At 46.2% G+C, this 144,179-nt stretch overlaps 1 protein-coding gene across 2 annotated transcripts; it reads left to right on the top strand.

Annotated features, from left to right (window-relative positions):
• The first annotated feature begins 38,264 nt into the window (after positions 1 to 38,264).
• On the top strand, positions 38,265 to 125,084 carry LOC138670097 (ultra-long-chain fatty acid omega-hydroxylase-like). 2 transcript variants are annotated; one of them, XM_069757130.1, is made up of 13 exons: positions 38,265 to 38,352; positions 51,912 to 52,134; positions 59,318 to 59,462; positions 80,943 to 80,996; positions 99,430 to 99,557; positions 100,899 to 101,020; positions 101,743 to 102,010; positions 103,371 to 103,437; positions 104,239 to 104,365; positions 119,254 to 119,387; positions 121,110 to 121,174; positions 121,253 to 121,335; positions 123,873 to 125,084. In XM_069757130.1, the coding sequence occupies exons 2-13, from the start codon at positions 51,913 to 51,915 to the stop codon at positions 124,042 to 124,044; spliced, it is 1,587 nt and encodes a 528-aa protein (XP_069613231.1). In that variant the 5' UTR covers positions 38,265 to 38,352; position 51,912; the 3' UTR covers positions 124,045 to 125,084. The 2 variants fall into 2 exon arrangements, 1 of the variants encoding a protein (XP_069613231.1); XR_011319301.1 differs by lacking the exons at positions 38,265 to 38,352; positions 123,873 to 125,084 and adding an exon at positions 119,575 to 119,743 and having other exon boundaries at positions 121,253 to 121,325.
• The last annotated feature ends 19,095 nt before the right edge of the window (positions 125,085 to 144,179 follow it).

Genomic DNA, 144,179 nt, shown 5'->3' with positions numbered 1-144,179 from the left:
TTCCTGCCCCGTGTTGTTTCCATTCCTGCCCCTGTGTTGTTTCCATTCCAGCCCCCTGTTTTGTTTCCATGCCTGCCCCCTGTGTTATTTCCATTACTGCCCCCTGTGTTGTTTCCATTCCTGCCCCGTGTTGTTTCGATTACTGCCCCGTGTCTCCATTCCTGCTCCCTGTGTTGTTTCCATTCCTGCCTCGTGTTGTTTCCATTCCTGCCCTGTGTCTCCATTCCTGCCCCATGCTGATTCCATTCCTGCCCCTGTGTTGTTTCCATTCCTGCACCGTGTCTCCATTCCTGCCCCGTGTTGTTTCCATTACTGCCCTGTGTTGTTTACATTCCTGCCCTGTGTCTCCATTCCTGCCCCCTGTGTTGTTTCCATTCCTGCCCCATGTTGTTTCCATTCCTCCCCCGTGTTGTTTCCATTCCTGCCCCGTGTCTCCATTCCTGCCCCGTGTTGTTTCCATTCCTGCCCCTGTGTTGTTTCCATTCCTGCCCCTATGTTGCTTCCATTACTGCCCCCTGTGTTGTTTCCTTTACTGCTACCTGTGTTGTTTCCATTTCTGCCCCCTGTGTTGTTTCCATTCCTGCCCCCTGTGTTGTCTCCATTCCTGCCCCGTGATGTTTCGATTACTGCCCCGTGTCTCCATTCCTGCTCCCTGTGTAGTTTCTTTTCCTGCCTCGTGTTGTTTCCATTCCTGCCCCGTGTTGTTTCCATTCCTGCCCCTGTGTTGTTTCCATTCCTGCCCCCTGTGTTGTTTCCATTCCTGCCCCGTGTTGTTTCGATTACTGCCCCGTGTCTCCATTCCTGCTCCCTGTGTTGTTTCCATTCCTGCCTCGTGTTGTTTCCATTCCTGCCCCCTGTGTTGTTTCCATTCCTGCCCCATGTTGTTTCCATTCCTGCCCCATGCTGTTTCCATTCCTGCCCCTGTGTTGTTTCCATTCCTGCACCATGTCTCCATTCCTGCCCCGTGTTGTTTCCATTACTGCCCCTGTGTTGTTTCCATTCCTGCACCGTGTCTCCATTCCTGCCCCATGTTGTTTCCATTCCTCCCCCGTGTTGTTTCCATTCCTGCCCCGTGTCTACATTCCTGCCCCGTGTTGTTTCCATTCCTGCCCCTGTGTTGTTTCCATTCCTGCCCCTGTGTTGTTTCCATTACTGCCCCCTGTGTTGTTTCTATTACTGCCCATGTTGTTTCCATTCCTGCCCCATGTTGTTTCCATTCCTGCCCTGTCTTGTTTCCATTCCTGCCCCTGTGTTGTTTCCATTCCTGCCCTGTGTTGTTTCCATTACTGCCCCCTGTGTTGTTTCCATTCCTGCCCCTGTGTTGTTTCCATTACTGCCCCCTGTGTTGTTTCTATTACTGCCCATGTTGTTTCCATTCCTGCCCCATGTTGTTTCCATTCCTGCCCTGTCTTGTTTCCATTTCTGCCCCTGTGTTGTTTCCATTACTGCCCCCTGTGTCGTTTCCATTCCTGCCCCGTGTCTCCATTCTTGCCCCCTGTGTTGTTTCCATTACTGCCCCCTGTGTTGTTTACATTCCTGCACCATATTTTTTCCATTCCTCCCCCGTGTTGTTTCCATTCCTGCCCCGTGTGTTGTTTCCATTCCTGCCCCATGTTGTTTCCATTCCTGCCCCGTGTTGTTTCCATTCCTGCCCCTGTGTTTTTTCCATTCCTGCCCCTGAGTTGTTTCCATTACTGCCCCCTGTGTTGTTTCTATTACTGCCCATGTTGTTTCCATTCCTGCCCCATGTTGTTTCCATTCCTGCCCTGTCTTGTTTCCATTCCTGCCCCTGTGTTGTTTCCATTCCTGCCCTGTGTTGTTTCCATTACTGCCCCCTGTGTTGTTTCCATTCCTGCCCCTGTGTTGTTTCCATTACTGCCCCCTGTGTTGTTTCTATTACTGCCCATGTTGTTTCCATTCCTGCCCCATGTTGTTTCCATTCCTGCCCTGTCTTGTTTCCATTCCTGCCCCTGTGTTGTTTCCATTCCTGCCCTGTGTTGTTTCCATTACTGCCCCCTGTGTTGTTTCCATTCCTGCCCCTGTGTTGTTTCCATTACTGCCCCCTGTGTTGTTTCTATTACTGCCCATGTTGTTTCCATTCCTGCCCCATGTTGTTTCCATTCCTGCCCTGTCTTGTTTCCATTCCTCCCCTGTGTTGTTTCCATTCCTGCCCCGTGTCTCCATTCCTGCCCCCAGTGCTGTTTCTGTTGTGAACAGGTAATTCAGAACCACAATGGACCTTGAAGTTCAGAGCACACAAAGTGACCTGACATTTACCAAAAACATAGGACGAGCTCTGAGACGTGGAAACTCTGCTGACCGCAATCCCTAATCCTATCACACCACACTAGAGGTAGCCGTGGATTGCGCCTAACGCTCCCTATGCAACTCGGCACAGCCTGAGAAACTAACTAGCCCTGAAGATAGAAAAATAAGTCTACCTTGCCTCAGAGAAATTCCCCAAAGGAAAAGGCAGCCCCCCAGATATAATGACTGTGAGTAAAGATGAAATACAAACACAGAGATGAAATAGATTTAGCAAAGTGAGGCCCGACTTACTGAATAGACCGAGGATAGGAAAGATAGCTTTGCGGTCAACACAAAAACCTACAAACAACCACGCAGAGGGGCAAAAAAGACCCTCCGCACCGACTAACGGTACTTAGGTGCTCCCTCTGCGTCTCAGAGCTTCCAGCAAGCAAGAAAAACCAATATAGCAAGCTGGACAGAAAAAATAGCAACAAAAGTAACACAAGCAGAACTTAGCTTATGCAGGATAGACAGGCCGCAGGAACGATCCAGGAGGAAGCAAGACCAATACTAGAACATTGACTGGAGGCCAGGATCAAAGCACCAGGTGGAGTTAAATAGAGCAGCACCTAATGACTTAACCTCATCACCTGAGGAAGGAAACTCAGAAGCCGCAGTACCACTCTCATCCACTAAAGGAAGCTCATAGACAGAACCAGCCGAAGTACCACTCACGACCACAGGAGGGAGCTTGGCCACAGAATTCACAACATGTTTCCATTACTGCCCCATGTCTCCATTCCTGCCCCCTGTGTTGTTTCCATTCCTGCCCCGTGTTGTTTCCATTACTGCCCCCTGTGTTGTTTCCATTACTGCCCCTGTTGTTTCCATTCCTGCCCCTGTGTTGTTTCCATTCCTGCCCCTGTGTTGTTTCCATTACTGCCCACTGTGTTGTTTCCATTACTGCCCCTGTGTTGTTTCCATTCCTGCCCCATGTCTCCATTCCTGCCCCTGTGTTGTTTCCATTACTGCCCCTTGTGTTGTTTCCATTACTGCCCCCTGTGTTGTTTCCATTCCTGCCCCCTGTGTTGTTTCCATTCCTGCCCCCTGTGTTGTTTCCATTCCTGCCCCTGTGTTGTTTCCATTCCTGCCCCTGTGTTGTTTTCATTCCTGCCCCTGTGTTGTTTCCATTCCTGCCCCCTGTGTTGTTTCCATTCCTGCCCCTGTGTTGTTTCCATTCCTGCCCCTGTGTTGTTTTCATTCCTGCCCCTGTGTTGTTTCCATTCCTGCCCCGTGTTGTTTCCATTCCTGCCCCATGTTGTTTCCATTCCTGCCCCCTGTGTTGTTTCCAATCCTGCCCCCTGTGTTGTTTCCATTACTGCCCCTGTGTTGTTTCCATTCCTGCTCCGTGTCTCCATTCCTGCTCCCTGTGTTGTTTCCATTCCTGCCCTTGTGTTGTTTCCATTCCTGCCCCTGTGTTGTTTCCATTACTGCCCCCTGTGTTGTTTCCATTACTGCCCCATGTCTTTATTCCTGCCCCCTGTGTTGTTTCCATTCCTGCCCCATGTTGTTTCCATTCCTGCCCCATGTTGTTTCCATTCCTGCCCCCTGTGTTGTTTCCATTCCTGCCCCCTGTGTTGTTTCCATTACTGCCCCTGTGTTGTTTCCATTCCTGCCCCGTGTCTTCATTCCTGCCCCCTGTGTTGTTTCCATTCCTGCCCCGTGTTGTTTCCATTACTGCACCCTGTGTTGATTCCATTACTGCCCCCTGTGTTGTTTCCATTACTGCCCCCTGTGTTGTTTCCATTCCTGCCCCGTGTTGTTTCCATTCCTGCCTCGTGTTGTTTCAATTCCTGTCCCCTGTGTTGTTTCCTTTCCTGCCCCCTGTGTTGTTTCCATTCCTGCCCCCTGTGTTGTTTCTATTAATGCCCCCGTGTTGTTTTCATTCCTGTCCCCTGTGTTGTTTCCATTCCTGCCCCCTGACTGGCTGGTGAATAACAATGATGTCATGATGTCACAATGGCTTTTTCAAAAACCTGACCTGCACATCCAAACATAGACTAAGTGTGAACAGGTGCTGAACCCAGAGTCGCCAACTCGTATATAGTTAAATAAATAAGGCAGCACACTGCAGCGCTAGAACACACAAACTTGAAATACGAAACCTGAACTGCATTACTGCACTAGAAATATGAAAAATGAGAGCGTTTAGCGCATAAAAATGGCCAATTTTATGTGTACCTGGTAGCCACTTTATGGCATCTCTCTTATACCAGGTCCTAAGCTTGCCTTACCTCGCTGAGAATAAACGTCTCCATCTGAATGGGTACATGTGAAACCTCTTCCTAGACTAAAATTCTCTCTCTCTATGGAGGGGTATTGGACCTGCTGTAATAAAAACACCTGTGGTTAGAAGGCGGAGTGCACGATCAGAAGGCTAGAGAATACATTTCAAAAACCTGACCTGCACATCCAAACATAGACTAAGTGTGAACAGGTGCTGAACCCAGAGTCGCCAACTCGTATATAGGTAAATAAATAAGGCAGCACACTGCAGCGCTAGAACACACAAACTTGAAATACGAAACCTGAACTGCATTACTGCACTAGAAATATGAAAAATGAGAGCGTTTAGCGCATAAAAATGGCCAATTTTATGAGTACCTGGTAGCCACTTTACGGCATCTCTCTTATACCAGGTCCTACGCTTGCCTTACCTCGCTGAGAATAAACGTCTCCATCTGAATGGGTACATGTGAAACCTCTTGCTAGACTAAAATTCTCTCTCTCTATGGAGGGGTATTGGACCTGCTGTAATTAAAACACCTGTGGCTAGAAGGCGGAGTGCACGATCAAAAGGCTAGAGAATACATTTCAAAAACCTGACCTGCACATCCAAACATAGACTAAGTGTGAACAGGTGCTGAACCCAGAGTCGCCAACTCGTATATAGGTAAATAAATAAGGCAGCACACTGCAGTGCTAGAACACACAAACTTGAAATACGAAACCTGAACTGCATTACTGCACTAGAAATATGAAAAATGAGAGCATTTAGCGCATAAAAATGGCCAATTTTATGTGTACCTGGTAGCCACTTTACAGCATCTCTCTTATACCAGGTCCTACGCTTGCCTTACCTCGCTGAGAATAAACGTCTCCATCTGAATGGGTACATGTGAAACCTCTTCCTAGACTAAAATTCTCTCTCTCTATGGAGGGGTATTGGACCTGCTGTAATTAAAACACCTGTGGCTAGAAGGCGGAGTGCACGATCAGAAGGCTAGAGAATACATTTCAAAAACCTGACCTGCACATCTGTTCACACTTAGTCTATGTTTGGATGTGCAGGTCAGGTTTTTGAAATGTATTCTCTAGCCTTCTGATCGTGCACTCCTGTTGTGAATTCTGTGGCAGAGCTCCCTCCTGTGGTCACAAGTGGTACTTCGGTTGATTCTGTCTGTGAGCTTCCGTTGGTGGAGGAGAGTGGTACTGCGGCTTCTGAGTTTCCTTCCTCAGGTGATGTGGTGAAGTCGTTAGGTGCTGCTCTATTTAACTCCACCTGGTGCTCTGATCCTGGCCTCCAGTCAATGTTCTAGTATAGGACTTGCTTCCTCCTGGATCGTTCCTGTGGCCTGCTGCTCTGCATAGCTAAGTTCCGCTTTTGTTATTTTGCTTGCTGTTTTTTCTGTCCAGCTTGCTTGTTTGTTTTTTTTCTTGCTTGCTGGAAGCTCTGGGACGCAGAGGGTGTACCTCCGTGCCGTTAGTTCGGTACGGAGGGTCTTTTTGCCCCCTTTGCGTGGTTGTTTGTAGGGTTTTGTGTTGACCGCAAAGTTACCTTTCCTATCCTCGCTCTGTTCAGAAAGTTGGGCCTCACTTTGCTAAATCTATTTCATCTCTACGTTTGTCTTTTCATCTTAACTCACAGTCATTATATGTGGGGGCTGCCTTTTCCTTTGGGGGATTTCTCTGAGGCAAGGTAGGCTTATTTTCTATCTTCAGGCTAGCTAGTTTCTCAGGCTGTGCCGAGTTGCATAGGGAGTGTTAGGCGCAATCCACGGCTGCCTCTAGTGTGGTTGGAGAGGATTAGGGATTGCGGTCAGCAGAGTTTCCACGTCTCAGAGCTCGTTCTATGTTTTTGGGTTATTGTCAGGTCACTGTATGTGCTCTGGCTTCTATGTCCATTGTGGTACTGAATTACCTTATCATAACAGTACTGGAGGCCCAAAGTACTAATGATTCCCAATAGAGGGAAAAAAGAAGTTCTGAGACCATTTTTTTTTCTTTGCACTGTGTTTTGCCTGTTTTTTCCCCTAGACATTAGGGTGGATCGGGACACAGGTGTGGACATGGACATTCAGGGTCTGTGCTCTTCAATGGATAATCTCGTTATAAATGTACAAAAGATTCAGGATTTGGTGGTTCAGAATCCTATGTTAGAACCAAGAATTCCTATTCCTGATTTGTTTTATGGTGATAGAGCCAAGTTTGTGAATTTCAAAAATAATTGCAAACTGTTTCTGGCCTTGATACCTCGCTCCTCTGGTGAACCAGTTCAACAAGTGAGAATTATTATTTCTTTTTTGCGTGGCGACCCTCAAGACTGGGCATTTTCCCTTGCGCCAGGAGATCCTGCATTGAGTAAAGTTGATGCGTTTTTCCTGGCGCTCGGATTGCTGTACGATGAACCTAATTCGGTGGATCAGGCAGAGAAAAATTTGCTGGCTCTGTGTCAGGGTCAGGATGAGATTGAGATTTACTGTCAGAAATTTAGAAGGTGGTCCGTGCTCACTCAATGGAATGAAGGTGCGCTCGCAGCTATTTTCAGAAAGGGTCTCTCTGAAGCCCTTAAGGATGTCATGGTGGGATTTCCTATGCCTGCTGGTCTAAATGAGTCTATGTCTTTGGCCATTCAGATCGGTCGACGCTTGCGTGAGCGTAAATCTGTGCACCATTTGGCGGTATTATCTGAGCATAAACCTGAGCCTATGCAGTGCGATAGGACTTTGACCAGAGTTGAACGGCAAGAACACAGACGTCAGAATGGGCTGTGTTTCTACTGTGGTGATTCCACTCATGCTATCTCTGATTGTCCTAAGCGCACTAAGCGGTTCGCTAGGTCTGCCACCATTGGTACGGTACAGTCAAAATTTCTTTTGTCCGTTACCTTGATCTGCTCTTTGTCATCTTATTCTGTCATGGCATTTGTGGATTCAGGCGCTGCCCTGAATTTGATGGACTTGGAGTATGCCAGGCGTTGTGGGTTTTTCTTGGAGCCCTTGCAGTGTCCTATTCCACTGAGAGGAATTGATGCTACGCCTTTGGCCAAGAATAAGCTTCAGTACTGGACCCAGCTGACCATGTGCATGGCTCCTGCACATCAGGAGGATATTCGCTTTCTGGTGTTGCATAATTTGCATGATGTGGTCGTGTTGGGGTTGCCATGGCTACAGGTCCATAATCCAGTATTAGATTGGAAATCCATGTCTGTGTCCAGCTGGGGTTGTCAGGGGGTACATGGTGATGTCCCATTCCTGTCTATTTCATCATCCACCCCTTCTGAGGTCCCAGAGTTCTTGTCTGATTACCAGGATGTATTTGATGAGCCCAAGTCCGATGCCCTACCTCCGCATAGGGATTGTGATTGTGCTATCGATTTGATTCCTGGTAGTAAACTTCCAAAAGGTCGACTGTTTAATTTATCTGTACCTGAGCACGCCGCTATGCGGAGTTACGTGAAGGAGTCCTTGGAGAAGGGGCATATTCACCCGTCATCGTTGCCATTGGGAGCGGGGTTCTTTTTTGTGGCCAAGAAGGATGGTTCGCTGAGACCTTGTATAGATTACCGCCTTCTAAATAAGATCACGGTCAAATTTCAGTACCCCTTGCCGCTGTTATCTGATTTGTTTGCTCGGATTAAGGGGGCTAGTTGGTTCACCAAGATAGATCTTTGTGGTGCATATAATCTTGTGCGTATAAAGCGAGGCGATGAATGGAAAACTGCATTTAATACGCCCGAGGGCCATTTTGAATACCTAGTTATGCCATTCGGACTTGCCAATGCTCCATCAGTGTTTCAGTCCTTTATGCATGACATCTTCCGAGAGTACCTGGATAAATTCCTGATTGTGTACTTGGATGATATTTTGGTCTTCTCGGATGATTGGGAGTCTCATGTGAAGCAGGTCAGAATGGTGTTCCAGGTCCTGCGTGCTAATTCTTTGTTTGTGAAGGGATCAAAGCGTCTCTTTGGTGTTCAGAAGGTTTCATTTTTGGGGTTCATTTTTTCCCCTTCTACTATCGAGATGGACCCTGTTAAGGTCCAAGCCATCCATGATTGGACTCAGCCGACATCTCTGAAAAGTCTGCAAAAGTTCCTGGGCTTTGCTAATTTTTATCGTCGCTTCATCTGCAATTTTTCTAGTATAGCTAAACCATTGACCGATTTGACCAAGAAGGGTGCTGATATGGTCAATTGGTCTTCTGCTGCTGTGGAAGCTTTTCAAGAATTGAAGCGTCGTTTTTCTTCTGCCCCTGTGTTGTGTCAGCCAGATGTTTCACTTCCGTTCCAGGTCGAGGTTGATGCTTCTGAAATTGGAGCGGGGGCTGTTTTGTCGCAGAGAAGTTCTGATTGCTCGGTGATGAAACCATGCGCCTTCATTTCCAGGAAGTTTTCGCCTGCTGAGCGAAATTATGATGTTGGCAATCGAGAGTTGCTGGCCATGAAGTGGGCATTCGAGGAGTGGCGTCATTGGCTTGAAGGAGCTAAGCATCGCGTGGTGGTCTTGACTGATCATAAGAACTTGACTTATCTCGAGTCTGCCATACGGTTGAATCCTAGACAGGCTCGCTGGTCGCTGTTTTTCTCCCGTTTTGACTTTGTGGTTTCGTACCTTCCGGGCTCTAAAAATGTGAAGGCGGATGCCCTGTCTAGGAGTTTTGTGCCCGACTCTCCGGGTTTATCTGAGCCGGCGGGTATTCTCAAAGAGGGAGTAATTGTGTCTGCCATCTCCCCTGATTTGCGGCGGGTGCTGCAAAAATTTCAGGCTAATAAACCTGATCGTTGCCCAGCGGAGAAACTGTTTGTCCCTGATAGGTGGACTAATAGAGTTATCTCTGAGGTTCATTGTTCGGTGTTGGCTGGTCATCCTGGAATCTTTGGTACCAGAGAGTTAGTGGCTAGATCCTTTTGGTGGCCATCTCTGTCACGGGATGTGCATTCTTTTGTGCAGTCCTGTGGGATTTGTGCTCGGGCTAAGCCCTGCTGTTCTCGTGCCAGTGGGTTGCTTTTGCCCTTGCCGGTCCCGAAGAGGCCTTGGACACATATCTCTATGGATTTTATTTCAGATCTTCCCGTCTCTCAAAAAATGTCAGTCATTTGGGTGGTTTGTGATCGCTTCTCTAAGATGGTCCATTTGGTACCCTTGTCTAAATTGCCTTCCTCCTCTGATTTGGTGCCATTGTTCTTCCAGCATGTGGTTCGTTTACATGGCATTCCAGAGAATATCGTTTCTGACAGAGGTTCCGAGTTTGTTTCGAGGTTTTGGCGAGCCTTTTGTGCTAGGATGGGAATTGACTTGTCTTTTTCCTTGGCTTTCCATCCTCAGACTAATGGCCAGACCGAACAAACCAATCAGACCTTGGAAACATATCTGAGATGCTTTGTTTCTGCTGATCAGGATGACTGGGTGTCCTTTTTGCCTTTGGCTGAGTTCGCCCTTAATAATCGGGCCAGCTCGGCTACCTTGGTTTCGCCGTTTTTCTGCAACTCTGGGTTCCATCCTCGTTTCTCTTCAGGGCAGGTTGAGTCTTCGGATTGTCCTGGTGTGGATACTGTGGTGGACAGGTTGCAGCAGATCTGGTCTCATGTAGTGGACAATTTGACCTTGTCCCAGGAGAAGGCTCAACGTTTTGCTAATCGCAGACGCTGTGTGGGTCCCCGACTTCGTGTTGGGGATTTGGTTTGGTTGTCATCTCGTCATATTCCTATGAAGGTTTCCTCTCCTAAATTTAAGCCTCGCTTCATTGGTCCATATAGGATTTCTGAGGTTCTTAATCCTGTGTCTTTTCGTTTGACCCTTCCAGATTCTTTTTCCATACATAACGTATTCCATATGTCATTGTTGCGGAGATACGTGGCACCTATGGTTCCATCTGTTGATCCTCCTGCCCCGGTTTTGGTGGAGGGGGAGTTGGAGTATATTGTGGAGAAGATTTTGGATTCTCATGTTTCAAGACGGAAACTCCAGTATCTGGTTAAGTGGAAGGGTTATGCTCAGGAAGATAATTCCTGGGTCTTTGCCTCTGATGTCCATGCTCCCGATCTTGTTCGTGCCTTTCATATGGGGGCTCTGGTGAGGGTTCGGTGACCCCTCCTCAAGGGGGGGGTACTGTTGTGAATTCTGTGTCAGAGCTCCCTCCTGTGGTCACAAGTGGTACTTCGGTTGATTCTGTCTGTGAGCTTCCGTTGGTGGAGGAGGGTGGTACTGCGGCTTCTGAGTTTCCTTCCTCAGGTGATGTGGTGAAGTCGTTAGGTGCTGCTCTATTTAATTCCACCTGGTGCTCTGATCCTGGCCTCCAGTCAATGTTCTAGTATAGGACTTGCTTCCTCCTGGATCGTTCCTGTGGCCTGCTGCTCTGCATAGCTAAGTTCCGCTTTTGTTATTTTGTTTGCTGTTTTTTCTGTCCAGCTTGCTTGTTTGTTTTTTTTCTTGCTTGCTGGAAGCTCTGGGACGCAGAGGGTGTACCTCCGTGCCGTTAGTTCGGTACGGAGGGTCTTTTTGCCCCCTTTGCGTGGTTGTTTGTAGGGTTTTGTGTTGACCGCAAAGTTACCTTTCCCATCCTCGCTCTGTTCAGAAAGTCGGGCCTCACTTTGCTAAATCTATTTCATCTCTACGTTTGTCTTTTCATCTTAACTCACAGTCATTATATGTGGGGGCTGCCTTTTCCTTTGGGGGATTTCTCTGAGGCAAGGTAGGCTTATTTTCTATCTTCAGGCTAGCTAGTTTCTCAGGCTGTGCCGAGTTGCATAGGGAGCGTTAGGCGCAATCCACGGCTGCCTCTAGTGTGGTTGGAGAGGATTAGGGATTGCGGTCAGCAGAGTTTCCACGTCTCAGAGCTCGTTCTATGTTTTTGGGTTATTGTCAGGTAACTGTATGTGCTCTGGCTTCTATGTCCATTGTGGTACTGAATTACCTTATCATAACACACTCCGCCTTCTAGCCACAGGTGTTTTAATTACAGCAGGTCCAATACCCCTCCATAGAGAGAGAGAATTTTAGTCTAGGAAGAGGTTTCACATGTACCCATTCAGATGGAGACGTTTATTCTCAGCGAGGTAAGGCAAGCGTAGGACCTAGTATAAGAGAGATGCTGTAAAGTGGCTACCAGGTACACATAAAATTGGCCATTTTTATGCGCTAAACGCTCTCATTTTTCATATTTCTAGTGCAGTAATGCAGTTCAGGTTTCGTATTTCAAGTTTGTGTGTTCTAGCACTGCAGTGTGCTGCCTTATTTATTTAACGATGTCACAATGGCGACATGTGCGCTGATGTCAGCTGCCAGCCTCTGATTGGCTTGTGGCTTTAGAAACCCAACATTTCGACCCTCCCGGGCCTTATTCATGGGGTTACTTGATGCACGCTAGGATACATATGTAGGTGGCAGGCATAGGGTAGGAGGGCAAGTCCCTTGGTATATAAGCTGTCGCTTAACCTGGAACAGGCTGGGAATATGCTGTTTTGTAATGCAAAGCGATAGTGGCACACAGAGGCTGTGACATCCGTAGTGGGCCTGTGTATAGCTGGATGACCTGTGCGGGCAGCACTCCTGAGGCTTGTAGTGATGTAAACGGAGGGTGCTGGATGGCCCGCACGGGTCATCCAGCTATACACAGGCCCACTACGGATGTCACAGCCTCTGTGTGCCACTATCGCTTTGCATTACAAAACAGCATATTCCCAGCCTGTTCCAGGTTAAGCGACAGCTTATATACCAAGGGACTTGCCCTCCTACCCTATGCCTGCCACCTACATATGTATCCTAGCATGCATCAAGTAACCCCATGAATAAGGCCCGGGAGGGTCGAAATGTTGGGTTTCTATCTGCACTTTTTGTTTCCTTTTTGTGGCAACCTGTTTTGTGAACACAATAAACTTGATATATATTTGCATCATACCAGCTTCAAGTGTGCGGTAATTTTTGATATTGGACTGTTTTGGACCACACGGTCTGTTTTACCAGCACCTACTTACCTCTGTCCTGAGTGCACACCATTATTTCCTTTATGGCTTGTGGCTTTAATTGCTGCCTTGGGGGCACACGTGCACACACACTCAGGAAAGATCACATGCACACACCCCCACCCACACACACACACTCAGAAAAACACACACACACTGAGGAAAACACTCGCACCCACACACTCAGGAAAACATACACACATATATACACACACCCACACACTCAGGAAAACACACACACTCAGGAAAACACACACAACCCATTCAGGAAAACACACACCCATTCAGGAAAACACACACACATTCAGGAAAACACACACACATTCAGGAAAATACACACACATTCAGGAAAACACACACACATTCAGGAAAACACACATACTCTGACCTGCCATGTTTAATTTGCTAAATGTCCCCTCCCCCCTGCAATTTAGCACAGCAAGCGTTGAGATGAGCAGCTGGAGAGCTTACCTGGAGTGTGCTGAGCAGTGGGCACACAGAGCAGCTTCCTCTCATCTTGTCTATGTCCTGCCATCCTGTGTGCTGCTCAGGGCCAGCGTCCGCACCCGGCGTACCCGGGCAAGTGCCGGGGCCCTGACGAGACAGAGGGGGCCCATAACGGTAAGACACTGCTACCGACACTAATGCGCATCATGCGCTCCTGGAGGGGTCCCGAAGCCGGACTTCATCCCTCCCTGCAGGGCTGCACTGGCGTATGATGCCCGCCCGGTGAGCAGAGAGCGGCCCCTCACTTCTGCTCTCCTGGTACAGCCGGCATGCTGGAACACCGGGTATCAGCGTGGCTGCGCGCACTCATTCTCTGCTCCTTCCTCTCTGCATAGTGAGGACTGGAGCAGAGCGCTGGCAGTGCGCGTGGCTGTGCAGAGAGTTGTTGGCTGCAGTGTAGCAGGGGCACAGAATCACACACGCTGTGACACCAGTACTCACCCCCGCACCTGCAGTCAGCAGCAGAAGCATCGGATCCCTCCCCTGCAGCAGTGTCACAGCTCTCACACTGTGAAGAGCCATGGAGGGGTGGGGCTAAATGTCGGGGGTGGAGCCACAGACAAGCAGGGAGAAGAAGGCAGAAAGGAAATATAAAAATCAGAGCGGGAGAGAGAAAAGATGTAAGAAGAGAGACATAAAACACAACAGAGAGGCAAGACACAGGTGAGAAGTTTATATATACTGTATATATATATATATATATATATATATATATATACTATATAATTGTCTAAGGGTCACACTTCCGTCTTTCTGTCTGTCCTTCTGTCTTTCTTTCTGTCACGGATATTCATTGGTCGCGGTCTCTGTCTGTCGTCGCTGATTGGTCTCGGCAGCTGCCCGTCATGGCTGCCATGACCAATCAGTGACGGGCACAGTCCGATTAGTCCCTCCCCTGCAGTCAGTGCCCGGCGCCCGCTCCATACTCCCCACAATCAGTGCCCGCTCCATAATCCCCTCCAGTCAATGCTCACACAGGGTTAATGGCAGCGGTAACGGGCCGCGGTGTAACGCACTCCGTTACTGCTGCTATTGACCCTGTGTGTCCCCAACTATTTACTATTGATGGTGCCTATGCAGCAATAATAGTAAAAATATGTCATGTTAAAAATAATTAAAAAAGCAAAAAACCTGCTATTCTCACCATCCATCGCCTTTCCCGCTCCTCGCAATGCTCCGGTGACCGCTCCATGCAAGCGGCAGGTTCCGGTGCCAAGGATGGTATGCGAGAAGGACCTGCCATGAGTCTGTCACGGTCATGTGACCGCAACATCATCACAGGTCCTGGCTCATACCAGCCCTGGGACCGGAAGCTGCCGTGTGCGGTACAGGGCCAGAACTTCAACAGAGGGTGAGTATATGTTTATTTTTTATTTTAAGTCTGTATACTACGTGACTGTGCTGTATACTCCATCACTGGGCAATATACTACCTGGCTGGGCAATATACTACATGGCTGTGCAATATACTACGTGGCTGGGCAATATACTACGTGGCTGGGCAATATACTACATGGCTGTGCAATATACTACGTGGCTGGGCAATATACTACGTGACTGGGCAATATACTGTGTTGCTGGGCAATATACTACATCGCTGGGCAATATACTACGTTGCTGGGCAATATACTACGTGGCTGGGCAATATACTACGTAGCTCAGCAATATACTATGTGCATGGGCAATATACTATGTGGCTTGGCAATATACTACGTGGCTGGGCAATATACTACGTGGCTGAGCAATATACTACGTGGCTGTGCAATATACAACGTTGCTGGGCCATATACTACGTGACTGGGCAATATACTACGTGGCTGGGCAATATACTACGTGGCTGGGCAATATTCTACGTGGCTGTGCAATATACTACGTGGCTGGCCAATATACTATGTGGCTGGCCAATATACTATGTGGCTGGTCAATATACTACGTGGCTGGGCAATATGCTACGTGGGCTGTGCAATATACTACATGGCTGTGTTATATACTATGTGGCTGTGTTATATGCTATGTGGGCTGTGCAATATACTACGTGGCTGTGTTATATACTACGTGACTGTGTTATATACTACATGGCTGTGCTATACGCTACGTGGGCTGTATTATATACTGCGTGGGCTGTGTTATATGCTATGTAGCTATGCTATATTTCTGTGCTGTATCTGTGCATCATGAATCGTGCTATGTGTTAAAGGGGGTGCCCACTGAGACTCTTTTGCCCGGGGCCCTCTAAAACCTGGAGCCAGGCCCTGTTGCTGCTGCTCTAGTCTGCACGCTGTAGCTCCTCCCCCTCTAGGCCTGGTTGAGCAGACATCTGAGACAGATCTATACACAGAAGAGGAAGAGGCTGCATGTGATCACTATGTAAGTAACGCACCCTCCTCCTCCTCTTCTTGTGTGCCAGGAGCTGCCCCCTCTCACCGCAGCATGCACATTACTGAAGCCGGCCATGGCTCCAGCCACAGGTGCATGCTGCATGTCCTGCCCTCCTGTTCCTGCTCATCACAGGTCCTCCAGCGGCCCTGTGCAGTGGATTAGGCACCGGCCCAGTGGGGCAAATGCATTCCTGCCACCCAGCCCAGTCCTCCCCTGCATGTTATTCTTCTGCAGTATATGCCATATTGTGTCACAGTAAACCCTCACCTTGCTTTTCCTTTCTACTTTTTTAGCTAACTACAGTGAAATTGCATGTCAATTTTCTTCAACCCTTCTCATCAGAAGGCCCTTATTTGTTACCCTCTGAGGTCGGTCTGGAAATTTCAGTGAGATGCTTGCAGTTCCATCTTTGTTAGATTTTTCTATCACTTTTACTACAGTATTCAGACTGATAAGTAAACTTTGCTTATTTTCTTTTAGCTTTCACCTTTCTTGTGTAAATAAATTATTTTCTTTCTCAGGTCTTGTGACATTTCTCCTCTATGTGGTGCTATTGCTGACAAAATTAAATGGGAAAGAGTTTTCTTTTTTAAGTAACGCTCTGGGAAAACACAACATTTAATCTTAATTATCCAGATGGAAATTCAGTAGGCCCAGAGACAAAGGCTATTGTCTGAATGCTGAAACTTGAGTTGATGTTTATTGTAACTTATTGTCTGCTATCTTTAAGGGACAGGTGCATTGGTTAATTGAACAATAGATGTTTGTTAATATGCTGATTACACATTGTACCAGCCAGCTAGATTGTTGACCTGCAAAAACAGAGGAGGACAAACTAAGCAGATGGATTAAATACTCAAACTATGAGAGTTTATCTTATCACACCTTCCCCTTGACCTATGGATGATGGATTGAAGGACAGTTGTGAACAATATAAGGGGCATATGCCTCTGTATCAAGAGTGACTTGACAGAACAGCAGCCAGGTCACCATGACTCCATAAAGGAACACTCTACCTGGATAACATGGCTCCATCAAGAAGAACACAGTTTTGACATTCTACAGTATGTCAACTTAGAGAACTGTTATGATTAGGCAACTCAGTACCACAGTGAACATAGAGGTCAGCGCACATACAGTGATCTGACAATAATCCAAAAACATAGAACGAGCTCTGAGACGTGGGAACTCTGTTGACCGCAATCCCTAATCCTATCCAACAACACTAGAGGCAGCCGTGGATTGCGCCTAACGCTACCTATGCAACTCGGCACAGCCTGAGAAACTAGCTAGCCTGAAGATAGAAAATAAGCCTACCTTGCCTCAGAGAAATACCCCAAAGGAAAAGGCAGCCCCCCACATATAATGACTGTGAGTAAGATGAAAAGACAAACGTAGAGATGAAACAGATTTAGCAAAGTGAGGCCCGACTTTCTGAACAGAGCGAGGATAGGAAAGGTAACTATGCGGTCAACACAAAACCCTAAAAACCACGCAAAGGGGGCAAAAAGACCCTCCATACCGAACTAACGGCACGGAGGTACACCCTCTGCGTCCCAGAGCTTCCAGCAAACAAATAGATAAGCTGGACAGAAGAAAAGCAAACAAAATAGCAAAGGAAAACTTAGCTATGCAGAGCAGCAGGCCACAGGAACGATCCAGGAGGAAAACAAGTCCAATACTGGAACATTGACAGGAAGCCAGGATCAAAGCACTAGGTGGAGTTAAGTAGAGCAGCACCTAACGACCTCACCACATCACCTGAGGGAGAAAACTCAGAAGCCGCAGTACCACTTCCCTCCACCAGCGGAAGCTTACAGAGAGAATCAGCCGAAGTACCACTTGTGACCACAGGAGGGAGCTCTGCCACAGAATTCACAACAGAGAACCATGGCGTCAGCTGAAAGAATACAGATCTGGTCAATTGGCTATCACTGAACCCATAGATAGGTTTGGAGAATCCAGGATTGTGACCATCTGGTCACCTGGCTCCATGTAGACATTCAGAGAATCAAAGATTGTGACCCTCCGGTCACTTGGAACCCTTGAATATGTTTGGAGAAGCTAGCTTGAGACCATCCGGTCACCTGTCCACATGCCTCAATGAACTGTCAACTTAATAAACTTGTTGCTACCACCTCTCTGTGAGTACCAGCCAAAAGCGGAGTGGCATGGGTGGGGATAGTTGACCCTGGAAGCCCCAGGGTTGCAGCTGTGAGCCAGAAGAAGGGTGAGACACTATAATCTTACACCATTTTGTGTATTTGCTGGGATTGTTCTATATGTTATTGTCTGATGGTAGTTCAATAAAGTATTGCCACACTGTTTTACCCTCACCCTGTGTTGTCTGAATAAAATTCTGCCCACAATAAATGGAGAAGCCCGGTTGGAAAAATCACTTACCTTGCTCCATGGAGACATTCAGAAAAGCTAATTTATGACCATCCGGTCACCTGGCCATGTGCCCGAATGTACTGTCAGCTTCCTAAGCTTGTTGTTACCTCCTCTCTATGGGTGCATAAGTGGGGGTAGTTGGCCTTGGAAGCCCAAGAGTCGCAGCTGATCTAATCCGGGCGAGTCAGCAGAAGGGTGAGACTTTATAATTTTGCACCATTTTGGGTATTTTCCTGGGACTGTTCTATATGTTATTGTCTGTTTTATGGTTCAATAAAGTATTGCCACACTGTTTTACCCTCACCCTGTCTTGTCTGAATTGTATTAAGCCTGCACTTCAAAGGAGAGCAGGTGGGATGAGCCATGGTTCATGCGGTCTCGGACCAGCGGACGAGAACACCCACTGACCACTCCGTGTCTCCACATTTGGTGGTAGCAGGGTGATACTAATCAGCTCGGCAGATGTGGGAGAGCTGTAGAGAACTGATGTTTGTAGATCCCATCCAAAGGCTTCACAACCAGGGAGGCATATAGACAGACACAGCAGACCATAAGTGAGGCATATATAGCAGGTTTCGGACGCCACTATGTCCAACCTCACCAGCTCTGCCTGTAGAAGATGATCAGAGAGGATGTATAACCGCAACAAGGAACGGCAACTACAGGAGCTGTGCCAGCTTAGAGGAAATGAATACCAGACCACTGACCCTCAATAGGGTTAAATCCAGGAACCACGGTATATGAAAGATGTCATGTGTGGACACAATTGATTCGGGTTTGTTTCTAGCCGATTAAGTGTGAAGTTTCCCCGGTTAAGCCAAAGACTAGGAGGACCCCACTGGAGGAATGGACCCCGTTCCCGGTGAACTGAGAACAGAGTCTTCATCTCAGAGCTTCCCCTATCAGAAAGTTGGCAGGATCTAAAACATCATACGAGAGAAGCTGGAGATGTGTGCTATGCTGATGTGCACTTCAATGGCATGAGGATTATGGAGTTTATTTGCAAGGAAGACATGGAATATGCTTTGAGGAAACTGGATGATGCAAAGTTTTGGTCTCCTGGAGGTAAGTGTGACACTAGTCACAACCCATTGCTAGGCCGTGAGCCAGGGCAGTCAGATGTTCCGGGTCAATACCAAAAGATCACGTAGTAAACCAAGGGAAAATACGAAGTCGTACGTCAGGTCGCAATTTGGTCAGAATACCAGAGAAATAGCAGATAAGGAAAGGGGCAATAACAAATGGGTTGTCTGAACACAGTTCAAAGGTCAGCAGCGGAATATCAGATGCAAAGGGGCTATAATAATCGGGTAGTCTGAACACAGTCCAAAGGTCAGCAGCGGAATATCAGATGCAAAGAGGCAATAACAAGCGGGTAGTCTGAACACGGTCCAATGGTGAACAGCCAAATATCAGATGCAAAGGGGCAATAACAAACGGGTAGTCCTCAGGTCAGCAACAGAAGGAGATCAGAACTTACAGCACAGGGTACAGGCTAACACACCAGAGAGCACAAGCTTAGAACAAGCTTTTGACTGGCAATAATCTGAGCCAGACAGCTGATGTAAAAAGAGCAATTACCAAGAACATGGAGCAGCTGTAGAAATCTCCTCACCTTCCAGTCTGATAGGTCAACCGAGCACTGACAGCCCAGCCTGCCCCAGCACAGGATAGGATGACAGAGCTGTCCATCACAGAGTCCCAGACAATCTGAGCAGAGGAATCAATACAGTACCCCCTCTTCAAGGGGGGCCACCAGACCCCCAGGTTTCCCAGGAAACCTAAGATGAAAAGCTCTGACCAAACGATTAGCCTTTACCGAATGAGCCAGAACCCAGGATCTCTCCTCAGGTCCATATCTCCTCCACTGAACCAGATATTGGAGGGAATTTTGGACCCTCCGAGAATCCACAATTCTCTGCACCTCGTACTCGAAATCTCCATCAACAGGGACTGGAGGAGGAGGGGAACAGGCAGACAACACAGAAGAAACAAACTTCTTGAACAGGGATTTATGAAAAACATTGGGGACACAAAGGGACTGCGGAAGCTCCAATCTAAAAGTAACTGGGTTTACTACCTCCAAAATCTCATATGGGCCAATGAATTTCGGGCACAACTTTGCCAAAGATAGTTTTAACCTTATAATAATAATAATAATCTTTATTTATATAACGCCAACATATTCAGCAGCGCTTTACAGTTTAACAGTTTCAAACACAATAGTCATAAGTAATAACGTTATCAATACAATAATTAAAGCGAAATAAAACGACCCTGCTCGTGAGAGCTTACAATCTACAATGAGGTGGGGGAGATACAAAGCACAGGTGTGTATTTACAATGATGTATTTACAATGATGGTCCAGCCATCTTCAGGGGGTGGGGTATAGATGGGTATAGTGAATGGGCTACACACACACACAAACATAAAATGAGTTTGATTAGTGAACGTGGTAGGCCGCTCTGAACAAACTAAAACTATGCAAATTGTTGATGGTCCTAATTTCTTGGGGTAGAGCATTCCAGTGGATTGGTGCAGCATGGGAGAAGTCTTGGAGTCGGGAGTGGGAGGTACGGATTAGTGCAGAGGTTAGTCGAAAGTCATTTGCAGAGCGCAGTGGTCGGTTAGGCCGATAGACAGAAATGAGGGAGGAGATGTAAGGGGGTGCCGCACTGTGGAGAGCTTTGTGGGTGAGAACAAGTACTTTGAATTGTATCCTGTAATGAATAGGCAGCCAGTGTAACGACTGGTGAAGAGCGGATGCATCCGAATAACAATTAGCTAGATGGATGACCCTGGCTGCTGCATTAAGGATGGACTGGAGAGGGGAAGTTCACGTGAGGGGGAGGCCAATTAATAGAGAATTGCAGTAGTCCAGACGGGAGTGGATCAGGGAGACAGTGAGGGTTTTTGTTGTTTCCATGGTGAGAAAAGGGCGGATTCTAGAGATGTTCTTTAGGTGTAAGCGGCACGAGCAGGCAAGAGATTGTATATGGGAGGTGAAGGAGAGATCGGAGTCAAACATAACACCCAGACAGCACGCTTGCTGCCGGGGTGTTATTATGATGCCACCCACGGAGAGGTTAGTAGATGGCGGGAGAAGAAGTTCAGTTTTGGAGAGGTTGAGTTTCAGATAGAGAGCGGACATGATGTTGGAGACTGCAGACAGACAGTCAGTGGCGTTCTGTAGTACAGCGGGAGTAAGGTCAGGGGATGTATATTTGTGTGTCATCAGCATAAAGATGATACTGAAAGCCAAATCTGCTGATGGTGTGTCCAATTGGGGCTGTGTAGAGGGAGAAGAGAAAGGGACCAAGGACTGAGCCCTGAGGTACCCCGACAGTGAGAGGAAGAGGAGAGGAAGTGGAGCCAGAGAACAGAACACTGAAGGAGCGGTCAGAAAGATAGGAGAACCAGGAGAGAGCAGTGTCATTAATGCCTATTGACAGGAGCCTAGAGAGTAGGAGAGGGTGGTCAACAGTGTCAAAAGCTGCAGAAAGGTCGGGAAGGTCGTTTTGCTGTCAGAAGGTCATTGGTCACTTTGATGAGTGCAGTTTCAGTCGAATGTAGGGGGCGAAAACTGGACTGTGAAGGGTCTAGGAGGGAGTGAGTGGAGAGGTAACGGGTAAGGTGGGAGTATATCAGGCGCTCCAAGAGTTTAGAGATGAAGGGGAGATTGGAGACCGGTCTGTAGTTATTTGAGCAGGATGGGTCGAGAGTGGATTTCTTTAGTAATGGAGTAATGATAGAGTGTTTGAAGGAGGAGGGGAAAATGAAAGAGGAGAGGGAGAGATTAAAGATTGTAGTTAGGTGAGTTGTGAGGACTGGAGAGAGAGACTGGAGGAGGTGTGAGGGAATGGGGTTGGTGGTGCATGTAGTCGGACGAGAAGAGGAGAGGAGCCTGGAGACTTCTTCTGTGATGGGATTGAATGTGGAGAGTGAGCCAGGGGAAATGCAGGGAGGGATGTGAGTCACTGAACTTGGTGATTGGGAGCGGATGTCCTGACGGATATTGTCTATTTTCTCTATATAAGTGGGAGGCCAGGTCATCAGCACAAATGTCTGTGATAGGGGGTTGTGCTTTTGGCCTGAGGAGGGAGTGAAAGGTGTCAAAAAGTTTCTTGGGGTTGTTGGCTAGTGAGGAGATCAGGGTGGTGAAGTAGGTCTGTTTGGCGAGGTGAAGGGCAGAGTTATAGGTCCTTAACATAAATTTGAAGTGTATGAAGTCTTCTGGTGTTTTCCTCCATAAGCGTTAAGCACACCTAGAGCATCGCTGGAGAAATCGGGTTTGCGACGTGAGCCTTATACACTGCGTGCAGAATTATTAGGCAAGTTGTATTTTAGAGGATTATTTTTATTATTGATCAACAACTATGTTCTCAATCAACCCAAAAGATTCGTAAATATCAAAGCTTAATATTTTTGGAAGTTGGAGTGGGTTATTTTTAGATTTGGCTATCTTGGGAGGATATCTGTTTGGGCAGGTAACTATTACTGTGCAGAATTATTAGGCAACTTAATAAAAACCAAATATATTCCCATCTCACTTGTTTATTTTCACCAGGTAAACCAATATAACTGCACAAAATTTAGAAATAAACATTTCTGACATGCAAAAACAAAACCCCAAAAAATAAGTGACCAATATAGCCACCTTTCTTTTTGATGACACTAACAGCCTTCCATCCCTAGATTCTATCAGTTGCTTGATCTGTTTACGATCAACATTGCGTGCAGCAGCCACCACAGCCTCCCAGACACTGTTCCGAGAGGTGTACTGTTTTCCCTCCCTGTAGATCTCACATTTTATGAGGGACCATAGGTCCTCTATGGGGTTCAGATCAGGTGAAAAAGGGGTCCGTGTCATCATTTTTTTTTCTTTGAGACCTTTACTGGCCAACCATGCTGTGGAGTAGTTGGAGGCATCTGATGGAGTATTGTCCTGCATGAAAATCATCATCTTTGATGATACCAGCCCATACCAGTACCCTACCTCCACCTTGCTGGTGTCTGATTTGGAGTGTAGTTATCTGCCCTTTACTGATCCAGCCTCTGGCCCATCAAGAGTCACTCTCATTTCATCAGTCCATAAAACCTTTGAAAAGTCAGTCTTAAGATATTTCTTGGCCCAGTCTTGACATTTTATCTTATGTTTCTTGTTGAAAGGTGGTCGTTTTTCAGCCTTCCTTACCTTGGCCATGTCCCTGAGTATCACACACCTTGTGCTTTTTGTTACTCCAGTAACGTTGCAGCTTTGAAATATGGCACAACTGGTGGCAAATGGCATCTTGGCAGCTTCACGCTTGATTTTCCTCAATTCATGAGCAGTTATTTTGCTCCTTTTTTGCCCAACACGCTTCTTGCGATCCTGTTGGCTATTTGCCATGAAACGCTTGATTGTTCGCTGATCACGCTTCAAAAGTTTAGCAATTTCAAGACTGCTACATCCCTCTGCAAGACATCTCACAATTTTGGACTTTTAAGAGCCCGTCAAATCTCTCTTCTGACCCATTTTGCCAAAGGAAAGGAAGTTGCCTAATAATTAAGCACACCTTATTCGAGTTTTGATGTCATTAGACAACACCCCTCATCATTACAGAGATGCACATCACCTGATTTACTTTATTTGCAGTTGGCTCTCAAGCCTGAACAGCTTGGAGTAGGACAACATGTATAAAAAGTATCATGTGATCCAAAAAAACAACCTGCCTAATAATTCTGCACGCAGTGTACTATTGGATGATAACCAAACTTTATCCCCAACTTTTAAAGTGAAACCCATCGAACGTTTCCTATCGGCCTTACATTTTTGCCGAAACTGAGCCACCCCAATATTCTTCTGAACCTCCCTGAAAACATTCCCAAGTTTCTGAATGGTCACCTCCACTCCTATGCATCCAGAACTCATCCTAGAGAATTCACCAAAATGAGGATGAAAACCATAATTACAAAAGAAAGGAGAGGTTCCAGTGGACTGATTGACCCGACTGTTAAAGGCGAACTCAGCAAGAAGCAAAAATGAGGACCAGTCCTCCTGCTGAGCAGCGGGAGCAAATCCCCTGATAGCATCCTCCCCCATCTTACAATTTATTGTGATGCTATTTGGGGACTTAAAATTTATTGGGGAATGGGAGAGGAGGCAATAAGGTGCATAGGACACTTTATAATGAACTGAAAGGTGGGAGAAGACGCTGTCAGCTACTTGTAATGTATTGTAAGGTGGCGAAGGATGCTCAGTACCTGATAGTGTCTTCTCCCATTTCCAAATTCATTATAATGCAATCAAGTACTTAGAATGAATGATGGGGACCCAGGACAGGAGCTAAGGCTATGTGCACACATTCAGGATTTGCAGGAGAAAATTCTGCTGCATATCCTAATGTGTTGGTAGGGAAAAAGTTGCGTAAAATACATTTATTTTTTCCGCATTTTTGCCATGCATTTGTTATGTATTATTCCCCGTTAGTACAGGATAAATAAACTGCAAGAATTGAGATTATGCAAATTTTAATCTGCTGCAAATCTGCAATGTAAAAATAAGTAGGGTGTGCATGAGACTTCAGGGATATCATTCACTTCACTTGTACTGGAAAACCTTGCATATTTCCCATGTGCACATAGCCTTTCAGTTAATTGGGGAGAGTCACAGACTGAATAATTTATATTATTGTGAGTCAGAGATTATAGTTAAGGGGGGGGGCACAGTGCTGCTTATCATGTTATATTTTTAATGGTGCGTGGCTAATAGTGTTGAGCATTCCAATACCGCAAGTATCGGGTATCGGCCGATACTTGCGGTATCGGAATTCCGATACCGAGATCCGATACTTTTGTGGTATCGGGTATCGGTATCGGATCAATAGGGATGTGTAAAATAAAGAATTAAAATAAAAAATATTGATATGCTCACCTCTCCGGCGGCCCCTGGACATCACGCTGGTAACCGGCCGGCTTCTTTGTTTAAAATGAGCGCCTTTAGGACCTGAGAATGACGTCGCGGCTTCTGATTGGTCGCGTGCCGCCCATGTGACCGCCACGCGACCAATCAGAAGCCGCGACGTCATTCGCAGGTCCTAAAGGCGCTCATTTTAAACAAAGAAGCCGGCCGGTTACCAGCGTGATGTCCAGGGGCCGCCGGAGAGGTGAATATATCAATATTTTTTATTTTAATTCTTTATTTTACACCTCACTATGGATCCCAGGGCCTGAAGGAGAGTTTCCTCTCCTTCAGACCCTGGGAACCATCAGGATACATTCCGATACTTGATGTCCCATTGACTTGTATTGGTATCGGATATCGGTATCGGCGATATCCGATATTTTTTGGGTATCGGCCGATACTATTCGATACCGATACTTTCAAGTATCGGACGGTATCGCTCAACACTAGTGGCTAATAGTATGTTAATGTTGGTGTACATATCTGTATTCAGGGGAGAGACACATGTATGTATACAATGTATGTGATCTTGTTATTTTCAGGGCTGCAAAGATCATGGTGACAAGACGAGTCATGGCTGGGAGATGTCGACATGAAGGTCTGAGCAGATGGAGAAGAAACAGGAGAAAGTGACTCTAATCAGATGAGAAGTCAGCGGTAAGTTCCTGGATGTAAATATTATTCTGTATCTGCACTGTGTGACGTGGAGTGATAATGTCATCTGTAATATCCCTTATTCTACACTAACATTTGTGTGAAATGTCTGTGTGCTTCCAGGGTTTTTTATCAGATGGCACACAGGCTTGTAGAGTTTTAGAGGTTTATTGAATGAGATCCGTGAGGGTCAGAGAATGTCCTCTGCACACAGATAGAGGGATGTAGCCTTATTATGCATAGCACAGTCCCTTAGTATATAGTGTACTCACTTATGTATAGCACAGTTCCTTAGTATATAGTGTACTCATTGATTATGTATAGCACAGTCCCTTAGTATATAGTGTACTCATACAGTCCCTTAGTATACAGTGTACTCACTTATTTTGTATAACACTGTCCTTAGATACATAGTTTCCTCTTATGTATCACACCGTCCCTTATTGTGTACCATCCCTTAGTATATATAGCTTCCTCTGCTGTTATGTTCAATGCTGTCTCTTACATAATTTATTCATATTATTTTTATTATTCACAGCACCCTATCATAATCCCCTCTCTTGTTAGATATAAAAAGACTGCTGATGGAGCAGTCGGTGACCAGTCCATCAGCTTCCTCCATTAGAAATGAAGACTTCCCATGCTCCAACAGCCGTCATTGCTTTATACATCTAACAAGACAGGATGGTATGTAATAAAGACAGGGCTCTATATAATCCTATATGTAAGGGAGGGTGCTGTACATATCAAGAGGGGGCACTATGTAATAAGGGATGGCAATAAACATAATAAATCAGATTATGTAATATTCAGTGGGTACAGAAAGTATTCATACCCCTTTACATTTTTCACTCTTTGTTTCTTTGCAGCCATTTAGTAAATTGAAAAAAAGTTCATTTTTTATCATTAATGTACACTCTGCATCCCATCTTGACTGAAAAAAAGACATGTAGTAATTTTTGCAAATTTATTAAAGAAAAACTGATCACATGGTCATAAGTATTCAGACCCTTTGCACAGTATTGAGTAGATGCACCCTTTTGAGCTAGTACAGACATGAGTCTTCTTGGGAATGATGCAACAAGTTTTTCACATCTGGATTTGGGGATCATCTGCCTTTCTTCCTTGCAGATCCTCTCCAGTTCCATCAGGTTGGATGGTGAACGTTGGTGGACAGCCATTTTCAGGTCTCTCCAGAGATGCTCAATTGGGTTTAGATAAGGGCTCTGCCTGGGCCAGTCAAGAACGGTCACAGAGTTGTTCTGAAGCCACTCCTTTGTTATTTTAGCTGTGTGCTTAGGGTCATTGTATTGTTTGAAGATGAACCTTCAGCCAAGTCTGAGGTCCAGAGCACTCTGGAAGAGGTTTTCATCCAGGATATCGCTGTACTTGACCGCATTCATGTTTTCTTCAGTGACAACCAGTCGTCCTGTCCCTGCAGCTGAAAAACACCCCCATAGCATGATGCTTCCACCACCATGTTTCACTGTTGGGATTGTATTGGGCAGGTGATAAGCAGTGCCTGGTTTTCTCCACACATACCCCTTATAATATCACTATCTTTGTCTTATCAGACCAGAGAATCTTATTTCTCATAGTCTGGGAGTCCTTCATGTGTTTTTTAGCACACTCTATGCGGGCTTTCATATGTTTTGCACTGAAGAAAGGGTTCCGTTGGGCCACTCTGCCATAAAGGCCCAACTTGTGGAGGGCTGCAGTGATAGTTGATTTTGTCATTTTTCTCCCATCTCCCTCCTGCATCTTTGGAGCTCAGCCACAGTGATCTTGGGGTTCTTCTTTACCTCTCTCACCAAGGCTCTTCTCCCACGATTGCTCAGTTTGGCCGGACAGCCAGGTCTAAGAAGACTTCTGGTGGTCCCAAACTTCTTCCATTTAAGGATAACTGAGGCCACTGTGTTCTTAGGAACCTTGAGTACTGCAGACATTTTGTTGTAACCTTGGCCAGATCTGGGCCTTGCCACAATTCTGTCTCTGGGCTCCTTGGCCAGTTCCTTTGGCCTCATAATTCTCATTTGGTCTGACATGCATTGTGAGCTGTGAGGTCTTATATAGGCCGGTGTGTGCCTTTCCAAATCAAGTCCTATCAGTTTAATTAAACAAAGCTGGTCTCCAATGAAGGAGTAGAACCATCTCAAGGAGGATCACAAGGAAATGGACAGCATGTGACTTAAATATGAGTATCCGACCAAAGTGTCTGAATGCTTATGGCCATGTGATATTTCAGTTTTTCTTTTTTATTACATTTGCAAAAATGTCTATATTTATGTTTTTTTAGTCAAGATGTGGTGCAGAGTGTACATTAATGTGGAAAAAATGAACTTTCTGAATTTACCAAATGGCTGCATTGAAACAAAGAGTGAAAAATCTAAAAGGGTCTGAATACTTTCCGTACCCACTGTGTATAAATGACTTGTATGTTTGTGTGTGTGGATATACACACTGCTCAAAAAAATAAAGGGAACACTAAAATCCCACATCCTAGATATTACTGAATGAAATATTCCAGTTGTAAATCTTTATTCATTCCATAGTGGAATGTGTTGAGAACAATAAAACCTAAAAATGATCAACGTAAATCACAACTAATATCCCACAGAGGTCTGGAGTTGGAATGATGCTCAAAATCAAAGTTGAAAATGAAGTTACAGGCTGATCCAACTTCAGTGGAAATGCCTCAAGACAAGGAAATGATGCTCAGTAGTAGTGTGTGTGGCCTCCACGTGCCTGTATGATCTTCCTATAATGCCTGAGCATGCTCCTGATAAGGCGGCGGATGGTCCCCTCCCAGACCTGGACTAAAGCATCCACCAACTCCTGGACAGGCTGTGGTGCAATGTGACGTTGGTGGATGGTGCGAGACATGATGTCCCAGATGTGTTCAATCTGAATCAGGTCTGGGGAACGGGCAGGCCAGTCCATAGCTTCAATGTCTTCATCTTGCAGGAACTGCAGACACACTCCAGCCACATGAGGTCTGGCATTGCCCTGCATTAGGAGGAACACAGAGCCAACCGAACCAGCATATGGTCTCACAAGGGGTCTGAGGATCTCATCTCAGTAATTAATGGCAGTCAGGCTACCTCTGGTGAGCACATGGAGGGCTGTGCGGCCCTCCAAAGAAATGCCACCCCACACCATTACTAACCCACTGCGAAACCAATCATGCTGAAGGATGTTGTAGGTAGCAGATCACTCTCCATGGCGTCTCCAGACTTTGTCACGTCTGTCACATGTGTTCAGTGTGAACTTGCTTTCATCTGTGAAGAGCACAGGGCACCAGTTGCGAATTTGCCAATCCTGGTGTTCTGTGGCAAATGCCATGCGTCCTGCAAGCAAGCTCCTGCAATGCATTTTCTGCCAATTCAGGCCAGGTGTCTATTTTGGATGCCCAGTAATCAAATGGGAATGACGGTTGAGGGAGAACATCGATAAGGGAGGAAAAATAGTTAGTAACCATACTGGACAAATGTTGTCTCCTGTCACTTTGAATTGATGTTGCAGTACCTGTCCTGTCTGCGGTCATTGCGAAATCACTCCACAACCTGGTCAGAAAACCCCTCTGTCCAACGCAACTTCTGATTTGTGCACCTCCAACACCTCTGCCATGTTGCCCCCTGCAGCTCGTGTGGGAACCGTCACCACCGCTGAGTGCTGGGAATGCCTGAATTAAACAGTCTACAAGAGTTGCTTGTTTGGTTGCCCAATATTTCCTCAAGGTTCTCATGTGGCATAATATTTTGCAATTTCACTTTATAGCGTGGATCTAGGAGGCAGGCCAACCAGTAATCGTCATCGGTCATCATTTTTATAATGCGGGGGTCCCTTTTTAGGATGCGCAAGGCATAATCTGCTTGTGCTGGGTTGAGGAGCACTTTCTGGCAAATCAATGTCACTTGTCTCCCTCAAAAACCCCGAACCTAACCTTGCAAGCCACCAGTTTCTATTGCCCCCTGAGAAGCTTCCTCATCCAAAAAATATTTATCCCCATCATCCTCCTCGTCCTCCTCCTCTTCGCTCGCCACCTTGTCCAGTAGACTTCCCTGACCAGACAATGGCTGACTGTCATCAAGGCTTCCCTCGTCCTCGGCTGCAGACGCCTGCTCCTTTATGTACGTCAAACTTTGCATCAGCAGACGCATCAGGGGGATGCTTATGCTTATGATGGCATCGTCTGCACTAATCAGGAGTGTGCATTCCTCAAAGGACTTGACACAGGTCTTGTAGCTTCGACCACTGCACACCTGATAACTCCATGTCTGCCATCCAACTGCCTGCCCGTGTATGTGTATCCTCCCACAAATACATAACAGCACGCTTCTGTTCCCACAGCCTCTGAAGCATGTGCAGTGTGGAGTTCCACCTTGTTGTAACGTTGATTATTAGGCAGTGCTGGGGAAGCTTCAAAGATTGCTGTTGGTTCTGCAATACGGCTGGAGTGTACGGGTGAATGGCGGATGTGCGAGCAAAGTCTGCGCACCTTCAGGAGCAGGTCGGGTAACCCCGGATAACTTTCCAGGAAGCACTGCACCACCAGGTTCAAGGTGTGAGCTAGGCAAGGAATGTGTTTCAGTTGTGAAAGGGCTATGGCAGCCATAAAATTCCTTCCGTTATCACTGACTACCTTGCCTGCCTCAAGATGTACACTGCCCAGCCATGACTGAGTTTCTTGCTGCAAGAACTCGGACAGAACTTCCGCAGTGTGTCTGTTGTCGCCCAAACACTTCATTTCCAACACAGCCTGCTGACGCTTGTCACTAGCTGTTCCATAATGGGACACCTCGTGTGCAACAGTGGCAGCTGCGGATGGAGTGGTCACGCAACTCGCTTCTGCTGGAGGACGAGGAGGAGGAGGAGGGGGGGCGAACGCCTACAGCCATTTCCTAGACCGTGGGCTAGGCAGAACTGTCCCAATATGGCTGTCCCCTGTGGACCCTGCATCCACCACATTAACCCAGTGTGCCATGATGGACGCATAATGTCCCTGGCCACGCCTACTGGTCCATGTATCTGTTGTGAGGTGCACCTTTCTACTGACAGATTACCTGAGTGCATGGACAATGTGGTCTTTTACATGCTGGTGGAGGGCTGGGATGGCTTTTCTCGCAAATAAGTGTTGACTGGGTAGGTCGTAGCGTGGTACTGCATAGTCCATCAGGGCTTTGAAAGCTTCGCTTTCAACTAACCGGTAGGGCATAATCTCTAACGAGATTAGTCTAGCAATGTGGGCGTTCAAACCCTGTGTACGCGGATGAGAGGATGAGTACATCCTTTTCCTAAGGAGAGTCTCTTGTAGGGTGAGCTGGACTGGAGAGCTGCATATGGTGGAACTAGCGGGGGTGATGGTGGACATGGCAGACTGAGAGAGGGTTGGTGATGGTATTCTTGCAGTTGGCCTACATACAGTGTTTCCTACCACGAACCTGGTGATTCCCTGACTGCTTTGGCCTTGCGACGAAACCTCCACATATGCTGCAGGTGGTGCCGTAAACGGTGGGCTTACAGTGAGGGAAGGTATGTAGCGTTGCTCACTAGCTTCATTGTGAGAGGGTGCAACAACGTTACGGGATGATTAGTAGTTAGTCCAGGCTTGCAAGTGCATGGTGGTTAAATGTCTACGCATGCAACTTGTATTTAGATTTTTCACATTCTGACCTCTGCTGAAGGTCCTTGAGCATTTCTTACAGATGACTTTGCACTGATCATTTGGATCTTGGTTAAAAAATTGCCAGACTGCACTCTTCCTACTATCGGATACCTTTTCAGGCATTGCACACTGAGCTACTTTAACCGGATGGCCACGCTGTCCTACAACTGTTTTTGGTTTTGACACACGTTTTTGGCCAGATATGGGCCTGCCAGATGAAAGCTGTTGCGATGTTGATGCCTGCTGCGGCTCCTCCTCCTCCGCTTCAGAGCTACTGGCGGCAGCACCCTGTTCCCCCAATGGCTGCCAATCGGGGTCAACAACTGGGTCATCTATCACCTCCTCTTCTATGTCCTGTGCACCTTCCTTTGTGTCACCATGTAAGCCGGTGCTATAGCGTTCGGGACGGAGCACCATAGTCTCATCAGGATCAGATTCTGGCTCAGTACACTGCGAGGGCAATGTTGTGATCTGAGTCAATGGAACAGCATAATAATCTAGCTGTGGCTGTGCACTCCATGTCCGATTCATCTTGTAATGGGCATGGCCTGTTAACAATTTCCCTTTCTAACCCAGACACGGTATGTGTAAAGAGCTCCATGTAGTAACCTGTTGTGTCGCCAGACGCATCCTTCTCTGTTGTTCTGGGTGAAGGACACAAGGAAGCAACTGACCGACCGACCGACACAAGGATGCACCCTGACCGGGGGCATCCACTGACGATGCGCTGCTTTTAAATTTTGCACTTTCCGAAGAGGAGGCGAAAGCGCTAGAGGCAGAGTCAGCAAGGAAAGTCAAAACTTGTTGCTGCTGCTCCGGCTTTAAAAGCGGTTTTCCTACTCCCAGAAAAGGGAGCGTTCGAGGCCTTGTGTAGCCAGACGATGATGCTGGCTCAACAACTCGAGACTTAGGTGCTATATTGCTTTTCCCACGACCACCTGATGCTCCACCACCACTACCATCATTACCAGCTGGCAATGACTGCCCACGGCCACGACCTCTTCCACCAGACTTCCTCATTCTTGGAAAAATGTAACCAAACTAACAAACGTTATATGGTACTGTACAGCCAGTTAGAAGGTGTATGTAAACTTGTTGTGAGTATAAATCTCCCTTTATAGGTGTGTGAGAATGCTGGGAAAATCAGGCCCACTATATTACACTGCACAGTTTGAGTGGCAGAAAGTGGTTGACAGATGCCACAAACAGGACTGACGCAGATGCACTCAGTGGCAATATAAATCTCCCTTTTTTATGTGTGGGAGAATGCAGGAAAAAATCAGGCCCACTGTATTACACTACACAGTTTGCGTGGCAGAAAGTGGATGACAGATGCCACAAACAGGAGTGACGCAGATGCACTCAGTGGCAATATAAATCTCCCTTTTTTATGTGTGGGAGAATGCAGGAAAAAATCAGGCCCACTGTATTACACTACACAGTTTGAGTGGCAGAAAGTGGATGACAGATATGCCACAAACAGGACTGACGCAGATGCATTCAGTGGCAATACAAATCTCCCTTTTTTATGTGTGGGAGAATGCAGGAAAAAATCAGGCCCACTGTATTACACTACAGTTTGAGTGGCAGAAAGTGGATGACAGAAGCCACAAACAGGACTGACGCAGATGCACTCAGTGGCAATATAAATCTCACTTTTTTATGTGTGGGAGAATGCAGGAAAAAATCAGGCCCACTGTATTACACTACACAGTTTGAGTGGCAGAAAGTGGATGACAGATGCCACAAACAGGACCTACGCAGATGCACTCAGTGGCAATATAAATCTCCCTTTTTTATGTGTGGGAGAATGCAGGAAAAAATCAGGCCCACTGTATTACACTACACAGTTTGAGTGGCAGAAAGTGGGTGACAGATATGCCACAAACAGGACTGACGCAGATGCATTCAGTGGCAATACAAATCTCCCTTTTTTATGTGTGGGAGAATGCAGGAAAAAAATCAGGCCCACTGTATTACACTACAGTTTGAGTGGCAGAAAGTGGATGACAGAAGCCACAAACAGGACTGACGCAGATGCACTCAGTGGCAATATAAATCTCACTTTTTTATGTGTGGGAGAATGCAGGAAAAAATCAGGCCCACTGTATTACACTACACAGTTTGAGTGGCAGAAAGTGGTTGGCAGATATATCAAAAAATACAAGGGCTGTAGTAGAATTTCAATCTCCCTACAATGATCAAAGGACAAGTATGGCAGCAATAAAAAGGACTGTGGACAAAGAAACAAGAGATCTGTGCAGAAAAGAAGGAGCAACAGGATTTTTGCTTTGAAAAAAGCAGTTGGTTTGCACAGCTGCGTACAAACAGCAATGCAGCTATCCAGGAGCCTTATCAGCTACAGAGCTGATGTACAGAAATCTAGCCTCCACTGTCCCTGCAAAGAAAAGGTGGTATTGGACAGTGGAAATCGCTACAGCACAAGCGGTTTGGGGGTTAATATTCCCTTTCTAACAATATCCCTGCTTCAGACTAAAGGTACCGTCACACTAAGCGACGCTGCAGCGATACCGACAACGATGTCGATCACTGCAGCGTCGCTGATTGGTCGCTGGAGAGCTGTCACACAGACAGCTCTCCAGCGACCAACGATGCCGGTCCCCTGGTAACCAGGGTAAACATCGGGTTACTAAGCGCAGGGCCGCGCTTAGTAACCCGATGTTTACCGTGGTTACCAGCGTAAAAGTAAAAAAAAAAAACACTACATACTTACCTTCCGCTGTCTGTCCCCTGGCGTTCTGCTTCTCTGCACTGTGTAAGCACAGCGGCCGGAAAGCACAGCGGTGACGTCACCGCTGTGCTCTGCATTCCAGCTGGCCAGCGCTCACATTGCAGATAAGCACAGCGCCGGGGGACAGACAGTGGAAGGTAAGTATGTAGAGTTTTTTTTTTTTTTATTTTTATGCTGGTAACCAGGGTAAATATCGGGTTACTAAGCGCGGCCCTGCGCTTAGTAACCCGATGTTTACCCTGGTTACCAGTGAAGACATCGCTGAATCGGCGTCACACACGCCGATTCAGCAATGTCTGCGGGGAGTCCAGAGACGAAATAAAGTTCTGGACTTTCTGCAGCGACCAACGATGGCACAGCAGGATCCAGATCGCTGCTGCCTGTCAAACTGAACGATATCGCTAGCCAGGACGCTGCATTGTCACGGATCGCTAGCGATATCGTTCAGTGTGACGGTACCTTAAGCTACAGCAACCTCTCCCTATGCTCAGATCCGCAGAAGTAAAATGGCGGTCGGCGTGCATGCCCCTTTATAGCCCCTGTGACGCTGCAGAAAGCAAGCAAATCACTGTAATGCCCTTCTCTAAAATGGTGGGGACTGAGACCTATGTCATCATGCTGCCCACACTCTGCGTCCACCTTCATTGGCTGAGAAATGGCGCTGAACGCGTCATATGAAACGCGACTTTGGCGCGAAGATCGCCGACCGCGTGGCCGATCCCACACTGGGATCGGCTCGGTTTTCACGAAACCCGACTTTGCCAAAAGTCAGTGACTTATGAAATTGACCGAGACTTATGAAATTCCCCTGACGAAGCAGCTGCGGCGACGATACGCGTGGGGTTCTCTCCACACACCCTTTTCTGATTCCATGCCGGTCACTTAGGGCATGGATAGCTGCATGGCATTTTAGAGCCAGTTTATCTGTGGGCTTCGGCTTATTTTCTTCCACATTCAGCTGAGTATATACGGCATTATATTGCTTTCATTGTTTGCATGGGCTACCAATCTTGTTGACTGTTTTCTACCCTGGTTGATGGTCTTTTGGTGAGCTTTTGGATTTTTTTTTTCTTAGGCTCACTATGCTGATACATCTATAGGGCGTGCAGCACATAGGGTCTGGTTTTCCTTGTCTACAGGTCTTTTGCACGTCATAGAGACGTCTCCCTTTTCAGCTATTACATATATATATATATATATATATATATATATATATATATATATATATATATATATATATATATATATATACTCCTTTGCAAACATGTGGTGATTTATACTGCCAGCCCTATTTATCTTACTATATTATGTTAAAATATTTCTTGCAGACATATTATATGTGATTAGGGGTGTTTTGTACACACTTGTTGTATTTTTAATGTTTTTAGATGTTCTTTGCTGTGGTGTTTAATAAACTATTTTGTATTTTTCTATTCCTTGTGGTTGTGCTGGCCTGTTTGTAGTCCAATCTTTTTTTCTTTTCTTTGCCATATACATTATTGGACTAGGCACTGCACCCCTCTCTTTTTATCCAATACAGCTTGAGTGCACCCTTTCTTATATTTTATGAAATTGACCGAACCGTTTCGCTCAACCCTAGTTGGGACCATTAGTTGTGTTGTGCTGAAGTCTGGTGGATACACAGCTGATAGTCCTACTTAATAGAATTTGTATTATGGCAAGAATAAAGCAGCTAAGTAAAGAAAAACGAGTGGCCATCATTACTTTAAGAAATGAAGGTCAGTCAGTCCGAAAAATTGGGAAAACTTTGAAAGTGTCCCCAAGTGCAGTGGCAAAAACCATCAAACGGTACAAAGAAACTGGCTCACATGAGGACCGTCCCAGGAAAGGAAGACCAAGAGTCACCTCTGCTTCTGAGGATAAGTTTATTCGAGTCACCAGCCTCAGAAATCGCAGGTTAACAGCAGCTCAGATGCCACACAGAGTTCTAGCAGCAGACACATCTCTACAACAACTGTTAAAAGGAGACTTTGTGCAGCAGGCCTTCATGGTAAGATAGCTGATAGGAAATCACTGCTAAGGACAGGCAACAAGCAGAAGAGACTTGTTTGGGCTAAAGAACACAAGGAATGGACATTAGACCAGTGGAAATCTGTACTTTGGTCTGATGAGTCCAAATTTGAGATCTTTGGTTCCAACTACTGTGTCTTTGTGCGACGCAGAAAAGGTGAACGGATGGACTCTACATGCCTGGTTCCCACCGTGAAGCATGGATGAGGAGATGTGGTGGTGTGGGGGTGCTTTGCTGGTGACACTTTTTGGGATTTATTCAAAATTGATGGCATACTGAACCAGCATGGCTACCCCAGCATCTTGCAGCGGCATGCTATTCCATCCGGTTTGTGTTTCGTTGGACCATGATTTATTTTTCAACAGGGCAATGACCCCAAAAACACCTCCAGGCTGTGTAAGGGCTATTTGACCAAGAAGGAGAGTGATGGGGTGCTACGCCAGATGACCTGGCCTCCACAGTCACCAGACCTGAACCCAATCGAGATGGTCTGGGGTGAGCTGGACTGCAGAGTGAAGGCAAAAGGGCCAACAAGTGCTAAGCATCTCTGGGAACTCCTTCAAGATTGTTGGAAGACCATTCCCGGTGACTACCTCTTGAAGCTCATCAAGAGAATGCCAAGAGTGTGCAAAGCAGTCATCAAAGCAAAAGGTGGCTACTTTGAAGAACCTAAAATATAAGCCATATTTTCAGTAGTTTCAAACTTTTTGTTAAGTATATAATTCCACATTTGTTAATTCATAGTTTTGATGCCTTCAGTGTGAATTTACAATTTTCCTAGTCATGAAAATGCAGAAAAATCTTTAAATGAGAAGGTGTGTCCAAACTTTTGGTCTGTACTGTACATATACAGCATGTATATATATGTATATAGTATATATATATATATATATATATATATATATATATATATATATATATATATATCTTTGTGGGGGGGGAACCAGACACACTTCTTGCACAGGGGCCCCAAGCTGTCATTGTCCACCTCTGCACCAGGCAGCACTGATCTGAACGTTGGACCAGAGTCTCGGGCGTCTGTTGAATTTCCCACACTACGACCGCCCCTATCACCCTCCTCCTGCCAGGGTAGAAAAAAAATGTTAAACGGGTGTGGATTGGGGTGTGTCTAAAAATTGCAGCATCATTTGACATCCTTTCTATTCTTCAAGAGTTGGGAGGTATGTGTACTGAGTTGGCCGCTGCTGTCATAATTGGTGGAACACGGAGCACAAATTGTGCTGACTCCAGGATACATCAGCGTTCTCAGTGCACGCGCCGCAGTGTTCTGTACTGAACGCTGTTCACATCTCAGGAGCAACTAAAGGGCACACAGCAGGCAAAACGTTTCCCCCGGCCCAAGCACTGCAGTCCCCAGGAATCTGACTTGGGGGCCCGCAGAAAAGGACACCTGCGGATTCCTGCTGTCAGTGAGCATGACATCGTCAGAGACGCCCCATTGTGAGAGCAGCCCGAAAATTACAGAAAATTAGCATCTACCTGCTTAGTTTTTAGGCAACTGATAAAAAAAGTCATGGATAACACCTCTTAGAAAGTAATGAGCGAGTATACTCGTTGCTCGGGTTTTCTCGAGCACACTCGGGTGACCTCTGAGTAGGAAATTCCCACATGTAATCAAGCTGGCAAGTAGCCGTAAATCATTCAGCTGAGGTGATGAAAACTAAATCTCCAAACACTAACAAATACTCGGAGGTCACCAGAGTGCGTACACTCGCTCATCACTACTCTTAGATTTTTATTATCAGGCATGTAAGTCTAGTTTTTCACCACTAGGTGGAGACATTATACAAGGAACAGGTGTCAGACCCTTGCACTGCAACAGCTATGTGTTGGTCTGGTATGAACACCCTCCCCTTAGTGAAATCTTAGGGGGGGCGCATGATAACACAGCCACCATGATAACAATTTATTTTACATGTTAAGCTTTACAGTCTTATTCTCTACAAAGGGTTAATAATTTCTCTGGTAAGCCGTGCAACGCACGAGCAGGTTATTCTGGTCCAAACTGATTTTTCCAGGTGTCCTTCCCGCAATTTTTATGAACTGTGATTGGTCAAAAGGCTTTGAGCGGGAAGAATTTTGATGTATAAATACAGCTGTTCGGGAGCGCTGCGCAGTTACTTCAAGTTTTGAAGATCCCACCCTTCCCCCCCCTTTTTTTTTGGTCCTTTTACCCCTTTGTTGTGTCATTTTGTGGGAAAAATCGCACGGATTCGGGTGGATTTGGACGTTTTATGGTGAAGTTTATGCTGTTTTATGGAAATATTATAAAGGATCTCTTGGTTATTCATTTTACTAAATTTCAGTTATGTTACTCAAAAATAAATGCCACGGCCAATTTTTATTCCAAACTAAATATTGTAGTTCTGTGTCTTTATTTATTGGTGTTGGGTGGGGATTGTGTTACCATGAGCATGCCCAGAATGACTTGTGACTCCAGGAAATGTAAGCTGTCATAAGTTGCTGCTGAACTTTGGACTGCAGAACTGCCAGATATTCCACACAGTGACAGGTAATGTCTGCATCTCTGCTTATAAATGTCATGTCTGCACGATTTCCTGTAATAATGGAGGAGCAATAGAAGCTGCTGTATCCATAGGTTAGCTACTGTATGTCTGCTAATGGTGTCTCTGGCTGCAGTGCAACTACAAATCTCAGAATTTCCTCACAGTTCTCAGGTTTCATATGTTGTAGGGTGTTCTTGTCATCTATTGAGATGAGGAGATTTATTACAGCCTGTAAAGACCACACGGTCACCTCAACACCATCGGAGCTACTGCAACCCTCGACCTACTGACTCCTTCCCCATAATCCTGTAGAATGTAAGCCCGCAAGGGCAGGGTCCTCGCCCCTATGTACCAGTCTGTCATTGTTAGTTTGCTTACTGTAAGTGATATTTGCATTTTGATGTAACCCCTTCTCATGTACTGCACCATGGAATTAATGGTGCTATATAAATAAATAATAATAATAATAATTAGTAATGTAGTGAATTTACATGGAAATCATGTCAAGGATATCAATATGATGCGCTATTGATAATTGTTCTAACATAATGGACCCTATTCTGTGGGTCCCAATCTAAACCTACTCAGACAGCTGCAACACATGTAGGGATTTCCTAACAAACGGGCAATCGCTGCAAGTGTTGTCAAACAGCCATGAGACATGGGGCCACGGGGACTGGAACATAGTATCAGAGCACGCCAAGTCACTTGGATAACTCCTGAGCATGCTCCGATAGCGCCCGACCTACACCAATAGCACCTGAACCTGCTCCGATAGCGTCCGAGCCTGCACCAATAGCACCTGAACCTGCTCCGATAGAGCCCGAGAATGCTCCGATAGCGCCCGACCTGCACCAATAGCACCTGAACCTGCTTCGATAGCACCTGAGCATGCACCAATTGCACCCGAGCATGCTCCGATAGCGTCTGACCTGCAGCGATAGCGCCCGAGCCTGCACCGCTAGCGCCCGACCCTGCACGATAGTGCCCGAGCAGGCTCCGATAGCACTCGAGCCTGCACCGATAGCGCCCAAGCCTGCACTGATAGCGCCCGAGCATGCTCCGATAGCGCCCGAGCCTGCACCGATAGCGCCCAAGCCTGCACTGATAGCGCCCGAGCATGCTCCGATAGCCCCTGAGCCTGCACCGATAGCACCCGAGCATGCTCCGATAGCCCCCGAGCCTTCACTGATAGCGCCCGAGCATGCTTCAATAGCACCCGAGCCTGGTCCGATAGCACCTTATCCAAGCACGTTCACCCACCACTATTGTTTTCACTTTCAAATATAACAAAGTCCAGCAGAAAACTGGTATAAAGTCCATGAGGTACGACGATCCCTTTGTAAAAGAGAGGGCAATTTACCAGTCTTCCCGGGGGTTGTCCCACGCTTTGTAATGTGTGAGGGCGACCCAAGACACCATGCTGCTTTATATACGTTGGGCCCAGTTCATGCCTCATAAATGTTGTGGAGGCCCATTTTGGAAAGGCGCTTTTAGTAATGTTATTATGATAAAAGTGTGTCTCTGTTGTAACAAATGCCGGCCATCACTCGGACATGCAGGGAGGTAATGAGGGAGCTCATCCCGGATTTCATTGTCACGATGTTAACCAGTGCTTATATTAGGCAGGCTGGTGACACCGGTCCAGAGGACAGTGATGTAACAACCCTGCTGGCATCACTGCATGGCCTCCCATCCCCCACCTGCATTACACTCAAACTCACTTCTCTGGGCCTTGTTGTGACTTCTCTCTGCTGTCAGCTCCATGCTGTGTGCCTCATGTCTGCTGTTTGCTCTGTGCATGCTCTGTCTGTGTGCATAGGGGGGCGGCGCCAGCAACTCCTGTGTCTTATTGAGACTGTGTGCCCCTTGCTAAGGTGTCCCCGGCCAATTGCCATGAGGCTTCCTGTATTTAAGACTTCCCCACCCATTGGTGGGGGCATGTGCAACTTACTCCCTCAGTCAGTTACTAGCTGCTGAGGTGCCAGGCCCTGTCCCTGTTACTCTTATGTCCGCCACCCAGGGGGGCGTTGTACCCTGGTCTATGTCCAGTGTTTGCCATCCAGTGGGGCCTCGTACCCTGGCCTATGTCTGCCACCCAGAGGGGCGTCGCACCCTGGCTTGTGTCCATGTCTCTGTGCCTTCACCTGTTCCTGACTTTGTCTTAGCCTAGTCCTGTTCCTGTGTTCGTTTATATCTCTGCCTTGGTTTCCTTTCCCTACTGTGCATACTCTGTGTCCTGCTTTGCTCTGCTTTTGGCTCTGCTCTCTGCGACCTTGCTTTGCTCCTTGCTCTGCATTCTGTGACCTTGCTCTGATCTCTGTGGTTTTGCTCTGGGCTCTGCACTCTGTGTCTTGCTCTGCACTCAGCTCTGCACTCTGACTTTGTTCTGCACTCAGCTCTGCACTCTGACTTTGCTCTGCTCTCAGCTCTGCACTCTGTGGCTTTGCTCTCAGCTCTGCTCTCTGTAACTTTGCTCTGCACTCTGACCTTACTCTGCACTCTGTGGCTTTGCTCTGCGGCTCCGCTCCTTGCGGTTCTACGTCTCTTGCTTTTGGCTCTGCCTCCTGCGTTTCTGCATGTGTCTCCGCCTCCTGCTCTTGTCTCCGCCTCCTGTGTTTCGGAATGTGGCTCCACCTCCTGCTTTTGGCTCCGCCTCCTGTGTTTCTGCACTTGGCTCCTCCTACTGGCTCCGCCTCCTGCGTCTCTGCTCTTTGCTCTAGCTCCTGTGCTTTCGCTCTGCATCCACTCTTGCGGTCTTTCTCTACCTATTCTTAAGTCCTTCTGTCTGAACAGGTTCTTACCTGTTTTACATACCTACCTGCAAACCGGTCCCTACCGGTTCTTCCAGTATAGCTTCCTGCTGCACAAGCCTGACCTCACCATCAGAGGCTCCAGCGAATACCAAGGAAGCTACATAGTTACGCCCCTTCCAGGGAAGTCTGGTGTGTGCTTCAGTGGGGCCACTCCCCCGCACGCCCGTGCCAACCAGTCTGGACGCAAGCGTGACAAATGATATTAGTCGCAGCATTGTGATTAGTGCGTGGAGTCAGAGATAGACCTGCAAATAAAAGAACTGTGTTTCAAAGAGTAACTGAACTTTTAACTTTTTTAATAACTTTGTCCAACATGAAAAGTTATGAAACTTTGCAGATAACTTTATAAAAGGAATATGTCTTTATTCTTGTAAAAAAAAAATATTGCATGTAAAGGTCTTCCAGATCCCTGCTTTCCCCCCAATCTATTTGCCTAAATTTAACTACATTGATATCAGATCAAACTCAAAGGCGACGGGTGAGGAATACCCCCCATTCATCCGCTCCTGCTGTCACTGTTATTAGTGGTAGCAAGTGTCAGATGATGGGAATAATAGTCCCAAAATCCCCCACCTGTTGTCATTGCTCTGACTTTACTATAATTCTCATCATTCTCCTTTGCTCGCGCCGATCGCCGGCAGAGCAGGGGAGAATGAGGAGAGCCGTGTTCAGCACCAGCCGCCGGGGAACAGCGCTTACTGTAACGCTTCTTCCCCGGTGGCCGGCCGTGTGGTACTGATGCGGCACACGGTTGTCAAGCATATGCCGCAAGTATTACACACACGGACACAGATATCTCCAGTACCGATTTTTCCAGTACTGGAAATAAACGGACGTATGAAACCAGCCTTAGACTGTGATGATAAGCAGAACATGCAGAGGAGAGGACAGGCGCTGAGCTGATCCTTTTACTGCCATCATCTGTACTCCAAATGATGAATTCAGCTGAAGGCAGGCATATAGACTGGGGAAAAGCAGAGGGCTTCGAAGCCATTTATATGCATGTTTTACTGGAATAAAGACAAATCCCATAATAAAGTGGTTTGTAAAGATTCATAACTTTCCATGCTAGACAAAATTATTTAAAAAAAAAAAATGTTTCGAAAGTTCAGTTATTATTTTTAAATGTGGAGTCTTCGTGTCTTGCATTGCCCGCCCTATGACAACCAGAGTGTGATTATCAGAGTGCTATCCACCTCCCTGTCCCATCCTAACATTTGATTTGTTAAAAGTAAAGAGCGTAGTATTGTATGTGGCTTGGGATTCATGGCTTTCAATATGATCAGATCTTAAACGGAAAAGATTTGAAGGGAACCTGTCATCCCCCAAAATGGAAGTTGAGCTAAGCCCACCAGCATCAGGGGCTTATCTACAGCGTTCTGAAATGCTGTAGATAAGCCCCCGAGGTATCCTGAAAGATGAGAAAAAGAGGTTAGATTATACTCACCCAGGGGCGGTCCTGACGGTACTTTGTCTGACCTATTGAAGGCAGAGCAAAGTACTGTGGTGCGCAGGTGTCTGGAAAGGTCAGAGAGGTCCGGCGACACAGTACGCCTGCGCCGGAGCCGCAGCGTGAAGGCAAGAAGAGGACGTCATCTGATGAAGATAGGAGGAGCCAGACCGGGACCAGGACCGCCCCTAGATGAGTATAATCTAACCTCTTTTTCTCCTCTTTCAGGATACATCGGGGGCTTATCTACAGCATCCCAGAATGCTGTAGATAAGCCCCTGATGCCGGTGGGCTTAGCTCAACTTCCATTTTGGGGGTGACAGGTTCCCTTTAAGGTTCTCTCTATGCAGAGATGGAAGAGAGTTCCGAAATGCGAATCCCATCAATGCGTCACAATGAAATGAGCTTTGTAATAGTGGCTTTGATGGATGTGATCCATTCATTTGAGACATGAATGACTATTCGAAACCCATGCAGCGGCTACTTAAATTCTGTAGCATTTCCGAAAAAGAACGTGCTGCAGCTTGAATGTCTTCTGCATGCTAATTGTATTAAGTATATAGATGGAATTTTCAAAACTTTACATATTGTAGATCAGTGGTGTAGAATCCGCAAGCCATATTTGCAGCAAATCCACCTTTTATAACCGCCCTATTGCCATATTCGTGTGCGTGACTCCTGGGGTTGCGCGAGTGTGAAACTGATGCAACCACTTGGCTGTAACAGCCTACAATGTTACAGAGCGAAACTACATATTGGCGACCGTTTATATGAATAGATAAAAATCAATTCTGAGCACGTACTAAATTACTGACATCAATAAAATGATTTTATTGACTGTAGTTGAAAGGTTAAGGATATTAATGTCGGTTATCTGACTCTGAAATCATCTCAATATGTAAAGAACAAATTATCCGGTGTCCCAGGTGCAGTGTAAAGCTTTTATTCCAGCTTTTATGCTGCAATTTTACTGACAGTGACTTGTACAAACACGGCTGGGATAAGGAGGCACTTTATTTTTCTATTAGTAGAAAATAATGGGGCTGAGTAATGAAGGCCTTTCTCAGGTCACATTGGAGGCTTTGGGGTTGATAAAGGCTGTAACGGTTTTAGAAAACTATGGAAAAAAATAATAAAATACACTGGCGCTCGGAGAGTGAAGAATAGGAGGGAATGGAAGCTGCTGGTGATAAAAAACAGGGTCTGTGTATCACCCTGTAAATAGATAATGTGACGCCCAGGAGACCGGGATACCCAGCACCGGACCAATGGAGTCTGTCTCTTGAGGGGGATGTCACGGGTGGCTTGACCCGGTGCTGTGGCCTCAGGCAATGCACAGTGTAAGGGGTATCGTGAGGGGACAGGCACTTACTTGATCAGCAGCAGGTTCTCCCAGCGGTGACGATCCCGATCCTGGATAGATGGCTATTGTCCAAATGAAAGACTGAGGCACTGAAACGTTTAACCAGTTTACTTTAACATAAAAGGATTTACAACCAGTCCTGTCACCGGAGTCTGTATGGGAACTCTGAGTTACTTTGACCCTGCCGGGGTCTTCGCCTCTTATTGTGCGCAATTTCTGTGTGGCCCTGCTGCTGTATGTCAACTGGCTGCCGGCCCAATCTGTCCCCTCCGGGTCCTGGTTCGACGGGCAACCCGAGTCCTTTTATCGGCTTACCCCCTCCGGGAGAACCGCTGAACTCTGTGTCTGTTGCTGCGTCCGGCCCTAGTGAAGCTGATATCACCTCACGTTTTTCCGGTTGCTGTATTATATATAATGAATACAGCCTCGGATCCGGTATCCGTCTTTGCGCCTGTTCTGGGTAGTGATTAATGCTACCCGGTTCTCACAATGTCCTTTTTCTCTATCCCTCTTCTCCTCAGGCCGGTGATTTAGGCCTGGTAACAGTCACAGGGCTGTTAGATATTCAACTGTATGACCTCTCACTTTCAGCTCCTTGGCCCAACTGCCATTTCTTCTCTCAGACCAAAATGGATCAAGGGGAGCCTCTGGAGCTCCCCCTTCTGGCCGGAGGTGGTAGTGCAGTCTTGCTATTTTAGTATTTGTATTTACTGTCAGTAACTATTTTTGTGGCAAATACCCCTAGGGGTGCCACATTCCCCCTTAGTTAAGAACAGTACTCCGGGACTGTGGGACAATAACATTTTGAAATAACAATTAATATGTACAGAGTCTTAAAAATGAAAAGTTACAAAAACCACTCAAGGAAACAAAAATAGAGTTCTGTAAAAAGTCACTTCAAATAGCGTCCATTAATACAGTTCTATCCTTGAAGGTATTAGGAAAGGCACTGTACTTAGTGTCCAGGAATTTAGTTCCATTTTTCCAACGGAGTTATCAATATAAAGTCTAAAGAAAGTTCAAAAAGAGCAAAAAGCAAAGTTCAAAAAGCAGTCTTTCCGGAGCTTTGATTTAGTGTCTCTGGGCTGATAAAAAGTTCAAGAATATGCAAGAAGTTCATACAGACAAGTCTCTGTAGGTACTGGGCTTAAAGGGACTCTGTCACCTGAATTTGGCGGGACTGGTTTTGGGTCATATGGGCGGAGTTTTCGGGTGTTTGATTCACCCTTTCCTTACCCGCTGGCTGCATGCTGGCTGCAATATTGGATTGAAGCTCATTCTCTGTCCTCCATAGTACACGCCTGCGCAAAGCAATCTTGCCTTGTGCAGGCATGTACTACGGAGGACAGAGAATGAACTTCAATCCAATATTGCAGCCAGCATGCAGCCAGCGGGTAAGGAAAGGGTGAATCAAACACCCGAAAACTCCGCCCATATGACCCAAAACCAGTCCCGCCAAATTCAGGTGACAGGTTCCCTTTAAACGTTGCAGACTGATAACAATGACTATACTACATTTTCTGTTTAACTACATACGGCATAACATATATACAATTCACATTATGAGCTTTATAGTTGGTAATCTGCATACCTGGCCGGTAATTGACCCTGGGTACTACGCTGTGATCTACGTAATAGCGGTATCTCTTCATGTGGAGTACTACTGTCTACTGCGGATGTAGTATCTGCCCGCTCTGCTAAAGATAATTCCATAACTATGGAGTTGGCAAGTCCACCGTGAATGGGATTACTCTTTTCAGGAATCTGTTCTTCCTGGCCTGGAACCTCCTGTAGTACGGGGTCAGCCTCTTCCTGTCTTGGGACTTCTGGTATCGGGTTCGGTGTTGGATAAAAGGCCACCATGGGAACCACTACTGCACCATGGTATGTTAGTAGGGTTTTGGGAAAGTCTCCTATACAGGTGTGATACACTTCCTCTTCTTTTTCCTTTACTGGTTGAACCTGTATGGGTTGAATAACTTCTGGTTCTGGCTGGACAACGTCTGGCTCTTTCAATGCTTCCGGACATAATTTAAGATTGTCTCTTGACACTAGTACAGATGTTAAGCCTCCGTTTTTGCTAATGAGACACATTTTAGGATTATCCACTCTTGTTGGTAAAACTGTGTAGGGTACGGCTTCCCACTGATTGTCCAGTTTATTGGTTCGACGATTTCTCTTGAGCACTTGGTCACCCGGTCTTCATGGGGTCGCTAGAGCATTCTGGTTGAAAGTTCGCTCTTGTCTTTCTCTAGTTTGCTGAAGGCTTCTTTCCACACTCTCTTGCACTTGGCGATACTGCTTTTGCCGTATGATATCCCAATTGGAGTCTTGAACTTCTGCGTCTGGTTTCAGAATTCCCATTTCTAGATCGATTGGTAATTGGCCGGGTCTTGCACGCATAAGGTAAGCTGGGGTGCAGTTGGTGGAGCTCACCGGGACATGATTATACAGATCCACCAAGTCAGGCAATTTCTCTGGCCATTGATTCCTTTCTGTCTCAGGTAAAGTCTTTAGTAGGTCTATTACAAAAAAGACTGAGGCACTGAAACCTTTAACCAGTTTACTTTAACATAAAAGGATTTACAACCAGTCCTGTCACCGGAGTCTGTATGGGAACTCTGAGTTACTTTGACCCTGCCGGGGTCTTCGCCTCTTATTGTGCGCAATTTCTGTGTGGCCCTGCTGCTGTATGTCAACTGGCTGCTGGCCCAATCTGTCCCCTCCGGGTCCTGGTTCGACGGGCAACCCGAGTCCTTTTATCGGCTTACCCCCTCCGGGAGTACCGCTGAACTCTGTGTCTGTTGCTGCGTCCGGCCCTAGTGAAGCTGATATCACCTCACGTTTTTCCGGTTGCTGTATTATATATAATGAATACAGCCACGGATCCGGTATCCGTCTTTGCGCCTGTTCTGGGTAGTGATTAATGCTACCCGGTTCTCACAATGTCCTTTTTCTCTATCCCTCTTCTCCTCAGGCCGGTGATTTAGGCCTGGTAACAGTCACAGGGCTGTTAGATATTCAACTGTATGACCTCTCACTTTCAGCTCCTTGGCCCAACTGCCATTTCTTCTCTCAGACCAGAATGGATCAGGGGAGCCTCTGGAGCTCCCCCTTCTGGCCGGAGGTGGTAGTGCAGTCTTGCTATTTTAGTATTTGTATTTACTGTCAGTAACTATTTTTGTGGCAAATACCCCTAGGGGTGCCACATTAACAAGAGTGAGAAAACGGGGGTAGATCACCTGCGCTAGTGTGGGTGCCTCTGCTGGCACTAGAAGCTATACACGGGAACAATACCCGGCAGATAGGAGCTAACAATAGTTAGAATGGTGCACTTACTTCATACTGGGAAGATGATGTGGGCGTAGAACTTCCTAGAGCTGAGTGCCTGGCTCCGTACTGCAAGATCAGGGGATAGTGGTAGCGCCTGGATCCGCGCGAGCCTGAACAGCAGGGTGAACGCTGGAACCAGGAAAGAACCGCCAACTTCTAGCGTGCCCCGGCCGGAACCAACGCCGAAGCGGTGGCGAAGTGTGGGGGGGGGGCATGGTGAGTAGCGTGACGTCACAGCTAATGGGCGGGCGCGTATGAGGATTATCCAATCCAACGCGTTTCGAAGGAAGCGATCCTTCTTCGTCAGGGCTGGAATTCCCCATGGAGCCCTCCCCTTATATAGCGAACTACCTACACGCCCCCTACAGAAAAAACTACCTGACAACCCTGATTAATGCAGCGTAATTGGTATATCAAATGGGCGCTATGCCTGAATATCTCAATAGATGATATATATAGTGTGTACTTGGTGGATTACAAGAAGACCCAGGTGAAGGTACATAGAGTGGAAGAACATAAAAGAAATGTTGGCGCAGAATAAACGCTGGATAATGGATTGGTGCCCTAAATCCTGGGCTTTAACACAATAGCGAAAAAACGGGGGGGGGGAGGGGGAAAGGGGGAGATGACATATAGTCGACCTCGATAAAAACAGTTTAACTTTAATACAAAAAATGAATAAAAACCTTAAAAATAAAAGGATACTACATTATAAAGTTTTATCAACCTAGAACAATAATAAAATTTAAAAAGTTTAAAACAAAAATATATGGAGGTGTTTAAAAACAGGGATGTAAAAAATTATTCACTCCCACTACTAATAATTTCCAGGTTAATTTCCTGGACCTTACCATTTATGCGGAAAATAACGTACTTAAAACAAAGTGTTTTCGCAAACTAGTAGATTCAAATAGTTTTATACATCTAACAAGTTGCCACCTTCCAATCTGGCTTACGAACATCCCCAGAGGCCAATACACCCGTATTAGATGCAATTGCACGAATTTGGAGGATTATAATGAGGAGTCCACATACATCACCAAACAATTTGAAGCCAAAGGTTATCCAACTCAAACCCTTGATGTAGCTCGTCAGACAGTGGGTCATATTTCACGAGCAAACCTCGTTCACAAAACAAAAAAGACTAATTACCCCCAAGATATCCAATCACAAATTAAAGATTTACCCATTGTCACTCAATTCCATTCAGGGTACAAGAAATTCACGAACATAGTTAAAAAACATTGGCCCGTCCTACAATGCGACAAGTACATTGGGGACTTATTACCACACAATCCTAGATTTGTGTATACTAAGGCACAAAATTTGGGCCTCCTCTTAGCACCGATAACCAAACCAGTCCTCTCTAGACCAGGAGCGTCTGCAAAACCATCAGCCCCCCAAAAATGGGGTTTCAGGCCATGTGGTAGTTGTTCGTGTTGTAAACGAACATCTCTTGGGAAGGTTGTCCAAACAACATTTACAAACTCTGGTGGCACTAAGCAATTTCAGATTAAAAACTCAATAACTTGCGAAACCACGGGGGTAATCTACATATTGCAGTGTCCTTGTAACAAAATGTATGTGGGTCGCACAAAAAGATCTTTAAAGGTCAGAATTAAGGAGCACCTAGATAATATTCAAAAAGGCTTCAAAGGTCACCCTTTATCTCGCCACTTTCTAGAAAAACACAACAAATCTTGTGGAGAGATCCGTTTTTGTGGAATCCAAAAAGTCCAGCAAAACCCTAGGGGCGGAGATTTTCTTAAAGCAATGTCTAGGGTTGAATCCAAATGGATTTACCTATTAGACAGCATGGCCCCAAGAGGCCTTAATTATGAGATTGAGTTATACGCTTTTTAATGCGCATTTTTCATGTTCAGCCATCCCTGTCTATACGTATGAGGTTCAGGTCCAAATTGTGTTCCTGTGAACAACCCCATCTTGGCACATTTATTACACAACCCGTATTTCACTATTATGTGTTACAATGTGCTTAATTTTTTACATCCCTGTTTTTAAACACCTCCATATATTTTTGTTTTAAACTTTTTAAATTTTATTATTGTTCTAGGTTGATAAAACTTTATAATGTAGTATCCTTTTATTTTTAAGGTTTTTATTCATTTTTTGTATTAAAGTTAAACTGCTTTATCGAGGTCGACTATATGTCATCTCCCCCTTCCCCCCCCCCCCCGTTTTTTCGCTATTGTGTTAAAGCCCAGGATTTAGGGCACCAATCCATTATCCCAGCGTTTATTCTGCGCCAACATTTCTTTTATGTTCTTCCACTCTATGTACCTTCACCTGGGTCTTCTTGTAATCCACCAAGTACACACTATATATATCATCTATTGAGATATTCAGGCATAGCGCCCATTTGATATACCAATTACGCTGCATTAATCAGGGTTGTCAGGTAGTTTTTTCTGTAGGGGGCGTGTAGGTAGTTCGCTATATAAGGGGAGGGCTCCATGGGGAATTCCAGCCCTGACGAAGAAGGATCGCTTCCTTCGAAACGCGTTGGATTGGATAATCTTCATACGCGCCCGCCCATTAGCTGTGACGTCACGCTACTCACCACGCCCCCCCACACTCCACCACCGCTTCGGCGTTGCTTCCGGCCGGGGCACGCTAGAAGTTGGCGGTTCTTTCCTGGTTCCAGCGTTCACCCTGCTGTTCAGGCTCGCGCGGATCCAGGCGCTACCACTATCCCCTGATCTTGCAGTACGGAGCCAGGCACTCAGCTCTAGGAAGTTCTACGCCCACATCATCTTCCCAGTATGAAGTAAGTGCACCATTCTAACTATTGTTAGCTCCTATCTGCCGGGTATTGTTCCCGTGTATAGCTTCTAGTGCCAGCAGAGGCACCCACACTAGCGCAGGTGATCTACCCCCGTTTTCTCACTTTTGGTTTTAGAAAACTAATTTCCATATACCATATTGGGGATTTCTAAATTATTAAATTAATATACCCCACTCAGGGTCCTCACTGACGTGGAGAGGTGGGCTGCAATAGCGCATTTCACTCCCTTCACATCTATACTTTACAATTGAATTTAACCTTAAAGATAATCTTTCACCAGGTTTTTGCCACCTATTCTGAAAGCAGCATAATATAGGGGCAGAGACCCTGCTTCCTGTGATGTGTCACTTACTGGGTTGCTTAATGTGGCTTTGGCAAAATCAGTGATTCATCAGCAGGAGATTATCACTAGAGGACCAGTATACCTGCTGCCATGTAGTTCTTGAGCTCTGTATAACCTCACCCCCACCAATGATCGGCAGCCTTCTGCCTATGCAGTGTCCACAGTAATCTATCAATCAGTGGTGTGGTTGGAGTTATACAGAGCTCAGCATTCCCAGAACTGATAGATCTGCAGAAGATAAAACAGAGATTTTATTAAAACTGGAGCAATGAATGAAATAAGTGATTCATCACTGAAATCAGGATATCTGCTGCTCTCAGATGGGATAGCAAAATCCTCATGACAGATTGGCTTTAACACAGAAAGTGAGTGGCCCTGTAGAGGTTTGGAACACATTCTGATCGCGACTTTCAACACTGAGGAATAAAAACATCTCAGCATGCACGAGTCTGGTAAAATAGCGGCACCTCCTGCACTTGTTTGCTATGAGGACATAGAAGCAGTCATGTCCACAAGTTTGGAAATTCGAAAAGTAATAACTTTTTAGGATGTGTTGCTCAAGTTTCTGACATAACTACAAAGATTAGGCTCTGTTCATGTTTGCATTTTGCTTTTCTGATTTAGAAATAGAGATATGCAACTTAGTAGGAAAACCGATCTATTTAACGACTTATGACATACTATGTCAGTCATAATTCGTCTCCCTGCCATTGATGTGAACTCGCACGCCGAGCCTGTAGCTTTCCAGCAAATGATGGCTGTGTTATTCAGCCATCATGTGCCTCTAACAGACGCAAATGAAGCGGAGCTCCGCCTGCTGCTGTGCACCTGTTAAATCCCACTGTCATGAGATCAGACAATCATAGCTTCAAGGCCCCTAAGGGGACTAACAAATACAGTGAAAAGTTAACAAAAAAAAGTTTAAATAATATGGGGAAAAAAATCAAAAGTTTAAATCGTACCCTTTACCACATTAAAAATTAAGAAATAAACAAAAGACACAAATTTTGCATCCCTTCATTCATAAAAGTCCAATCTCTCAAAATATAAAATGAATTAATTTGATCGGTAAACCTCGTAATGTTGGTTGCCGCAACAACAGAAAAAATGCAATGAGATATGAATAAAAACATCAGCATGGGGTGCAAAAAATAAGCCCTCACACAGCTCCAAATGTTGACAATTGAAAACGTTATGGCTCTCAAAAAGTAGCAACACTAGCAAAATTAATTTTTTTTTTTTTTTTTAAATTTCTGAATTTTTTTTCAACACTTGCATAAAACACAAACTATGCATGTTTGGTATTGCCATAATCATACTTCCCTGGAAAATCATATTACCAGATAATTTTAATGGTAAAATAAACGCTGTAAATAAAATCGGAGCAAAGTCCTGCATGCTGCGCTTATTATTATTATATAATAATATTTTTGTTCTCATTTTCTTTAATCAGGATGCTGCCCATAGTGGATCATCTGCTGGATGTGCTAAATCTAGAGCACACACCCTTCAGGATATATACCGTCTCTGCTTTACTTCTGCTCTTTGCTGGCCTCATTGCTCGAACTCTCCTAAAGGTGACACTTTACATCCAGGCGTATTCGGCCAATGCCAAAAAACTCAGCTGTTTTCCAGGGCCTCCAAGGCGCAGCTGGATATTCGGACACCTCGGAATGGTACGTTAAATCTAAACAGTATCACGCCTCCATTTCCAAAGTATGTGTGTGGAGAAGATATGTCTGCCAATTTCTCAGACTTTTGACCATTCAGCTAAGTCATGGACAGGCAAATTGTTTTACTGTCATAGTCGAGAATGAGTAATGAAAGATAAATAAGATACCTGACGTGTCTATAGCTCAGAATACTAACGGGGCCACTAAAGGGGACCTGTCACCAGGTTTTCCCCCGATAAAGTAGATGTATTGTAGTGCGCAGGAGCACGATGGGTGACACTAAGTGGGATGACATAGGATGCATCATTCACATGAAGACATAAAAGAGCACAGTGAGGTAAAAAATACTCTGTTGTAAAAAAAATTCACAGTAAAAAGCAAATGCTAGTCAAAAAGATGGAAAAAACAGGGTATTTAGTTGATATGTTTTTTTGTAAAAAAAATGTATACTAAGCTGCTCCACCAATCGTCAAGGTATACCCTTATAGAGCAGTCCTATTCCTATCTCATGTATATAACCCCTATATGATGTATTTAAAACCTGATCATCTGTACAGTACCTTTATAAGTAGGGTTCAGAGAAGGAATATCCATGTGGACATGCAGGATGGAACAGCTTTAATGCAAAAGACCGACAAAGGAGTGATGGACTCCCCAGTCTTGTAGAAACAAGAGAACAATTATAGAACCAGAAACATGGGCTACTTGCACATTGAAAAAGTCTGTGAAACCTGTTCACACCACCAAGAAACATGAAGACACAAAAGAGCACAGTGAGGTCAAAAATACTCCGTTGTAAAAAAAAATCACAGTAATAAGCAAGTACTAGTCAAAAAGATGGAAAAAAACAGGGTATTATTATTATTTATTGTTATAGCGCCATTTATTCCATGGCGCTTTACATGTGAGGAGGGGTATATATAATAAAAACAAGTACAATAATCTTAAACAATACAAGTCATAACTGGTACAGGAGGAGTGAGGACCCTGCCCACAAAGGCTCACAATCTACAAGGGATGGGTGAGAATACAGTAGGTGAGGATAGAGCTGGTCATGCAGCGGTTTGGTCGATCGGTGGTTACTGCAGGTTGTAGGCTTGTTGGAAGAGGTGGGTCTTCAGGTTCCTTTTGAAGGTTTCAATGGTAGGCGAGAGTCTGATATGTTGTGGTAGAGGGTTCCAGAGTAGGGGTGATACGCGAGAGAAATCTTGTATACGATTGTGGGAAGAGGAGATAAGAGGGGAGTAGAGAAGGAGATCTTGTGAGGATCAGAGGTTGCGTGTAGGTAAGTACCGGGAGACAAGGTCACAGATGTATTGAGGATACAGGTTGTGGATGGCTTTGTACGTCATGGTTAGGGTTTTGTACTGGAGTCTCTGGGCAATGGGGAGCCAGTGAAGGGATTGACAGAGGGGAGAGGCCGGGGAATAGCGGGGGGACAGGTGGATTAGTCGGGCAGCAGAGTTTAGAATTGATTGGAGGGGTGCGAGAGTGTTAGTGGGAGGCCACAGAGCAGGGGGTTGCAGTAGTCAAGGCGAGAGATGATGAGGGCATGGACTAGAGTTTTTGCAGATTCTTGGTGGAGGAATGAACGGATTCGTGAAATATTTTTGAGTTGAAGTCGTCAGGAAGTGGAAAGGGCTTGGATATGTGGTTTGAAAGAGAGATCAGCGTCAAGGATTACCCCAAGGCAGCAAGCTTGTGGGACTGGGGAGAGTGGGCAGCCATTTACTGTAATGGATAGGTTCGTTGGGGGGTCGCGTGAGATGGGGGAAAGATGATGAATTCTGTTTTGTCCATGTTAAGTTTGAGAAATCTAGCGGAGAAGAAGGATGAAATAGTGGACAGACATTGAGGGATTCTGGTTAGTAGGGAGGTGATATCTGGTCCAGAGATGTAGATCTGTGTGTCATCAGCATAGAGGTGATACTGAAAGCCATGAGATTCTATGAGCTGTCCCAGGCCAAAGGAGTAAATGGAGAAGAGCAGGGGCCCAAGGACTGAACCTTGTGGGACTCCGACAGATAGGGGGCGAGGTGAGGAGGTGGTGTGTGAGTGGGAGACGCTGAATGTCTGTTAGGTATGATGAGATCCAGGATAGGGCCAAGTCTGTGATGCCAAGGGATGAGAGGGTCTGTAATGGTCCACTGTGTCAAAAGCAGCCGACAGGTCCAGGAGGAGGAGGACACAGTAGTGTCGCTTGCTCTTGGCGGTTAAGAGGTCATTGGTGACCTTAGTTAGGGCATTTTCAGTGGAATGGTGTGACCGGAAGCCAGATTGTAAGCGGTCAAAGAGGGAGCAAGAAGAGAGATGGGAGGACAGTTCAAGGTAAACGTGTTGTTCCAGTAGTTTGGAGGCATAAAGGAGAAGTGATATAGGGCGATAGCTAGATACAGAGGATGGGTCAAGAGAGGGCTTTTTGAGGATAGGTGTGATGGAGGCATGTTTAAAGCTTGAGGGGAAAACACCAGTTGTTAGTGATAGGTTGAAGAGATGGGTTAGGGTTGGGATGAAGACTGTGGTGAGGTTTGGGATGAGGTGGGATGGGAGCGAGTCAAATGCACAGGTGGTGAGATGCGATCTTGAGAGTAGAGTGGAGAGTTGATCTTCTGTAATGGTGGAGAAGTTGGTTTTGGAGGTGGAGGGCTGGGAAGTTGGGAGGAAGGGCTCTGGGGGTTGTTGACCAATCTGTCTCTGATGCTATCAATCTTCTGCTTGAAAAATGAGGCAAAGTCTTCAGCGTAGATAAGTGGGGAGGGAAGAGGTGCTGGGGGACGGAGGAGAGAATTGAAGGTGATGAATAACTGTTTAGGGTTGTGAGACAGATAGGATATGAGGTATTTAGTCAATACGTTTTTTTGCAAAAAAATGTATACTAAGCTGCTCCACCAATCGTCAAGGTATACCCTTATAGAGCAGTCCTATCTAATGTATATAATCCCTATCTGATGTATTTAAAACCTGATCATCTGTATATACCTGTATAAGCAGGGTTTAGAGAAGGAATATCCATGTGGACATGCAGGATGGAACAGCTTTAATGCAAATGACCCACAAAGGAGAGATGGACTCCCCAGTTGTCATTATCCAATTCTGAGGTTGTGTTCAGCTGTCTTTTTTCTTGACTGGTCATGTGGGAGTTAATCCTCTCTGCCTCACTTTGAAAACTGCTGAGCTATTTAAGTCCTCTGCAGCCTGTGGGTCGTTGTCAGCTATAGTTCATGCTGCACTGTTTGAGCTCCTGACCTGATCCCTGTAATAGTGTTCCTGTTTGCCTCTGACTGCCTGCACCCGTTTATGACTTGTTCTGACCTCTGGCCTGTACCCCGACTCCGTCTTACGTCTCATGTTTTGGTTACCATGTTCCCGGTAGGTTCTGACGTCTTGCTTGTTCCCGACTATTCTCTGCTCACCCCTTCTGTACCGCGCTGCTATCTCTGTGTATGACCTTGGCTTGTCTCACATCTCTTTCATTACCTGTGACACCTGTGTTGTTGTTCAGTGTTGCTGCGCTGTGTGTACAACCTTTTTCTCTTAACCAGCACCCCCTGGTGGAGGTTGCTCTATACTGCACTGCAGCAGCACATTACACCAGTCTTGTAGAAACAAGAGAACAAATTATAGAACCAGAAACACATGGGCTACTTGCACATTGAACAAGTCTGTAGAAACCTGTTCACACCACCAAGAAACTTGAAGACACAAAAGAGCACAGTGAGGTCAAAAATACTCTGTTGTAAAAAAAAATCACCGTAATAAGCAAGTGCTAGTCAAAAAGATGGAAAAAACAGGGTATTTAGTTGATACATTTTTTTGCAAAAAAATGTATACTAAGCTGCTCCACCAATCGTCAAGGTATACCCTTATAGAGCAGTCCTATCTAATGTATATATTCCCTATCTGATGTATTTAAAACCTGATCATCTGTATAGTACCTGTATAAGCAGGGTTCAGAGAAGGAATATCCATGTGGACATGCAGGATGGAACAGCTTTAATGCAAATGGCCCACAAAGGAGTGATGGACTCCCCTGTGTTGTAAAAACAAGAGAACAATTATAGAACCAGAAACACATGGGCTACTTGCACATTGAACAAGTCTGTAGAAACCTGTTCACATCACCAAAAAACTTGAAGACACAAAAGAGCACAGTGAGGTCAAAAATACTCTGTTGTAAAAAAAAATTCACAGTAAAATGCAAGTGCTAGTCAAAAAGATGGAAAAAACAGGGTATTTAGTTGATATGTTTTTTTGCAAAAAAATGTATACTAAGCTGCTCCACCAATTGTCAAGGTATACCCTTATAGAGCAGTCCTATCTAATGTATATAATCCCTATCTGATGTATTTAAAACCTGATCATCTGTATAGTACCTGTATAAGCAGGGTTCAGAGAAGGAATATCCATGTGGACATGCAGGATGGAACAGCTTTAATGCAAATGACCCTCAATGGAGTGATGGACTCCTCAGTCTTGTAGAAACAAGAGAACAATTATAGAACCAGAAACACATGGGCTACTTGCACATTGAACAAGTCTACTAATAAAGTCATGGCAATATGTGAAACACTACCTGGAAGGTTCGCAATATGCTCAATAAAGTTTGGTCATCACATCAACCAGAACCAACCATATAAAAACGGTTAATATACTATCCATAATAGAGTATGCCATGGTTGCCGCCAGTCAGCTGTGACCGTCGTGTGACATTTGTTGTGTCGGGAGACCGGTGACAGAGAAAATGAATGTTAATACTGTTATAATGCCCCATGAATCACAAGTCTTTGGGTATTCCTAAATCCAACAAGCGACCCCAACCAAGAATTTTTGGCTTTTGCCGGTGTCACATATTTGTAACTCTTTCTACGAACCTTCTATGTCTGCTTTTAACCTTCCAGCCAGCTGCCATTCTGCATTGGAATAACAAGCAAATCTTGCTTATACTGTTGTGTTGTGTTGTCTAGTAATATGTCTCATTACATTCTAAGGTTAGACAATATAAACTTTTAACAGATGAAGATAAAATGGCGAATGCAATTTAGAAGCTGTGTTTGCTACACATTTGTGCATGTGTTAATGTGCTAATGCTGCATCACTTCCTAAATAATAACTCGCATGTTCTTAAGATTGTCTATATCCTCTCACTCAGCCAAATCAGTTCTCATACTTTGCACTGACGAGGGGCAATACCCCAAAACACATGTCTGCAATTAGGAAAAAAGCCAAATTAGAATCTCAAAGTCACATTTCAAAGCTCGTTAAAGGGTCAATAGTGACTTGTAGGATTGCTGATTCCAACAGGTGGCGCTATAGAGTTCAAGTTCTCTTCCTCTCTGAAGAAGTAATTTACATAGTTCTTCAAAGTATTTTATTTGTTAAAGTCAGAACTTGCACTTTAGACCTGCTCTTAATGTAAAGTAGAAGGAAACTTACAGAGATGCTCAGCCATATTATTGGGTTCTAAGTAGAATGAATGGGAGAGTTACTAATAAAAATGCTCCAAAAGTCTTTCTCATGTGCCACATACAGGTGCTTCTCACAAAATTAGAATATCATCAAAAAGTTAATTTATTTCAGTTCTTCAATACAAAAAGTGAAACTCATATATAGAGTCATTACAAATATAGTGATCTATTTCAAGTGTTTATTTCTGTTAATATTGATTGTTAATTGATTATGGCTTACAGCCAATGAAAACACAAAAGTCATTATCTCAGTAAATTAGAATACTTTATAACACCAGCTTGAAAAATGATTTTAAAATCTGAAATGTCGGCCTGAAATGTATGTTCAGTAAATGCACTGAATACTTGGTCGGGGCTCTTTTTGCATCAATTACTGCATCAATGCTGCGTGGCATTGGGGCAATCAGCCTTTTGCACTGCTGAGGTGTTATGGAAGCCCAGGTTGCTTTGATAGCAGCCTTCAGTTCGTCTGCATTGTTGGGTCTGGTGTCTCTCATCTTCGTCTTGACAATAGATTCTCTATAGGGTTAAGGTCAGGTGAGTTTGCTGGCCAATCAAGCACAGTGATACTGTTGTTTTTAAACCAGGTAATGGTACTTTTGGCAGTGTGGACAGGTGTCAAGTCCTGCTGGAGAATGAAATTTCCATCTCCAAAAAGCTTGTCGGCGGAGGGAAGCATGAAGTGCTCTAAAATTTCCTGGTAGACGGCTGTGCTGACTTTGGTCTTGATAATACATGGTGGACCTACACCAGCCGATGACATGGCTCCCCAAGCCATCACTGTGGATACTTCCCACTAGACCTCAAGCAGCTTGGATTGTGGCCTCTCCACTCTTCCTCCAGACTCTGGGACCTGGATTTCCAACGTCTATTCTGAATTTTCATTTAAATACACACTGTTGTTTTAATGTGGCACCCAGGCTTGGACTGGCCCACAGGTGAAAAGGGCAATTACCAATGGACCCCCACCACCATACATAAGCAGTAATTAGCATAATACACTTGATTCTTTACATACAGGCAGAAGTATTCATTCAGTGTATTGTATAGAAGCAGAGATTAAATTTGTGAATAAGGATAATGTAATATTTGCATGTAGCTGAACATTGGGCCCCGGAGTCAATGTTACTGGTGGGCCCTTGGCTTCTCCATCCGACACTGATAGAACCTCCTAGTTACAATGATACAATAAGCAAAATAAATGTAAATCCATTTAGACCGGGCAATAATCAGTCGAGAATGAAAGTCCTAGGAATGCTCATTCACTATCGGCCCTTCTGAACAGGCCGGCAATAACAGACAAGGAAAAATGCTGATTCATTGGGTATGATCATTTTTAAGCAGGCTTAAAACTCATTATTAGCAGCAACACCTAATCCTGTGTAAACAGGTGATATATTGCTGATATTCTATTCTCACAGATTATAAAATGATCTTTCTGTACTCATAGAACATTCAAAGGCCTGTGTAAACTGGCCAATTAACATCTGCCGATCAACTTGCATATAGTGGATAGCCAGCCATTTAAAAGCTTGCGTCTGCTCGTCTAAATGGGCCCTAACATGGAATTGGCTTTACTGCAGCATCCAATGGGCTCTTCTTGCTCTGGAGCTATAAAAGATTTGCTCTTTGTCTTTGCTCCCTTTTAATGTTTTTATTATGCTTCAGTCCTAACCTCTTGCTGCAGCTTAACTTTGCATTATGCCTATCATTGCTTGTAGTTTTTACCTAATGAAGAGGGAATGAAGGAATTCAGCAAGCAAGTCAGCAAATTTACCTACTATATCAAGACTTGGATGGGACCAACCAACCCTATAGTATCACTGATTCATCCAGAAACCCTCAAACCTGTTGTTGCTGCACCAGGTATAGTACTTGGCATCTTCATTGAAAGTCTTTTCTAGTGGTGAGACAAAAGCTTTGATCAATATAGTTCTCCTATTTTGGTTGAAACTAATTTGAAAATTCTCAAAAATTGTTATCTATCTGTACTATGTTATGCAACGCTAAAGTGATTCTGGTGTGGAGATATAATCTAGATAAATACGTTTGTAAGGAACAGCCACTGAGCATTTCAGGAACTCTGGGATAGGAGCGCAGACCAAGGATGACCATGGAGTCAGGAAGTCAAACTCAAAGGCAACTTTACTGGACAGACAGAAGAATAAAACAGATATCATTAATGTCAGGCACAGTAACGTCCATGATGCAGTTTCACACAGAGGTTAACCGCTTCATATCTACAAAGGTGCAAGTTTCTTAGCAACGTTTGTACGTGCTTCACAACAACAGAGGCCTATAATCTCACTTGCGACCATAGCAATTCTCAGGTTTCACGACACATGTCCTTTATCAGTTTTCTCAATGCTATGGGATGGGACTGTGTCTTTCAGTATCCACTGAACGTCTGTTAGCTGGTATGAACCTTTTAGGTATGTTATGTTTGTGTCGGCCAAGACTGGAATCTGGACTGGAATGGGTGATGCTGCACCCCTGCTTAATCCCCCAGTTTGTGCTGTCCTTTTCATACCTTGGTTCCTGTGGACTAGAGTTGGAAAGAATCAATTCACAGGACCTGGTCCGTCAGTAATCTGTGGTTGCAGGAGCGGAGCCCTGAGAACTGAATTCTACCTCCTGACATCTTCAGCTCCTCTTTTGATTAACTAGCCTAACACATTGTAGTAGCATGACGCACAAGAGGCCAAAGAAGATTCCCGGTGGAGGGAGGCGGTTCTCAGGCCTTTTGTCCGTTAGCCGGATTTTGCTAACTGAAAGGATGGGAGCTGCTTCAGCAGTAAGGTAGTGAAAGCAGGGTTTTTGTGTATCCGTTTGCTTTTCAAAATTTTGTGGCTGGGAGAGTCTGACTATCAGTTTCTGAGTATGGGGGATATGCAAGAGAGATCTTGAAGACAGTTGTGTGAGAAACAGACAAGTGAAGAGTAAATAAAGAGGTCTTAAAGGAAACCTGTCAGCAGGATTGTGCTCAGTAGCCTACAGACAGTGCCAGGCTGTAGTTGGTGCCTTTCTACTGATTATAATGATGCCTTGGTTCATGATTAGTGTTGAGCATTCCGATACTGCAAATATTGGGTATCGGCCGATATTCGCTGTATTGGAATTCCAATACCGAGTTCCGATATTTTTGAGATATCGGAAATCGGAATCGGAAGTTCCTATAGTGCAATTATGCAGTATAAAGAAGTGTGGGCTGTGCGTGGATGGAGACTGTGTGTGTGTGTGCGGGTGGTGTCTGTGCATGACCGTGGGGCTCTCTGCATGTGTGCCGAGGCTCTATGCGGTGGGCGGGGTCTCTGTGCGGCGTGTGGGGGTCTCTGCCGGCCGTGCGGGGTCTGTGCGGAGGTCTGTGTGGCGGATGGGGTCTCTGTGCGGCATGCGGAGGTCTCTGCCGGTCGTGCGGGGGTCTGTGCAGGGCGTGCGGGGGTCTGTGCGGCGGGCGGGGTCTCTGTGCGGCGTGCGGGGGTCTCTGCGGCGGGCGGGGGTCTCTGTGCGGCAAGCGGGGGTCTCTGCTGGCCATGCGGGGGTCTGTGCGGAGCGTATGGGGGTCTCTGCCGGCCATATGGGGGTCTGTGCAGGGCGTGTGGGGGTCTCTGCCGGCCGTGCGGGGGTCTGTGCGGGGCATGCGGGGGTCTGTGCAGGACGTGTGGGGGTCTCTGCCGGCCGTGCGGGGGTCTGTGCGGGGCATGCGGGGGTCTGTGCAGGACGTGCGGGGGTCTCTGCCGGCCATGTCTGTGTGGGGTGTGCAAGGGTCTGTGCGGCAGGTGGGGTCTCTGTGCGGCCGTGCTGGGGTCTGTGCGGGGGTCTGTGTGGGGCGTGCGGGGGTCTGTGCGGGGCATGCGGGGGTCTGTGCGGCGGGTGGGGTCTCTGTGCGGCGTGCGAGGGTCTCTGCCTTCCGTGCGGGGGTCTGTGCGGGAGGTCTGTGCGAGGCGTGCGGGACATGCGGGGGTCTCTGCCGGCCATGTGGGGGTTTGTGCGGGGCATGTGGGGGTCTCTGCCGGCCATGCGGGGGTCTGTGCGGGGCATGCGGGTGGTCTCTGCCGGCCGTGCGGTGGTCTGTGCGGGGATCTGTGTGGGTCTGTGCGGGAATCTGTGCGGGGCATGCGGGGGTCTGTGCGGGCCGTGCGGGGGTCTCTGCCGGCCGTGCGGGGGTCTGTGTGGGGTCTCTGCGGCATGTCTCAGTGCAGGCATCATCCGATGTGACTACAAGTCCCATCGGACGATGCCTGCTACACTGACAGTGATTGACACATTAGCCAATGATGGGACAGTAGTAGTTCCATCATCCGGCTAATGTGTTGAATGAAAAAAAAAAATACTTCATACATACTCCATACATACTCCATACAGTACATACATGACATACAGTAGATTAAACATAGATTACATACTCACCATTACTTGTCACTTTGTTCCCCGAAGCCAGTGTCATCTGTAAAAAAGGTGAAAAAAACAAACAACCAATATACTACCTGTCCGCAGAAATCCACGAGTGTCCCACGATGATCTCCCGTAGAGAACAGCAGCAACAGCTGTTGCAACCGCTCTCCAGGGGCCCAAGATACACAATAATGGGAGGAAGGGATTCCTCCGCCGCTGTAAAAAAAATAGTCCCTAGCCTCACTTATGGCATTGCTGCATGAGAAATTTTCCCACGCAGCAATTGCCGTAAAGTGAGACTTTGCTGTTCTCCACGGGAGATTGTCGTGGGACACTCGTGGATTTCTGCGGACAGGTAGTATATTGGTTGTTTGTTTTTTTCACCTTTTTTACAGATGACACTGGCTTCGGGGATCCAAATGACAAGTAATGGTGAGTATGTAATCTATGTTTAATGTACTGTATGTCATGGATGTACTCTATGGAGTATGTATGGAGTATGTATGGAGTATTTTTTTTTTTTTTAATTCAACGCATTAGCCGGATGATGGGACTACTACTGTCCCATCATTGGCTAATGTGTCAATCACTGTCAGTGTAGCAGGCATCGTCCGATGGCACAGACCCCGCACGCCCCGCACAGACCCCCGCACAGCTGGCAGAGACCCCCGCACGCCGCACAGACCCCGCACAGACCCCTGCACGGTCGGCAGAGACCCCCGCACACTGCGCACGCCCCACACAGACCCCCGCAGGCCCCGCACAGACCCCTGCATGGCCGGCAGAGACCCCTGCACACCCCACACAGTCCCCTGCATGGCCCGCACAGACCCCCGCACGGCCGGCAGAGACCCCCGCACGCCCCGCATAGACCCCCACACAGACCCCCGCACGGCCGGCAGAGACCCACACATGCCCCGCACAGACCCCCGCACAGACCCCCGCACAGACCCCCGCACGGCCGGCAGATACCCCCACACGCCGCACAGACCCCCGCACGCCCCACACAGACCCCTGCACAGACCCCAGTACGCCCCGCACGGCCCGCAGAGACCCCCGCATGCCGCACAGACCCCTGCACAGACCCCTGCACGGCCGGCAGAGACCCCTGCACACTGCGCATGCCCCGCACAGACCCCCGCATGCCCCGCACAGACCCCCGCATGGCTGGCAGAGACCCCTGCACACCCCGCACAGACCCATGCACGCCCCACACAGACCCCCGCACGCCCCGCACAGACCCCCGTACGGCCGGCAGAGACCCCCGCACGCTCCGCATAGACCCTCGCACAGACCCCCGCATGGCCGGCAGAGACCCCCGCATGCCCCGCACAGACCCCCGCACGCCCCGCACAGACCCCCGCTCAGACCCCCGCACGGCCGGCAGAGCCCCGCACACCGCACAGAGACCCCGCCCGCCACACAGACCCCCGCATGGCCAGCAGAGACCCCCACACGCCGCACATACCCCCACACGGTCGGCAGAGACCCCCGCACGCCCCGCACGGACCCCCGCACGCCCCGCACAGACCCCCGCACGGCCGGCAGAGAACCCCACACGCCGCACAGACCCCCACATGGCTGGCAGAGACCCCCGCACACCGCGCATGCCCTGCACAGACTCCCGCACACCCGGCACAGACCGCAGCACGACCCGCACAGACCCCCGCACAGCCGGCAGAGACCCCTGCACGCCGCGCACGCCCCGCACAGACACCCGCACGGCCAGCAGAGACCCCCGCACGCCGCACAGACCCCCGCATGCTCTGCACGGCCGGCACAGACCCCCGGATGCCGCACAGAGACCCTGCCAGCCACACAGACCCCCACACAGACCCCCGCACGGCCGGCAGAGACCCCTGCACGCTCCGAACAGACCCCCACAAGGTCGGCAGAGACCCCCACCCGCCGCAGAGACCCTCGCACAGACCCCCACACGCCCCGCACCGACCCCCGCATGGCCGGCAGAGACCCCCGCACACCACGCATGCCCCGCACAGAACCCCGTACACCCGACACAGACCCCCGCACGCCCCGCACAGACCCCCGCACAGCTGGCAGAGACCCCCGCACGCCGCACAGACCCCGCACAGACCCCTGCACGGTCGGCAGAGACCCCCGCACACTGCGCACGCCCCACACAGACCCCCGCAGGCCCCGCACAGACCCCTGCATGGCCGGCAGAGACCCCTGCACACCCCACACAGTCCCCCGCATGGCCCGCACAGACCCCCGCACGGCCGGCAGAGACCCCCGCACGCCCCGCATAGACCCCCACACAGACCCCCGCACGGCCAGCAGAGACCCACACATGCCCCGCACAGACCCCCGCACAGACCCCCGCACAGACCCCCGCACGGCCGGCAGATACCCCCACACGCCGCACAGACCCCCGCACGCCCCACACAGACCCCTGCACAGACCCCAGTACGCCCCGCACGGCCCGCAGAGACCCCCGCATGCCGCACAGACCCCTGCACAGACCCCTGCACGGCCGGCAGAGACCCCTGCACACTGCGCATGCCCCGCACAGACCCCCGCATGCCCCGCACAGACCCCCGCATGGCTGGCAGAGACCCCTGCACACCCCGCACAGACCCATGCACGCCCCACACAGACCCCCGCACGCCCCGCACAGACCCCCGTACGGCCGGCAGAGACCCCCGCACGCTCCGCATAGACCCTCGCACAGACCCCCGCATGGCCGGCAGAGACCCCCGCATGCCCCGCACAGACCCCCGCACGCCCCGCACAGACCCCCGCTCAGACCCCCGCACGGCCGGCAGAGCCCCGCACACCGCACAGAGACCCCGCCCGCCACACAGACCCCCGCATGGCCAGCAGAGACCCCCACACGCCGCACATACCCCCACACGGTCGGCAGAGACCCCCGCACGCCCCGCACGGACCCCCGCACGCCCCGCACAGACCCCCGCACGGCCGGCAGAGAACCCCACACGCCGCACAGACCCCCACATGGCTGGCAGAGACCCCCGCACACCGCGCATGCCCTGCACAGACTCCCGCACACCCGGCACAGACCGCCGCACGACCCGCACAGACCCCCGCAGAGCCGGCAGAGACCCCTGCACGCCGCGCACGCCCCGCACAGACACCCGCACGGCCAGCAGAGACCCCCGCACGCCGCACAGACCCCCGCATGCTCTGCACGGCCGGCACAGACCCCCGGATGCCGCACAGAGACCCTGCCAGCCACACAGACCCCCACACAGACCCCCGCACGGCCGGCAGAGACCCCTGCACGCTCCGAACAGACCCCCACAAGGTCGGCAGAGACCCCCACCCGCCGCAGAGACCCCCGCACAGACCCCCACACGCCCCGCACCGACCCCCGCATGGCCGGCAGAGACCCCCGCACACCACGCATGCCCCGCACAGAACCCCGTACACCCGGCACAGACCCCCGCACGCCCCGCACAGACCCCCGCACAGCTGGCAGAGACCCCCGCACGCCGCACAGACCCCGCACAGACCCCTGCACGGTCGGCAGAGACCCCCGCACACTGCGCACGCCCCACACAGACCCCCGCAGGCCCCGCACAGACCCCTGCATGGCCGGCAGAGACCCCTGCACACCCCACACAGTCCCCCGCATGGCCCGCACAGACCCCCGCACGGCCGGCAGAGACCCCCGCACGCCCCGCATAGACCCCCACACAGACCCCCGCACGGCCAGCAGAGACCCACACATGCCCCGCACAGACCCCCGCACAGACCCCCGCACGGCTGGCAGATACCCCCACACGCCGCACAGACCCCCGCACGCCCCACACAGACCCCTGCACAGACCCCAGCACGCCCCGCACGGCCTGCAGAGACCCCCGCATGCCGCACAGACCCCTGCACAGACCCCTGCACGGCCGGCAGAGACCCCTGCACACTGCGCATGCCCCGCACAGACCCCTGCATGCCCCGCACAGACCCCCGCATGGCTGGCAGAGACCCCTGCACACCCCGCACAGACCCACGCACGCCCCACACAGACCCCCGCACGCCCCGCACAGACCCCTGTACGGCCGGCAGAGACCCCCGCACGCTCCGCATAGACCCCCGCACAGACCCCCGCATGGCCGGCAGAGACCCCCGCATGCCCCGCACAGACCCCCGCTTGCCCCGCACAGACCCCCGCACGCCCCGCACAGACCCCCGCTCAGACCCCCGCACGGCCGGCAGAGCCCCGCACACCGCACAGAGACCCCGCCCGCCACACAGACCCCCGCATGGCCAGCAGAGACCCCCACATGCCGCACATACCCCCACACGGTCGGCAGAGACCCCCGCACGCCCTGCACAGACCCCCACATGGCTGGCAGAGACCCCCGCACACCGCGCATGCCCTGCACAGACTCCCGCACACCCGGCACAGACCCCCGCACGACCCGCCCAGACCCCCGCACAGCCGGCAGAGACCCCTGCACGCCGCGCACGCCCCGCACAGACACCCGCACGGCCAGCAGAGACCCCCGCACGCCGCACAGACCCCCACATGCTCCGCACGGCCGGCACAGACCCCCGGATGCCGCACAGAGACCTTGCCCGCCACACAGACCCCCACACAGACCCCCGCACGGCCGGCAGAGACCCCTGCACGCTCCGAACAGACCCCCACAAGGCCGGCAGAGACCCCCACCCGCCGCAGAGACCCCCGCACAGACCCCCACACGCCCCGCACCGACCCCCGCATGGCCGGCAGAGACCCCCGCACGCCACGCATGCCCCGCACAGAACCCCGTACACCCGGCACAGACCCCCGCACGCCCCGCTCAGACACTGGCACAGCCGGCAGAGACCCCTGCACGCCGCGCACGCCCCGCACAGACACCCGCACGGCCGGCAGAGACCCCCACACGCCGCACAGACCCCCGCATGCTCCGCACGGCCGGCAGAGACCCCCGGACGCCGCACAGAGACCCTGCCCGCCACACAGACCCCCACACAGACCCCCGCACGGCCGGCAGAGACCCCTGCACTCTCCGAACAGACCCCCGCACGGCCGGCAGAGACCCCCACCCGCCGCAGAGACCCCCGCACAGACCCCCACACGTCCCGCACCGACCCCCGCACGGCTGGTAGAGACCCCCGCACGCCACACAGACCCCCGCATGCCCTACACTGACCCCCGCACGCCCCACAGAGACCCCCGCAGGCCGCACAGAGACCCTGCCCGCTGCACAGACCCCCGAACAGACCCCCGCATGGCTGGCAGAGACCCCCGCACACCACGCACAGACCCCAGCATGCCCCGCACAGACCCCCACATGGCTGTCAGAGACCCCGCCTGCCACAGAGACCCCCGCACAGACCCCCACATGCCCCGCCCACTGCACAGACCCCCGCACGGCTGGCAGAGACCCCCGCATGCCCCACACAGACCCCAGCACGGCTGGCAGAGACACCCACCCGCCGCAGAGACCCCCGCACAGACCCCGCATGCCCCGCACTGACCCCCGCACGGCCGGTAGAGACCCCCGCATGCCGCACAGACCCCTGCATGCCCCACACAGACCCCCGCACACCCCACAGAGACCCCCGCAGGCCGCACAGAGACCCCGCCCGCTGCACAGACCCCTGCACAGACCCCCGCACGGCCATCAGAGACCCCCGCACGCCGCACAGAGACCCCGCCCACCGCAGAGACCCCCACACAGACCCCCGCACGCCCCGCACAGACCCCCGCACGCCGCAGAGACTCCGCACGGCCGGCAGAGACCCCCGCACGCCGCACAGAGACCCCGCATGGCCAGCAGAGACCCCCACCCGCCACAGAGACCCCACGCGGCCGGCAGAGACCCCGGCATGCCGCACAGAGACCCTCGCACACTCCGCACAGACCCCCGCGTGCCCCGCAGAGATCCCCGCACGCCCCGCAGAGACACCACCCACCGCACAGAGCCCCCGCCCGCCGCACAGAGACCCTGCCCACCGCACAGGCCCCAGAGAGCCCCGGTAGGCAGGTACATATCCCTGGCACAGACCCCGCGTGCACAGACACTCACAGTGTCCGCCCACGCACCGCCCACACTCTTCCCCCCTCCAATACAGGATGTTTAAGGAGTCAGAAATGGCTTATTTACATTCCGATATTTTTGTCCCATTGACTTGCATCGGTATCGGGTATCGGTATCGGCGAGATCTGATATTTTTGGGATATCGGCCGATCCAATCCGATACCGATACTTCTGGGTATCGGAAGGTATCGCTCAAGTCAACACTATTCATGATATGTGTCTTGTAGTTGTTTTTGCGTAATCTTTATTTTCAGTTTTGAGTTAATAATATGCTTGTTCTCCGAGGCAGCCTGTGGGGAGGTCTTCATGTGGTGCTCTGCTTAGGTATTCATGTGTACGGCTTCTGACAGGTCACTGATCCCTCAGTGACTTGCCCCCTATATTACATACTGAATATAATATGTATTGAAAAAAAATTCACGTTCATCAGGCCTGCGGTGTAGCATAATCTATAATTTGCATTAAATTATTGTATTTAGGGATAGAATTTTTTTCAGAATAAATGTATATCACTAAATACAATAATTTAATGCATATTATAGATGTGATAATGTGGCGCCCCAGGGTCCTGGTCGTCACAGTAGCATTGATTCCCTCACGGGGGAGCTCATGTTACGTTTGGAGGCATGAAGGGATAACTGGCACCAGGTAAACACAAGCATGCAACAAATTCACACTCCAGGCCACCAGGGGGAGCTTTTGATCCTATTCACTAGGTGACTCCCCATATATATGGTAGTCTGTAGGGAAAGTTAGTCAGTTCTTGCCAGGAAACAGACTGGAGCAGTCTGAGGCAGAAGAGGGTTTACGGAGCTGTGTAGCCGCAGTGCAGCAGTTCCTGGAAAGAGACATACAGAAAGCCGAATAGATTGCAGTGAATGTGCAGGAGAGCAGGAGCATCTGCCACGAGCAGGCTGCCTCCTTCTGAGGTGCAGAGACCGGTAGCCGGAACACTGAGGAAGTAAGGGCCTCTACGACTTACATCAGAGACCGGCAGGACAGCTGAACTCCAAGTTACCTGTCTGCCTTAGTACCCAGGAGGCACGATGACACCCTTAGAGCCTGGAGCGTGCTATAGTCCCTATAAACTTGCTCAAGTCACCAGTCATATGGGTCATGTCCTATCCTATACGGGGGACAGAGAGAGAGAACATCTGTGAGGACCTTATCTGAAGCCATAGGCAGTAAGGGACTACAACACCACGGAGCTAGAGGAAGGCTTTGATTTCCACCTGGATAAAGGGACTCCTAACTTGCCTCCAAGCCGGCCAGACCCTGCCTGCCCTGTGATTTGGTGCTCTGGACTGTGGCTGCTGAAGTCTTCAGTAAATAATGTAAAGAGACAGCAAACCTGTGTCCTCGTTCTTCACTGCACCTCTCACCATCTTCCATCTACACACCGGGAGCCCTGGGGATATACTTCACCTGTGGGAAGGTGTACCATCTAGCTGCCATAACATCACCCCAGAGGACCCCTTAAAGCAGCATCGGTCCCCACTGACCGAATACCACAGGTGGCATCACGAACATAAACTTTATTCCCTTTAAAGACCTTTCCCCTTTTACATGGGTGCCCAGGGCCGGACCGGGTTGCCACCGTGACATCCCCCTGTGAACGCAGGACCCGGTACCGAGTACCCCATGGCCCTGGCGGGCGACTCAATAATGCTACAGCGCAGGCCTGATGAGCACATACCCGCTTTCCTGGAAACATTAATTCCCATATGCTGGGGCACATTTTGTGTCTGAGAAGTCCCTGATTGCCATGCCCATCTACAACCAGTCTTCCACACTCCGTTCCATAATTCGACAGTTTCCAAACATATGTACACTCCACTCAATCCCACATCCAATCAGTGGGTATCTCAATATAAGTGAAGCACTGTTGATCCTATATGTGGTATTATTATTGGGCACTCCATATATCCTAACATTTGTTACTGAGCATCCCAATGATTTTATGGTGCTGGTATTATATCTTATACAAAGAGGTGTTCTTTATTAAAAGAGAGATATATCATATTTGTATCTACTTACATTCAGTGGTGATTTCATCATTAAGTATTCTTGGTAGGTTTCCTTGTCTTGAGGCATTTCCACTGAAGTTGGATTATTCTGTAATTTGATTTTCCACTCTTATTTTGAGTATCATTCAAAATCTAGATCTCCATGTTTTATGTTTTGTTCTCAAAGCATTCCACTATGAAATGAAAAAAGGCTTGCAACTGGAATATTTCAGTGATATCTAGGATGTGGGATTTCAGTGTTCCTTTTATTTTTTGAGCAGTGTATTTGAATGGAATTGTATTCTATTTGAATTTTATAAAAATCTGCACTCGACCAAATGCAGATTTTTGTCATTTGCTTCTTCATGGATTTAGCAAAATGGAGGCTGTTGGACAAGTCCGGTTCTCATCACATCATCTTATTGTCGCCTCTGAGTTCTGAGTCCCTCATGCTAGGGCGGAACTTCTGGATCTGACAAGCCCAGGGACTTTTCCGCACATGTGCACTCGCCATGACGTAGACCGGAGAGGTGAGTACAAGGATTTTTTTTTTTACATCTTGCATTTATTATGCTCTGACATCTAGAGAGTTTAAACTGTTTGAGGCTTCAGCAGATGTCAGATCTTGAGCAGCTTCTTAAGATGTGGTTTGTAGTCTGCCAAAAATGAGTTGAATGAAGTAAAAGGGAAGATCAATATGCATATATTGTTGTGAGATTATACAATATCTGGACAAAGAGGATGGGTCAAGGTATGTGGTCTTAAGGATTGATGCATTGGTTGTATATTTAAAAGAAGGGAAGGTGCCAGTGGTTAGTTTTAGAGATGGGTCAAGGCTGGATTAATACAGTTGTAAGTTTGGGTGAGAGTTAAAGTGAAGTACTCAAGTGGTATGGGGCAATATGGATAGCAGGGTGGAAATCTTTTTATGGGGGAGAGAGAAACGTGAGCAATTTAGTAGAGGGACAGTGTGGACTATGTTTTCTCTGATGTGTTTGAAATACTTTACATGGGAAAGTCCTACACTGGGATGAGAGATGTGGTAGGGGCACTGGGAGATGGAGAAAGAGATGTGAGGTGTTAAGTGTTAACATTTATTTAGAGTTGTGAGACAGGGAAGGAGTAGTCCTGTTAAGAGACTGGATTGTCATGGTCGTGACCCTCATCTATTGTAGAAAGTGTGGAGCCGCTACAAAGAGTGCCTGTCACTCAGTGTATTCATACAATGTTGTAATTCATCTGCTCTGTGCTGGTAGTGCCAGAAATTAACCCCTTCATGACCCAGCCTATTTTGACCTTAACCCCTTACCGGCATCGGATGTACTATACCGTCCGATGCCGGCTCCCCTGCTTTGATGCAGGGCTCCGCGGTGAGCCCGCACCAAAGCCGGGAGATGTCAGCTGTTTTGAACAGCTGACATGTGCCCGTAATAGGCGCGGGCAGAATCGCGATCTGCCCGCACCTATTAACTAGTTAAATGCCGCTGTCAAACGCAGACAGCGGCATTTAACTACCGCTTCCGGCCGGGCGGCCGGAAATGACATCATCGCCGACCCCCGTCACATGATCGGGGGTCGGCGATGCTTGTGAATGGTAACCATAGAGGTCCTTGAGACCTCTATGGTTACTGATTGCCCGTCGCTGTGAGCGCCACCCTGTGGTCGGCGCTCACAGCACACGTGCAATTCTGCTACATAGCAGCGATCAGCAGATCGCTGCTATGTAGCAGAGCCGATCGTGCTATGCCTGCTTCTAGCCTCTCATGGAGGCTATTGAAGCATGGCAAAAGTTAAAAAAAAAAGTTTAAAAAAATGTGAAAAAAATAAAAAAAACATAAAAGTTTAAATCACCCCCCTTTCGCCCCAATCAAAATAAATCAATAAAAAAAATATCAAATCTACGCATATTTGGTATCGCCGCGCTCAGAATCACCCGATCTATCAATTAAAAAAAAGTATTAACCTGATCGCTAAACAGCGTAGCGGGAAAAAAATTAGAAATGCCAGAATTACGTTTTTTTGGTCGCCGCGACATTGCATTAAAATGCAATAACGGGCGATCAAAAGAACGTATCTGCACCGAAATGCTATCATTAAAAACGTCATCTCGGCACGCAAAAAATAAGCCCTCAACCGACCCCAGATGATGAAAAATGGAGACGCTACGAGTATCGGAAAATGGCGCAATTTTTTTTTTTTTTTTTTTAGCAAAGTTTGGAATTTTTTTTCACCACTTAGATAAAAAATAACCTAGTCATGTTTGGTGTCTATGAACTCGTAATGACCTGGAGAATCATAATGGCAGGTCATTTTTAGCATTTAGTGAACCTAGCAAAAAAGCCAAACAAAAAACCAATGTGGGATTGCACTTTTTTTGCAATTTCACCGCACTTGGAATTTTTTTCCCGTTTTCTAGTACACGACATGCTAAAACCAATGATGTCTTTCAAAAGTACAACTCGTCCCGCAAAAAATAAGCCCTCACATGGCCAAATTGACGGAAAATTAAAAAAGTTATGGCTCTGGGAAGGAGGGGAGCGAAAAACGAACACGGAAAAACGAAAAATCCCCCGGTCATGAAGGGGTTAAAGACCTTGCTGTTTTTTGCAATTCTGACCAGTGTCCCTTTATGAGGTAATAACTCAGGAACGCTTCAACGGATCCTAGCGGTTCTGAGATTGTTTTTTCGTGACATATTGGGCTTCATGTTAGTGGTAAATTTAGGTCAATAAATTATGCGTTTATTTGTGATAAAAACGGAAATTTGGCAAAAATTTTGAAAATTTCGCAATTTTCACATTTTGAATTCTTATTCTGTTAAACCAGAGAGTTATGTGACACAAAATAGTTAATAAATAACATTTCCCACATGTTTACTTTACATCAGCACAATTTTGGAAACAAAATTTTTTTTTGCTAGGAAGTTATAAGGGTCAAAATTTCACCAGCGATTTCTCATTTTTACAACGAAATTTACAAAACCATTTTTTTAGGGACCACCTCACATTTGAAGTCAGTTTGAGGGGTCTATATGGCTGAAAATACCCAAAAGTGACACCATTCTAAAAACTGCACCCCTCAAGGTACTCAAAACCACATTCCAGAAGTTTATTAACCCTTCAGGTGCTTCACAGAAGCAGAAGCAACATGGAAGGAAAAAATGAACATTTAACTTTTTAGTCACAAACATTATCTTTTAGCAACAATTTTTTTTATTTTCCCAATGGTAAAAGGAGAAACTGAACCACGTAAGTTGTTGTCCAATTTGTCCTGAGTACGCTGATACCTCATATGTGGGGGTAAACCACTGTTTGGGCGCACGGCAGGGCTTGGAAGGGAAGGAGCGCCATTTGACTTTTTGAATCAAAAATTGGCTCCACTCTTTAGCGGACACCATGTCACGTTTGGAGAGCCCCCGTGTGCCTAAAAATTGGAGCTCCCCCACAAGTGACCCCATTTTGGAAACTAGACGCCCCAGGGAACTTATCTAGATGCATAGTGAGCACTTTGAACCCCCAGGTGTTTCACAAATTGATCCGTAAAAATGAAAAAGTACTTTTTTTTCACAAAAAAATTATTTTAGCCTCAATTTTTTCATTTTCACATGGGCAACAGGATAAAATGGATCCCAAAATTTGTTGGGCAATTTCTCCTGAGTACACTGATACCTCATATGTGGGGGTAAACCACTGTTTGGGCACATGGTAAGGCTCGGAAGGGAAGGAGCGCCATTTGACTTTTTGAATGAAAAATTATCTCCATCGTTAGCGGTCACCATGTCGCGTTTGGAAAGCTCCTGTGTGCCTAAACATTGGCGCTCCCCCACACATGACCCCATTTTGGAAACTAGACCCCCCAAGGAACTTATTTAGATGCCTAGTGAGCACTTTAAACCCTCAGGTGCTTCACAAATTGATCTGTAAAAATGAAAAAGTACTTTTTTTTCACAAAAAAATTCTTTTCGCCTCAATTTTTTCATTATCACATGGGCAATAGGATACAATGGATCATAAAATTTGTTGGGCAATTTCTCCCGAGTACGCCGATACCTCACATGTGGGCGTAAACCACTGTTTGGGCACTCGGCAGGGCTCGGAAGGGAAGGCGCGCCATTTGACTTTTTGAATGGAAAATTAGCTCCAATTGTTAGCGGACACCATGTCGCATTTGGAAAGCCCCTGTGTGCCTAAACATTGGAGCTCCCCCACAAGTGACCCTATTTTGGAAACTAGACCCCCCAAGGAACTTATCTAGATGCATATTGAGCACTTTAAACCCCCAGGTGCTTCACAGAAGTTTATAATGCAGAGCCATGAAAATAAAAAATAATTTTTCTTTCCTCAAAAATGATTTTTTAGCCTGGAATTTCCTATTTTGCCAAGGGTAATAGGAGAAATTGGACCCCAAATGTTGTTTACCAGTTTGTCCTGAGTACGCTGATACCCTATATGTGGGGGTAAACCACTGTTTGAGCGCACGGCAGGGCTCGGAAGGGAAGGCACGCCATTTGGCTTTTTAAATGGAAAATTAGCTCCAATCATTAGCGGAGACCATGTCACGTTTGGAGAGCCCCTGTGTGCCTAAACATTGGAGATCCCCCAGAAATGACCCCATTTTGGAAACTAGTCCACCAAAGGAACTAATCTAAATGTGTGGTGAGGACTTTGAACCCCCAAGTACTTCACAGAAGTTTATAACGCAGAGCCATGAAAAAAAAAAAAATTATTTTCTCAAAAATGATCTTTTAGCCTGCAATTTTTTATTTTCCCAAGGGTATCAGGAGAAATTTGACCCCAAAAGTTGTTGTCCAGTTTCTCCTGAGTACGCTGATACCCCATATGTGGGGGTAAACCACTGTTTGGGCACATGCCGGGGCTCGGAAGTGAAGTAGTGACGTTTTGAAATGCAGACTTTGATGGAATGCTCTGTGGGCGTCACGTTGCGTTTGCAGAGCCCCTGATGTGGCTTAACAGTAGAAACCCCCCACAAGTGACCCCATTTTGGAAACTAGACCCCGAAAGGAACTTATCTAGATGTGTGGTGAGCACTTTGAACCCCCAAGTGCTTCACAGAAGTTTATAATGCAGAGCCGTGAAAATAATAAATACGTTTTCTTTCCTCAAAAATAATTATTTAGCCCAGAATTTTTTAATTTTCCCAAGGGTAACAGGAGAAATTTGACCCCAATATTTGTTGTCCAGTTTCTCTTGAGTACGGTGATACCCCATATGTGGGGGTAAACTACTGTTTGGGCACATGCCGGGGCTCGGAATTGAAGTAGTGACGTTTTGAAATGCAGACTTTGATGGAATGCTCTGCGGGGGTCACGTTGCGTTTGCAGAGCCCCTGATGTGGCTAAACAGTAGAAACCCCCACAAGTGACCCCATTTTGGAAACAAGACCCCGAAAGGAACTTATCTAGATGTGTGGTGAGCACTTTGAACCCCCAAGTGCTTCATAGAAGTTTATAATGCATAGCCGTGAAAATAATAAATACGTTTTCTTTCCTCAAAAATAATTATTTATCCCAGAATTTTTTAATTTTCCCAAGGGTAACAGGAGAAATTTGACCCCAATATTTGTTGTCCAGTTTCTCCTGAGTACGGTGATACCCCATATGTTGGGGTAAACTACTGTTTGGGCACATGCCGGGGCTCGGAATTGAAGTAGTGACGTTTTGAAATGCAGACTTTGATGGAATGCTCTGCGGGCGTCACGTTGCGTTTGCAGAGCCCCTGATGTGGCTAAACAGTATAAACCCCCCACAAGTGACCCCATTTTGGAAACTAGACCCCGAAAGGAACTTATCTAGATGTGTGGTGAGCACTTTGAACCCCCAAGTGCTTCATAGAAGTATATAATACAGAGCCGTGAAAATAATAAATACGTTTTCTTTCCTCAAAAATAATTATTTAGCCCAGAATTTTTTATTTTCCCAAGGGTTACAGGAGAAATTGGACCCCAAAAGTTGTTGTTCAGTTTCTCCTGAGTACGCTGATACCCCATGTGTGGAGGTAAACCACTGTTTGGGCACACGTCGGGGCTCAGAAGGGAAGTAGTGACTTTTGAAATGCAGACTTTAATGGAATAGTCTGCGGGCGTCACGTTGCGTTTGCAGAGCCCCTGGTGTGCCTAAACAGTAGAAACCCCCCACAAGTGACCCCATTTTAGGAACTAGACCACCCAAGGAACTTATCTAGATATGTGGTGAGCACTTTGAACCCCCAAGTGCTTCACAGACGTTTACAACGTAGAGCCGTGAAAATAATAAATCATTTTTCTTTCCTCAAAAATGATGTTTTATCAAGCATTTTTTTTTTTTTCACAAGAGTAACAGGAGAAATTGGACCCCAGTAATTGTTGCGCAGTTTATCCTGAGTATGCTGGTACCCCATATGTGGGGGTAAACCACTGTTTGGGCACACGTCAGGGCTCGGAATTGAGGGAGCACCATTTGACTTTTTGAATACGAGATTGGCTGGAATCAATGGTGGCACCATGTTGCATTTGGAGACCCCTGATGTGCCTAAACAGTGGAAACCCCTCAATTCTAACTCCAACACTAACCCCCCACACCCCTAACCCTAATCCCAACACACCCCTAACCCTAACCACAACCCTAATTCCAACCCTAACCCTAAGGCTATGTGCCCACGTTGCGGATTCGTGTGAGATTTTTCAGCATCATTTTTGAAAAATCCGCGGGTAAAAGGCACTGCGTTTTACCTGCGGATTTTCCGCGGATTTCCAGTGTTTTTTGTGCGGATTTCACCTGCGGATTCCTATTGAGGAACAGGTGTAAAACGCTGCGGAATCCGCACAAAGAATTGACATGCTGCGGAAAATACAACGCAGCGTTTCCGCGCGGTATTTTCCGCACCATGGGCACAGCGGATTTGGTTTTCCATAGGTTTACATGGTACTGTAAACCTGATGGAACACTGCTGCGAATCCGCAGCGGCCAATCCGCAGCCAAATCCGCACCGTGTGCACATGGCCTAATTCTAAAGGTATGTGCACACACTGCGGAAAACGCTGCGGATCCGCAGCAGTTTCCCATGAGTTTACAGTTCAATGTAAACATATGGGAAACAAAAATCGCTGTACACATGCTGCGGAAAAACTGCACGGAAACGCAGCGGTTTACATTCCGCAGCATGTCACTTCTTTGTGCGGATTCCGCAGCGGTTTTACAACTGCTCCAATAGAAAATCGCAGTTGTAAAAGCGCAGTGAAATGCGCAGAAAAAACGCGGTAAATCCGCCATAAATCCGCAGCGGTTAAGCACTGCGGATTTATCAAATCCGCATCGGTAAAATCCGCAGAATACGTGTGCACATACCGAAACCCTACCCCTAACCCTACCCCTAACCCTACCCCTAACCCTACCCCTAACCCTACCCCTAACCCTAGCCCTAACCCTACCCCTAGCCCTAACCCTACCCCTAACCCTACCCCTGCCCCTAACCCTACCCCTAACCCTACCCCTAACCCTACCCCTAACCCTACTCCTAACCCTACCCCTAACCCTACCCCTAACCCTAACCCTATTCTAACATTAGTGGGAAAAAAAATTCTTTATTTTTTTATTGTCCCTACCTATGGGGGTGACAAAGGGGGGGGGGGGGTCATTTATTATTTTTTTTATTTTGATCACTGAGATAGATTATATCTCAGTGATCAAAATGCACTTTGGAACGAATCTGCCGGCCGGCAGATTCGGCGGGCGCACTGCGCATGCACCCGCCATTTTGGAAGATGGCGGCGCCCGGGGAGAAGACGGACGGACCCCGGCAGGATCGGTAAGTATGATGGGGTGGGGGGGAGCATGGGGGGGGGATCGGAGCATGGGGGGGTGAATCGGAGCGCGGGAGGGGTGGAACGGAGCACGGGGGGTTAGAACGGAGCACGGGGGGTGGAACGGAGCACGGGGGGGTGGAACTGAGCACGGAGGGGGGTGGATCGGAGTGCAGGGGGGGTGATTGGAGCACGGGGGGGGTGATTGAAGCACGGGGGGAGTGGACAAGAGCACGGGGGGGAGCGGAGCACAGGACAGAGGGGAGCCGGAGCAGTGTACCGGACAGATCGGGGGGCTGGGGGGGGGCGATCGGTGGGGTGGGGTGGGGGCACATTAGTATTTCCAGCCATGGCCGATGATATTGCAGCATCGGCCATGGCTGGATTGTAATATTTCACCAGTTATAATAGGTGAAATATTACAAATCGCTCTGATTGGCAGTTTCACTTTCAACAGCCAATCAGAGCAATCGTAGCCACGAGGGGGTGAAGCCACCCCCCCTGGGCTAAACTACCACTCCCCCTGTCCCTGCAGATCAGGTGAAATGGGAGTTAACCCTTTCACCGGATCTGCAGGGACGCGATCTTTCCATGACGCCACATAGGCGTCATGGGTCGAATTGGCACCGACTTTCATGACGCCTACGTGGCGTCAAAGGTCAGGAAGGGGTTAAGACACTTTCAGAGTTCCTCAATAGATTACAACTTAAGCTTTTGCCCTGATTCTTCATCAAGACCAGCGTTTTCTACTCTGGTCTTGATGATGGAGTGTGAGGCTCTTTTTTCATTAAGAGACACATGCCTCTTAAAAGTCAGGCGTAACACAAAGTAATGTGCACCTCTGTGTACCTCATCACTAATCTTAAGGTACCTTCACACATAACGATTTTGTTAACGATATCGTTGCTTTTTGTGACGTAGCAACGATATCGTTAACGAAATCGTTAGGCGTGACAGCGACCAACGATCAGGCCCCTGCTGGGAGATCGTTGGTTGCTGGGAATGATCAGGACCTTTTTTTTGGTCGCTGATCACCCGCTGTCATCGCTGGATCGGCGTGTGTGACGCCGATCCAGCGGTGTGTTCACTGGTAACCAGGGTAAACATCGGTTTACTAAGCGCAGGGCCGCGCTTAGTAACCCGATGTTTACCCTGGTTACCATTGTAAAAGTTAAAAAAAAAAAAACAGTACATACATTCCGGTGTCTGTCATGTCCCCCGGCGTCAGCTTCCCTGCACTGACTGTCAGCACCGGCCGGCCATAAAGCAGAGCACAGCGGTGACGTCACCGCTGTGCTCTGCGTTACGGCCGGCCGGCGCTGACACAGTGCAGTGAAGCTGATGACGGGGACGTGACAGACACCGGAATGTGAGTATGTACTGTTTGTTTTTTTTAACTTTTACAATGGTAACCAGGGTAAACATCGGGGTAAAAAAAAATCATGTGGGATTTCTGGTTGAAAGTCAGACAATTTTTTTTTATACACTTGTGGGAATTTAGCCAGACAGTGGGCAACCACTGAAGCACTTTACTGGGTCATCTTTCATTTTGCCATAGTTAAATATATGTTATCCAATGGTAGCATGCAGCCTGCAACGCCTTGTGTTAGGCGGTGTCGCACTGCCCAGTCTGCATGTCCGCTGCAGTTTGTAGGAGGCAGGTTCATTATATAGTCACAATTACATCAGAGCTCTGTGAATTTTATAAAACCACAGAGCAATGAACCACGGCTATAGTGACCCGTGGCATCTATCGGAGGGCAGGTGGATGTGCTTGGGCTATGTTCGTTTGCAGTGTTGCTTTGTGATTTTGGAGAATAAACTGTCAGTGACCAGTTCAGTTGTCATTGTTTTATGGTGTCATGTATTTTGTTATTCAGAATTGTACTTGTTTTTTCTGCTATGTCTTTGACCACCACCGCATGTATTAATATAATATATTTTAAGAGGTTGTCCACTACTATGAAAACTCCTCCTCATTCCTCATGTTTGCCCCAGTTAAAATAAAATCACCTGTACTCACCTCATGCCAGCGGTGTTGGCACTCGCGGTCCTTGGGCTCATGTGAGGTTATTACGTCACGTGAGCCCTGCCCCAATTAGCATGGGCATCACTGTCCCCGCCTTCGAACGTACTGAACATAATCAAGAACTCAAGGCTGCGGCTGCTCTCTTGACTGCCTCTTGATGTTTGATTTGTCCGAAGGCAGGGATAGTGATGCCACGCTGATTGGGCGCAGGGTACATGTGACATAACAACTTCTCGTGAGCCCCGGGAACTCGAATGCTGACATTGCTGGAACGGCGTCGGCATCGGAGGTGAGTATAGATGTTTTAATGGGGCGAAACCTGAGGAATGAGAAGGAGTTGTCCAAATGGTGGACAACCCCTTTAATTCCTATGACTTGTATTGCTCTTTGTACACATTGAAATACAAAATAACCAAGACTCATTTACATTTTACACGGCTCAACTGGTCCTTTCTATACAGCGCAGTGAATTGGTCCTCATATAATCCTCTCTTATAATTGTCTTGTTTGTTCTACACACACTAGAAGATCATTCTTTTTGAGAATGCTTACTCTATAGCCGGGTGCACAAACTGTGGCCCACAATGCCATTTTTTATGGCCAACAGACATCTCTGATTTGTCCGGGGTTCAGTAACTCTCATAAACTAATGGGATAACTATTTTCTGGAATAGTGTAACGGAGGTCCTCTATCTGTCCAACAATAGTCGATGTTCTACAAATGGAACCCCCACTTATTAGATTGTATCATATATAGTCCTGTTGATATATACCTTGGATCAAAATACCCCTTCAAACTTTATACGGTGTCGTACAATCACACAATTTGTTACTGGGACCAAAAAAAGGTTGTGCATCCCTAATCTATAGGCAATCTGACATGTATTGCAGTCTACACACAGAAAAGAAGTAAAAATGTACATTTCTAGTCAGTAATGGACCTAAAAAAATACATTACCTCTTCATGACACTTCAACTTCAAACATGATACTACACTACTCACATTTCTTGACTTTGGCATCCTTTACATAATCGGCAACATATTTATTTTCTATCTTTCTAACGATCACTATTATTTTTTTGTTCACAGCTGCCATTGCACCGAAAGATGAATTATTTTATGGCTTTGCAAAACCTTGGTTGGGTAAGTTAAGTTTCTTTTTTTCCTTATGTATTGACGTGTTAGGATAGGATATGATTTGTGTGCACATGAGGACGGTAATATAGCTATTTCTGCATCTAACATCTTTTAGTGGTTGGTTTTCTTTTTTATTATAGGCATAATTTCTGATTGTAAATTCTCCATGACCTTAGCATTAGAGTGAAAAGATTAGTTGCCATGATGTCTACACTGCTTACATAGAAAATAAGAGACCAAGCTCCTCTGTTTCTCTGTAGAAGCATGCACATTATACAGCAATACTGAGCAGTGTAACTGCGATCCCAGCTCTGGTGTGAGGTACAATGTACAATACTCACGTCAAGCAGCAGTCATGTCTCTGTGTGTCCACGTCCAGAAGCATGTCCTCCCTTCATTTCTACCCTCTTCCTAAGCCGCAGCATGTTTCCTGATCTCTCTGTGCGCAGACTCTTTGGACCTATTTCACCCTGTGATTCCGAATGTGCGATCAGAGCAGGAAAAAAAAGTGGTTTAAAAAATGGCAAAAAGACATTTGTATCTAATAGAATATATATTTTCATTGCTTGCACTATTGATTCATTTTTGAAAATAGAAATGTATTTAAGGTTAATTTGCTCTCATTCATAAAATGTGTGTGGTGTAGTGGTGTCTTGATTATAAAGCTGCAAATTGTCTCTTCAGAGAGGAAGAGGACTATAACGCTATTGCCACGTATAGGAAGTAGCAATTGTAAAAGTCAATATTGACTCTCTAAACAGCCTTGTCACAGGACGTAGGATAAAAGACAAAACCAAAATCTCAATTTACAGACACTGTTTCAGGGTGCTGCCCCTCATCAGTGCAAAGTGTGAGATCTGGTTTGGCTAGGTGAGAGGTGTCTGATCGGGATCCAAGGAGAGTGACATGTCAAGCTTGACATACCAAGGTGAGGAGACTTTTAAGTCACATTGCTCACTCAGTTATAACAAAATCCAAGGGTAAGTTCACATAAGCATATAAAAAAATCAACAGTTTTATCCAGAAAACTCTGACTTTTTTTTTACCTCACTTGTCCTCCATGTGCAGTCCGTATACAATCCATTTTTTTAAGCAGCAATTATTAATCATTTACAGTTTCCTAATATAAAAAATTGCAGTGACTGCAGACTCGCACATCTGCACTGCCACATGGAATAACATTGGTCCTAGTGCTGTCTGTGTCCAGTCTGTTTTTTTTACAGACAGCACTTGGCCCGAATATACAGTCATGTAAGAGAGCCATTACAGAAACCTGACCTATAATGTTAATAGGAACGGTGCCTGTGAGCATGAGTCGCCACACGGGCCAGGGGTTACTCGGTACTGGGTCCGGTACTTCACAGGGGAATGTCACGGTGGCTGCGACCCGGTCCATGGCCCAGGGCGCCCATGTAAAAGGGAAAGGTCTTTAAAGGAATAAAGTTTGTGTTACTGACACCACCTGTGGTATTCGGTCAGGATGACCGACGCTGCTTTAGGGGTCCGCTGGGGTGATGTTATGGCAGCTAGATGGTATATCTTCCCACAGGTGAAGTATATCCCCAGGGCTCCCGGTGTATAGATAGTGATTAGATAGTGATATGGTGAGAGGTGCAGAGAAAAACGAGGACACAAGGTTGCAGTCTCTTTACCTTTACTGAAGACTTCAGCATCCACAGTCCAGGGCACCAGACAACAGGGCAGACAGAGAAGTCCGGGCAGTCCAGAGACAAGCAAGTTCCCCTGTGTAAGTCAGGTGGGAGCCTATCACTCTGTGCTTTCTGTCTCTAAGTCCCTGCTGCCACTAAGTGTCTCAACAAGGTCTTTAATCGTTCTGCTGTCCTAGGACAGGTACCTCTATGGCAGGCAGCTCGGGCCGTGTGAACTGGGGTCTGTTCTCGGTGACTCCAGGCTCCTAGGTGCTGCTGTGCCACAGGTAATTATGGGCAAAGTCCTTGTAGAACAATATCCCCTGGTTCTGCTCTGTGTTTTATAATCCACAAAAGCCTCGGGCTCCCGGTACCTGGATTCTTGCGCTGATACTCTTCAGAGGCCTGCTTGTGGCCTCCTGGAGCTCTCACTTTCCTCTGTGCTCCACTCCTGTCTGTCCTCGCACACAGACTTCTACTACTAACTGAGCTCTCTCCGCCTCCAAACCCGGATCTTTATTGAGGGAAGCTGCCCTAAAACAGTGCTTGGAGCTCCCCATCCTGGCCTGGAAGTGGAAGGTGTTGTGTGTGTGTGTGTAAATCTACCAAAGGAAATCTCACTTGTCTCCAGACATAGCACTATCCTCCCCGTGAGGAAGACAGCACTAATGTGTTACCCGAACTCCTGGGGTGCCACACGCATGCTCAGGACAGGTCTCTGTTAGCAAAGCAAGACGGCAGCCAGTTTAAGTGTGATTTGCTAATTAAAGTTATTTAGGAATTTTTTTCTAATGATGTTTTCTTTGTTTTTTCTTTAATTCCCTTTCAGTTTAGCAGGCTAAGCCGTGGCCAAATGTAAGAGAAACCTTACTAGAGATGTGGTCAGGCTTGTGGTTGACTCTTTCCATCAATATTTATATCAGGTTTATAGATACTTGGACACAAAAATATGATTGAATTGTCTAGACCACCTAATATGAAAAAAAAATACAAAGACTCACATTAAAAAGATAAAATCTTGTAGCACTCATCCGTATTGTGCACTTTGTCAGGCATGTATGTGTCATGGCGTCAATGCATGCATCTTATAGGAAATCTGTCAGCAGGTTTTTGCTACCTCATCAGAGAGCATAGTAACAAAATCTGAGTCACAGAGTCTCCTCGATTGGAGAGAGTGGCCAGAAAACACAAGGAATTATTATTAAAAAATATTGAATGCAATTTTTATTAATATACACACATGATGTAAAAAAATGCCTCTATTGTGAGGGACGCTGATGGTTAGGGATCCCGTTAGACATTCACTAAAAGCAAGTGTTGCATGCAGGCTGCCAAGGAATACATTGTTTGTTGCTAAATATAGATGATGAGGCTAGGTATAAATGTCATATGCTGATTTCCCAAAGATAGGGCAACTCAAAAAGAGTGTATACAATTTTCTATATAAAGTGTTAGTGCATAAGCAGGAAATATGTAATAAAAAATTCCCCATGAAGAAGTGTGGATGAAACGCGTGTCGGGGTGGGGGACGTGGCACGGACTCGGCATTCATAGTAAGTCTCATTGCATGGGCTTTTAGCCTGCATATAGTATAATACATGGTAATGTTTGGCTGTTGTACATATTGGCTATATTGGGAATGCTGGCAGTCTCCATCTATTGTTGGCACATAGTCCGATTGAAGCATGCTATTTTTTCAGGACGTTCGTGCACTGAATCTAGGATGCTGACTGCCATATGTCCCCAATCTATTGAATTTTTTATTAGATATTTCCCTTTTACAGCATACAGCGATACCCCATATGTGCTCAGAAACTCTTGTTGGAGCACATGTCAGAGTCTGGAAGAGAAGAAGCGCTATTTGATTTTTGGAGTCCAAATTTGTCTGGGATAGTCTGCGGACGCCATGTCGCATATGGAGAGCCGCCAAGGTTCCAAAACAGCACGAACACACACAAGTGACCCCATTTTAGAAACTACACCTATCAAAGAATTCCTCTAAGGCTGGTTTAACATGTCCATTTATTTCCAGTACCGGAAAAAAACCATACCGAAGATATCTGTGTCTGTGTGTTGTGAATGTATTACTTGCGGCACAAGTGTGGCAACCGTGTGCCACCCGTCTGCTGCATCAGTACCACACCGACGGCTGCCGGGGAAGAAGCGTTACAGTAAGCGCTGTTCCGTGGCGGCAGGTGCTGAAGCTGGCTCTCATCATTCTCCCCTGCTCTGCCGGCGATCGGCGCGAGCAGAAGAGAATGATGAGAACTATATTAAAGTCCAAACGATGACAGCAGGTGGGGGCTTTTGGGATTCTTACCGCCATCATCCGACACCTGCTGCCGTTAATAACAGTGACAGCAGGAGCGGAGGATGGGGGTAGTCCACAGCCGTCGCCTGCGACCTAACGAAATAAATGAATGAAATACTGATGTGGGTTGCCCCCTATTTTCTTGAACCAACCAGGCAAAACTCACAGCTAGGGGCTGCAACCCTCAGCTGTCAGCTTCAGCAAGGTTGGTAATCAAGAATAGAGGGATCCCCACGCTGTTTTTCATAAATTATTTAACAACCAGCCTTTCTAAAGCTCACAGCTGGGGGCTGGTATTCTCAGGCTGGTAAGGGGCCATTGATATAACCCCCCCAGCCTAAAAACACCAGCCCACAGCCATCCAGAAAAGGTGCATCTAATAGATGAGCCTATTCTGGTGCTTTGCCCGGCTCTTCCCACTTGGCCTGTAGCGATGGCAAGTGGGGTTCATATTTGTGGGTTTGATGTCACCTTAGTAATGTCAGTTAACATCAAGTACATAGCTTAGTAATGTAGAGGTGTTTATGAGACACCTATCCATTACTAATCCTATAGTTATATGTCAAATAAAGACACAGCCAGAATAAAATCCTTTATTTGAAAAAATTACACAGACTCCTTTAGTATTCTAAATTAAACCATACATGCAATGCCTAATTCCTGCGAAGCCCTCAATCTCCTGTAATAAAAATAAAATAAAAAAAACGCAATATACCATACCTGTCCATTGTTCTGTCCCACGCCGTAATCCATGTCTGGGGGTTAATTAGTTTTCAATCTGGAAGGTGCCAAGATGCGACTGTCCCAGCTGAAAACCACTGGTGAATGAGATGCTGAGAGTGCAGCATCGTTCACCAGCGGTGACATCATCGAGTCGGGCTGAACTGCGGTGTCGAGTTTTTCATTCATTTATTTCGTTAGATCACAGGCGGCGGCTGTGAAATACCCCGATCATTCGCTCCTGCTGTCACAGTTATTAGCGGCAGCAGGTGTCGGATGAGGAGGCCAAGAGCCCCAAAAGCCCCTACCTGCTGTCATCGTTCGGACTTTAACCCCTTCCTGTCATTCGCCATACTAGTACTGCAAACCGCAGCACTAATATGGTGGCACGATCACTTGGTCTCACAGTGAGCACCGCGGCAATTGCGTGTGGGTGTCAGCTGTATGTAACAGTTGACACCCCACCCCACAGCAATGTCCTGCACAGAGAACAATCGCGCAGGGAGGGGGCTCCCTGCGCTCTCCCACTGGAACAAAGCAATGCGATCGCGTTGTTCCGGTGGTCTCCATGGAGACCCCAGATCCAAAATGGCCGCAGGGCTCCTTCCGGGTCCTTTACTGAGATGGCTTGCTGTTGCCTGCTGAGAGCCTGCTGTCACGGATATTCATTGGTCGTGGCCTCTGTCTGTCATGGAAATCCAAGTCGCTGATTGGTCGTGGCAAAACGCCCATGACCATTGCCACGACCAATCAGCGATGGCCATATTCTGGCAGTGAAATGGCTGCTGCTTTACTGCCCTGCAGTCAGCGGTAAGCGCTCACACAGGGTTAATGCCAGTGTTAACGGACCGTGGTGTAATGCACTCCGTTAACACAGCTATTAACCCTGTGTGACCAACTTTTTACTATTGATGCTGCTTATGCAGTAATAGTAAAACGATCTAATGTTAAAAATAATAATAATAATAATTAAAAAAAGGTTATTCTCACCCTCCGACGTGGTGCGCTCTCCTCGGCAGTGCATGCGGCAAGTTCCGGTGCCAAGGATGCTATGCGAGAAGGACATGCCATGACGTCACGGTCATGTGACCTCGACGTCATCACAGGTCCTGCTCTCATACCAACCCTGGGACCGGAAGCTACCGCGTTTACCGCACACAGGCGCCAGGACTTCAAGGCCCCTTCGGAAGGTGAGTATATGTTTATTTTTTATTTTAATTCTTTTTAACCATGCATATAGTGCCCACATTGCTATATACTCCATGGGCTGTGTTATATACTACATCTCTGTGCTATATACTATGTAGCTGGGCAATATACAACGTGACTGTGCAATATACAACGTGACTGTCCAATATACTACGTGGCTGTGCAATATACTACATGCTCTGTGCTATATACTACGTAGCTGTGCAATATACTACATGCTTTGTGCTATATACAGCTATATACAGTACTACGTAGCTGTGCAATATACTATGTGGCTGTGTCGGTTCTGTTATATACTACGTGGCAGTGCAATATACTATGATATACGACATGGCTATGTTATATACTACGTGGCTCTGCTATATACTGCGTGACTGACCAATATACTACGTGCCTGTGCAATACACTACGTAGCTGTGCAATACACTACGTGGCTATGTTATATACTACATGGCTGTGTTATATACTACGTAGCTCTGCTATGTACTACGTACACTGTGTTACATACTACTTTGCTATGTTTTATACTACGTCGGTTGTGTTATATACTATCTCACTGTGCAATATAATACGTAGCCTGTGCTATATACTACCTACATATTCTAGAATACCCAATACGTTAGAATCCGGCCACCATCTAGTGACCTCATAAAGTGGCAATGGGTTAATATAATTCTCATCATTCTCCTCTGCTCGCGGCGATCGCCGGCAGAGCAGGGGAGAATGATGAGAGCGTCTTCAGCACTAGCCATCCGTGTGGTACTGATGTGACACATGGGTGGCACACGTGTGCCACAGGTAGTACACACACAGACACGGATATCTTCGGTATCGGTTTTTCCGGTACTGGAAATATCAGGATGTATGACCCCAGCCTTAGAATGAGGCTATCGATTTTAAGCTGTTATATTTTACATAGGGGACTGTAGCAATTGATGTTTCTCAAGACATGCTCTTTAAAAATGTATCTGTAGTCAAGTGTTTTCTATGTAATCTGACAGCAGCACAATGTAATAACTAAGATCATGACTGCAGCGATGTGGCACTTAGTTTACCGAGTGCAGCAGTTGTGACAGAATCGGTTTTCTATACTGCAGACTACTGAGCCCAGTGTAACACCCCACCCCCACACATCATTGAGTTTCAGCTTTTCTGACAACATTGTATTTTAACAGAAAGCTGCTAATCAGTGGTGGTGGGAGTGTGTTGGGGGAACAGCAAGCAGGAGGCAGCTAGTCAGATAGTGATAACCTCCTGCTGATTAAAAACTCAATTTATTGAAACGGAAGCACACAGCCTAGTGAGTCACACATCACAGTAATCAGGGTCTCCACTCCTACACCGTGGTGCTCTCAGCACTTGTAGCAAAAACCTGCTGATACATCTTTGCAAAGGGTGGGCCATTTATATGGATACACCTGGGTGGGCCATTTATAAAGTGGCATCCAAAATGGCCGACTTCAAAATGGTTGCCATGGTCACCACCCATCTTAAAAAGTTTTCCCCCTCCCATATACTAATGTGCCATTGCCTTGTCTACACTCATCCCTCAAGTAAGCACCATGTTGTGGATGAAATAAAGATTTATTTGCCCTACTGATGGGTGCCACAATCTTTTACCTCTCAGTAATAGACATGTGAGACTGAAGTAGTTTGTAACATGAGAACTAAGAAAGACATGTCTATGAGAGCAAGACTGTGCATTTCCTGGGAGAGACCTGATTGTTTTGTGTTTTTAGGACCCCTGATACCGTTACTATTGTGATTTACTGAATCTATAATGACCTGATCCAAACACATGTCTATAATTTTTTTTCTTGAACTATTTTTTTCCTAGTTTAGCTGCCCTTATATTGGTTAGTCATGCTTTTTTTTTTATAAGCCACACTGCTAAAAGACTGCTCCCATTTTTGGCGCAACCATCTGCTCGAATGTCACTCAGTGACGGGCTCTCCTGGGTTCCCAACTCTGGATTCCTGCAGTCATGCCTAGTTTGCTGGTTATGTTACCTGTTTTGGCTATGTAACTACAGTGAGTTGGCTCAGTGTGTACAGTGGGTGTATAAGCAGCATTTTTCATTGAAGTGTATGCAGCGCTTAAAGGGCCACTGTCACCCCCTCCAGCCGTTATAAACTAAGAGTCACCTTGTGCAGCAGTAATGCTGCTTTCTAACAAGGTGGCTCTTTTAGTTTTGTGTTCATGTATTACTAAAATAAAGCGCTTTGAAACTTTTCAAAAATACCTATCTTTGTCCACGGAGGCGGGTCTGAAGCCTCCTCTGTGAAGCGCCCAACTGCCGTCACTCATCTCTTCTGGGGCGATGGTCGCCGCCCCCTGCGCGCTGTTCTTCTTAAATCCGGCTCCTGCGCTGTGCGTGCCTGTCTGGGGCAGGCGCATTGAGAATTGGCAGTCATAGCTCAGATGCCGGGTTCCTGACTGCACCTGTGCGGGCAGTGCGGCCACCCTGTTACTGAATCCCCACCCCGCACTGTGTTATGCATTATGCACAGTGCGGGGCTGGGATTCCTGGGCAGATTCCTGCACAGACCGATGCTGGAAGGTGGGGAACCTAGGGAAGCGTGTGACAAGCGCAGTGCGCATGCCCAGTAATCCCAGCCCCGCACTGTGCATAATGCCTAACACAGTGCGGGGCGGGGATTCAGTAACAGGGTGGCCGCACTGCCCGCACAGGCGCAGTCAGGAACCCGGCATCTGAGCTATGACTGCCAATTCTCAATGCGCCTGCCCCAGGCAGGCATGCACAGCGCAGGCGCCGGATTTAAGAAGAACAGCGCGCAGGGGGCAGCGACCATCATCCCAGAAGAGATGAGTGACTGCAGTTGGGCGCTTCACAGAGGAGGCTTCAGATCCACCTTCGTGGACAAAGATAGGTATTTTTGAAAAGTTTCAAAGCGCTTTATTTTAGTAATACATGAACACAAAACTAAAAGAGCCACCTTGTTAGAATGCAGCATTACTGCTGCACAAGGTGGCTCTTTTAGTTTATAACGGCTGGAGGGGGGTGACAGTGGCCCTTTAACTCGTGGTGTCTTAAATATCTTCTGTATACGGTAAATGCTGATTCATTGTGTGTAAAAGGTATGACTTTCCATTTCTTGACTCCCTCACTGGACTTTGCTGTTAGGGGCAGAGTATGTGATATGTTTGCTTATGTTATCTATCTAGTGTTTAGAAATAAAATTTAGTGACAGAGCCAATTTGGTACTTAATAACCAAGCCAATTTTTACAATTCTGACAACTGTCCCTTTATGAGGTTATAACTCTAAAACGCTTTAACGAATCCCGCTGATTCTGAGAATGTTTTTTCGTGACAAATTGTACTTCATGTTAGTGGTAACATTTCTTTGATATTACTTGCGATTATTTATGAAAAAAATGGAAATATGGCAAAACTTTTTTAAACCATTTTCAAATTTTGAATTTTTATGCCCTCAAATCAGAGAGATATGTCACACAAAATAGTTAATAAATAACATTTCCCACATGTCTACTTTACATCAGCACAATTTTGGAAACAAAATTTTTTTTTGTTAGGAAGTTATAAGGGTTAAAAGTTGACCAGCGATTTCTCATTTTTACAACAAAATTTACAAAAACATTTTTTACGGACCACCTCACACTTAAAGTCACTTTGAGGGGTGTACATGACAGAAAATACCCAAACTCGACACCATTCTAAAAACTACACCCCTGAAGGTGCTCAAAACCACATTCAAGAAGTTTATTAACCCTTTACGTGCTTCACAGGAGCTGAAACAATGTGGAAGGAAAAAATGAACATTTAACTTTTTTTGCAAACATTTTATTTCAGAAACAATTTTTTTTATTTTTACAAGTGTAAAAAGAGAAAATGAACCACAAAATTTGTTGTGCAATTTCTCCTGAATACGCCGATACCCCATATGTGGGGGTAAACCACAGTTTGGGCGCATGGCAGAGCTTGGAAAAGAAGGAGTTCCGTTTGACCTTTTCAATGCAGAATTGGCAGGAATTGAGATCGGACACCATGTCGCATTTGAGAGCCCCTGATGTGCCTAAACAGTGGAAACCCCCCACAAGTGACACCATTTTGGAAACTAGACCCATTAAGGAACTTGTCTAGATGTGTGGTGAGCACTTTGAAACCCCAAGTGCTTCACAGAAATTTATAACATAGAGCCGTGAAAATAAAAAATCCTCTTTTTCCCTCAAAAATGATATTTTAGCCCGCAATGTTTTCATTTTCTCAAGAGTAACAGGAGAAATTGGACCCCAAAATTTGTTGACCAGTTTGTCCTGAGTACACTGATACCCCATATGTGGGGGGGACCACTGTTTGGGCACACGTTGGGGCTCTGAAATGAAGTAGTGATGTTTTAAAATGCAGATTTTGATGGAATGGTCTGCGGGCGTCATGTTGCATTTGCAGAGCTCCTGATGTACCTAAACAGCAGAAACCCCCACAAGTGTGACCCCATTTTGGTAACTAGACCCCCAAAGAGCTTATGTAGATGTGTGGTGAGAACTATGAACCGCCAACTGAAACTTCACAGAAGTTTATAATGTAGAGCCATGAAAATAAAAAATCATATTTTTTCCACAAAAATGATCTTTTCACCCCCAAACTTTTACTTTCACAAGGGTAACAGGAGAAATTGGCCTAAACAGTGGAAACCCCCCAACTCTAACTCCAACCCTAACCCCAACACATCCCTAACCCTAATCCCAAACCGATCCATAATCCTAATCACAACCCTAACCATAACCCTAATCACAACCCTAACCCCAAAACACCCCTAACCCTAATCCCAACCCGATCCATAATCCTAATCACAACCCTAATCATAACCCTAATCACAACCCTAACACCAAAACACCCCTAACCCTAATCCCAACCATAACCCTAATCAAAACCCTAAGACCAACACACCCCTAATCCTAATCTCAACCCTAACCCTATTCCCAACCCTAATCCCAATACACACCTAACCCTAATCCAAACTCTAACCTTAACCCTAATCCCAAACCTAACCCTAATCCCAAACGTAACTCTAATGCCAACCCTAATCCTAATACCAACCCTAATCCAAACCCTAATCCCAACTCTAACCCTAACTTTAGCCCTAACCCTAACTTTAGCCCCAACCCTAACTTTAGCCCCAACCCTAACTTTAGCCCCAACCTTAACCCTAACCCTAATTGGAAAATGGAAATACATACTTTTTTTATTTTATTATTTTTTCCAAACTAAGGGGGTGATAAAGGGAGGGGTTATTATTTTTTTTATTTTGATCACTGTGATAGGATCTATCACAGTGACCAAAGTGAAACAAGAGGAAGAATCTTCCTCTGCCGGCCGGCAGATCACGGCGGGCGCTCTACGCATGCACCCGCCATTTTCTTACCGGAGGAAGAAGCCGGCGGCCAGGAGGTGACGCAGGGGGACCCAGAGACGCCAGTACGTTTAACAGGGTCCCTGATCCCCCCCTATTTCTCTGTCCTGTGATGTGCGATCACATCAGAGGACAGAGAATGACAGACATCGCTTTTTTTTGCGGTCGCCGGTAAACAGTTAATTACTGGCGATCGCAAAACAGGGGTCGGTAAAAACCGATCCCGATCATGTTCTTTGTGGTCTTGGCTACCCTCGGCAGCCGAGACCCCAAAGATCCTCCTAGTGCCGGCCGGCGGGCGTACTGCGCATGCGCCCACCAAATTTTTGCTGGGAGAAGATGGCGGTGCCCATAGTGATCCACCATGTGCGATCACATCAGAGGACAGAGAAATTAAATGGCAAATCGAGTTTTTGGGTTTTTTTTTGCGTCCACCAGTAAACGGTTAATTACCGGCGATCGCAACCCGGGCATCAGTAAAAACCGACCCGAATCATGTTCTCTGGGGTCTCAGCTACCTCCGGCAACCGAGACCCAAGAGAAAATCCGACTCTTGGGGGCGCTATGCACTTTTTCCACAGCACCGTTAATTAACAGCGCTGTCGTTTAAGTACCCTTAACTACCGCCTTTAAAAGGCGTATCGGCGGTCGTTAAGGGGTTAAAGAAGCACTCTTCTCACCAAAGTTTACATCCTCTTAATATATTGCAATTTTCATATTCTGTACAGTCCTGTTCATCGTTATTGGCACCCCTTAATTTTTGTCATAGACTGTACTATTTCTTCAGAAGCAATTGGAATGTAACATAGTAACATACTTGGGATTTTTTAATTAGTGGTCCAAAGTAATACAACAATAAAACATTGTTTTTCAACGTACATGTTTCAAAGAAGCATACTCTTTGGTATTGATGGCAGCCTCCAAACCTTTCTTGTAGCCATCTATAAGCTTGTTGCACTTCTCCGCTGGTATTTTCTCCCACTCTTCCTTTGCAGTTTGTTCAAGCTCTTGAATGTTTGCAGGGTACTTTTTCCCAATGGCAGATTTCAGCTCACCCCAAAGATTTTCAATGGGATTGAGTTTAGAATTCATTGATGGCCATTTTAAAACTGTTCATTTTTTCTTTTTCAACCATTCCTGTGTACTTTTGAATGTGTGCTTTGGGTCATTGTCTTGCTGGAGGAGGAATGATTTTTTTACTCAAACCAAGTTTTCTTACACTGGGTAGGACATATCGCTCTAAAATATCTTGATATTTATGATTTCATTATTCCTGTTATACGGTCATGGCCTCCAGTACCAGACACAGCAAAGCAACCCCACAGCATTATGGATCCTCCACCATGCTAAACTGTTGGTAGGGCGTTCTTTTCCTTATAAGCTTCATTGGACCATCTGTAAACAAACTGTTGCTTTGCATTGCCAAAGAACTCAATTTTTGCTGTCCAAAGAACATTTTCCAGAAGGATTATTGGTTTGTCAAGGTACTCTTTGGCAAAAATCAGTTGTTCCTTTTTATCTCTTTTTTTCAGCAATGTTTTCTCCCTTTGCCCATAAAGCTTTGCTTAGTTTAGTGTACGGCATAAGGTACTTGTCGAAATCATAACCCCAGACTGTTTCAAGTTGGCCTTGATGTCTTTGTTTGACATGGTGTTTTTTACTCCATTGGCACCAACCTTCGAAGACCTCTCTTGGCAATTTTCCTCTTTCCACCACATCTAGGGAGGTTATTGACTGTTTCATGCTTGGAAAACATTGTGAAAAAGGAAGAGGGCCTACTATGTGGCTTTTTAAAATATTGAAGTCATCATTCATTGGTTAATTCATGTTACATGGGCACTGACAATTAATCACAGGTGATTCTCATTTGTGAATTATCACAGTCGAGTCAAAATGTGTTTTCATACTAACTTAATTTAAAGGGTGCCAATAATAATTTTATAATAATAATTTTTATTTATATAGCGCCAACAAATTCCGCAGCACTTTACAATTAAGCGGGGACATGTACAGACAATAAATTCAGTACAAGTTAAGACAATTTAAACAGTGACATTAGGGGTGAGGTCCCTGCTCGCAAGCTTACAATCTACAAGGAAATGGGGGGACACAATATAAATAGGGATTTTCATATAAAGCTGCATGATCCGGTCATCAGCCCGTGTATTTAAGTGCAATAGTCAAGTATCAAATGCAGTTATCATGTGCATGGAGGGTATGGAGACAGATGAATAGTAGGGTGCAGATTCACATGCAGATAATATTTGGAAGGAGGGAACAGGACAAAGTTAGTTTACTGAGTAGTTTATTTGGTAGGCTTGTTTGAAGAGATGGTTTTTTAGAGCGCACTTGAATAGGTCGGGGCTAGGTATCAGTCTGATCGTCTGGGGAAGTGCATTTCAGAGAGCTGGCACAGCACGAGAGAAGTCTTGGAGACGGAGGTGCGAGGTTCGGATTACGGGGGATGTTAGTCTTAGGTCATTTGTAGAACGGAGGGCACGTGTAGGGCGATAGACGGAGATGAGATAGGAGATATAAGGCAGTGCAGAACTGTGGAGAGCTTTGTGGGTGAGAGAGATGAGTTTATACTGGACCCTGTAGCGAATGGGTAGCCAGTGTAATGACTGGCACAAGATGGAGACATCAGTGAAGAGGCTGGACAGAAATATGCCCTGGCTGCCGCATTTAAGATGGATTGGAGAGGAGAAAGTTTGGAAAGAGGGAGACCGATCAGAAGAGAGTTGCAGTAGTCCAGACGAGAATGAATAAGAGCGACAGTAAGAGTCTTAGCAGTTTCAAAGGTGAGAAAAGGTCGGATTCTGGAGATGTTTTTAAGATGCAGGTGAAAGGAGCGAGTGAGTGATCGGATATAGGGAGTAAAGGAAAGTGCGGTGTCGAATATGACCCCAAGACAGCGGGCATGCTGCTAGGGAGTTATGGTTGAACCCTCCAGGGTAATTTCGATGTTGGGTAGAGTGAGGTTAGTAGAAGGGAGAAACACAAGTAGTTCAGTTTTGGAGAGATTTAGTTTCAGATAGAGGGAGGACATGATGTTAGAGACAGCAGACAGACAATCCTTGGTATTTTGAATTAGGGTAGGGGTGATGTCGGGGGAAGAAGTGTATATTTGGGTGTCGTCAGCATAGAGATGGTACTGGAACCCAAATCTGCTGATTGTTTGTCCAATAGGGGCAGTGTATAGAGAGAAGAGGAGGGGGCCCAGGACTGAGCCCTGCGGAACCCCGATAGTAAGGGGACGAGGAGAGGAAGAGGAGCCGGCGAAAGATACAGTGAAGGAGCGGTCAGAGAGGTAGGAGGAGAACCAGGAGAGGGCTGTGCCCTTGAGGCTAATACCAGTTTCACAGCAAGCTTTAGGTTTTTCTAGTTTTCCCTCTCATTGTTTTTTGTTTTAAATTATTGTTTATCATTTACTTTTTAGTATTGAACACAAGTGCTCTATAGAAAAAACAAAATACTGTTTCACTTGATTCATTTTTTCAGGAGATATTCCACATTATGTACTTAAACATCATAGATGCCAATAACGATGAGCAGGACTGTAGCACTGTGTATATACATTTGCTCATTTTGCTCTTCTTGTTTTCCTTTATGTTAATTACATCACTTGATTAAAACTGAGTAGCTAAATCCTTCTAAGCTCTATCTAGAATTGGGACGTCTATTTTCCCTGCATGTGTCATGAGTCACTGCAAAAGTCCCTGGCGGAAGCGAGGAGGTAGCAGCTGGGTCAGGAGGTGAAGACAGGAGTGATTTTTTTGCGGGGAAAAGAGACTTCCTGTTTCTACATAGAACAAACAAATGAGAAGAACTAGTTGGGTAGAAAGACAAAATGAGCAATTGTAAGTACAGTGCTATATAATTTGATGATTTCAATAAATTTGTTATGAACATTACACACATCACTCACAGCTAACAGAAAACGGGAAGACCAACTACATCGAGATGCCACACTCATGCTAAACTGGTCCTTGTACAGACTACAAAGTTCTTAGCTGCACCATTCAAAAGCACCACCTCGGACCCGACTTCCTAAAAGGCCATCAAAGGGCTTCTCATACCTCCTGAAGAATCAGAAGGTAGGCCACAACACACTGCCAACAAGAGAAGTAAAATGTTCATGAACATACGGAAAACCATGGTGAGAAAATTAAAACATGTTTATATAAGGTAGAGAGAGAGAGAGATAAGATTAGCCAAAAGTAATCAGAAAAATTATGACCCCCAGAAACCTAAAGAAATGAAAGTAAGAGGAACTGGGAAAACTAACAGAATCACTGCAGGAATTCAACTGGTGTTTACCATGCAAGGAAATACACTTAGCGTAAGAGCTGGAACTCCTAAACCCGAGTCCACCTAGAGGTACATCCAGCAAGCAGGTGCAGTGAAATGTGAACATATAAAACCCAACCCAGAGTGTGATAGGGCAGAACAAATGGGAAAATGGAAAACATCTGTAAAGGAGCAAGCCAAGAAGGGGTAACCAAAGATAGTTGGAACCATCAACATTAGGACAGGCAAGAAAAGACCACAGTTCAGTAGACAGGGGAACCGATCACAGAGCAACAGGTTAGCTGATCAAATCCCTAAACCGAGCCATGACAATGTTAATATAATAAAAACTTTGATGGGAGTGCTTCTTAAAGTAGAACATTTCACAATTTTATAATTGCACATTAACAGTTCCTCGGAAGCCTCCAGGATAAAGAGCATGATTCATACAGGCATTTTATGCGAGATTCATCTGTTTGAACCAACTATCCCACAGTTATAGACACTATGGTTACCAAAATGCATAGGAAATATTGAAGTAAAAATACAATACCAGCTTACTGCAAATCACATGCAATATAATGAATATTACAACAAGCTAGCTCACAAACTCAAAATGCAGTATTATACGCAATACAATTGTAGAAAGATTGAAATAGCTTTTTCAATTAACATATATATTTTAAAGCAATACTTTTTTCTCCCTACACCAACCATTGTGTAATTAAAGTAGTGATATGTGTTAAAGTAAACAATGCCCAACCAGTTCAACCCCCCTCACCCACTGTTTTTACATTTGCAATTGTGTATTTTTTCAGCCATTCATATAATGTTAGTTCATGGCTGTACTCCATACATGAATCCAGTTTCTATGTTCAGAACAAACAGAATTTTTTCAAACAATTCATTTTTTTTCCACATACGGAGCATAGTTTAATTGAATTAACGATAGTTAGATCAATGATATATGTTAAAAGTAAACAATGCCCTACCGAATAAACATAAAAAAAATCCTCTAAATAAATTGATCAAATTGCCATTTTTAAAAAAAAATGAGGTGTATGGAGATGCAGGACAGTGAGAAGATGGCCTGAATTCATTAAGTGTCGTACCCCTCTTAATGAATTTGTTGTATCTTACTCGGCCATGCCCCTTCATTAAGACTGGCATGTACAGTCAAAGCATTTTGATTTCATGCAGCACCACTAGAGAAGGCCTGAGACATTATTTAAATGATTGACATCTCATCTATAGTAAGTGACCACTACAGCCAATAACTGGCCTCAGTTTTCTCATGGATCTACCAATGGCATTGGATCGCCCCCCACGTAAGGGCAATGGGGTACTCGGTACCGGGTCCTTCAGTTCCCTCAGCGAGGATGTCACGGTGGCCTGACCCGGACCGTGGCCATATGAGGGGTGCCCAATAAAAGGCAGAGTTCGTAGATAACGGTAGTGTTCATGACACCACCTTTGGTATTCGGTCAGAGTGGCCGACGCTGCTCAGGGGTCCGCTGGGGTGATGGAATGGCAGCTAGATGGTGTACCTTCCCACAGGTGAAGTATATCCCCAGGGCTTCCCAGAAGTGTTGATGGTGGATGATGTAAGGCGCGGCGAATAACGAGGACACAATGGGTGCAGTCTCTTTACCTTTACTGAAGGCTTCAGCATCCACAGTCCAGAGTGCCGGATAACAGGGTAGGCAGGGTCCGGCCGGTCTGATAGCAATTCCAGAGTCCACTTATCCAGGTGGAAATCAGTAGCCTTCCCCTTGCGCACAGTAACGTAGTAGGTCCCTACTTGCATAAGCTACCATAAGGTCCTCACTCTTGTTACTTCTCTCTCTCTGTCTCCCAGATGGATAGGACAAACCCGTATGATGGTGATGGCCTGATTCTATTTTATAGGGACCCTAGAGATGCCCCTCCTCCACAATTGCCACCATGTCTGCTTAGGTGTTTAGGTCGGACAGCCAACTTGGAATTGACTGCCCTGCCGGTCTCTGAAGTAAAGCGTAGCGTCTATTACTCCCTCGGTGTTCCGGCCACCGGATCTGCGCTTCAGATGGAGGCAGCCTGCTTCTAGCTGGTCTCCCACTGATGTTTCACTCCTGTTGCTATGACTTCTTTTCTCACTCACTACAGCACAATTCCCTTCATGTCCTTTCTTAGGATGCTGCCGTATGGGTTGCAGGCGCAGCTCCGTGTCCTTTTTTCTGTCCTCCTCAGACCGCAGTCTGGATCTGACCAGGGATCACCCCAGCCAGCTCGACCGGGAGACCTTTCCTCGTCGGTCTCCAGCCAGGAACCCTCCTCTCCTCCTTCCCACTCTGACTCTGACTAACTTTCTAACCAACCCACCAGTTTTACCCTATGTGAGGAGTGGCCTAGTAGATAGAACCCTTAGCTCCCCCTGGTGGACTGGCATGTGAAGTGTGTGTGTGGCTGTGATACCTGGCAAGGTGAACTCCTTTGGTGCCATCAGACGTAACATCACTCCCCTTGGTGGAAGAACGACATTACTGCAACGACCAGGACTCTGGGGCGCTGTGGCATCACTGCTGAGACTAGTGAATGGCTGCAGCCGTCAAAATCATTGTTTCAGCTCTGTAAACAAAGACCGTCAGGGAGCAGAGGAGCGTTGGCACTGGAGTAGCAATGGCATCAACAGGAATGTAATGACTATTTTGTTATTTTATTATATTATTTGCCTTTGCCATAATTATGCCCGATCCTGGACACTTTTTATCTGTTGAATAACTGTATAAAATACGGTTTTTGATTCACATCTTCACGTATGAATTATTCAATATAAGTCATGATGTGTTTAACTTTCCTTTTTATTTAAATCATTTTTATCTTTTAGGAGATGGTCTTTTGCTCAGCGGCGGAGAGAAATGGGCACGCCACCGACGTCTATTGACCCCTGCGTTTCACTTTGATATTTTAAAGCATTATGTGAATATCTTTAACGAGAGCACAGATATCATGCATGTGAGTTTAAGCAGTAGACATCAATTATTTCTACATGTTACATGGTCATAGTAGAAGTAAGATAAAGACTATTTGGGGATTAAATGCTAGCTCCATAGTTTTTGGTTCATACAATGGATAAAAATCTGTCTTGGTTACAAGATGCACCCCGAGGTGCGCAGATAGTAACAATCCAAACATCAGCGCTCCTAATAAGCCAAGCATTACAGTATCCATTGGATGTGTGCTATTGTCAATTGGATACCATACGGGCAGCACAATGACCCTTGTTAGGCAATAGTGCTGTTCAGATTATGTCTGCTCGCACTACTTTGGTCCAACTTCTGGACCCGAATAATGCATGTCAATGACAGGCAGCTGCTGCTCTCGTCCAATATTCGGATGAGCACAAGGAGCTACACTTGGAGCCAATCATGTCCTTAATTTGTGGACATGACTGGCCTAACTTTTTGCATGGTTGTCTGTCACGAAAATGTCTAAAAGAGTAGCTGCCTCTTTTACCCCTGACACCAATCACACTGCAGCCTTTATTTTGTATTTTCCGTAATTGGCCCCTGTGGGAATTAAAGACAGTTTTTCTTTTAAAAAGTTTCAAAAATCTCCTTCAAAATGTTTTCTTTCTTATTCTACCTCAATTTTTACGGAGACACGTATGGCTTCTTATTGCTTAAATTTAAAACCTATTTTGCCAATAAATTGCATGCTAAACAACAACATTTTTTTCCTTTTGTATTTTCATTCACTTTTTTCTACAGTATTTTTTATGTATCATTTTAAAAAAAAACTGTCGGGGGATAGAAATTAAAGGGAACCTGTCACCTGAATTTGGCGGGACCGGTTTTTGGTCATATGGGCGGGGTTTTCGGGTGTTTGATTCACCCTTTCCTTACCCGCTGGCTGCATGCTGGCCGCAATATTGGGTTGAAGTTCATGCTGTGTCCTCCGTAGTACACGCCTGCACAAGGTGATCCCAAATATGCCAGCGACCTAAAAATGTATTTAAATACCTCTCAAAGACTTTTATGACCTTATGTCGAGGTACAGAATTTTTTACAGAAGGCACAAAAGCAGATGGGGTGGGGTAGAGCAGATTGAAATTGGCTGGCTGCCCATGGGGTAATGTATACACGAGAAACTTATACGTGCGCACCAGGTAACCATGCACTTTTATTAATATTTGTTTTCTTTTACATTTCCTATATTCATTCATGTTTAATTGTCCCTGTAGTCCTTACAGATCATTAATAAAAGTGATCTAATAGCAACATCCCATTAGACCATTGTTACCAATTTGAGGGTGGACAACCACTTGACTTCTGGTGTTTCTGTATCTTTTCACAGGCCAAGTGGCGCAGACTGAGTGTAGAAGGCCCGATGTCCCTGGATATGTTTGAACACATCAGCCTCATGACATTGGACAGCTTGCTGAAATGTACTTTTAGCTATGACAGTGGCTGCCAAGAGTATGTAACCCCTTTATATCTGTTCCTTCAGGATGACTCAAGGGTACTGTTCTTCTAGAGATACATAGTCAATGAATGGAGATTAGCTGCAACACCAGATACAGGCAATGGGATGGAGTGGCACTGGTTCTGGGAAAAGCTAACCCATTTCTCTTATCTCTGACCAAAGCCTTAAAGGGAATCTGTCACCAGATTTTTGCTACCCCATCTGATTAGCAGCAGGATGTAGTGGCAGAGACCCTGATTCCAGCGATCTATCACTTACTAGGCTGCTTCCTACAGTTTTGATAAAATCACTGTTTTATCTGCTGCAAATCTACCAATTTTCTGTATAACCGTGTAGACACCATTGATACCTTTCTGTGCATAGGCAGAAAGCGAACACAGTGATGGGGGCGGGATTATTCAGAGGTCATGAATATTGGGGACTACATGGCAACAGGTTTACTGGTCCACTAATGATAATCTCCTGCTGATTATACAATGATTTTATAAAAACTACTGCAATCAAACCAGTAAGTGATACATCACTGGAATCAGGGTCTCTGATTCTAATACATTATGCTGCTCTCAGATTTGGTGGCGAAACCGATTGACAGATTCCCTTTTATTGGTAACATACCAAGTCAGGCAGCTGTTTCATTATTTTTATGCCCCACAAACAATACAACATTTTGGGATTTTTGACTTCTTACAGATCCTGGTAAATGTTGTCATTACAGGAAGCCAAGTGATTACATTGCTGCAATTTATGAACTGAGCAAGCTGGTTGTGAAACGTGAGAATTCCCTTCCTCATCACTTTGATTTCATCTACTACCTTTCCTCAAATGGAAGAAAATTTCGACGTGCGTGCAAAATTGTGCATGAGTTTACGGCAAATGTAGTACAGCTGAGAAAGAAGGCTTTGCAGGAGAAGGGCGCCGAGAACTGGATCAAGTCCAAACAAGGAAAGACTAAGGATTTCATTGACATTCTGATACTGTCCAAGGTCAGATCCGGTGTCTTCAATAAATATGATCTTATTAATGGGGATTTACCTCCCGGATAGAGCCGTCCATAGACATTTATAGCCATCTTTTGTTTGTATACAATGACTGGAGGGTGGATTGTACCTTGTGGCTTGGAGTAATGTTCCATATGAGATGGATTATTTTACCATTTTTAATTATAGCACTTAAAGGGGATGCCTACACCTTGGACAACTCATTTTTAAGTGACGTAGTGCCACTGGTAAAGAGAAATAACAGATACTCACCTTCTGAGCCACCTCTGTTCCAGTGATGCCGTGGTTAACATTGTAATACCACATGAGTCCTGCAGTGGCCGCTATTGGTCAAGCGGAAGTATCGAGAGCACAGAAGCCCAATATCGGCCACTGATGATTACTCGAGGAGACCCGGCACTTTTCCAGTTATTTTGCAGGGGGATTAACTAAATTAAAATGGGTTTGTCCAGGTAGTGGACAACCCCTTTAATGCTATTGTCTCTTAAGGACAGCCTCTGTGCATATTCCCAATTGGAGCATATGAATATCATAGAAATGACAGAAAAAAGACTGGCACATCCAAACCAGTGTGAATAGGTGCATACCAGGAGCTGCTACCGCCATACACAATACACAAAAAAGGTTGCACTCTATCGTGCCAAAGCATGTCTAATATGAAATACATGAAATATGAATAGCAAAATGGCTTTTGAACATTAGGAAAATATTTGAGAGACGCTTTGCACAGAATTTGATCAAATAGTGTGAGCCCATCAACCATCGTCAAGGTGATCTCATTAAACTGATGGATCATAGAGGCAGTCATCTGCTCAGAATAGAGGGCACCTCTGTATGAATGGCATGAGATTAGAAGGAAACATGCCACCTTCTATTACATGGACATCTGAATAGTCGCTGTACAGAAATCTGGCTGCTGCAGGTTTCCTTAAAATCCGTTATTTGTCAAGGGTAATAGAAAAAATCGGAGTTCGGCTCAACAGGACTAGGTTTTCCTTTTCTTTTTCAAAACAAATTATGAGTAAGACTGCCTCGTGCAGTCGAAACGCGTCAATTGGGTCATGTCGACCATGTACATTTTTCTTTAGTATGCACTATAATTTCTTTTGAAAATGAAAAGGAAAATCCAGTCCTGTTGAGCCAAACTCCAAATTTTTCTATTTTCCTTGATGTGAGGCCAGGGCGAGGTCGGTGTCTGAGCCCCAAGGTGGATGAGCGTGAAGCAGCTGGGTGAGCTGGAATCAAGTTTCTATATTTGTCAAGGGTGCTGGGACTGAGACTCGGGCAAGCTTCATCAAATCAAGCATATCCTCTAAAACATACATTTAACACTTTTTTGGCCCAGGATGAAGATGGCAACCAGTTATCAGATGAAGAGCTGAGAGCTGAAGTGGACACATTCATGTTTGAAGGTACGTTCATGAAATCTGCACTGCTCTGAAAGATCAAATCAGTTGAAAGATGCCGTGGGAAATAAAGTGATGCTTTCTACGTAAGCTCATGGCTGTATAGTGTCTCTGTATAGAGCTCTATTATACTGTTATAGGGTGCACATAGACTTCCATATACCTTTGATGTGTATCCATACAGAGTGTTCATAGGAGTCCAACAGAAAAAAATAAATTACATGCGATTTCATGTTCCATTGAAGACAGTATGAATGGGCCTTTTCAGGAAAAATAGACATTTTTCTTTCCAGTGCTAGGCAGCCTCTAGTTTAATCTGTATGGCAGTTTTTTGCCAAAGTCCTGCTGTATTTTCTATGCAGTCTGTCCGAAGTATGGACAGATGCAACGAACAAGCATGGTTCCGAGCATGTCACTCCGCACCTATCCCAAAAACGGTCTGTGGTCATGGTACATTGGTTCCAAACCACCACAGTAAGTATTATGGCCGACTAATCTTGATTTATCGGATATTAATCTCACTTTCTAAACTACTATACTCCAACCAACATGGTAAGACCGAAAACTAGGGATGTACACATGGTTATTTAGGATAAGTGAGTGGTTATGTAATGTTACCCTACATCTCGTGTACTTGTGACTTCAGCATTCGGGGTTTCCTACAAACTCATCCCAGAGATCACATATAGTGGGTCCACTAGAGCCGGCTAACACGGCACACATCTCCCATGAGGCGTCAGCACAACACAGTGGAACACCATGGAGCCCTGAGTAACCAATAACCCACATGTTGTTCTCCTCACTAAGGACATGACACCACAGCAAGCGGACTCTCCTGGATCTTGTATAACTTGGCCTCTCACCCTGAATATCAAGAAAAATGCAGAGAGGAAATAAGAGAATTGTTAAAGGGAAGTACAACACACTTGGAATGGTGAGTACCTTGCACAATATGGTTACACAATGGTGGTTTCCTTCACTCTCAGTAATACCACAGACTATTGCAGACTTTCCTCAGCAGGTAAATGAATGCCTTTAAGAATGTTGTTTTATGAGAAGGAAGAATTGATCAGCTGTACTGTATTTTGGAGGCAGCTTAGGAGCTTATGAAATGACTAGATGGTGGCCCGATTCTAACGCACCGGGTATTCTAGAATATGCATGTCCACGTAGTATATTGCACAGCCCACGTAGTATATTGCCCAGCTATGTAGTATATTGCCCAGTCACATAGTATATTGCCCAGTCACATAGTATATAGCACAGTCACGTAGTATATTGCCCAGCTATGTAGTATATTGCCCAGTCACATAGTATATTGCACAGTCACATAGTATTAGCACAGTCACGTAGTATATTGCCCAGCCACGTAGTATATTGCACAGTCACGTAGTATATTGCCCAGCCACATAGTATATTGCCCAGCCACGTATTATATTGCCCAGTCATGTAGTATATTGCCCAGTCACGTAGTATATTGCCCAGTTAGGTAGTTTATTTCCCAGTGACGTAGCATATTGCCCAGTCACGTAGTATATTGCCCAGTCACGTAGTATATTGCCCAGTCACGTAGTATATTGCCCAGTCACGTAGTATATTGCCCAGTTAGGTAGTTTATTTCCCAGTGATGTAGTATATTGCCCAGTCACGTAGCATATTGCCCAGCCACGTAGTATATTGCCCAGTCACGTAGTATATTGCCCAGCCACGTACTATATTGCCTAGCCATGTACTATATTGCCCAGCCACGTAGTATATTGCCCAGCCACGTAGTATATTGCCCAGCCACATAGTATATTGCCCAGCCACGTAGTATATTGCCCAGTTACGTAGTATATTGCACAGTGATGTAGTATATTGCCCAATGACATAGTATACAGCACAGTGCCATGTAGTATATTGCACAGCGACGTAGTATACTGCCCCGCCACGTAGTATATTGCCCAGCCACGTAGTATATTGCCCAGCCACATAGTATATTGCCCAGTCATGTAGTTTATTGCCCAGTGACGTAGTATACAGCACAGAGCCACATAGTATATTGCCCAGCCACGTAGTATATTGCACAGCCACGTAGTATATTGCCCAGTCACATAGTATACAGCACAGAGCCACGTAGTATATTGCACAGCGATGTAGTATACAGCACAGAGCCACGTAGTATATTGCCCATCCACGTATGTCACAGGTTAAAAAAAAAATAAACATACTCACCTTCCGAGGGTTACTTGTAGTTCGATCACATGACTGTGACGACATGGCAGGTCCTTCTCGCGCAGGCGCGCAGGACCTGTGATGACGTCGCGGTCACATGACCGTGACATCATGGCAGGTCGTTCTCGCGCAGGGCCTGTGATGACGTCGCGGTCACATGACCGTGGCGTCATGGCAGGTCCTTCTTCCATACCACCGGAACCTGCCGCTTGCATGGAGCGGTCACCGGAACGTAGCGAGGAGCTGGAAAGGCGGCGGAAGGTGAGTATATAATGATTTTTAATTTTTTTAAATTATTTTTAACATTAGATGTTTTTACTACTGACGCTGCATAGGCAGCAACAATAGTTAAAACTTGGTCACACAGGGTTAATAGCGGTGGTAACAGAGTGAGTTACCCGCGGCATAACGCGGTCCGTTACCACTGGCATTAACCCTGTGTGAGCGGTGACTGCGGGGAGTATGGAGCGGGCGCCGACTGCAGGGGAGTAGGGAGGGACTAATCGGACAGTGGCCGTCGCTGATTGGTCGCGGCATCCATGATAGGCAGCTGGCGAGACCAATCAGCGACTTGGATTCCATGACAGACAGAGGCCGCGACCAATGAATATCCGTGACAGACAGAAGGACAGACAGACGGAACTGACCCTTAGACAATTATATAGTAGATATCTATTTAGCTTATTAAACTTATATAATCCCTGTACTATTACTGCAATGGCGCAGGATCAGGGTGTCAGCAGAATCTGCAGGCGTGGTGGCAATAAACAGCTGACAAGTTATGGCAATGTTCGCTGTTAGTGCTTCCTACTGTTTAACCCCCTAGATGCTGCAATTAAGTGGTTGATAGAGAAAGAAGGTTACGTTTGTACACCATTGGCATTCCCTCAGTGCGATCGAAGAGTATGGATTATTGTTATGGCAGATTGGAGGTCTAACAATGGTCTCTGAGATTCCCAGTTGTGGAAGCCTAAAGCCAGCCATACACAACGATGCGTTGGCCGACAACCATCTCAGTCGACTCTCTCATACACAGGAGCACTCGTTCGACCAAGCGCATGTGTTCTCCATGAGAAAGTGCCGGCGGATGTGCTTGCTGGTGGCTTATCTCAAGGAGAACAATGCAACCAGCACTCTGAAATCGGACATGCTCAATCGACATCTTTCGACTATCAGATGGCCAGCACGCTTGTACACGCTTGTATTAGGCCAAACCTAGGCAAAGTACAGCCCGTGGGACAATTCCAGCCCTCTGGCTGTTTAGCTATTTTTCTGTGGACCGAGACATACGAAGGTCTGAAACAGTGGCCCAAGGGCCGCATTGTGCCCTCCCCCGCTTGCCGTCCATGCACTGCAGCCGCTCGCTGTCACCACTCGCCACATCCTCTGGATGTAGGCAGCAGTGAATACATTGGTGAAGGACCGTCACTCTGGCTCCAACTTCCACGAATCAGTGTGTGAGCTAGCAGTAACGATTACATCATTTCATATCGTCAGATGTGCACTGCGGTGAGTCAGTACATCGGAGAGAGCAGAGGCAGAGCGCTATATGTATATAGGGCGCTGTGTCGGGTTCATACTCTATATGTGGGGCTTATCCTGTATAAAAGAGGCTATGTAGGGCTCATACTGTACATAGGGGCTATGTGGGACGCATGCTATATATAAGATGCTATATGGGAGCATATACTGTATATAGGTGCTTTGTGGGGCACATGCTGTACCTCAGAGGCTACGTGGGGCTCATGCTGTACCTCAGAGGCTACGTGGGGCTCATGCTGTACCTCAGAGGCTACGTGGGGCTCATGCTGTACCTCAGAGGCTACGTGGGGCTCATGCTGTACCTCAGAGGCTACGTGGGGCTCATGCTGTACCTCAGAGGCTACGTGGGGCTCATGCTGTACCTCAGAGGCTACGTGGGGCTCATGCTGTACCTCAGAGGCTACGTGGAGCTAATGTTATATAGGGCAATGCCAGCATACTTAATTCTGCTCAATATTAAGTCATACAATTCATATTAATATACAATAAGTATAGTTAATATTAATATTGAGCAGAATTAATTTTAGCCTATTGATTCAGCCCTCCACAACAGTCTCTCATGTGGCCCCTTGGGAAAATTAATTGCCCGTCCCTACATTAGACTGTCGGTTGAACCCATCGTCTAATGTGTATTGAGGTCTTTATGGTATGTGCACACTTTTTTTTTTTTTTGCAGGCAGGTGAGTCTTCAGAGTTTTTCAAGGGAAATAATCTTCAGGGGCAAGAAAGCTGCTAGTGTCACCTGAAACTTTTTAAAATTTCTTGGAAGCTTCTTAAGCCCTAAGGCGGTTTTCACCTTCCTGACCAGGCCAGGTTTTACAATTCTGACCAGTGTCACTTTATGCAGTAATAACTCTGGAGCGCTTCAACGTATCCCAGTTATTCTGACTGTTTTTTCGTGATACATTGCACATAAAATAGTTAATAAATAACATTTTTACATTACATCAGGATCATTTTTGAAACCTACCGTAATTTGTTTTGGTTAGGAAGCTAGAATGGTTAAAAGATGATCAGACAATCTGTCTAATTTTTCCAACAAAATTTGCAAAACCAATTTTTTTAAGGACCTCATGACATTTGAAGTGACTTTGAGGGACAGAAAATACCCAAAAGTGACACCATTCTAAAAACTGCACCCTGCAAAGTGCTGAAAACCACATTCAAGCAGTTTTTTAACCCTTCAAGTGCTACACTTTTTACTTTTTTCCACAAAAATGTTGTCTTGGACCCACTTTTTTTATTTTCGCAAGGGTAATAGGAGAAAATGGACCCCAAATTTTGTTGCGCAATTCTTCTGAGTGAACCGATACCCCGTATGTGGTGGAACACTACTGTTTGGCTGCACGGCAGGGCTCTGAAGGGAAGTAGCACCATTTGACTTTTCAAATACAAAATTACCTGGAATTGATAGCTGACTCTGTTTCAGAGCCCCTCATGTCCCTAAGCAGTAGAACCCCCCCCGATAAATGACCCCATTTTGGAAACTAGACCCATCAAGGAATTTAACTAGATGTGTACTTTGCAGAATTTTATGTTGAACCGTGAAAATAAAAAATCAAATTTTTCCTACTAAAATGTTGTGTTAGACACAATTTTTTTATTTTCACAAGAGTAACAGGAAAAAATGGTCTCCAACATTTGTTGTGCAATTTCTTCTGAGTAAGAGCAGGCCGGAGCGAGTCGTCCCCTCCCCCACAGACGGCGTACGTGCAGGCCGTCATGACAGGGGTTTGGAAGCAGAAGGTCAGAAAAGGTAGGGGACAATTATGGGAGGGGGGTCGTATGCATGAGGAGAGGGTTTATAGGGTAGGGGGTGGGGCTTACCAGTTCCCGCTCTGGAAGCACCACAAAGATATCACCCACAATGTCGGGCATCGATGACGTGTGCAGCAGCTGCGGGCGGCGGCGGAGCATCAGCCTCCTGGCTGGCTCGAATCCCAGGTGGCCGGTATCCTCGGCAGTGGCAGCGGGGAAGTGCAGGCAGTGTTAGGTGGTGAGCGGCGCTCCTGGCGCGTGTGGCCTCCAGAGCGGCTGTCCCCGGATGCTCTTCAACCCCAGCGCAGGCGCCCCTCCAGGGACCCTCCGGACCGAGCGCCTGCCCACAAGCACCCTAGCAGGACCCGGTCCGCCTGCGGCGGTGGAGAGGCCTGCTCCCCCTCACTTCAGGGGGCGGGGCCTCCACGCGCCGGATCTTATTCTGCCGGTGACGTCACGGCGGGTCGCAGCGGTGCAGCTCCTGCCAGGTGACCTGCTCCTGCCACAACTCAGCCACAACTCAGCGACAACGGGGGAGAGCCACTAATTGGGGCTGCCGGGCCCGTCCAGCGAGCCGGGATCGTCGCCAGGGTCATCGGCCGAATCCGGAAGGAGCCGTGGTCGGGGGTCCGAGGAGCCTACATCCCACAGTGGGCCTGCGCCGGGTGCCCTTTCCTGCATCGGGATCATCAATAGCGGGCCTGGACTGGGCCAGATCTTCGCATCCCCCATCACACGGTGAGACGCAGCCTCGCGGGGTTCATCGAAGCGGATCGGGAGGAGATGACAGCTGGACGAGCAGGACGTCTGCGGCTGGGGGGACCACGGCTCCCCTGCAGCCTGGTGAGCAAGACTCTATGTCTGTTTTGTTACCGGCGCTATCTCTTTCCCCGGCAGTTGGGGTTAGTCAGGCGAGTGGGGCAGCGGTTTTGTGGGAGCAAAGGGGGATTCGGTCGGCTTCAGGGAACGAAGGAGTGGGCGAGTTGTTGTCTAGTGTCCGTGAGTTGCTTGCACAACTGGGAGGCATCAGGTCGGTGCCGTCCCCTTTAGCCGCATGGATTGGTCCCAAGGATTTGGGTTTGGGGGTGTTGGGAGGGGGCGCATTGGCGCCTAGTAGCTCAACTGAGCCCGTGTCGGTGTCTGTGCAAACCGAAAAGGAGAAGGAAGGCGGGATTCGTTTGGATGATAAAGTGCGGACTCATTTGAATAAGGAAATGAGGGAGAAGATCTGGAAAGATGAATATGTGGAAATTTTTTTCGCTTCTTTCATTGGAAAAATTTAATTTGGACAAAAGCAAAAATTAGGACAGTAAGAAAGAAGATGAGGAAAAGCGGAGGTGGCGTCTCATCGCGCTGACTTTCGTGAACTGGTTGCAAGCGTTCACGATTCTGGCGAGCGTAGTTGGTGAAAAGGCGCCTGAGAATTGTTCGGAACTATTCTGTAACATGGATTCGATAGGCGAGGCGCACAGGGCGTATGGGGGTCAGGCTTGGCTAAGGTAAGACGAGCAGTTTAGGCAGCGGAAGGTGGTTCGTCCGGCGATCCCGTTGGCTCAAAAGGACATTGTTGCGGGTAATGGCGCCAACGAAATTTGGTTATTCCTTTCAGGGCGGGGCCGGAAATGCCGGCCAATCCGCTGTGCAAGGAAGTTCTTCTGAATCAGGAAGTCAGTCTGGGCAATCGGGGGGGCCAGAAGCACGGTTTGTGTTGGCAGTTTAACAACGACCAGTGCAAATTTGGGGCCACTTGTAAGTTCAAGCACGCGCGCTCGCATTGCAGTGGAACCTCCCATGGTGCCGCTAAGTGCTTCAAGAAAAAAGGAAAGCCCAATGGTAATTCTAAAGGGAGTTACGCCGGTGAGGCTGGACGCGATGGTCCCCTATCTAAATGGGTTCCCTAATAGGCCAAAAGCTGAGTTGTTGTTTTTAGGTTTTTGTGATGGTTTTTGGATACCCGCCCCTCCTTTTGACATCCCTCAAGTTTTGAGGAATTTGAGATCCGCAGTTTTGCACGCGGCTGTTGTGTCAGAAAAGTTGAACAAGGAAGTGGCATTGGGTAGGATGTCCGGCCCTTTCTCCGTTCCTCCCTTTGAAGATTTGGTTGTTTCACCGTTGGGTGTGGTTCCGAAGAAGGAGCCTAACAAGTTTAGGCTAATTCAGCATTTGTCATACCCTAGGGGGCGGTCTGTGAATGACGGGATAGACCCAGAGCTTCGCTCCGTGGTTTATACGTCTTTTGACGAGGCGACACGCTTGGTGCGTAGCTGCGGCAGGGGTGCGTTGTTGGCTAAAACCGATATTGAGTCGGCTTTTCGGTTACTTCCTGTTCATCCGAATAGCATGAGACTGTTGGGTTGTTATTGGGATCGGAGGTTCTATGTTGATAGATGTTTGCCGATGGGTTGTTCGTTGTCTTGCTCATACTTCGAGGCTTTTGGTTCCTTTCTTGAGTGCGTTGTTCGGGATGTGTCAGGTTTGGACTCGGTGATACATTATTTGGACGACTTTTTGTGCATCGGGCCTGCTCAGTCCGGCTGTTGTGACATGGCATTACAGACAATGTTTTGGGTGGCAGAACGGTTCGGCGTTCCGTTGGCGCCTGAAAAAACCGAGGGGCCCAGTACTTGTATTTCATTTTTGGGCATTGTCATTGATTCGGTGGATTGGGAGTTTCGGTTACCTGAGGAAAAAGTGGTTGGTTTAAGAAGCGAGGTGGCTCGAGCGCGTTGCTTAAAAAAGTTGCCTTTGCGTGAGGTTCAGTCCCTTCTCGGCAAATTGAACTTTGTGTGCAGAATCATCCAGATGGGGAGGATGTTTTCCCACAGGCTGGCAGGTGCTACGGCGTGGGTTAAGGCCCCCCATCATTTTGTCCGCTTGTCCAGCGAACACAAAGCTGATTTGGAGTTGTGGGACAGTTTTTTGGCACGGTACAATGGCCGATCGCTGCTGATGGAGGAAGTGGTGGGCAACTCTGATTGGGACTTGTTCATGGACGCCTCGAGTGGCATTGGTTTTGGTGCCTTTTTTGGTGGTCGGTGGTGTGCCTCCAGGTGGCCAGATGACTGGTTCGGTTCTGGGTTGGTAAAAAACGTTACTTTATTGGAAATTTTTCCAATCTTACTTGCCATGTATTTGTGGAAAAAGGATTTGCGCAATCGCAGGGTTCGTTTAAATTGTGATAACATGGCAGTCATTTGCGTTATCAACAGTTTAACGGCATCTTCTCCGCCAGTCATCAGGGTTTTGCGTCAGTTGGTGTTGTTTTGCATGTTGATTAATGCGTATGCTATGGCATCTCATGTGCCTGGGGTTGAGAACTCCATTGCTGACTCTTTGTCTCGATTCCAGTGGGAACGTTTTCGTGCTTTGGCCCCGGATGCGGAGGAGGCGGGGCTGGAATGCCCGCAGGAACTCTGGAGCGTGGTATCCGGGCTGCAGGACCTTTGATTCATGCGTCTTTGGCACCCAGCACGTGGGCGGTGTACCGGTCGGTATGGGGTGATTGGGAGTCCTGGTTGGTGTCTTGCGGGGCAGCTAACTTGGGTGACGATCATCTGGGAGCCTTGTTGTGGTTGAGACGTGGTGCCGATGAAGGGTGGTCGTAGTCGAAGGTGGAGAGAGTCAGGACAGCTTTGGCTTTTGGTTTCCAGCTTAGGGGATTACGGGATTTGACAAAGTTGTTTTTGGTAAGGCAGGCAGTAAAAGGTTTTAGAAGGAATGTCAGATTTCTTTTAGCCTGCTGGAAAGAGTTGGTGCGAAGCTAGACGAGATTTGTACATCTGACTTTGAGGTGGCTCTTTTCCATTTAGCTTTTTCCCTGGCATTTTTCGGTGCATTGCGGGTTGGGGAGATCGCGTCTCCTAACACGTATAAGCAAGGGGGGCTTTGGGCTAGGGATGTGGTGCTTACTTAAGGCGGTTTACAGTTTTGGTTGCGTAGGTCAAAGACGGACCAGGAGGGTAGAGGTAAACGGGTAATATTGGGTGCGGTTGTGGGTTCGCTCATGTGTCCCGTCAGTTGTTGGCAAGTTTTTAATAGTTTTCAGCCTTCTAGGGCTGGACCTCTGTTGTGTCATGAGAATGAGTCCTTTCTGTCCAAATTTCAGTTTGTGGTGGTTCTTAGGTGGGCGTTGTCGGGGATGGGGCTTGATGCTTCCCGTTTTGCGGCTCACTCTTTTCGTATTGTGGCCGCGACGGAGGCGGCTCTGGCAGGTTTGGCACCCGAGGTTGTACAGAGGATCGGGAGATGGGAGTCGGAGCATTACAGGAGCTATGTTAGACCCTGAAAGTCTGGGGAGAGGGGGGGGGGGGGCTTTCCGCGTTGTTTGGTATTTGCAGTAAATTTTGTGGAATCTAAGTTGTTTATATTTTTCAGGTCCCCATCCCCTGTTGGTTTGGGTCGTCGGCCACTTATGTAGATTGGGGCGCGAGACGTGCAGACGTTTGGCGGGACGGACGTCAACTCGGCTTTTCCAAGGATGTGGCCATGGTCAGGTGGTTGGGTTTTCGGGGATTGTGTTGGAACGGGGTTATGCAGGAAGTTCATAATGGCGCTCGTCTGGACAGACCTCCTGATATTTTTGTTTTACATGTTGGAGGAAATGATTTGGGGATCCGCCCCTGTCGGGAGCTGATCCGGGATAATAAGCATGACCTTCTTAGGTTATGGGTGTCCTTTCTGGATTTCCTCGTGGTGTGGTCGGATATCGTCCCGAGGAGATGTTGGCGGCACACCAGATCCGTGGATAAGGTCAATAAGGCCAGAATTAAAGTTAATCGGGCAGTCTCTAAGTTCATCGTCAGGAACGGAGGTTTGTTTGTCCGTCACTTTGAACTTGAAAAGGGTGGGGATGATTTTCTCCTTGGTGATGGTGTTCACCTGAATGCGGTGGGCATCGATTTGTGGGCCCTGGGTTTGCAAAACGGTATCGAAAGGGCCATAGCGGTCAAGTGTGGGGGGGTGTCAGGTATTTGAGGTGTGCAAATACCCTCGTTGTGGCAGTGGGAGGGGTCCTTGGAGTTGGTGCTAAATTGGCCTGGGGGACCCTTCGGGGTACGGATTCTTCAGTTGGTGTAAACTTTGGTTTCGGGTCTGGTGGTTCAGGGGGGGGGGGATTTTGGCAATGGTGGGCCGGATTCCCAGGTTTTAAGTGGATATGCTTAACCATTCAGGGTACTTTGGTGCTCCCGAGCCTGGGGGGTAACGGCTGGAAGTAAATTTATGGTATGTTTTTGTCCACTCTCTATTATGGTTGTCCACCAGTTTGGAGCTTCAAGGACTCCTCCCTACGTTATTTTACTGTTATTGTATGTTTATAATAAAGGCCACTGTGGCCAATTATTATCCAAGTTTTGAGTCTGTCGTTATAAGGAGTGGGTCATTCGGCGACAAATATTGGGATGTTAAGGTAAAACAATGGGATAATTCCTTCTGGGTATCGACCAATAGCAATGTCAAGAGCAGGCCGGAGCGAGCCGTCCCCTCCTCCACAGACGGCGTACGTGCAGGCCGTCATGACAGGGGTTTGGGAGCAGAAGGTCAGAAGAGGTAGGGGTTAATTATGGGAGGGGGGTCGTATGCATGAGGAGGGGGTTTATAGGGTGGGGGGTGGGGCTTACCAGTTCCCGCTCTGGAAGCACCACGAAGATCCCGCCCTCCTGCCCTGTTTTTGTGTTTTTTGTATTGTTGCGTTTTTGGTAGTTGTTTTTGGGTCATAGTGGCTCGAGGCGGTGGGAGGGGTCCTTGGAGTTGATGCTAAATTGGCCTGGGGAATCCGACGGGGTACGGATTCTTCAGTTGGTATAAACTTTGGTTTCGGGTCTGGTGGTTTGGGGAGGGGGGATCTTGGCAACGGTGGGCCGGATTCCCAGGTTTACCCCTTCAGGGTATTTTGGTGCTCCCGAGCCTGGGTGGTAACGGCTGGGAGTAAATTTATGGTATGTTTTTGTCCACTCTCTATTATGGTTGACCACCAGTTTGGAGCTACAAGGACTCCTGCCTATGTTATTTTACTGTTATTGTATGTTTATAATAAAGGCCACTGTGGCCAAATATTATCCAAGTTTTGAGTCTGTCGTTATTAGGAGTGGGTCATTCGGCGACAAATATGGGGATGTTAAGGTAAAAGAAGGGGATAATTCCTTCTGGGTATCGACCAATAGCAATGTCATGCTGATATCCCATACTTGGAGGTAAACTATTGTTTGATAACACTGCCAAGCTCCAAATGGAAGAAATGATATGTCCCATTAGGAGAGCCTCTGATGTGCCTAAACGGTGAAGACTCCCCACAAGTGACACCATTTTGGAAACTAGACTCCTCAAGGAATTTATCTAGATATGTGGTGAGCACCTTGAACCCCCAGGTGCTTCACAGAATTTTACCATATTGAAAATGGAAAAAAAAATGATATTTCCCACAAAAAGTGGCTAAGTTGCTTTAGCCCAAAAATTTTTTCAGTTTCACAAGGGTAAGAGGAGAAAATGGACCCCAAAGTTTGTTGTGCAATTTCTCCTGAGTACAATAGCCCATACAGTATGTGGTGGAAGACTACTGTTTGGATACAGTGCCAAGCTCCAAATGGAAGAAGTGTCGTATTGGAGCGCAGACTTTGATAGAATTGTTTGTGGGTGCCATGACGCATTTGAAGAGAACTTGAGGTGCCAAAAGAATAGAAACCTCTCCCCACACACAATTCACTCTATACTGGATTTGATGTAGTGTTTTCCTGGTATGTGAATTTTAAAATGTGGTGACCTATGTGAGTGGTGTAGAGTACGTCAGGTCGGCATACGTAAAATGTGTAGAGTAGATCAGGTTGGCATATGTAAGTTATGTAGAGAACTTCCAGTCGTGCAATAAATTAGAGTACGCTAAGTCAGAAATAAATTTAGTAGTCCGTGGATGAGTGGAACACTTTGAAACAGTCTTTAATGCACGGGGTATGCATCGCGCTGGGACCATTATTATTTTATGAGACCATGCACATGTCACATTTTTTCTTTGGGCCGAGCCTGTCCAAGGAAGAAAATCGGTGTATGCCAAAATTTGATCCAATATTCGTCTCACACTCTGCTATTTGAGTCAATGGGAGCCAACAGTCTGCATTCGGATGACATTTCTGTTCTGAGTGCAATCCGATTTCCACAGAATGGAATAGATGGAGACTTTTTTGTTTCTCCATCTTTTCATCATCTGAGAGAATCAGATCACACTATGCTCACACTGTACTGACAATCTCAGCAGAGTCTGATCAGAGTATGATGTGCATAATTGGCCTGATTCTCTTGGATGAGAGAATATACGGTTGTCTGAACCTGCCCTTAGCCTGAATTCAAACATCAATGTGTCACAGTACGAGCACAGACCGGCCACAGGTCTCCTGACCCAAACTCAACAGTCTCATAGTCATATAAGAGGCTGTTGAGTTTGGAAAAGGAGACCCAGGATCATAACGCTTGCCGAATAAGCTGCAGAGGGAACCCGGCTACCTGGATCGCAGCAGCCGATTAGCTGATCGGCGCCACAGTTACATGTGTCGCGGCTGTGTCACAGTCCCCACAAACAGGCGCTCCATGCATATGCTGTGACAGTGACACAGCTGTGGTGCCGATCAGGTGATCGGCCGGTGCGATCCAGGAAGCCGGGTTCCCTACGCAGCTTATTCAGCGAGCGTTATAGCTTGCCGAATAAGAGGGAACCCGAGCAAATTCGCTCAACTCTAGTCTTAATCTCAACATCATAAAATCTCTGTCTAGCTTTATGAGAAGATATACTCACTTGACATTTTCTTACTTGATAATAAACCACTAACACTTTTCTTTCTGAAAGCATTCTTACTTTGTAGCATTTTTCCCCCACCTGACTAAAACCTTTGCACAGTACTGTACATCAGGAGCTTTTCCCGGAGTATGTGTCAGATGAAGGGTAAAAGAAATGATATGAACAGAGCATCACCTGTTTTTGATAGCTAATCCTGCACAATGGAGGTGATGACAAGTAAGCTAATGAGTAAAACCTTAAAAGGGTTAATCCTGCTTCACTTTCAAATAGGGAGGTCAGTGGGGAAGATTTATCTTCTGAAACTTGCTTCAGTCATGGTAAACTAGTTCCTGCCACTCTGTTCATGGTAGCTGGACAGCTCTTAAAAGGTCTCTAAAGGCCAGAGAAGCAGGCTGAAAGAACGTGATTGGAAAGCCACATCAACGCCAGAAAAAGGAGCAGAACCGTCAAGCAAAAAGATAAAAAGAATATAGGAAAGGGTTACTAACAGAAATAGCACAAGAAAACTGAGCACTAGTATTACGGATGTGAACAAGATCATGCTGAGTTTACATACTATGAGCCCCACTCAGAGTTCAAAGATGGGAGCAAGTTAGGAGTTAACTCCCAAGCTCCCTGCCTCGATGGCACCAGTAGTTCTAGAATAACAATCAGCTGTACCTGCAGCAAAGGCACTGCTGCCCAGTGAGAAACAGAGGGAAAGAACGTAACAGAGGCACAATACCTGCCATTCACGCACCCATCCCGGTATGCATCTGTAGCCATGATGTCCTGATATGGAAGTGAGCGGACCAGGACTAACCTTCTGAACCTTATTTTCTATAAAAATTTCACAAATGTCATAACTTGATGGACAATACCATCTACTATATAATTGTCTAAGGGTCACTTCCGTCTGTCTTTCTGTCTGTCACGGATATTCATTGGTCACGGCCTCTGTCTGTCATGGAAATCCAAGTCGCTGATTGATCGTGGCAAAACGCCCACGACCATTGCCACGACCAATCAGCGATGGGCACAGTCCAGCGGCAAAATGGCCGCTCCTTGCTCCCCGCAGTCAGTGCCCGCTCCATACTCCCCTCCAGTCAGCCTTCACACAGGGTTAATGGCAGCGTTAATGGACCGCGTTATGCCGCGGTGTAACGCACTCCATTAACACAGCTATTAACCCTGTGTGACCAACTTTTTACTATTGATGCTGCGTATGCAGCATCAATAGTAAAAATATCTAATGCTACAAATAATAATAATAAAAAAAATGGTTATTCTCACCCTCCGACGTGGCGCGGTGTCCTCGGCAGTGCAAGCAGCAGGTTCCGGTGCCAAAGATGCTATGCGAGAAGGACCTTCCATCATGTCACGGTCATGTGATCACGACGTCATCACAGGTCCTGCGCTCACACCAACCCTGGGACCGGAAGCTGCCGCGTGCACTGCACACAGGCGCCAGGACTTCAAGGGGCCTTCGGAAGGTGAGTATATGTTTGTTTTTTATTTTAGGTATTTTTTAACCACGCATATAGTGCCCACATTGCTATATACTACGTGGGCTGTGTTACATACAGCGTGGGCTATGTTATATTCTACATGGCTGCTATGTACTACGTGGGCAGTGTTATATACTGTGTGGGCTGCGTTATATACTGTTTGGCCTGTGTTATATACTGCATGGCCACTGTTATATACTGCGTGGCCTGTATTAACGCATCGGGTATTCAACAATATGTCGTGGCCTGTGCTATATACTATGTGGCTGCTATATACATACATATTCTAGAATACCCGATGCGTTAGAATCGGGCCACCATCTAGTATGAAATGTTAACGTTTCTATTTTAATTGAAAACCAAAATAAATGATTGTTTTTAATATCAAAACATTGGTCTGTATTAAAGCTGCATAGATATTATCTGCTTTGAATCTCGTCTCTTTACATGGAGCCAGCTGATGTTGCTATATTACATTGCCTTTCCACTGCATTGAGGAACCATTAGCACCTGGCGCTCTGCGGCTTCTTTGTTTTTTGTTTGCTTATTATCTTTTGCCATCACGAAGCAGCTTATTTACTACTAGGGGGCGCTCATTGCATGTGGATTGCTAAGCTTTCAGAAATACTAGCTGTATTGGTGTTTAAGAAGCTCCCTCTGGTGGTTGTTGCTGGTAGTTAGGATCAAACAGTGTATTCATTCCGGAGATGTGACACATGATACCCAAATATACAAGGGGAATTCCATCTTTTAGCGTATTGCCTACATTATGATATATTAGGTGGATATTTTTAGGAGGAAAAGTCTTCATCAGGAACGCTTTGTCCAATATTTGCTTTCCTTGATTGCACGGTGTTTCTTCCCAGTATGCTGGTGGAAGTATGTGTAAGGAGAAGAAAGATACTGTTGCTGCAAAGCGACTTCCACTATTCGTGCAGCGGATCTTGGAAATGTAGGGAATACTCGTACACAACCGCTTTATTTGAGGTTTTCGAAGTTTATGTCTTCTTTAAATGTGCCATTTATTTTGTGCCGTAGGGATGACTTGTCTCAGCTGCCATTTACCACCATGTGCATTAAAGAGAGCCTCCGACTACATCCTCCTGTAACGGTAGTGGCCAGGCGCTGTACTGAAGACATTACAATGCCTGATGGCAAAGTAATTCCAAAAGGTATAGTCTAACCTCGCATAACAGCAAGTTTATCAAATAAAAAAATGAAATCTGGAAATCCGTCATATATATGTGTAAGGGTGGTCTCCCGCATTCATTTTTAAGAAAAATACTTTTTTTGCAGCAGCAGTTTTTTAGTTTTTGTTTACAGTGTGGATGACATCTGAGTGCAGTCTGATTTCCATAGACTCTCGGAATGGAAGTGATGGAGAAATGTTGTTCTCCATCTTCTCCTCATCCAAGAGAATTGGATCACAGTCTGCTTACGCTAGTATCCAACTCTGATCACAGTGTCATTAGCATAATGCCGGATGAAAGAACCTACCGTCGTGTGACCCTAGCCTTAAAGGGAACTGGTCAGTAGTTTTTTTTCTCCATTTAAGTGTAGCATAATGTAGGGGAAGAAACCCTGACTCCAGGGATGTCACTTGCTCAGCAGAGAAACCGGGTGTTCTATCAAAACTGCACCAAGCAGTCCAGTGAGTAACACCTCTCTGGAATCAGGCTCTCTGCCTCTACACCATGATGCTCTCAGATTCTATAGCAACAATCTACTGACAGATTTTCTTCAATCAACTTTCAGAAAAGACAAAAACATAATTGTTTTACATAATTGCCCTGCTTTTCAATATACAGTGTCCATCTGTCAAAAAGCTTTTATATTTCCTCATTTAAAAAAATATTTTCGGCTGAGCTGCGAGCCATGAATGCACCTTTGCCTCTAGCGCTTTGTCACATGTATCATTTTTCTTGTCTGTCTCATAATTCACTGGCAATCGTCTATCCGACAGAATCAGTACGTGCATGCTCATTGTTGTCATCATGCATGAGTAGGCATCCAGCTCCTTCATGGCTGACACTTGTGTGAACTTCTCTATCCATTCAGACACACGTCACTACAAAACACTGTCTCCATACTGTGCACAAAGGCCTCCATAAATATCAGCACCAGAAACCCCCTCAGACCAAAACAAATCACTGCGTGCCGTCACACGCTGCCTCTGTGGCCTCTTCCCTATAGACCCAGACTTCTGGGCACATCCAGGCCTCGGAGGTCTCTGCGTGTTGTAAGTCACGACGTTGTGACATCAAGAAGTGTGCCGAGACCTAATGATGCTTACCAAACTCTGAGGTGTGGATGTGGCCAGCAGTCCTGACTTATAGTGGTTAGGCCAAAAATTCATGGCGGATAAAAAAAGGATTGGACTCAGGGGTCACTGCCTATAGTGAAGAGGCCAGAGATGTGTCTCGATGGTGGAAAGAAGAGGAACGCACAATGAGCAGTGGGGCGGCTGTAGAATATTAGTGTGGGGTTTTTTTTTTTAACTAATACTCCCTCATCGTTCACCTTGTCAACGGTCTCGCTGCCCATCGTCCGATCCTCTTTTTGTTGTTGAGTGACGCATCTTCGGCCTCTTCACTATAGACAGTGACCTCTGAAGTCTGGAAGCAGCCGGAAGTCCTGGCCTATAGTGAAGAGGCCAAAGTTGCAGTTCGCACCGATAGATAGAAGAGGACGGACGGCGAGCAGCAAGTCGGCCTGAGACGTCAACAATCAAGCGAGTATAATTTATAGATTTTTAACGTCTTTCATTCATAGCTAGGAGCCGTTCATAAGTCGGGAATGGCCTATATATATATAAGATAATATAATTCTACAAATTCATATGCTTAGAGAAGTTTTTAGCTTACCATCTACTTGATAATACTTGTGTTTTTCAGGAAACATCAGCCTGTTAAGCATTTATGGAACCCATCATAACCCCGCTGTTTGGCCAAATCCAGAGGTACAAAATGTTGTTGGTTTTTTTTACCGTATTTTTTTCTCAAAAAATTAATCAGAAAGTGTGTTTTCTTTTACTCAGGTCTATGATCCATATCGGTTTGATCCAAGCTCCACACAGGAGAGATCGTCATATGCATTTGTACCTTTCTCTGCTGGGCCGAGGTAAGGATAACTCTTCCCAGCCGGGTGAATGTCCATTTTTATGATTACGTTTTTTTCCTCCTTTCTTCGAAGACCCTTTTGGTGAACCTGTCACCTTGGAAAACGGTATTTAACTTGGGTTAATCTGCAGTTAATTATCTTTAGAATGCTGCCGGGACACACTTAAAGTGCGGCTATCGCAGAGAAAATGAAAATCTTAGGGTCTTTAAAATGGTAACACTAGCAACATTTTTATTTCACGAATTTCCATTTTTTTTGACCAGTTAAATTAATAAAACTATACACATTTAATTGTGCTGTAATCTGACTAATCTGGAGAATTAAATTGCCAGGTCATTTTCCACAAATCCCCCCCCCCAAAAAATTTCAGTATTGCGGGAGAAGGAGGGGGGGGGGGGGGGGGGAGGGGAATAAGAAATTGGGGGGGGATGGGGGCTGCACAGTTTCACCACCTTTCGATTTTTTCCATTTTTTCCCCATTTTCCAATACATTGCTTTGAAAAATGATTGAATTACTCCAAAAGTAAAACTTGTCCCTCAAAATAAACAAAACCTTATCTGGTTATACCATTAAAAAAAGGTAAAAGGAACCTATCACCTCAAAAAATTGCTACTTACCTGCAGATATAGGGTTAATCTGCAGCTAAATAGCGTCAAAATGCTACCCAGCCACCTTACTGAAAGTGCAGCTACTGGGAGAAATTGAACTTATCTTCTACCGTGAGCCGCCGGCTTTCAGTCATGGAGGCATGCACTCCACCACTACCCACAGCACTTTGATTAAAAGCCGACTCTGCAGTGCATCTGTGCATAGCGAGCTGTCGATCAAAATGCCAGGGCGGGCGTTCTTACAGCCGCTGCCTACACTATAGTGAGCGATGACTGTAGCTGCTCTGTGAACACTTTCATTTTGAGGAAGATACAAGGTTTTGATTGATTCCTATTGAATTATTTGCAGTGTTGCCGCAACCACAAAAAAAATGCAAAACTGGTGTTTTCATTTTCTTATCTCCTTGCAGCGTTTACCAATCAAATTAATTAATGTTCTATTTGATTGGACTTTTCAGAGATACCACAATTGTTTTTTTTTTTAATTCTGATTCAAATTTTTTTAATGTTTTTAAAAACATTGTTTTTCTTTATTTTTTTTAGTCCCCTTAGGGAATTTGAACCTGCAATTGTGCCTTCTCTTCTATTGTATAATGCATAGTGTTGAGCATTCCGATACCGCAAGTATCGGGTATCGGCCGATACTTGCGGTATCGGAATTCCGATACCGAGATCCGATACTTTTGTGGTATCGGGTATCGGTATCGGATCCATAGGGATGTGTAAAATAAAGAATTAAAATAAAAAATATTGATATATTCACCTCTCCGGCGACCCTTGGACATCACGCTGGTAACCGGCAGGCTTCTTTGTTTAAAATGAGCGCGTTTAGGACCTGCGAATAACGTCGTGGCTTCTGATTGGTCGCGTGCCGCTCATGTGACCGCCACGTGACCAATCAGAAGCCGTGACGTCATTCGCAGGTCCTAAATTCCTAGAATTAGGAGTTTAGTGAATGAGAATGACGTCGCGGCTTCTGAGCGGCACGCGACCAATCAGAAGCCGCGACGTCATTCTCATTCACTAAACTCCTAATTCTAGGAATGTAGGACCTGCGAATGATGTCACGGTTTCTGATTGGTCGCGTGGCGGTCACATGAGCGGCACGCGACGAATCAGAAGCCGCGACGTCATTCGCAGGTCCTAAACGCGCTCATTTTAAACAAAGAAGCCTGCCGGTTACCAGCGTGATGTCCAGGGGCCGCCGGAGAGGTGAATATATCAATATTTTTTATTTTAATTCTTTATTTTACACATTAATATGGATCCCAGGGCCTGAAGCAGAGTTTCCTCTCCTTCAGACCCTGGGAACCATCAGGATACCTTCCGATACTTGGTGTCCCATTGACTTGTATTGGTATCGGATATCGGTATCGGCGATATCCGATATTTTTCGGGTATCGCCCGATACTATCCGATACCGATACTTTCAAGTATCGGACGGTATCGCTCAACACTAATAATGCATTATCACAGTATTGTACTGCATGGTAAAAATGACAAGGCAGCCCAACATTGCCCCGCAGAACACTTTAAATTCAAGTATCAGAGGTTGACTGTGACATTTGGTCTATATGCAACAGGCAGAACTCCCTGTGGTTGTGCTGCACTCGCTCTGGTTAGGGGCAGATGCTGGCTGTGTAAAACAGCCAGTGTCTGCCAGGAATGATGGAGGCTCAGTTCCTGAGCTGGCATCAAAGATGGGAACCTGACATATGATGTAATAGTGTGTTTTATGTTGGGACGGAGTTAAACAGTAATACAAAAAAATGTGGCTATCAAAATCTGATTTGCAAATATTTGCAGTTTTAATCAAGAAATAAGTGTATTTAGGTTGAAATTATGTTTCAATAAAATGTTTGGATTAAACATTTTAATTTTTTTTTGCAGTTTTTTTAATAACATAACTTATGGTTTTTAACCTGTAGGAATTGTATTGGCCAAAACTTTGCCATGGCGGAAATGAAAGTGGTGCTTGCTCTTACACTTCTCAACTTCAAGGTGACTTTGGACCCCAAAAAGTCAGTCCGCAGGATGCCAGAGCTGATCTTAAGGGCAGAGGGCGGGCTGTGGCTTCAAGTGGAAATGCTAAAAGCCTAAATGTTCAGCAGGCGATGGAAAGCTATAGAGTAGACTTCTCTACTGTAACATGATAATTATTATAGCCAAGTTTATTTTCTACTATGATTTGTCGTCTTCACAAAATTCTAGCAGATTATTGTAGGCAAAACTGAAATAAAGGGGATCTAATAGATCGAAGTCTCTTAATGACATATGATGATCTTAGAAACACAATGTATCTGCTTTGAATGGCTGTTAATTCTTTACGCAGTCTGTATGTCAAAGCCAAGTCTCTGCTACATGTTTGTGTTTCATGTCATATTATCTGACCTTTCTAATTATTGGCTTGCCATGAGACTTCATACCACACCCGGTGATGTCAAACTTGCCACTTTGCCTTCAGACCTCACCCCAAAGGTTTTGTGTTTATAATATTATCAAATGTCATTAGGAGAGACCATTAGATCTATAAGTGAAAAGGTTGCAATGGCCTTTTACCAGATCTATAGAAACCAAGTACGACTCTTCTGCATATGGTATAGTTAATTTCTGTAATTAATACTATGTTAGGGTTTTCTCTCGGCACACCTCCTCATATATGTATGGTAGAGATGATCAAATAAATTCACAGGACCCCGGTCAGTACTCTGATCACTAGACAGGAACCCTGTGAACCTCCTCCTACCTGCTGGCATCCACAGTTCTTCTTTTGATTAGCTTGTCTAGCGCAACATCGTGTATCACCACACCACATCGCTGACATTGCCCAGTGGTTGGTGATACCAGCAGGTAAGGAAGCAGTTCACAGAGCTCCTATCCAGCGGCCATGGAATACCGACCAGACCACGGGAAAGTCTCTTATTTTCCTAAGAGACTAATCCACCTCCCCCTTTATTCTCCTATAAAAATAAAGTATATGTTCAGCCAAGCTGAATGCATATCCTATAACTTATGAATCTACTTGGCATCATCAAAAAAAATTCTACTTTTTCAAAGATAACTTCCTGCTTTCAGACCGGTTATATACAGTGGGGCAAAAAAGTATTTACTCAGTCAGCAATAGTGCAAGTTCCACCACTTAAAAAGATGAGAGGCGTCTGTAATTTACATTATAGGTAGACCTCAACTATGGGAGACAAACTGAGAAAAAAAAATCCAGAAAATCACATTGTCTGTTTTTTTAACATTTTATTTGCATATTATGGTGGAAAATAAGTATTTGGTCAGAAACAAAATTTCATCTCAATACTTTGTAATATATCCTTTGTTGGCAATGACAGAGGTCAAACGTTTTCTGTAAGTCTTCACAAGGTTGCCACACACTGTTGTTGGTATGTTGGCCCATTCCTCCATGGAGATCTCCTCTAGAGCAGTGATGTTTTTGGCTTTTCGCTTGGCAACACGGACTTTCAACTCCCTCCAAAGGTTTTCTATAGGGTTGAGATCTGGAGACTGGCTAGGCCACTCCAGGACCTTGAAATGCTTCTTACGAAGCCACTCCTTCGTTGCCCTGGCGGTGTGCTTTGGATCATTGTCATGTTGAAAGACCCAGCCACGTTTCATCTTCAATGCCCTTGCTGATGGAAGGAGGTTTGCACTCAAAATCTCACGATACATGGCCCCATTCAGTCGTCCTGGCCCCTTTGCAGAGAAACAGCCCCAAAGCATGATGTTTCCACCACCATGCTTTACAGTAGGTATGGTGTTTGATGGATGCAACTCAGTATTCTTTTTCCTCCAAACACGACAAGTTGTGTTTCTACCAAACAGTTCCAGTTTGGTTTCATCAGAGCATAGGACAATCTCCCAAAACTCCTCTGGATCATCCAAATGCTCTCTAGCAAACTTCAGACGGGCCCGGACATGTACTGGCTTAAGCAGTGGGACATGTCTGGCACTGCAGGATCTGAGTCCATGGTGGCGTAGTGTGTTACTTATGGTAGGCCTTGTTACATTGGTCCCAGCTCTCTGCAGTTCATTCACTAGGTCCCCCCGCGTGGTTCTGGGATTTTTGCTCACCGTTCTTGTGATCATTCTGACCCCACGGGGTGGGATTTTGCGTGGAGCCCCAGATCGAGGGAGATTATCAGTGGTCTTGTATGTCTTCCATTTTCTAATTATTGCTCCCACTGTTGATTTCTTCACTCCAAGCTGGTTGGCTATTGCAGATTCAGTCTTCCCAGCCTGGTGCAGGGCTACAATTTTGTTTCTGGTGTCCTTTGACAGCTCTTTGGTCTTCAGGGTGTGCACAGGTGTCTTTTTATACTGATAACAAGTTTAAACAGGTGCCATTATTACAGGTAATGAGTGGAGGAAAGAGGAGACTCTTAACCCCTTTCTGCCATTGGACGTAATATTCCGTCCATGTGGGGTGGGCCTTAATTCCCAAGGACGGAATATTACGTCCAGCGCGATCGGCCGCGCTCACGGGGGGAGCGCGGCCGATCGCGGCCGGGTGTCAGCTGCTTATCGCAGCTGACATCCGGCACTATGTGCCAGGAGCGGTCACGGACCGCCCCCGGCACATTAACCCCCGGCACACCGCGATCAAGGATGATCGCGATGTGCCGGCGGTGCAGGGAAGCATCGCGCAGGGAGGGGGCTCCCTGCGGGCTTCCCTGAGACCCCCGCAGCAACGCGATGTGATCGCGTTGCTCCGGGGGTCTCCTACCTCCCTCCCTGCAGTAAGTCCCGGATCCAAAATGGCCGCGGATCCGGGTCCTGCAGGGAGGGAGGTGGCTTACCAAGTGCCTGCTCAGAGCAGGCACTTGGTAACGCTGCACTGCTCTCAGACAGATCGGTGATCTGTCAGAGTGCTGTGCAAACTGGCAGATCACCGATCTGTATTGTCCCCCCCTGGGGCAAAGTAAAAAAGTAAAAAAAAAAATTTCCAAGTGTGTAAAAAAAAAAAAAAAAAAAAAATCCTAAATAATGAAAAAAAAATATATATATTATTCCCATAAATACATTTCTTTATCTAAATAAAAAAAACAAAACAATAAAAGTACACATATTTAGTATCTCCGCGTCCGTAACGACCCGACCTATAAAACTGGCCCACTAGTTAACCCCTTCAGTAAACACCGTAAGAAAAAAAAAAAAAAAACGAGGCAAAAAACAACGCTTTATTATCATACCGCCAAACATAAAGTGGAATAACACGCGATCAAAAAGACGGATATAAATAACCATGGTACCGCTGAAAGCGTCATCTTGTCCCGCAAAAAACGAGCCACCATACAGCGACAACAGCAAAAAAATAAAAAAGTTATAGTCCTCAGAATAAAGCGATGCAAAAATAATTATTTTTTTCTATAAAATAGTTTTTATCGTATAAAAGCGCCAAACCATAAAAAAATGATATAAATGAGGTATCGCTGTAATCGTACTGACCCGAAGAATAAAACTGCTTTATCAATTTTACCAAACGCGGAACGGTATAAACGCCTCCCCCAAAAGAAATTCATGAATAGCTGGTTTTTGGTCATTCTGCCTCACAAAAATCGGAATAAAAAGCGATCAAAAAATGTCACGTGCCCGAAAATGTTACCAATAAAAACGTCAACTCGTCCCGTAAAAAACAAGACCTCACATGACTCTGTGGACTCAAATATGGAAAAATTATAGCTCTCAAAATGTGGTAACGCAAAAAATATTTTTTGCAATAAAAAGCGTCTTTCAGTGTGTGACGGCTGCCAATCATAAAAATCCGCTAAAAACCCGCTATAAAAGTAAATGAAAAAAATGTATTTATTTCCATTTTCCCATTAGGGTTAGGGCTAGGGTTAGGGTTAGGGCTAGGGCTAGGGCTAGGGTTAGGGCTAGGGTTAGGGCTAGGGTTAGGGCTAGGGTTAGGGTTAGGGCTAGGGCTAGGGCTAGGGTTAGGGCTAGGGCTAGGGTTAGGGCTAGGATTAGGGCTAGGGTTAGGGCTAGGGTTAGGGCTAGGGTTAGGGTTAGGGCTAGGGCTAGGGTTAGGGCTAGGGTTAGGGCTAGGGTTAGGGCTAGGGTTAGGGTTGGGATTAGGGTTAGGGTTAGGGCTAGGGCTAGGGTTAGGGTTAGGGTTGGGGCTAGGGTTAGGGCTAGGGTAAGGGCTAGGGTTAGGGTTAAGGCTACAGTTAGGGTTGGGGCTAAAGTTAGGGTTAGGGTTTGGATTACATTTGCGATTGGGATTAGGATTAGGGGTGTGTCTGGGTTAGAGGTGTGGTTAGGGTTACCGTTGGGATTAGGGTTAGGGGTGTGTTTGGATTAGGGTTTCAGTTATAATTGGGGGGTTTCCACTATTTAGGCACATCAGGGGGATCTCCAAACGCGACATGGCGACCGATCTCAATTCCATCCAATTCTGCATTGAAAAAGTAAAACAGTGCTCCTTCCCTTCCGAGCTCTCCCGTGTGCCCAAACAGGAGTTTACCCCAACATATGGGGTATCAGCGTACTCAGGACAAATTGGACAACAACTTTTGGGGTCCAATTTCTCCTGTTACCCTTGGGAAAATACAAAACTGGGGGCTAAAAAATAATTTTTGTGGGAAAAAAAGAGATTTTTTATTTTCACGGCTCTGCGTTATAAACTGTAGTGAAACACTTGGGGGCTCAAAGTTCTCACAACACATCTAGATAAGTTCGTGGGGGGGTCTAGTTTCCAACATGGGGTCACTTGTGGGGGTTTCTACTGTTTAGGTATATTAGGGGCTCTGCAAACGCAATGTGACGCCTGCAGACCATTCCATTTAAGTCTGCATTCCAAATGGCGCTCCTTCCCTTCCGAGCCCTCCCATGCGCCCAAACGCTGGTTCACCCCACATATGGGGTATCAACGCACTCAGGACAAATTGGACAACAACTTTTGGGGTCCAATTTCTCCTTTTACCCTCGAGAAAATACAAAACTGGGGGCTAAAAAATAATTTTGAGGGGAAATTTTTTATTTTATTTTCACGGCTCTGCGTTATAAACTGTAGTGAAATACTTGGGGACTCAAAGTTCTCACAACACATCTAAATAAGTTCCTTGGGGGGTCTAGTTTCCAATATGGGGTCACTTGTGGGGGGTTTCTACTGTTTAGGTACATTAGGGGCTCTGCAAACACAATGTGACGCCTGCAGACCATTCCATCTAAGTCTGTATTCCAAATGGCTCTCCTTCCCTTCCGAGCCCTCCCATGCGCCCAAACGCTGGTTCTCCCCCACATATAGGGTATCAGCGCACTCAGGACAAATTGCACAACAACTTTTGGGGTCCAATTTCTCCTGTTACCCTCAGGAAAATACAAAACTGGGGGCTAAAAAATTATTTTTGTGGGAAAAAAATTTTGTTTTATTTTTACGGCTCTGCATTATAAACTTCTGTGAAGCTCTTATTGGGTCAAAGTGCTCACCACACATCTAGATAAGTTCCTTAGGGGGTCTACTTTTCAAAATGGTGTCACTTGTGGGGGGTTTCAATGTTTAGGTACATCAGTGGCTCTCCAAACGCAACATGGCGTCCAATCTCAATTCCTGTCAATTTTGCATTGAAAGGTCAAACGGCGCTCCTTCCCTTCCGAGCTCTCCCATGCGCCCAAACAATGGTTTACCCCCACATATGGGGTATCAGAGTACTCAGGACAAATTGTGCCACAACTTTTGTGGTCCAATTTCTTCTCTTACCATTGGGAAAATAAAAAATTGGGGGCGAAAAGATAATTTTTGTGAAAAAAAAATGATTTTTTATTTTTACGGTTCTGCATTATAAACTTCTGTGAAGCACTTGGTGGGTCAAAGTGCTCACCACACCTCTAGATAAGTTCCTTAGGGGGTCTACTTTCCAAAATGGTGTCACTTGTGGGGGGTTTCAATGTTTAGGCACATCAGTGGCTCTCCAAACGCAACATGGCGTCTCATCTCAATTCCTGTCAATTTTGCATTGAAAGGTCAAACGGCGCTCCTTCCCTTCCGAGCTCTCCCATGCGCCCAAACAATGGTTTACCCCCACATATGGGGTATCAGAGTACTCAGGACAAATTGTGCCACAACTTTTGTGGTCCAATTTCTTCTCTTACAATTGGGAAAATAAAAAATTTGGGGCGAAAAGATAATGTTTGTGAAAAAAAATGATTTTTTATTTTTACGGTTCTGCATTATTAACTTCTGTGAAGCACTTGGTGGGTCAAAGTGCTCACCACACCTCTAGATAAGTTCCTTAGGGGGTCTACTTTCCAAAATGGTGTCACTTGTGGGGGGTTTCAATGTTTAGGCACATCAGTGGCTCTCCAAACGCAACATGGCGTCCCATCTCAATTCCAGTCAACTTTGCATTGAAAAGTCAAATGGCGCTCCTTCCCTTCCGAGCTCTGCCATGCGCACAAACTGTGGTTAACCCCCACATATGGGGTATCAGCGTACTCAGGACAAATTGTACAACAACTTTTGGGGTCCATTTTCTCCTGTTACCCTTGGCAAAATAAAACAAATTGGAGCTGAAATAAATTTTTTGTGAAAAAAAGTTAAATGTTAATTTTTATTTAAACATTCCAAAAATTCCTGTGAAGCACCTGAAGGGTTAATAAACTTCTTGAATGTGGTTTTGAGAACCTTGAGGGGTGCAGTTTTTAGAATGGTGTCACACTTGGGTATTTTCTATCATATAGACCCCTCAAAATGACTTCAAATGAGATGTGGTCCCTAAAATAAAATGATGTTGTAAAAATGAGAAATTGCTGGTCAACTTTTAACCCTTATAACTCCCTAACAAAAAAAAATTTTTGGTTCCAAAATTGTGCTGATGTAAAGTAGACATGTGGGAAATGTTACTTATTAAGTATTTTGTGTGACATATCTCTGTGATTTAATTGCATAAAAATTCAAAGTTGGAAAATTGCGAAATTTTCAAAATTTTCGCCAAATTTCCGTTTTTTTCACAAATAAACGCAGGTAATATCAAAGAAATTTTACCACTATCATGAAGTACAATATGTCACGAGAAAACAATGTCAGAATCACCGGGATCCGTTGAAGCGTTCCAGAGTTATAACCTCATAAAGGGACAGTGGTCAGAATTGTAAAAATTGACCCGGTCCATAACGTGCAAACCACCCTTGGGGGTAAAGGGGTTAAAGAAGAAGTTGCAGGTCTGTGAGAGCCAGAAATCTTGATTGTTTGTTTCTGACCAAATACTTATTTTCCACCATAATATGCAAAAAAAATGATAAAAAAACAGACAATGTGATTTTCTGGATTTTTTTTTCTCAGTTTGTCTCCCATAGTTGAGGTCTACCTATGATGTAAATTACAGACGCCTCTCATCTTTTTAAGTGGTGGAACTTGCACTATTGCTGACTGACTAAATACTTTTTTGCCCCACTGTATAACTAGTGCAGACAGGTTTCCAACCACCTCCAAAGAGAAAAGTATGAATATTCTTATTAATCAGCTAAAAAATAGGTACTGTTTTAATTGTGCTAATAGTTTATGCCATGGCTACAGCTAGTACATGAAAAGAGACATCAGGCCTAAGCTATTTCTGATCTCACGTATGGACTAGAGAGCTCACCCACTCCTAGTGACTGACAAAAACTTTTTCCTTCTTTAGCACCTCCTAAACAGCACTGGAAATCCCCAACATATGCTACAGAGTATAGAGCCTTTGATTTGTATGTCTATATTACATGTCTAAAAAAAATTATTTGGGCAGAATTTCCCAGTTAAGAGGAAGCTTGTTGACCTCAGTCCCTTAAGTTTTGTGCTTCTTTTTATTTAGTTTTAATAGGACTAATGATATGCAAAGTTGTAGAACATTCTACTATGTCAAATACAAATTGAAAAATAAATAGTTTATGTTTTATTATTAATAAACAGAAATAAAGATGTGTATTATTATTATTTATTCATTTCTGTGACATTTTGCTCAAAATTCGAAATGTTAAATGATTGTTCAAATATTAACACACATAAAAAACACAAGTTGTACAGGTGAACATAAAGTGCAGAAGGGGAAAGGGTGGAAGATTGCATCCTGTGTTATTTACCAAAATATGTGAGATTTCACTTTTTCAGAAGCTACATTATCATAATGAACAGTACAGAATGAGAAGAAACAAACCTCATTTGTCATGTTCTAAGAAAAAAAATAGCTGTTGATTGCCCATACCAGCAATATACACGTTCAATAAAGTGGGTAAGGAAGGAAAAAGAAGACTTGATGGCATAAGTGGGGGAAAAACTGGACCATTTGGTTACTGACACTCAATTGAAGGGATGTTCTCATAAATGATCACTATGCTGTGTTTTAAATGTCTTGGGTTATATTGAAAATCTTGAGATTACCTCAAAGCACTTGTTTTTCGGGGACCAGAAATTACTGACCTGTTATGCTAGCCTTGAAGCATCAGAAGCTTGTTCGGCAAAGCGGTAGTTCTAGGCGGTCTAAAGCCTTTCGAGGAGTACATGGTAATAGAGTTTTTATGCTGAAAATGGTGGTATAAAGAGCAAGTTTATGTGAACAAAAGTAGTGGTGCCAAAAACTGTAGTGGTGGGCATATTCCTGGGTGAGGAGAGAGCCCAGGTGCCATTACCAAGGTTGACCTGTTACCGATAGACATGCCCAGTTAAAAGTACTGTATGTATTCTTCCTGAAGTCATAGCAAATGAGAGGATGCTTTATACTTGCACGGAGGGTTATTCTTTCCCTATCAAAATTCTTGAATGGTTACGTCCCCAGGGTCTCCAGGAGCATTTTCTTTGTGATTCCCCACTATATGGCAGACACTTTGGAGTGGTCCTGTTTTTTCATTTATTTGAAAATTGCCTTGAGAGTCCTTTCTTCTTTATTCAGTTTTGATACAATATTGAAGTTGCAGCCAGTCATTATTTTTTTGTCATATTGCTTCATAATATTTATGTTTTATTCCACGCATGCAAGAGCATGTTCTATGTAATTAACCCCTTAGTGACTGGGCCATATTTTTTAAATCTGACCAGTGTCACTTTATGTGGTAATAACTCTGGAAAGCTTCCACATCACATTGATCTTGAGATTGTTTTTTCGTGACACATTGTACTTTATGATAATTGTAAATTTATGTTGATGTTTTATGCGTTTATTTATAGAAATTATACAAAAAATTTTAAAATATTAGCAATTTTCCAACTTTAATTATCCCTTTTTATCCAGACAGTCATACCACACAAAACATTAATGGATAACATTTCCCTCATGTCTTTTTCACATCAGCACCATTTGGAAGATGTTCTTTTATTGTGTTAGCATTTTAGAAGCTTTAAAATTGTAGCAGTAATTTTTCATTTTTTCAAGGAAATTTACAAAACTTATTTTTTTAGGGATCTATTAAGTTTTGAAGTTACTTTGGGGGTCTTATATATTGGAAACCCCCAAAGTGATACTATTTTAAAAACCATACCCCTCAACGTATTCAAAATTACTCTCGGATAGTTTATTAACCTTTCAGGTGCTTTTCAGGAATTAATGCAAAGTGGCATAACAGGAATGAAGAAATGTATTTTTACCATCTTAATGCTGATAACTTCCTAACAGGCCGCTATAGCCGACAGACTTAAGGCCCCGTCACACATAGCGACGCTGCAGCGATACCGACAACGATCCGGATCGCTGCAGCGTCGCTGTTTGGTCGCTGGAGAGCTGTCACACAGACAGCTCTCCAGCGACCAACGATCCCGAGGTCCCCGGTAACCAGGGTAAACATCGGGTAACTAAGCGCAGGGCCGCGCTTAGTAACCCGATGTTTACCCTGGTTACCATCGTTAAAGTAAAAAAAAACAAACGCTACATACTTACCTACCGCTGTCTGTCCTCGGCGCTCTGCTTTTCTGGTCTGGCTGTGAGCACAGCGGCCGGAAAGCAGAGCGGTGACGTCACCGCTCTGCTTTCCGGCTGACCGGCGCTCACAGCCAGACCAGAGAAGCAGAGCGCCGAGGACAGACAGCGGTAGGTAAGTATGTAGCGTTTGTTTTTTTACTTTTAGGATGGTAACCAGGGTAAACATCGGGTTACTAAGCGCGGCCCTGCGCTTAGTTACCCGATGTTTACCCTGGTTACCAGCGAAGACATCGCTGAATCGGCGTCACACACGCCGATTCAGCGATGTCAGCGGGACCTCAACGATCAAAAAATGGCCCAGGCCATTCCGACACGACCAGCGATCTCAAAGCAGGGGCCTGATCGCTGGTACGTGTCACACATAGCGAGATCGCTAGTGAGATCGCTGTTGCGTCACAAAACTTGTGACTCAGCAGCGATCTCGCTAGCGATCTCGCTATGTGTGACGGGGCCTTTAAAGGCCGTTATATGACCATGAATTGCCATTGCAAACATCAGGACCACACAATCAAAGGTCTCAGGGTGACAATGGGGTTAAAGAGAGAGCCCCCACCCTCTGTTATCCATCTAAATGCTGTAGTCATTACTCACAGCAGCATTTAAGGGGTTAAATGACTAGAGTCGGTACCTACACTGATCTTGGCTGATGCAGCAAGTTGTCATATATAATGTACAGCTGATAGCTGATTGATTGTCACATGTCAGGGGATGCTAATCTATTAACCCCTTCCCGACCTTTGACGCAACGTAGCCATCATGAAAGTCGGTGCCAATCCGACCCATGACGCCTATGTGGCGTCATGGAAAGATCGCGTCCCTGCAGATCCGGTGAAAGGGTTAACTCCAATTTCACCCGATCTGCAGGGACAGGGGGAGTGGTAGTACAGCCCAGGGGGGGGCTTCACCCCCCCGTTGCTACGATCGCTCTGATTGGCTGTTGAAAGTGAAACTGCCAATCAGAGCGATTTGTAATATTTCACCTATTAAAACTGGTTAAATATTACAATCCAGCCATGGACGATGCTGCAATATCATCGGCCATGGCTGGAAACACTGATGTGCCCCCACCCCACCCCACCGATCGCCCCCCAAGCCACCGATCTGTCCTGTACACAGTGCTCCGCTCCCCTCCGTCCTCCGCTCCGCTCCCCCATGCTCTTGTCCGCTCCCCCCATGCTCCAATCCCCCCGTGCTCCGATCCAACCCCCCTGCACTCCGATCCACCCCCCGTGCTCCGGTCCACCCCCCCGTGCTCCAATCCACCCCCGCGCTCCGATCCACCCCTCCATGCTCCGATCCACCCCCCGTGCTCCCCCCCACCCCATCATACTTACTGATCCTCCCGGGGTCCATCTATCTTCTACATGGGCGCCGCCATCTTCCAAAATGGCGGGCGCATGCGCAGTGCGACCGCCGAATCTGCCGGTCGGCAGATTCGTTCCAATGTGCATTTTGGTCACTGTGATAAAACCTATCAGGCCGGTGTCACACTAGCGAGTTTTATGGACATATGAGCGCATAAAATACGTCCGTAAAACACGCCTAACAAACGTCCCAATTATTCTCTATGCCCCTGCTCCTATCTGCCGTATTTTACTGATCAGTATTATACGGCTTTCTACGGCCGTAGAAAATCGCAGCATGCTGCTTTTGTCACCGTATTGCGCAAAAAAACACCAATGAAAGTCTATGGAAGCCAGAAAAATACGGATTACACACGGAGCAGCAGTGTGACTTGCGAGAAATACGCAGCGGTGTTAGAGAGAAAAGCCGGCAATTAAGTGCGGTGTACAGTAAAATCACACTGACAGCTTACAGTAGAATAGGTAGAATAAATGTGTACACATAGAATAGTTATAAATATATATATATATATGTCAGTGAGACACATATATGTATATATATTATTATTTCATACAGCGCTAGATAGCTTTAAAGCTGGTAATTCAATTGCCGGCTTTTGCTATCTCCTTCCTAAACCCGACATGATATGAGACATGGTTTACATACAGTAAACCATCTCATATCACCATTTTTTTGCATATTCCACACTACTAATGTTAGTAGTGTGTATATGCAAAATTTGGGCGTTCTAGCTATTAAAGGGTTAAATGGCGGAAAAAATTGGTGTGGGCTCCCGCGCAATTTTCTCCGCCAGAGTAGTAAAGCCAGTGACTGAGGGCAGATATTAATAGCCTGGAGAGGGTCCATGGTTATTGGCCCCCCCTTGGCTAAAAACACCTGCCCCCAGCCACCCCAGAAAAGGCACATCTGGAAGATGCGCCTATTCTGGCACTTGGCCACTCTCTTCCCATTCCCGTGTAGCGGTGGGATATGGGGTAATGAAGGGTTAATGTCACCTTGCTATTGCAAGGTGACATTAAGCCAAATTAATAATGGAGAGGCGTCAATTATGACACTATCCATTATTAATCCATTACTAGTAAAGGGTTAAAAAAACAAACAAACACATTATTTAAAAGTATTTTAATGAAATAAAAACACAGGTTGTTGTAATATTTTATTCTACGCTCAATCCTTCAGAAGACCCTCGCTCTGTAAAAAATAAAAAATAATAAACCAACAATATACTGTACATACCTTCCTAAGATCTGTATTTTACAGCCAGGAGCTCTGCTAATGCAGCGGTGCTCTTGGCTGCAAAACCCTGGGGAATGAAGGTAAAGTAGGTCAATGACCTATATTTACCTTCATTTGCGGTGAAGCGCCCTCTGCTGGTTGTTCCTCGAGCGTGGGAACTTTCCTAGAAAGCTCCCAGGCTCGAGTTCATATGAGGACAACCAGCAGAGGGCGCTGGTTCCCCGGGATTTTGCAGCCAAGAGCACCGCTGCATTAGCAGAGCTCCTGGCTGTAAAATATTTTAACCCCTTCAGATGGATTTACATCGTGGGACATTACAGATCTTCGGAAGGTATGTATATTGTTGGTTTATTATTTTTTATTTGTTAAAGAGCGAGGGTCTTCAGAAGGATTGAGCGTAGAATAAAATATTGCAACAACCTGTGTTTTTATTTCATTAAAATACTTTTAAATAATGTGTTTGTGTTTTTTTAACCCTTTACTAGTATTGCATTAATAATGGATAGGTGTCATAATTCACGCCTCTCCATTATTAATTTGGCTTAATGTCACCTTACAATAGCAAGTTGGCATTAACCCTTTATTACCCCATATCCCACCGACACACGGGAATGGGAAGAGAGTGGCCAAGTGCCAGAATAGGCGCATCTTCCAGATGTGCCTTTTCTGGGGTGGCTGGGGGCAGATGTTTTTAGCCAGGGGGGGGGGAGCAATAACCATGGACCCTCTCCAGACTATTAATATCTGCCCTCAGTCACTGGCTTTACTACTCTGGCGGAGAAAATTGCGCGCTAGCCCACGCCAATTTTTTCCGCCATTTAACCCTTTCATTTAATAGCTAGAACGCCCAAATTTTGCATATACACACTACTAACATTAGTAGTGTGGAATATGCAAAAAAAATGGTGATATGAGATGGTTTACTGTATGTAAACCATGTCTCATATCATGTTGGGTTTTAGGAAGGAGATAGCAAAAGCCGGCAATTGAATTACCGGCTTTAAAGCTATCTTGCGTTGTATGAAATATTAATATATATATACATATATGTGTCTACTGACATATATATATATATATAGACAGTATATATGTTTTTTTTTCACACATGGATCCCTTGTATATCCTTGTATGTCGGTTTTGCAAGCCTGCGAGAAAAACACGCAGTACGGATGCCATACGGATTACATACGGAGGATGCCATGCGCAAAATACGCTAACACACCCTGCCTATGGAGGAGCTACGGACCACTATTTTGGGGACTTTTCAGCGTATTACAGCCGTAATATACGGACCGTATTGTCTTACGCTGAGTGTGACACCGGCCTCACAGTGATCAAAATAAAAAAAATAGTAAATGACCCCCCCCCTTTGTTACCCCCATGGGTAGGGACAATGATAAAATAAATATATATATATTTTTTTTCCACTAGGGTTAGGGTTTCGGTATGTGCACACGTATTCTGGTCCTCTGCGGATTTTTCTGCTGCGGATTTGATAAATCCGCAGTGCTAAACCGCTGCGGATTTATGGCGGATTTACCGCGGTTTTTCTGCGCATTTCACTGCGGTTTTACAACTGCGATTTTCAATTGGAGCAGTTGTAAAACCGCTGCAGAATCCGCAGAAAGAAGTGACATGCTGCGGAATGTAAACCGCTGCGTTTCCGTGCAGTTTTTCTGCAGCATGTGCACAGCGATTTTTGTTTCCCATAGATTTACATTGAACTGTAAACTCATGGGAAACTGCTGTGGATCCGCAGTGTTTTCCGCAGCGTGTGCACATACCTTTAGAATTAGGCTATGTGCACACGGTGCGGATTTGGCTGCAGATCCGCAGCGGATTGGCCACTGCGGATTCGCAGCAGTGTTCCATCAGGTTTACAGTTCCATGTAAACCTATGGAAAACCAAATCCGCTGTGCCCATGGTGCGGAAAATACCGCGCGGAAACGCTGCGTTGTATTTTCCACAGCATGTCAATTCTTTGTGCGGATTCCGCAGCGTTTTACACATGTTCCTCAATAGGAATCCGCAGGTGAAATCCGCACAAAAAACACTGAAAATCCGCCGTAAATCTGCAGGTAAAATGCAGTGCCTTTTACCCGCGGATTTTTCAAAAATGGTGCTGAAAAATCTCACACAAATCCGTGGGCACATAGCCTTAGGGTTAGGGTTGGAATTAGGGTTGTGGTTAGGGTTGTGATTAGGGTTATAGCTACAGTTGGGATTCGAGTTAGGGGTGTGGGGGGGTTAGTGTTGGAGGTAGAATTGTGGGGTTTTTACTGTTTAGGCACATCAGGGGTCTCCAAACGCAACATGGCGCCACCATTGATTCCAGCCAATCTTGTATTCAAAAAGTCAAATGGTGCTCCCTCACTTCCGAGCCCCGACGTGCGCCCAAACAGTGGTTTACCCACACATATGGGGTACCAGCATACTCAGGACAAACTGCGCAACAATTACTGGGGTCCAATTTCTCCTGTTACCCTTGTGAAAATAAAAAATTGCTTGCTGAAACATCATTTTTGAGGAAAGAAAAATTATTTTTTATTTTCACGGCTCTGCGTTGTAAACGTCTGTGAAGCACTTGGGGGTTCAAAGTGCTCACCACATATCTAGATAAGTTCCTTGGGGGGTCTAGTTTCTAAAATGGGGTCACATGTGGGGGGTTTCTACTGTTTAGCCACATCAGGGGCTCTGCAAACGCAACGTGTCGCCCGAAAAAATTGAGGCGAAAAGAAATTTTTTGTGAAAAAAAAGGACTTTTTCATTTTTACAGATCCATTTGTGAAGCACCTGAGGGTTTAAAGTGCTCACTAGGCATCTAGATAAGTTCCTTGGGGGGTCTAGTTTCCAAAATGGGGTCACATGTGGGGGAGCTCCAATGTTTAGGCACACAGGGGCTCTCCAAACGCGACATGGTGTCCGCTAACGATGGAGATAATTTTTCATTCAAAAAGTCAAATGGCACTCCTTCCTTTCCGAGCCTTACCATGTGCCCAAACAGTGGTTTACCCCAACATATGAGGTATCGTTGTACTCAGAACAAATTGTAAAACAACTTTTATGGTTCAGTTTCTCCTTTAACCATTGTGAAAATAAAAAAAATGTTGCTAAAAGATCATTTTTGTGACTAATAAGTTAAATGTTCATTTTTTTCCTTCCATGTTGCTTCTGCTGCTGTGAAGCACCTGAAGGGTTAATAAACTTCTTGAATGTGGTTTTGTGCACCTTGAGGGGTGCAGTTTTTAGAATGGTGTCACTTTTGGGTATTTTCAGCCATATAGACCCCTCAAACTGACTTCAAATGTGAGGTGGTCCCTAAAAAAAATGGTTTTGTAAATTTCGTTGTAAAAATGAGAAATCGCTGGTCAAATTTTAACCCTTATAACTTCCTAGCAAAAAAAAAAAAGTTTCCAAAATTGTGCTGATGTAAGGTAAACATGTGGAAAATGTTATTTATTAACTATTTTGTCTCACATATCTCTCTGGTTTAACAGGATAAAAATTTACAATGTGAAAATTGCGAAATTTTCAAAATTTTCGCCAAATTTTCGTTTTTATCACAACTAAATGCAGAATTTATTGACCTAAATTTACCACTATCATGAAGCCCAATATGTCACGAAAAAACAGTCTCAGAACCGCTAGGATCCGTTGAAGCGTTCCTGAGTTATTACCTCATAAAGGGACACTGGTCAGAATTGCAAAAAACGGCCAGGTCATTAAGGTCAAAATAGGCTGGGTCATGAAGGAGTTAAATCGCAGGTCAGTAAAATATTGTACTCATTTAACATAGTCACTGAAATCAAATCATAAATTTGATTCAATGGTAAGAGCATCTAAAGAGACCTAAAGTTAAAAAAAACCTCCCTAGGTCACATGCTGAGTCTCTGCTGCTGGTCCTGGTCTGTTATCTATGTCACATGGACAGCACTTCAAGCTATCTGTAAACTTAGCGGGTCAGAACTGTTTGTGCAGTCAACTAGTGCAGAGCCGCTGAGCTCACTTACCAGACAATGTCACTGGGAACAGTGGTGGAGACTCAGCACTGGACTTGGGGAGGGTGTTTGTATTAAATAAACTGCAGCTGAGGGACAGGTATACTGTACTCCAGATTAAGAAATAGTAAAAGAAAATGTAGGGTCTTCTAAATTCTAATTTCCAGTACTGCTAATCAATTTTCTGACTGTTTGCCACTGCCTGATTGTGAGGATCTCTGAAAAACTCTTATCCACATCAGCAGTTATTGTCGCTGATGAGTGGATCTAATCAGGGCCACCATCAGGGCATTACTGCCCTTACTTCTTCATGGGGACCAGTGAGCAGAAGCAATGACTGGATCTGCCCCTTCTCACCCCTTTAGCCGGGCCCCAGAGTACAAGAAAGTATTGTGCATTGGCACGCCGCCATCGGCGGTACACATTTTGGCCCAGGGAACATTACTGGTGCTGCACAGCTGTCAAAACAGAATGGCAGAGCAGCTCCAGGGTGAAATCCCTCCACCTCTTCTGTGATGTACTGGTGGCGGCACCTACATGATGACGTCATATACGTGCACTACTCACCAGTATACCAGGAGTGGAGCTATGTGCCTGCAGGGGATCATATGGGAGGTAAGTATGAAAAACGTTTTTTTCTTGTTAATAAAATGAATTAAATGGGGGAGGAGAATGATCATGAATTGAGGTTGTCAGACAGGGGACAGTGAATGTCCTCCAAAGAAATGCCACCCCACACCATTACTGACCCACTGCCAAACCAGTCATGCTGAAGGATGTTGCAGGTAGCAGATCGCTCTCCACGGTGTCTCCAGACTCTGTCACGTCTGTCACATGTGCTCAATGTGAACTTGCTTTCATCTGTGAAGAGCACAGGGCACCAGTTGCGAATTTGCCAATCCTGGTGTTCTGTGGCAAATGCCACGCGTCCTGCACGGTGTTGGGCTGTGAGCACAACCCCATCTGTGGACGTCGGGCACTCAGACCATCCTCATGGTGATGGTTTCTAACCGTTTGTGCAGACACATGCACATTTGTGGCCTGCTGTAGGTCATTTTTCAGGGCTCTGGCAGTGCTCCTCCTGTTCCTCCTTGCTCAAAGGCTGAAGTAGCGGTCCTACTGCTGGGTTGTTGCCCTCATATGGCCCCCTCCACATCTTCTGGTGTACTGGCCTGTCTCCTGGTAGCGCCTCCAGCCTCTGGAATACTACGCTGACAGACACATCAAACCTTCTTGCCATAGCCCACATTGATGTGCCATCCTGGATGAGCTACACTACCTGAGCCACTTGTGTGGGTTGTAGAGTCTCTCTCATGCTACCACGAGTGTTAAAGCACAACCAATGTTCAAAAGTGACCAAAACATCAGCCAGAAAGCATTGGTACTGAGATGTGGTCTGTGGTCCCCACCTGCAGAACCACTCCTTTATTGAGTGTGTCTTGATAATTGCCAACAATTTCCATCTGTTGCCTATTCCATTTGCACAACAGCATGTGAAATTGATAGTCAAACAGTGTTGCCTCCTAAGTGGACAGTTTGATTTCACAGAAGTTTGGTTTACTTGGAGTTATATTCTTTTGTTTAAGCGTTCCCTTTATTTTTTTGAGCAGTATATATATATACACACCTATATATATATATATATATACTGTATATATATATATATCTATATACAGCTCTGGCAAAAAGTAAGAGACCACTGTGATGGAAATATATATCATGTAGATCTCACATGCATGTATACTCCTTTATAATGATATGTACACTATAATCAATTGCTTAAAATGGCTGACATAAACTGATATAAGCCAGTCAGATTGCGATAGGACTGGCGAAACGCACCAAGTTTAAGATGTAATAGTATTAGGTGCGTTCGCAGTCCGAGGTCCACCGTGCAGGTGAAAACCCTGCTGCTAGTAGAGACGGACGATATGGCGGTACAATGTGAATACACACATGGGTTAACTTCACCCTGTGTGAAGGAAGCGAACCCTGTTGCGTCACAGGGCCACGGTACCGCACCAAGAGCGCAAGCAAGGAGTCTCAGAACTCAATCCCAAGACTCAGGATTTGAGTTCATAAAGACCTCATGCGCTCGACACCGCTACTGGGGTTTCAGAGAGACAGAAATAATAATATTTAAGAAGCACGAGAGTGCGTGCGGTGCCACACTGGAGGATGCCACTAACCACCCAGGCTTGGGTCAGGAAAGCGCAGAGAAAGCGCACGGCGCCGCACTGGCGGTCACAGCAATTAGACGCTGTAATGTGTGTAACAAGCTGATGGCTTGGACGGGCGCTAGATAGCTTCCATCATTCGCGAACAGTCAAGAACACTAGGTAGGAATGGGAATGATTTAGGAGGTTTCATCCATCGACATACATCCATCTACAGACACACATTATCAAGTCAATACTAGCGCTTGGCCGTGCGGCCAAGCGAGCCTTAAATAGTTGCAGTACGTTTAGGACCTTCAAAGAAGGACCAATGGAGTTGCTGCAGTACCTGAGCATGTGACCCCAGATCTCCACTGAGAGATCTTGCCCTGGGCATGCTCAGAGTGCAAAGCAGGACTTAGTCCTAGCACCTACAAGGACCTTCCAAGAAGGACCAATGACCTAGCTGCAGTATCTGATCATGTGACCCTCGATCTCCACTGAGAGATCTTACTCTGGGCATGCTCAGAACGTGAAAAGCAGGACTTAGTCCCAGAAGCGTCTGCTCGCCGCTGCCCAGCACTGACTTCAATGGCAGAAGCAGGAAATGCAGCAGTAACTCTTAGCACAGAGTCAGACTGAGCGAGACGCTGGGATCGACGTCTCCGCTGAGCAGGCTACACTGCGGTAGGAGAAGAATGGGAGACCACAGCGGAGATGGCCCGAGAATCCCCCTGTGCAGAGGCAGGAACTCGACCCCTAACATTACCCCTCTCCCTGGGCCTCGCTACGTTCGAAGACAGCAATGAGCTGCAGAGCCCGAATGTGCTCAACAGGCTCCCAGGACCTGTCCTCAGGGCCATAACCCTTCCAATCCACCAAATAGAATTTTTTACCACGAACTACCTTGCATCCCAAAGTAGCGTTCACCTCGTAATCATCCGTAGACGAACCCAATGTCCCGGCAGATGACTCACAAAACCGGGACATGTATACGGGTTTCAAGAGGGACACATGAAAAGTGTTGGTGATATCCAAGCGTGGAGGAAGGGCCAGACGGTAGGCCACAGGGTTAACCTGTTCGAGGACCTTGAAAGAACCTAAGTAGCGAGGTGCAAACTTAGTGGACTCAACTCGCAGCCTGATGTTACGGGCGGAGAGCCACACCAAGTCGCCAGGAGCAAAAATCGGAGCGGGGCGCCGATGTGCATCGGCGGAGGACCTCATTCTCTCCTTGGAAGCCCGAATGGCATCCTGAGTGCGATCCCAAATGTCCCGTGCCTCCACAGCCCAGTCTGCCACCCTGGAATTGGCCGAAGACATGGGCATGGGCACAGATACCTGCAGATGCTGACCATAGTTAAGGAGGAATGGAGTCTGTCCAGTGGAGTCGGGTACAGCGTTGTTTAGAGAGAACTCCGCCCACGATAGCAAAGATGCCCAGTCATCTTGCCTAGCAGAGACAAAATTTCACAGATATGTGACCAAGGTCTGGTTGGCTCTCTCTACCAACCCATTCGTCTCGGGATGATAGGCAGAAGAGAAGAGAAGATGACAAAGCTCTCTCCAGAACCGAGACGCAAAC

Source organism: Ranitomeya imitator, chromosome 3, assembly GCF_032444005.1.
Source record: "Ranitomeya imitator isolate aRanImi1 chromosome 3, aRanImi1.pri, whole genome shotgun sequence".
NCBI classification, from domain to species: Eukaryota; Metazoa; Chordata; class Amphibia; order Anura; family Dendrobatidae; genus Ranitomeya; species Ranitomeya imitator.
This window is presented reverse-complemented; position numbering and strand designations above follow the sequence as displayed.

What these genes read in the sequence shown, in the direction of transcription:
- LOC138670097 (XM_069757130.1), top strand. Translation starts at nt 51,913, where the DNA reads ATGCTGCCCATAGTGGATCATCTGCTGGATGTGCTAAATCTAGAGCAC. An exon ending in ACCTGTTGTTGCTGCACCAG is followed by an intron (nt 59,463 to 80,942) that starts GTATAGTACTTG and finishes TTTTGTTCACAG; the next exon opens with CTGCCATTGCACCGAAAGAT. An exon ending in CCTTTCTCTGCTGGGCCGAG is followed by an intron (nt 121,336 to 123,872) that starts GTAAGGATAACT and finishes TTTAACCTGTAG; the next exon opens with GAATTGTATTGGCCAAAACT.